The 144,179-nt window shown below is 32.2% G+C and overlaps 3 protein-coding genes and 3 long non-coding RNA genes across 12 annotated transcripts; 4 read left to right on the forward strand and 2 right to left on the reverse strand.

Annotated features, from left to right (window-relative positions):
• Positions 1-19,647: 19,647 nt before the first annotated feature.
• On the forward strand, positions 19,648-22,464 carry LOC127715319 (perlucin-like protein). The gene is made up of 6 exons (XM_052221360.1): positions 19,648-19,660; positions 19,850-20,070; positions 20,293-20,366; positions 20,598-20,691; positions 21,361-21,585; positions 22,387-22,464. The coding sequence occupies exons 2-6, from the start codon at positions 19,851-19,853 to the stop codon at positions 22,395-22,397; spliced, it is 624 nt and encodes a 207-aa protein (XP_052077320.1). The 5' UTR covers positions 19,648-19,660; position 19,850; the 3' UTR covers positions 22,398-22,464.
• Positions 22,465-23,537: 1,073 nt separating this feature from the next.
• Positions 23,538-68,652, reverse strand: LOC127715311 (uncharacterized). Of its 6 annotated transcripts, none has more exons than XM_052221351.1 (19): positions 68,164-68,652; positions 49,560-49,691; positions 46,008-46,166; positions 44,347-44,922; positions 43,414-44,289; positions 42,069-42,235; positions 41,031-41,113; positions 40,605-40,705; positions 35,968-36,147; positions 34,921-35,076; positions 34,335-34,457; positions 33,575-33,637; positions 32,438-32,547; positions 31,592-31,649; positions 30,823-31,206; positions 29,335-29,738; positions 28,284-28,429; positions 24,374-24,438; positions 23,538-24,049 (listed from the first exon to the last, which is right to left on the reverse strand). In XM_052221351.1, the coding sequence occupies exons 1-19, from the start codon at positions 68,518-68,520 to the stop codon at positions 23,612-23,614; spliced, it is 4,578 nt and encodes a 1,525-aa protein (XP_052077311.1). In that variant the 5' UTR covers positions 68,521-68,652; the 3' UTR covers positions 23,538-23,611. The 6 variants fall into 6 exon arrangements, with proteins under 6 accessions (XP_052077311.1, XP_052077310.1, XP_052077308.1 ...); XM_052221350.1 differs by having other exon boundaries at positions 43,414-44,238; positions 44,290-44,922; XM_052221348.1 differs by having other exon boundaries at positions 43,414-44,922.
• Positions 68,653-75,583: 6,931 nt separating this feature from the next.
• On the forward strand, positions 75,584-77,864 carry LOC127715328 (uncharacterized). 2 transcript variants are annotated; one of them, XR_007988300.1, is made up of 4 exons: positions 75,584-75,725; positions 76,195-76,291; positions 77,159-77,299; positions 77,622-77,864. It is a non-coding gene; the product is annotated as an uncharacterized LOC127715328 (long non-coding RNA). The 2 variants fall into 2 exon arrangements; XR_007988299.1 differs by lacking the exon at positions 77,159-77,299.
• Positions 77,865-82,535: 4,671 nt separating this feature from the next.
• Positions 82,536-90,584, forward strand: LOC127714047 (E3 ubiquitin-protein ligase TRIM9-like). The gene is made up of 6 exons (XM_052219995.1): positions 82,536-83,337; positions 85,590-85,637; positions 86,477-86,524; positions 87,741-87,758; positions 89,813-89,824; positions 90,575-90,584. The coding sequence occupies exons 1-6, from the start codon at positions 82,571-82,573 to the stop codon at positions 90,582-90,584; spliced, it is 903 nt and encodes a 300-aa protein (XP_052075955.1). The 5' UTR covers positions 82,536-82,570.
• Positions 90,585-97,294: 6,710 nt separating this feature from the next.
• Positions 97,295-103,160, forward strand: LOC127715324 (uncharacterized). Its single transcript, XR_007988295.1, has 3 exons — positions 97,295-97,454; positions 100,190-100,207; positions 100,651-103,160. It is a non-coding gene; the product is annotated as an uncharacterized LOC127715324 (long non-coding RNA).
• A 31,125-nt stretch (positions 103,161-134,285) lies between these two features.
• Positions 134,286-138,878, reverse strand: LOC127715321 (uncharacterized). The gene is made up of 2 exons (XR_007988289.1): positions 138,475-138,878; positions 134,286-134,751 (listed from the first exon to the last, which is right to left on the reverse strand). It is a non-coding gene; the product is annotated as an uncharacterized LOC127715321 (long non-coding RNA).
• Between the last annotated feature and the right edge of the window lie 5,301 nt (positions 138,879-144,179).

Genomic DNA, 144,179 nt, shown 5'->3' on the forward strand with positions numbered 1-144,179 from the left:
CTTTGTCCGTGTTTGTAGTGATTAGATATCAGTGAATGTATTCTATGAATAACTGATTAATTAATCAAGTCAAGAATTTCGAATTCAAAATTACCTTAGAACAGTTTCACGAAATTTTGTATATATCTTATAACAAATAAAATATCACATCCTCCGTTTTTTTTTTAGTGTTGTTCTTATTTTCCTCAACCATTTTTTTAAATTAAAAAGATCAAAGAAGCTATATCATTCACATACAGGTATTTTAATGATGTTATTCCCATTAACAGTTCCATTTCTTTTTATTGGATTCCATTAGTATATCCTCCTGAACTATAGATTAAAGAACAATACAGCTAAGGCTTCCTTCGCTTCTCATGTCTAGACATATGTCTCGAATTTTAATACAGCAGTCAGCGCAGTACGAGAATCTATGACAAACCTAATGATTTCAATTTCGAAATTTTAATTTTTTCCGCACCAACTTTATCTGCGTATGGAGTATTGCTAATTGTTGACGACGACTTGTGAGTAAAAGAGGGGCGAAAGATACCAGAGGGACATTCAAACTCATAAATCGAAAATAAACTGGCAACACCGTGGCTAAAAAAGAAAAAGACAAACACACAAACAATAGTACACAAAGCACTACATAGGCTTTTAAAAAATAAGCAACAAGAACCCCATCAAAAACTGGGGGTGATCTCAGGTGCTCCGGAAGGGTTAGCAGATCCTGCTCCACATGTGGTACCTGGCGTGTTGCTCATGTTAAAACAAACCCGGTAACAAGTCTAATTCGGTAGGTCACATTCGTAAAAAGGGGACGGGATTGTAGTTACGACATTAGGAACATATCCGCTTATAGTGATTAAATTTCACAGATTCTATCATAAAAATGAAATAAACAATAAATGAAAGTAATTTATGGTAACGAAATCCCTGACTTAAAGATTAATCAGTGGTACATGTATACATTCATTGACGTCTATGACCTCACAATAGACCCAGGCATAGCGAACAACCTATGTATTGATTATTAATTCAAAAGTAAATTTCCAAAACAAAACAAATTGTGTACAGAGCATCATGTTTTTTTCTTTCAGAAACAAGCTGAAGAAATAATATAAAACCAAAGGTATAACATTGGGAATGAATATAATACAGACTGAAGCTAACAGATTTGGAATACATCAATTTGAGAAAAAAATATCACTGCAATGTTCAATTTTAAGTAAAGATTCCTTTTTTATTTGTGTTCTCTTTGACTGTTGCACTGGAGACTATTGTAGAATTTTTCCATGATATAGTCAAATACTCAAATGCTATCAAACAATTAGATAATAATATTTTTCGTATTCAAAAGCTTTAAAAACAATTAAGTGATGAATACATTTTTAACTGGGTTTTCCGAAAGAAAAACCAGTTATTAGTTGAGTGAAGTATGGGCGAGTTATTGCGGCCAAGGGCGGACAGGCGGGCTGTTGGTAACAGTTTCCGTCCGTGCAATAATGTATGAAACGTTTCCAAATTTTAATATTTTCTTAATCAAAATGGAGGTCAAGTTTGATATTGACGATTTTCGCTTTCAAAGTTCAAGAGTTATCGTTCTTGATATATTATGAACAGCCCTTTATGTCATTTCCTTGGAACAACATGTGAACCGTTCCACCAAATCTTTTCAAATTTTAATATGTTGGTAATGATATAATAAACAGCTGCGCCATGAGCGCATGATACGCCCGTCGCATTTTTTACGAATTAAGTTCAATAACTTCTCAATGTCATAACAGAAATTTGTGAAAAACTAAATGGAGGTTATCAAAGTTTACTAAAATCTGCTCGAAGCACTTTGAAGGTATTGTCCGAAAACTAGAAAATCACCCCTTTTTTATGAATAAAATCCCATAACTCGGAAGTGTAAAATCTAAAATTTATAAAAATTGAAAGGGAGCTTACATAAATAGATATAAACAATTCTCCAAAGTTTCATGAGAACTGCTGAAAGCATTTTTGAGTTATTGTCCGAAAACTGGAAACTCTCCCCTTTTTTAATGAATAAAACTCCATAACTCGGAAACATAAAATCTAAAATTTATAAAAATCAAAAGGGAGCTCATGTCAATAGATATAAACAATTGACCAAAGTTTCTTGCAAATTGGTGAAAGCATTTTTGAGTAATTGTCCGAAAACTGGAAAATCCCCCCTTTTTTAATGAATGAAACCCCATAACTCAGAAACGTAAAATCTAAATTTTATAAAAAATAAAAGGGAGCTCACATCAATAGATATGAACAATTCACCAAAGTTTTATGCAAATTGGTTGAAGCGTTTTTGAGTTATTGTCCGACATGTTGACGACGGACGGACGGACGAACAGACGGACAACGGTATACCATAATACGTCCCGTAAACATGGTAAACGGGCGTATAAAAATGGTTGCCAAGTTCAATATTGACGATATTCACTTTTGCCGTTCAGGAGTAATGGTTATTGATAAATTTGTAAAATGCACTCTTTGTCATTTCCGTGTAGTAATCTATGAACCTTTTCTCGTGTAATGATCTAATAACCTTTAAGAAATGATTTTAAAATTTAAGTATATTGTTACTGAAGACAAAAAGGAGGTCAATTTCAAATTGATGATCTTCTCTTTACCGTTCCGAAATTATGGTCCTTTATATGTTTGAAATTAGGAACAAAACGTTGCAGGTCAAACAAGCATGAAAGTGCCTTCAAAATACAGAAAACCTAGATTGCTGTCAATTTGAGTGCTCATTTTTTGTTATGAGTGCTATTCCGTTTTTTTGTTGATTTTGTTTGTACAAGTAAATCATATACTACGGAATCAGAAATGTTTATCAACTGAAAATCATCAAAATGAAACTGAAAACACTTAAATCTAAACACAAATAATCCCACTAAATTAAAACCGAAAGATATTCCAAGTGTTTCAAATTGGTAAGCATGTCATTGTCCACACGTAGCAACCGTTGAGTTCAATGGACAGGTGTTGATATTGGTAAATTCATCTTATTGAACAAGTGTCACAATTAAGGAAAAGAGGACATAATGTTAGCTATGACAATTGGGACATATCCATGGTCATTTCATGATTGTGTTATTAAATGTTTTGAAGAGATGGTCTCAACTTCACTACTTTAAACGTTTTGTTCTATAAAATTGAGAATGGAAATGAGGAATATGTCAAAGAGACAACAACCCGACCAAAGAGCAGACAACAGCCGAAGGCCACCAATGGGTCTTCAACGCAGCGAGAAAATCCCGCACCCGGAGGTGGTCCTCAGCTGGCCCCTAAATAAAATTGTGTACTAGTTCAGTGAAAATGGACGTCACACTAAACTCCAAAACATATAAATGAACTAAAATTAAATAAATTGCTTCGCTGAGCGCAGCTGGATACGACCGCAGATGTCCAACCCTGAAAAGTTGGGACCAAAATGGACACAATATTCACGCTTGATACAGGTCTGAGTTTCGATTGTAACTAAATTTTTGACACATAATAGGTTTCTGACACAGAATAACTGTAGTCAAAGAACTTCAAATTGGTTATATAATTTGAATTTATATTCAATTTTTTGCTTTTGTGCAATACACTATGCTGTTGAATATTAACCCCCCCAAAAAAAATATTTGAAGAAATTTTCTTTTAATTTCTGAAATCTTAAATGAGAAAAATTGTCCCCCCCTCCAATTTTTTTCACCTCCCCCCTTTCCCTTATTCCCCCCAAAAAAACCTTTCCCTCAAGATATGGTCAGTATCTCAATTCAAATTTCTAATGGAGTTTGCAACCATAATTACCCATTTAAATACATCATAAAAGTTTTAAAATATAAAATGACATACATAGTCATGGCTAAAATTATTATTAATTAATAGTAACTGCTAAAAATAAATTGACAGCTAATCACCTCATGACAATCATCATTTCTTAATACATAATTTACAAGCAGTGTAAGGGAGGTAATCAAACAGTGTTCTTTTAATTGATTTGGATTACCTCCCTTACACTGCTTTTAAATTGTCTCAATTGTCCTTTAACCAGAAAAACCCTTGTTTTTCCCCTTTTGTTGCCTCTAATTACTAATTGGTTTGAGCCATAACCCCCCAAAGTCAATCCTAACCATCCCTTTGTAGTATGGAAACTTAATATAATTTCAGAGAGATTCATACACTTAAACACAAGTTATTGTCTGGAAACTACAAAAATGCTTATTTGGGCCCCTTTTTGACCCCTAATTCCTAAACTGTTAGGACCATAACCCCCAAAATCAATCCCAATCTTCCTTTAGTGGTTATAAACCTTGTGTTTAAATTTTATTGATTTCTATTTACTTATACTAAAGTTATTATCCGGAAACCATCTGTCTTCGGACGACGCTGACGACGACGACGCCGACGCCGGACGACGACGACGACGACGACGACAACGTGATACCAATATACGACCAAAACTTTTTTTAATTTTTGCAGTTGTATAAAAACATACAAGACTAACAAAGGCCAGAGGCTCCTGACTTGGGACAGGCGCAAAAATGCGGCGGGGTTAAACATGTTTTGTGAGATCTCAACCCTCCCGCTATACCTCTAGTCAATGTAGAATAAAGAAACACATAGCAATACGCACAGTAAAACTCAGTTTTAAAGAAGTCCGAGTCCGATGTCAGAATAGGTAACAAAAGAAACTAAGCAAAAGGACAATGATACATAAATTAACAAAGGACTACTAGCAGTTACTGACATGCCAGCTCCAGATCAATTAAACTGATTGAAAGATTATGTCTTCATCATATGAAAATCAAGTACAATCCCTCCCGTTAGGGGTTTAGTATCATACAATCATAAAATATATGAGAAGAACATAACCCCTATCATGCCAACAACTGGTTTTATTAGAATAATAGTGTTTATTTCCGATGCAAAGACCCTATAAGTGAATCAATATTAATACCAAAATATGCAATCCTTTAAGTTAATGACCTGACAACAGTATCGTAACTATATCCTTTCCGAATAAGTCTGTTTAAAGGTTTGGTTAGCTTTTGAGGTGAAGGCCGACACTTTTGTGCTTTGTAAAGAATATCCCCATAAAATATTGGATGTGAAATACCTGAACGTATAAGATGTCTACATGTTGATTTATATTTACGAATGATGTCCCTGTACCGATGATAAAATTTAGTAAATGTTTTGACTAGTTTGTGATATCGAAAACCCTGGTGTAATAATTTTTCAGAAATACAGAGATTTCTTTCGTTGAAATTAAATACGTTGTTACAAACACGAGCGAATCGAACAAGTTGAGATATATAAACACCATAAGATGGTGACAAGGGAACGTCACCATCTAAAAATGGGTAATTAACAATAGGAAAGCTATAAAATCTCCTACACACCATACGTGAGACAGCAAAAAACCTAGAATAAGTCGGTAACATTTAATAAAAAAATAACATATAAAGGAAATTATTAGATTAAAGACCTATGTTCTCCATGAAATTCAACTGAATAGTTTAAGTGAGTAACATCTTACCGGAAAAAAATTTGTTTACCCCTCCCCTATCTTCACCAACCCAACATCCATAATATCAAGCTGGCTTAACTGAATGAAATCTGCAGAAATAATTACTTAAATAGACTATATTAGTTTTAAATTTTATGAGACCATTGTAGTGGTCAATACACACCATAGGTTGAATACACTGCCTTTGAATTGAAACTTGCCTTTGAAAGAAGCCCTCCATCTAATCTAGCCTTAATCTCAGACTTGACAAATAACTTGACTAAAGTCATACATACCAGAGTAGTATCTGATCTATCATGTTTGTGCAAGATCCAATTAAATGACGAAATACAACTACTTTATGTCTGATGGTTTTTTTTCATTGCAATAATTCCCAAAACCCTTCGTGTTTTACAAAAAAGAAATACCGTTTACAGTGAAGATAAATCTACAAATATATCATTTGCTTTTTGTATGTTTTTTGTTGTGCATTTACTGATTTTGTGTCATGGATGGATACCCCATATCCTTTGTTTTTTCGAATATATCATGCAAATGAAAAAATAATATGAAATCCAACTATTTATTTACATATATTTCTATCGTCATTGTTCTAAATCCAATACAGATTATCTATTATAAATGTCAAAGTAGTACTAGGTTCAAGTTATCCTAATTTTTGGCACTTCTTTGTATTTAAGTGCAGATCGTTAGATATTTCTGATTGATTGATTGGTGGTTGGTTAACATCCAGTGGAAAATATTTCATGCATGTTCAGGACGAGATATTTGTGAAAAATTTGAAGTTTTATTATTGTATACTCAGAAGGATTCAAGCATTTTGAAGAAAAGTAAGCATGGTAAGTGTTTTCTAATTCTTTCTGGAAATTATTGTCATTTACCTCTAAAATATCTAACAATTTTCTGGAGTTCGCCGTATTCAAGTAACTGAAAGTCTTTGAACAATAATTCTTGTTTTGCTATTTTTTGTGATTGCAACGTTTCATTTTGTTATTATGCTTCTGGTTTTAAAAAGTGTCTTTACGTTGTTATGTTTCTAGTATTTTACAACATTTTGGCATTACCGGTTTGTCTCAAAATTATATGCAAATTATGACTTTAGTCTTCTCTATTATGTTAGTTCCTATCGAATATATACCCTCCTCTTTCAGAGGCATTCTAAATTACCTGCCAATCACCCCGCTCGAACTCTTATTGCAGGACTTACCTATTATATTTTCTAATGTCAGGTCTATTCATTCATTTCGCCTAGTCCAAAGAGTCAGTGCGAAATATTGCCATCTCTTGGCGCACGTCCGCCCGTCCGTCTTATTCGTTCGTAGAAACTTGATAATTATTCTTACCAGAACTTGCATAGATGGAACCATTTAATATTTTAAAGATACACATTCATCAACTGGCACACTTGGAAAGAAAATGGGAGTAGAACAGAAATATTGGTCATTCATTGCTGTCTCTGTATTATTTGTGTGAATAAATAGTTATCACAGATCCTATACATGTTTCAAAATTTTCTAAACCCAAGGGTTGACTGGGGTATAGAAATAGAGCCATTCTTTGATCTTTTTCCGATCGTCAGTAAAACTCTAGACAAAGTGAGGCCTCCGTTTGGCTATGTGGGATGTTTATATTTGCAGCCACGTCCAGTAAGAATGTGGAGGTTGAATCCGATGCATCGTGTAGAAAGTGTGTTGCGCTCTCTGTATGTTAAATTCCTTGCAGCAACTCTTTGAGGGGTCCGTAGATGACCTTTCTTAAGGCTTACTTTCTGTCCCTATCGAACATATCCTTCTTTTTCAGTGGCGTTCTAGATTTCTCGCCAATCATCCCGATTTACCCCTTATTGAACGACTTACCTATTGTATTGATTGTTAATTTGTTCTGTCACCTGTATATAAAAAAAGCTTATTAAAGACACGAGGCCTAAAATTTTGTACGCCAGGCGCGCGTTTCGTCTACAAAAGACTCATCAGTGACGCTCGAATCAAAAGAGTTAAAAGGCTAATTAAGTAAAAGTTATAGAGCATTGAGGACAAGAAATTCCGAAAGGTTTTGCCAAATACAGCTAATATATTCCTAGATAGAAATGTAACGTACAGAGAAACGGTAGTTCGATTGGCTTCCCCTGTCCGGAAATCTTTGAAGCAGAATTTTTTGGGTTTTATTTTATTTAGTAGGGTTTTAATATTTTTTTGTTGTTGTTTTGTTTTTTGTTTTTGTTTTTGTTTGTTTTTGTTTTTTTGTTTGTTTTTTTGTTGCTTTTGTTTGTTTGTTTGTTTGTTATTTGTTTGGTTTATTTGTTTTATTTTGTTGCTGTTTTGGGGTGTTACTAGCTCTATATATTTGCTATTTTTACTGTTTATTATTGTACTTTATCTAATTTACGAAATCTATATCATATTAGAATGTAGTAATTTAATTTGATAACTACTACAATCAGCGTCGTCATGAAAGATAGAAGATAAACCATTGAAATAACTCTAAAATATTTGTGATTATACATAGCAATCCTCAGTAGTTCCAGTTACCGATATATAAAATAAAATAATGTTTCTTTGTGTGTATGACTCTTTTTTTGTTATACTGAAGACTAAATAAAGTGTCATTTTTTGGTGTTTTGTTAATCATTTTTGTGTTTTATCATTGACAAATGTCATTTTGTGTTTTTATCAATCAGAGTTCAAACTTTTCTAGAAGGTTCTTATTGTATGTTTTCAGTTAAATGTCCGAGATCGTCTAGCTGTTTGTATTTACATGGTTCTTTTGTTTTACAGTTGTTGCTAATTAACAACACTGTCACAATTCATTCCAATATTAGTATAATCAAGTAACAAAATCTTTTGAACTTGGTTGGCCCTACTGATACCATTATGTGTCTCATGAACTCCGTCTGAAAATGATCATTCAGTAACAGTGCAACCATATAGAAGTCTATGTGAGAAATTGATAACCTCGTCATTTATTTCTGAAACTCGTGTACTAGTGTGTTTAGTCTTGTACTTTGAAAAACATTTGAAAGTCAAGTCTCAAATCCAATAATATAGGGTAATTATCCTTTTATTGTAACGCAAACCTTTAAAAACTGTTTAAAACATATTTTTGTCATTAATGATGTCGATAATTTGAAGATATATTTGTACTAAGGCACTATGATAGAATAATGCACTCGAACTTTTCGTTACGTTAGGTTAAATATCATGTTGCTTTACAATAATCTAGTTTATTTTACAAACTAATCTAATTATAGTACAACCGAGTTATTGAACTGTCAAATAAATTTCTCTAGTCCTAAATCATTATTGCACATGCAACAGATGCCCCTCCCCCAAACACCCACTTCCCAAAAAAATCCAAGAACAACAAAAGATTTTAACAGTTTGAAGCATTTAGATAATGCACTGCATGTCTTACAACACATGCGTTAGGTAAAACCCTCAAATAATATGCCATTTAAACAGTAGAACACGTTTGTTTTATATATCAGTGAGATACCAGTACAACATATTAGCTTTATGACTGACGTCTTTCGATTTCGATCTTACAACATCTGTATTGGATAAATTCCTCAAACATCAATTCTACCAAATACTGGTAATAAAAAGTCATAAGAGATCCCGGGCTTATAATAAATACACCAGGCGCGTATTTCGTCTATACAAAATTCATCAGTGCATGGTGCTCGAATCAAAACAATAGGGAGCCAAATCAGTTACGAAGTTAAAATATTCAAAACCAAAAATTTCAAAAAATGTACCGAATCTGGCTATGGCAATACATTTCATAGGCTTAATATGTTATTAAAAACTTTAAAATGGCTTTAACATTTTGCTGGTGAAGAGTAAACTTATAGAAAATGTCCACGTCAACGATAATTCATGTCAGAACAGGAGTGCTGACTACAGAGTTGGTTATAACCTCTATGGCAAACGTCCATTTACAGTGGTTTTGACCCAGTAGTTCTAAAAAGACATCATCTATAGCAGTCGTTTGATCAAGTTTACAAATTTTGTGACGTTGATCCATTCATGTGACGCGCAGTTTATAATTTCGTTTTTGGTGTCCTGGTGTGCTGTCGTAAATACATGGGAGGTGTCTGTTGTTATTCTGCGGTTTACATGTTGTAATGTACTATTATATTATTTATTTATGTATTTCTCTGTTCTGAGTGTTCTTGTGTTTGTTTTTACTGTATTCCTGTCACGTAGTGTTTTCATTTTAGCGGTATTTTTTACACTGCCTATAAGCGGGAGGTTTGGCTAGCCATAAAACCAGGTTCAACCCACCATTTTGTCTTAAAATGTCCTGTACCAAGTCAGGAATATGGCAGTTGTTATCTGCAGTCCGTTTCTATGTATGCTGGCGTTTGCTTTTGTTTTAGTTCAGTGTTTCTGTTGTTCCGTTGTTTTCCTCTTATAGTTGATGTGTTTCCCTCGGTTTAGTTTGTTACCCGGATGTGTTTTTGCTTTATCAAAATATGACTATTGAACAGCGGTATACTACTGTTGCTTTTATTTACAAGGCGTGTGTTTCGTTTTACTTGTAATGTAGGATTAAATTTTGTCCGCCATGAAATTATGTCCACCGGACACTTTTTCACAGTTAATTGTGTCCAAGGACATAATGTTATTATGAAATATCGTCCGGACGATATTTACCTATGAAATCGTGTCCACAGATGTGAAAAAGTGTTCTTTAAAGAAAGGACAATATTGCATATGAAAAAGTGTCCTTCTTAGAAAGGACAGTATTTCACGTGAAAAAGTGTCCAGTCTCAATACCTACAAAATGTATACATAGCTTCAGTTCTTTATCTAAATTAAAGTTTTGAAATTAGCATGGGGAGTTTTGTTTCTATTAAAACATTGCATGTTAACTGGATTGAATTCATACAAAATGTGATCATCACCATGTGTTATTAACCATAAATTATACAATAAAACATGTACTAATACACACACCAGCAGTAGAACATAACTCTTTCTAGCTTATCAATGCGAACTATGAGTCGTTCTACTCTCTCTTTTTTTTTTTTTTTTTTTATCAATAGTTGTAAAGTACAGTTCATCATATTTAATTTTATAGTTGGATGCTTTTCTCCTAATAGTTCTTTTCTCATTGTCAGTTGAGGCTGGTGGATACTTTTTTACGACATCTTTATCGCTAAGATAATTGAAAATGCTTTGGAATTCAACACCTTCAATTTTTGTTTATATCATATTATAACTGGTTTTTAATTGGTTTGTTTTCGTAATAGAAAATTAAATATAGCTAAAACATTTCAGTGACTTTTTTTATTATCTCCCTTTCAGTAAAGGACACTTTTAATTGTGAAAATGTGTCCTCTTATTGAAAATCAACCTTTACAGGACAGAATTTATAAGTATTTTATCATGAAATTATGCCCGATTGAATGGACACTTTTGCACAGCATCGGACACATTTAAATATACCTTTCTGTGAAAAAGTGTCCGGGTGGACACTTTTTGACAAAACACTTTTATGGCTCACAGTAAGACACATCTGCGACTCACGAGTTCAAAACAGATGATATGCCAGTCAATTACAAAATACTCGAAGTAAAAGTTTTTTAAAGATTAATGTTTGTTATAATATATCAACAAAACGTCATATAACAAACTTCTCAACTGCCTTACCGTTACGAAATAAAAACAGTTCATATGTCTTTCAGCTTCAGGTAACTTTAGTTTATAATTGTTTAATTTCAATACGGAAATAACTCGAACACTCGTATCTTACAATAATCTTCTTTTTTCTTTTTTGCTTTTCTTCTAGAATTATTCGCAATTAAATTTTCAAGACATAATTTTAGTGCACGGTAAACGGGTTACCTACTCAACTACGTTATATAGATACAATGGATAAGCGTGGATTCTTGAAAAAGAAACCATGAGTCCGGAGGGCGAATGGTTTGTTTTTCACGAATCTACGCTTATCCATTGTATCTATAACTTAAACTATTGTGTTAATTTCTTTTCAAAATTAAAGCCTTTTCTTAATTATAAGGCATTGTAAGTGAGTTTAATTAACCATGTTATCGTGTCCAACGATACATTGATAAATCTCAGATCACAATTAATTGGTTAACAAAATACAAATATATCACCTCTACCTTTAAAGATCTTTATATTACCAGGCATATGCATATTTATTTATCTGTTTATACAAACTAAGACATATTCGAAATTATTTCTAATAGAATTGAAAATGGAAATGGGGAACGTGTGACTGTCAAAGAGACAACAACCCGACCAAAAAGCATATATAAAGTATATATAATAAGTATGTTATCGAAATTTTTCTAGCACTCTAGGCACATCACGATTTTCTCGCATAGGAATTTGAAAACAAACCTTTGGAAAATTATGTAGTAAAACATATGAAATCATACTATATTTATAAAACAAAAATTGACAAATAGAATGTAATCATTTTTGTTTCAAACATGTGAAATAGCCAATAATAATATCAAAAACCGGTAAAACTCGCTATTATTACAAAAATATCCACTATGACATGCAAAATTAGAAAAAAAAACAGGATAACTTAAGAATTGGATTACCAGAGAGAATACAGGGATTCGAACCTAAACCGACAAATCCCGATCTTTAACTCATTGATCATGTTGATTTTAACCATGCTAACCTCGCGGCTACTAACTCATACTATACGAATGCCTATTGTGTCTATATAAAGGTACAAGCTTTGTGTGTCCGATGAACCGATGTATATCAGATGTTCATTTAAATATATAAAATAGACATCTAGATTGTAATCCATTGGTAGCCGAGAGGTTTCGTCGTAGTGTTGATGTCAGCCACACATAACAGATTTCAAGGAAGAGTTCGATTCCCAGTGAAGGCATATAAAAATTAAAAAAAAAATTAAGGTAAGTTTTTAAATTAATTTCATTAGTGAACAGAAATCAGTAAATTAGCCAATTCAAAAGGCACACAAAGGAAACAATTGAATATAATTTGGTGAGTCAATTTCAGCGGCAGATTTAGGAAGCGTTGATTCTAGAAAAAAAATCCACGGTTAATGAATAGGCTGACGTCACCACAATGGTTTAAATTGTAAGATTGAATGGTCATCAGTTATAAAAGGACATGTTATATTACAACAAATGACCATATTTAAGTAGAAACACTAAAATGATAATTATTAGACTATATATATGTTGTCGACGATGAAGTGGGCCCCTTGCAAAAATGGTTTAATTTGTTCTGTTTCATGTCTCGAATAAGATGATAGACCCTGTATTATGTTGCAGTTGTTCCATAAAGGCAGATACTTGTTGAAAACATGTCTATTCACTGTGACCTAACACATGTTACATGCCGTGTGATTTGAGTTTTTGTATCTTATATAAAAGTATCAAGTAACATTTTTACATCAATAGTTTTGCATTTAAAAATTAAAAAAAAAAACACAACAAAAACACATGTTTTAAGTATTGTATATCTTGTAATAAATTTATAACAAATTTTAAAAATAGCTTATACTTGTCCCAAACGTTTCGATGCATTCGAAAAATCAATATAAGACACAAACATTATGCGACCGTTAGAAACACGACTTTATGGCCCTTTCCAATATAAATGCTGTAAGTTTTGATTCAGCCATGCTGGATCTATGCGATCACTCTGTTTTTGGAGATGGTGCAGAATACTAAGTTGAAGACATGTCATGAAACTAATTATGTGTTTTTATGACTTGCAGAAACTTTCTATACCATTTTAATCATCAACTGTCAACTTTTGACATGTTATTTGCCCTTAAATTAAGAAAAGATTTTCGAACCCTTTTATTTTAGATATACACTTGCATATAGTTCCTTTGTAAATCAAAATTTATAATGATTTACTATTTATGAAATAAATTGAAAAAGTATTTTTACATCAATTGAATCAGTTGATAACAATTTTGAAAGTATTATATTATTATCTTATGCTTGTGTAAGTTTTTGTTCTATGCAATTTAGGTCAACATTTGTGTTAATATAACGGTTAATTCCCACACTTTTTTGAAATGGTATTACTCCAATTCTTTCCATAGGCAAGTAAGAGTCAGTATGGTTATAAACTGTCATGATTTTCAAATAATTACACTCAAAGGTGTAACTAAAGTATTAATTGGAAACAACCCCAGTCTTAATTCACCACATTTAATATCTCATTTCCTGTTACATAATTAAATAGGCACAATTTATTACAAACCTAACTGAATACACACATTCTTGACCTCAATAGTAAACCTACATATGTATTAATTATTTTGATCTACACTACATTAAAATATTCTGTTAATTTTTGCTAGCTATCCAAATGATTAATCATGCAGACATGGTTTTTTTTCAAAGAAAAGACAAAAAATGTAAAACTATGTTTTAAAAATGCAAGCAAATTTTATTTCACTTATAAAATCAGTGTCATTATCATCTGACATAAGACAATAATCAAGATCTAATTAATTAGTTGACAATTATCAGAAATTTGGTTGAAACAATAAACAAAATTGCTTAACTCTTACCTGAGTATTTTCTGCAATAAAATTTATTTGTTTGTTCTACAGTTATATCCCATTATATTGCTATTTAACAGTAATTGGAATCTAAGCATTAGGTATTTGTACATTTAAATTTGAATACAGGAAATGTATTTTTTCTTTAATGAAAAATGAACACCAATTTAGATAAAAAATAGTTAATATTTTTTTTCATTTTTGTTGTTGAGAAAGTGCATTTCCAATGCCTCTTTCTGGAAATTATTAAGCCAGTTATTATTAATGGCATATAAAAAAATATATTACTTTTTGACGTTTTCCCTTGACATTTTTTTATAAGGAGGTGATACAATAGAAAGTGTCCGATATCAAAATTGAGTAAATACTGTAAACTCGCCTTAAAACTTTATCAATCTTATATTACTTGATCCTCCTAAATTCAAAAAATAAGACAAGCAGACCTGAAACCTGAAAATTGGTTTAACCGGTGTTTCATTATTTCTTATTGGAAATATTATTTATTTTTTGCCTCACAAGCTAACAAGAAGAAGAAAAAGGTCATCAAAGATACCAGGAATACAATATATTTTTTAGACGCACGTTTCGGCTACCAAAGACTCACCAGTACCGCTCAGGAAAAATACCAGATAATAAGTAGAAGGTTAAATTTTATTAAAAATAAGAAAATTCCAAACATAGTAGTTTCAAATCTGTCTAATGCCATATATGCTTGCGGGTAGAAAAAGTATATAGATATAAACGTTTTGAGCAACTTGCTAATTCTTAAAGACATTGACTTCCACGTTGGTATTCGGTTATGTTTAAAGCTTCGATCATTTACTGTTGTTTATCTTTTGGTCGTTTTTCGTTTTTTGCCATTGTGTTATCAGTTTGTCATAGATTTATGAGTTTGAATATTCCTTTTGTATCTTCAACCTCTCTTAAACATGGGCCTGCGGTTTATGAATTTGATTATCGTTTGGGGTTAGACATAAGACATTTATCAATCTACTATAATATGACACAAAAACTGCTCCAACAGATATATGAGGAAGAACAACTGAAATCGACACCAAATAAGTTGTTGGTTTCACCGATACGATTTGTCGGTGTCAACTCACTAGCGATATGTTTTAGCGGTTTTCGATATGTAAATATCATAATAATCGTCTGATCTGTATATTTAGCGATTGTATTCTACTCCGGATTGTGGCATTTTGACTGAATGTGGATTTGCATGACAGGTGATGCATACATAGCAACATATATTTACCCTGCCGACTACCCGGTCTTGCTACAGTTGGAGTTCATGAAAGGATTTATTAAATTTGAACATGGGTGACTTATGTTCTAATCAATCTCACAGAAGTGTTCAACAGTGTTTAATTGGTGGCGTTTAAAATAGAGCCAATATCTTATTGGAGTCATATCAATAGAGTGCTATTAAGGTTACCTGGTTATCATCCTAGCTTTAGATGCTGCGTAGTTTAACATAAAATTGTAAAAATTAACAATACTGTTTCAAGATCGACTTCAACAGCAATTTATAGAGCTGGATATTTTTTTTCTCGATATTTTGGATGTATATAAGAATTGTTGAAAAATATTTTAGCTATTTGAGAATTTTTAACATTAATATTCCGCTACATTTCAGCAGCTTTCCGGACAAGGTTTCACTATTGGCCAAATATGGCCTTGAATTGCAACTTTATCATAACATATAAAAAAGGCCAAAACATGATATTATTCATGGTAAAATTGGACCAAAACTGACGTTACAACACAAATAATTCATAAGTAAGGGATCTCTACTTCGTAACTTATGATTTGATGTGCCAAAAAGAAGTTATATTGTTTTAATAGTAATTTCACAACTATTTCTTGTGAAATTTGTAACGTCATGTAGTACCCAAATTGCACCGGGTACCAAGTTTGTGTAGGATTTAATAATGTCCCCCATGAAATAATGTCCACCGGACATTATGTCATAGTAAATACTGACCATGGGCAATATTTACTTATTTAAATGTGTCCCGGACACAATTTCCTATGAAAATATGCCCTCAGGTATGAAAAAGTGTCCATGAACATGGACATTATTTAATACTATATTTCTGTCCAGGTGGACATTTTTTCACAGGACAATATGTCCGCCAGGACATTTTTTGATATGATTAAAAGTATTAAATGATATTCATTGCCTTGTTATTACTGGACGTATTTTGAGGTATATAATTGCTAACTTTAAATACATTGTTACTTTGACAAAGAGTTTTCTCATTGGCACTCATACCATCCTTATCTTCTTGTTTATATTTTTTAAATATGTATATACATGTATAATGATTTAAATTCCAACAAGTAACAGATGCTGTTCAGTATTATTTTCCTTGGCGATTTAATAACAATTACTACGAAAAATTGTTCTGTAGATGGATCATATTTCATAACTTTTGCTGTAAAATTCTGTCCACTTAGGGGACAATATTTCATGGCAATGGACATTATTTAATACCAAAATTCTATGAAAAACTGTCCAGGTGGACACATTTTCACAGGACACTATTATGGCTTACATTTGCAACCATTTTGCCCCAAAAAGAAGTGGAAATCTTACATGTTTTCTAATGTTTTCTAAGAGACTAAACGATTCATATTTTTACAATTTGCCATTTTGCACGTTTTTCAACATGGTTAAATATATTGAAATACGCACAAGATGCTCACATCATATACATCAACAAATGAAGTATTCAGTGAAGAAAAATCTACGGAAACGTCGCCTTTTAAAAGTTTACAATATGATGTCACAGGCATTCATTTTACAACATGCATAGTAGGCATTGGCGTTTGACAATTTGTAAAGATATAAAACAAAACATCAGTTATTCGATTTTTACAGAAGTGGGGTTAAGCATGTATGCAATTTATGTACTCCTCATTACAGAATCTTTGGTCGTTTGAAGGTTGGTTCTTACCCATTTGTCTACGATTCAATGTGGATTCAAAATTAAATTGATGGAACTATATAGTAAATAAGTATACATCTACAGAATAAACACAGAATGGAAACTTGTGTCTGTTTCTCTAATAAACGTAGGTGAAAAAAAACAGTAAAAATAGGTGCAATTTGTGTACCTTCACGTTAGCATTTTGGGCTGATTAAAAAACATTAAAATCTTAGAGCCAATTTAAACGCTTCGTGATATTACCCTTTTGCCCTGTGAGTGACTCAAATGCAGGGGAAATTGACCTGATACAGGGTGCATTGTTGGTATAACCTTACACAATTCAGTTACTGCTGTGATATTTATTTTAACCAATGAGTAAATAAGTTATCAACGTTTTTAATATAGCACTAGTAGTATTGTATGTCAACCTGCATATTGATTTTTGGGATGCAAATTGTATTAGTGATAGTGATAATGTATAATAATTGATGGTGGTAAGTTGAAAACGTTAAAATGATAAAATTATATTATTCCTTTAAAATAAAAACAACTGTGTGCAACTGAATTGAAACAATTAATGTTTTTGATTTTCTTCAGAAGTTGTCTTTGCGAATTTCTGATGGCTTTGTTGAAGTATGCCATGTAACAGTCATTCCTTACTTGTTACAACTGTGGCGATATAGACATTAACTACTCATTTTGTTTGAATAAATTTGATGCGTTATAGATTTCTAATATTTGCTTCTGACGAAAAACAAATTTCCTAAATTAGTTTCTGTATATATCTTATAAGTTTGTGTTTCGGCAATAAAGGATGGTTTGCAATTTCCGAGGGCAGGTCAGGTAGCAAGTGCTTTTGTACTGTGTGATGCTACTTTTATATTATTATTTGAGAAAGGTTTTTGATTTTTAATTAATAAAGTATAAAGAATTGTTCAATTCCTGTCAGTGTTAAATTTCCTACGCACATATGATTACTAGCTAGTGTTGACTTATGTTTAGATGTTATTTAGGGTTAATTGGAGTTAATTGTACTTTTTTTCCGTTCGATACTATTTTAGATTTCTAGTTTTTTGTTTTGACATCAGAAACCACCAGTCTATAATATGGATATTCCAAATCCAGACATAAACCAATAATGAACGAAGTCGGGGAGTTTTTAAATCTTGGGGGTTTTATTTTGTCACTAGTATCTGTCCATATGTCTTTGTTTAAGAAATTATGAAATACAAAACTTGAGTGCACACGACAAACAGCCAACATCAGTATTCAAGAATGCCTGTTGTTCTTTCTTAATTTGTTCGTTGATTAATAGTGTTATCTAGGCTGTGTTCCCATCACTCGTTTTGGTTTTATTGTCCACAACACGTAAACTTAACTCTACTACGTTCAAATCTATGTATGATTTAGAATCTACAACACTTGAACCAGCATTTTATATTTTCTTTATTAGGTAGATAGATACATTTAACAAATTCATCAGACAAGTTGATACCAGTTTGTTAAAATATATCTAACTTATTTGATTTTTTCCCTTTGCAATGATTTTTTTCACCTTTAGACAAAGATTTTTTTTAAAGAGTATGGCCAGTTTTACCTGTATCTGTTTCACTTAAATCGCAAATGTCAGATGTTGACACCTTTGTGCAATAGGAAAATCAAAAAGTCTAAATAATAGTATGGATTTTTACAATATTGAAGGTCGTACGGTTGCTTATAATTGCTTACATCCACTTCTTTTGAACTGGATAGTTGTCTTATTGGCAATCATACCACGTCTCTTTATTTTTGTAAGAAGCTATTCAAAATACAAATACATATCATATTATATTAATTTTTTCATGATTTCTTTTAATATGAATGACACTTCAAGTTGGGAAAAGGGGTAATGCCTTTGTCTTTTGAATTTTGATTCATAAAATATGTTTATGAGTTTAGTGTGGCGTTCATTTCGCTGAACAAGTATATATTATTGTTTAGGTTCCAGCTGAACCCCGCATCCGTGTGCAGGATTTTCTCGCTGCGTTGAAGGCCCATTGGTGGCCTTGGGCTGTTTTCTGCTCTTTGGTCGGGTTGTTGTCTCTTTGACACATTCCCCGTTTCCATTTTCAATTCTACATCGTATTTTTTTTAATTTTGTATAGACGCCAGTATAATGTTGTTATTTTACCACTTGGTTTTTGATAATTGGGTGGTTAGGTTGCTGTCTTATTAACTTACTATCCACATCTCCTTTTATATATATGCAAATAAAATCCAAGCCAAAATCAGGTTCATTATACCAAATTCATCACATTGTTACATATATTGTCCAGTCTTCCTTTTTATAGGTCAAATTGTTATGTAAGCATCGTTCATTATTTTTTTAATGAATTCACTCAATCATGAAGAAATTTATTTTAAATTAACTTGTCAATAAACGATTTTTGCATAAGAAGATTTAAAGAAAAGTTACCCTCTTTGAAAATAAACAGTCGACCGACTATATTTTGTTGGTGATATCGAATGCTGACACAGCATAAAAGGCCGGCCAGGAATATCATTACATTATAATAAAAATTGATTTTCATCCTAATGTTATCTTAATGCTCCGTGTTGGTATAAAAGTGGTTTAAATTGTTTTACCTTTTGTTTTTGTTGCATGGACTGATTGTAGCAAGTAAGTACACATATAGCAGAATATTTTTTTTTTTAAATGTGCGAAAAAAAGCATTTTTTATCTTTTATGGGGTGTTGTTGCTGTTTGTTCTCTTTTTTTGCTGTTTTTTTTTGTGTGTTTTTTTTTTAATAAAAAGAATATTTTGTTTTTTTTCCTCGTACAAAATGCACCATTATTTCCTTTTTACAGAATGACATCTGTCTTACTGATTACCTTCTTTGTGGTTTGTGTGGTGTACGGGACTGTATTTTCGTTACCATGTTTAACTAACAAATCCAAGCAAGATTTTAACAAAGCCAGAAATGCATTAAAAAGCCTTGAAAACTACCTGAAAAGCCAAGCCAATTCTATCAAGTACAAGGTGCAGGCTTTAGACAAGGACATGACATTGATGGAAGAGGATTTCAAACGTGAGATTTTTAATATTTTTTAATCAGATAATTCCCCAAAAGAAAAATTGATAACAAATATTTAGTTAACTAACACCAATCTCTATGTTTACACACTAAATGCATTAAAAACATTTATTATATTTCACCAGAAACTCATCCGAGTACTTGTACATTATCTTCTGACATTGCAGTTATTGTCAGTTTTCTTTACTGCTTTATGCAAATTTCATTCTCATTCAGGGAGACAATGGATAAAGTACAACACACACTGTTATTATATTGGAGATGACAGTGTTAAATGGACTGATGCAGAGGTGAGCTTAGATTTATTATGTTTTCATATCTTGCAGAAAAACAGTCTGTTTCGCTATGGCATATGATCATCACTGAAAGTATATTTCATCCAAACTATTTTATCATTGTGTTACTTATTAAGGATTAACATTGTGCTTTTATTTATTCACGTGTAAATGATGTGTGAAAAATATTTCACAAAAATGCGAAAACTAAAAATTCACATTGGTCAAAGTATATTATATTTGTAGAGAAAATGCAGAGAGATTGGTGGATATCTAGTGAAGATTGATGATTCCTCAGAAAATAGTTGGATAAAACAGCAAATAAGTAAAAGTAGCAAAAGTAAGTTGAACATTTCTAGTGTATATATTTTGTGTAAAAAGTGTACAAACAAATATCAATCAATACATTATGTATATCATGCACCAATAGAGAAATAAATAAATTCCATAAAACGGACAACATTTTACCTGTATTTTGTTAAAGACCATACGTTTATCTCTGGATGTCTTTTGTTGTTTTGTGTTGTTTGATTGCTGTCTCGTTCACATATACACCTTACCTCTTTAACTTGTCATACTTTCTTTACACCAAAGTCCGTCTGGATAGTTCAAAAGTTTTGGAATTTGATCGCAATGATCTATTAACAGATTTAATAACTAACTGCATATCTAAAAATCGTAACTTGTCTAGTTCGAATAAATAAACTTTGGATTGGTGCAATGGTTGTAGTATTTACCGCCATCAGTTTATGAATCTTCTTATATGAGAACTGTAATTCTTAGTTTTTCTGATTAGTGTATAGTTGATATATAAGTCAGAGTTTTAGACTCTATGATACCTGTACAGGAACGAATGTTCCAGTCTTTTTAAGAAGCATGTAATACTGTTTACATTTGAAATAACTTAGTCAGGTACGCTCGATACCAAAAACTTGGGTAACCAAAATACATTAAAGTTTAATAAATATTGCGGGTAAGGATAGTTTTGTATCCTTTTATTTCCGTTTAGAAACATATTTCTGGCTGGGGTCTACAGATGTTGTCAATGGTGACTGGAGATGGATATATGATCAAACTCAGTTAAGCTACAAGCACTTTAATTCAGGAAGACCTTTTCCAACCAGTAATTCATACTCCTACACATATAACTGTGTTATGATGCACTACAGCAATGGTATATGGTACGACTACCCATGTAACTACGTCATTCCCTATGTCTGTGAAAGTAATTTCTGTAAGTTCTATACAACCGGTTATAGCTAACAGATCATAGTATTTGTAATTTTTTCAAGACACATATTCAGTTTTCTTTCTGTTCACATATAATTCCACTGGTAAATATATTTATAACAGAGCTAAAAAATGATAATGTTAATCTTGAATGCATATTGATAACAGAGTTTGAAAAAATATATACCGGCCAGAGAATCTTTTGTACATTTTCCTCTCAATCTTCACAAATCTCGGATTAACTGTTGTTTTGAAAAACTCCAAATAAACTGTTGTTTTCAACTTTATGATAATTAGAGGAAAAAGGGAAAGACTCTCTAATAGGTTTGTATATACATTGAAATTGTGCACATCACTTCGTGTATAGATTTAGAGAACTTTTGGAGATTACAGTTTTCGGAACAGCTTTGGTGGATAGTATATGTAGGAAGCCATTTGGTGACTCCTACAGTTTCAATTTGGAATATGTAATTTGTTTTCTTTAAATTTCCTTAATTTCTGCCATCATAAGATATGTCATTCCATTTGATGTGGTCACTAGAATATATGACAAGAAGTACATGTATTTCAAAATTTATATCTTTAGTTCAATTTTCTGGAGCTTGCGACGGAAACCGAGGAGGCGAGACATACAGACATATGCTATTCTACATTCCGTCGTCGTCGGAGAGATACCAACCATAAAATGAAAAGTTAAATTCTTAGGGACAATTATTAATACATATTATCATAATTATTATTATTTGACACCAGAATTTCCAATGTTGTCAAGTATTTTACCTTTATTTTTCAACTTCTATTTCAGGCTTCCAATAGTACAGCAGATGTTTCCTCTAACAGCAGCTGTCAGAGTCAATATAATTCAATAAAGTATCACTACTGTGCATAATCATGTTGTTGTGTTTATGAAGTTATAATAAGTTCCCTAGTATGACTAGTATATAACAATAAGGAGATGTGGTTTATATATTTTAGATGAAGTTGCAGCTCCAAGTTTCCAGGTTCACAAGGTGCTTTGCGCCTAACTTTTAAAGATTTCTTTCGTCTGAAGGTTCACATTCCTTCTGTAACAAGTTTGTGTTCATGAAATTTAGAATGGAACAAATTATTTTAAAAAAAAACATGCCCTCAACGAATGATGAAAAATACAACCACTCAATTTAAAACCGGCTCCTGACTTGGGACAGGCACATCTAAAATGTGGCGGGACTAAGTTTGAAAGCACCAACCTTTCCCCTTACCAACTAAATAGGGTTAGCAATGAGCTAAGGTTAATTTTACTTTCACTGATAATTCAAGACTAACCCATCTAAATTAGGTTAGTTTTCATCATACATTTCTTATCAATTTTCCAGAATTCAAAATTATTCCAGATTCAAATAATTCATTGTGTTTAGAAGTATTTAGTATAGAGCTTCCTTCTTGTCACCCTATATATATTATTCTGACTTAAAACCAACCAACAAGTCTTCCTTGTTTACATTTAAAATAAATGTTTTGAATGGAAAAATAGACGATAAAGAGCTTGAAATATTGTAAAGATGCTGTATATTGGTATAAACTGATTGAAACCCTCTTCAATTATGTTTTCCTTGGGTTGCTGTCTCATTGGCACATACCACATATCTAATTGAAAGTATTATTTATCTCTAATAGAGACTAATTGGGTGACAAATAAGACTAGAAATATGACAAAAAAACAAAAAAGACAAGGGTCCTATGCACAATTTTGTTACCACACAGCCATCTTGCATAATCAAGAAATATAGGATTGTATCTGAATAGTTGCCATGGTCAATTGGAGATTTGACAGACCCAATTACAGTTATACTGGCGACATTAAGTCAATCTAGTTAAACAGATTTTTGCAACCATCAAATCAAATCAATTGATGGTTGCAATTCAGAGTAATCCCATCAAAAGTGTAATTATATGCTTTATTGCATTAGAATGGAAATGAAAAAATTGATTTGATATTGAATTAATTATTCATAAGGACTTTTCTTTGTTTTGTAACTATAAAAGTTTTGTTAATTCTTCAATTTTTGAAATTGTTCCTGAACACTTTTATGCAGCCTTTGCCAATCCGTCAAAATATCACTTGTGCTTATTGGTCCGGGATTTTGTTTAAAGTAGTGAAAATTTTCTTCCATATTATTATTTTCTGACAATGGTTTGAGCGGTATTTCAGTACTACTTGTCTCCTTAATACCAGAACACAAGGTCACTTTTGAACTTTCACTTTTGATACGAGAATCAGAAATTGTAGTTAGTTTTTCAGATCTTCTGTGATTTTTCTGTCCTCCTGACGATTTGATTGGATAAGAATTGTCAACAAGTTTATCACAGTCATCTTTGTTATCACAGTCTGTATCACTGGTTAAATACATCGTTGGAGCAGGTTTGGTGGCAGTGGCTGGTTTTATACAAGTTTTCATTTTAATACGTTCTGAATTCCTCTTGGGTTGCTTAAAATATAAAAAGAATCTCCAGATCTAATAAATTAAGTAGAGTAAAAAAAGGAATAAAATTGATTGCATAAAAATGTTGAGAAAATATTGAAGATATGAAATGATTTGAGTTGGAACTAATTTGTAGTCTAAACAAAGCATATTCAAACAACTGTAGGCCACCATACAGGGTTAGGTTTATTCTCACACTTCTGTGAAATTGTTTTGTCTAATTTGAACAATATGAAAATTGATATTTTCTTAAAACTGCATTTCAAATTTGTTTCACTCGCTTCTCATCATTTTGCTCTTATACATTAGATAAATATTTCATAAACATACCTTTTTCCTTTTAACTGTGAGAGATTGTTTAAACTGTCTCAGTTTTTGTAGTCTAAGTGGAACCTCTGAAAAGTATAAGAATTGTCAAGCCATCATAGAGAAATTATGAGCTATCTTTTTGTACAAAATGGTAAAGCAATATTTCCACACCCCAAGGGTAACTGGGGAATGGAAATATGGGCACTGTTGGTCTTCTTTCAAGCAGCAGCAGCGCTCGACAATAATGCTTGTCCAATTGTCCGGTACCAGAGGAAAAAAAGGTCGAACAAGTAAGAGCCATATCAAGCTTGTCCGACGGAACAAGTAAAATCATTCTGTAGAAAATAAATTAAATCCAATTTTGATGATCAAACTAATAAACAAAAAACAAGAAAAGAAGATAAAAACAAATATTAATTTGACATGTTTACTTGCAACTTCCAAGCAAGGACCAAAGCTCATAAACTCGGCAACCAATGTTAAACGCAGGACTTCGGGAAAGTCTGGGGAGCAGACAACCTTGCTTCGGAAGTTGGTTTACTTGCGATCGATCATTACTGGTTCTTTGTCAGATACTTTATAACAGATTAAACACATACTATTCTTGGAAACCAGTCTTACTGATCAGAATCAGCGATGCGCTTTGTAGATAAGGTAACAAGGCAAATCAGCACCGGATGGGCTCCATGTTTAATAGACAGTTTGGCACCATAGGAGAAATTTAGGGACCAGCACAAACCAGTACCTCGTTTCTCTACCTTATTCTGTTGCTTTATAATGAATATTATGAATTTTATTTAACAAAAATATTTTTAAAAATAAAGATCAAAAAATTGTTGACCATAAAATTCATAAAATCATATTTGATCATATGTAGACAATACAATACTTGATTGCATTTGAATAAACATTTTAATATATTAAAAACAAAGCTGACTGTAGTAAGGCATTAATCATAATAATCAATATTTTATCAACATAAAAGACCAGGATACATACCAAATGAGTGTAGACTGACAGGCCTACCAGACTGTGCCTCATGTGCAGAGTCTGATGAGCCTTTGGCATTGATGAAAACTAGAAATGAAGTCCTGTGTGATGACTAGATTTAGTTGTTCTCGACTCATATTTTTGAAAAGGATATCAAGAGTTATAAATTAAATCCTGTTCTATTGTTTTAATTCATTTTGTTCATTGAATTAACTTAAAATGCAAAAAAGGTTAATATAAAGATTTTTTTTTTGGACAAGTTACAATTCCATTCGGACAAGTAAGTTTTGGTATGCACTTGTCCTATTGGACAAGTTGAAAAAAAAGTTATTGTAGAGGCCTGAGCAGTAAAACCCTTGCCAAAAGTGGGGAATCGTTTAGCTGTGTAGGATTTACATGTCCAGTCAGAATGGGGACATTAAATCCAACACTATCTGCACATTAAGACCACATACCAAGGTGGAGGCGTGCCTTTGAATATGCTGGGTGTACAAGATCTCAGCCATGTCAGTCATGTCTGGTCAGAATGGGGATGTAAATCTGACACTTTCTGCACATTAAAAACCCATACATTAACTCTTTAAGGGGTTTCGTAGGTGGCCTGCTGCAAGTTAGAATTTCTGTCCCTATCCAATATATCCTCATTAACCAGAGGGAGCCCAAATTTCCTCAACCTTCATCCCTGACGACCTCCTTTTCAGGACCTACATATTGAATTTAAAGTTAATTTGTTTTCGTCCTGAACATGTATGAAATATTTGCCACTGGATGTTAAGCAATCAATCAATCAATCATATTTCCAATAAAACTTGATGCTTTTTTCTACTTATTTTTGTTTTAGGAAGGAAAATGGAAAATCAATCAATCACTCAATCATATTTACAATAAAACTTGATGCTTTTTTCTACTTATTTTTGTTTTAGGAAGGAAAATGGAAAATCAATCAATCAATCAATCATATTTACAATAAAACTTGATGCTTTTTTCTACTTATTTTTGTTATAGGAAGGAAAATGGAAAATCAATCAATCAATCAATCATATTTACAATAAAACTTGATGCTTTTTTCTACTTATTTTTGTTTTAGGAAGGAAAATGGAAAATCAATCAATCAATCAATCATATTTACAATAAAACTTGATGCTTTTTTCTACTTATTTTTGTTTTAGGAAGGAAAAGGAAAATCAATCAATCAATCAATCATATTTACAATAAAACTTGATGCTTTTTTCTACTTATTTTTGTTTTTGGAAGGAAAATGGAAAATCAATCAATCAATCAATCATATTTACAATAAAACTTGATGCTTTTTTCTACTTATTTTTGTTTTTGGAAAATAGTCAAATGCAAACTTTACCCTCACTTATCAAAAGACGCTGACGAAAATTCTATGGGTATAAGATTGGTTAATTGATTGATTTATTGGTGTTTAACCCCCAAGTCATGGCAGTCAGTTTTTATTGGAAGAGGAAACTGGAGAGAACTACTGAATTTTGGTCGGAAACTGACATTCCTAGAGAAGTCGGGATAAGATAAGGTTTTCACAATAAAATGATAACACTTTGCAATTACTGGACATGTAATACTGAAGAAATAATTCTATACACTTTGGTGGATTAAGAGCTTGATTCATTGCATAAACACCTGTGTATTGTTGAAGACAGGCCATGAAGACATGATGCTAAACTGTATGTAAATTTCATTTTGTGTTGATAGAATGTATTCTTGCCATATAAATCAAAAAACATTTTATTCATATTAACTTTTCATGACTTTTGCAGATTAATCCATCAAATTCAACTTTTCAAGTTTTTGAGACCTACATTTCTAATGAATTCCTTTTTTCTTGCATCAATCTAGTCTTCATGCAGTCTGATTAAAATCAAATTCTAACTAGCTATCATTTATTTATATGTCACATGTGGGAGCTCCCACAGGACATATCCAAAATCTGGAGCACTGAGATGTTTGATTTTAATCAGACTGGTCTTCATGATAAACTTTACAGCCACAAGCCCAACAAGCATTTAAAACTAGAGGCTCTAAAGAGCCTGTGTCGCTCACCTTGGTCTATGTGCATATTGAACAAGGGACACAGATATCGATGGATTCATGACAAAATTGTGTTTTGGTGATGGTGATGTGTTTGTAGATCTTACTTTACTGAACATTCTTGCTGCTTACAATTATCTCTATCTATAATGAACTTGGCCCAGTAGTTACAGTGGAAAATATTTTGTAAAAATTTACAAAATTTATAAAAATTGTTAAAAATTGACTATAAAGGGCAATAACTCCTTAAGGGGTCAATTGACCATTTTGGTCATGTTGACTTATTTTTAGGTCTTACTTTGCTGTACATTATTGCTGTTTACAGTTTATCTCTATCTTTAATAATATTCAAGATAATAACCAAAAACTGCAAAATTTTCTTAAAATTACTAATTCAGGGGCTGAAAATTTCAGGGCTGATAGATCTTGACCTAATGAACAATTTTAACCTTGTCAGATTTGCTCTAAATGCTTTGGTTTCAGAGATATAAGCCAAAATCTACATTTTACCCTTATGTTCTATTTTTAGCCATGGTGGCCATCTTGGTTGGTTGGCCAGGTCGGACACATTTTTTAAACTAGATACCCCAATGATGATTGTGGCCAAGTTTGGTTAAATTTGGCCCAGTAGTTTCAGAGGAGAAGATTTTTGTAAAAGTTAACGACGACGGGCGACGGACAACGACGATCAACGAATGCCAAGTGATGAGAAAGGGCCAGGTGAGCTAAAAAAATATAAGGTGGAAATTCTTAGTCCTGATAGAAATTCAACATAGTTGGGCTGTTTGACAAGTGTGGTCTAGTGTGAAAACTATCATTCAATGCATGAATTCCACAGTCAACCTAGGAATGTAAATCACCCCATCAAACTGGCTGGTTAAGAACTTACCTGCAACAACAGCTCCAGCCCAAAGGCACTTTTTAAATCGACAATGTGGACATATCTCCTTACGGAAATAAATGGTACAGTTAGACTGTGCATCACACTTGAGGATTGATCTGTACTGTACAGTAGCAACTATGAAAGTACGACAACTACAAAAGAAAATTAGAAAAATATCTTAACCTTAAAAAAAATGAAATAAAAAATGACTGTTTAGGGACAAAAAAGTATTTATATATTTTTTCTCTCTTGCAATTGATGTACTACTTATTCTTTTTTGTTTAGAGACATTTAATTTAAACAACTTCCACAGTTCAATTTGTGTATGGAAATTCTCTTTACTAAATTTGAAATAAAAAAACAAATTAAAGGAAGCAAAGCATCAATAAATGAATAAAAAAATCAAAATCCTAAACATTTGTCAAGTATTGTCATTATAAACAAGACCAATACTGTGTATGGAACGGCATCACCACATGTCATGGATTGAGGTTTGTATACTGGAGTATAACTGATCATTTTTTTTCAATAAAGGCAATCAAACTTCCACTAAAATTTTCCTAATGTTAAATAAGTGCTGTATATCAAACTATGAGCAAACAGGAAGTAGCAGCACAGTAGATGTTAAAATAGCTTACAACCTACATCTGATCATTCATTTTTTTGTCATTACCAATCTACAGACCAATATAAAATCATTCCCTTCAATAGAAGGCAAGAAAACTTTGACTCAATTTTTCTTCATTTAATCAACTATGAAAGAGTTTGGCAAATATACCAAAGGGACAATCAAAGCCACAAGTCAAAAATACACTGACAATGCCATGGCAAAAATAGAAAAAGACTTAAAAGAAACATGCATATGAGTGTTGTCAAATTTCAAGCTATCAGCAAACAGGAAGTGGTAGCACGTCAGATTATATAAAAATTGCCTTCACCAAACAACTCATCATTACCAAGCTGCAGAACAACATGTAAATCATGCTTTCAAAGGAAGCCAAGAAAACTTTGATGACAGTTTTCTACCCAAGGTCCTTCAAAGATAATAAAAACATACCTATAGCACACCATAATACCAAAGTACATGCCAACAGCCTGGTCTCCACACACAATACAAGGACAAACTGACTGATGGTCGCTTACAGCAGGTATACAGTTCAATTTTCTAGTACCTTTGTATTCAAACTCTCCATTAATGTAATGTTTCACAAAAGACAGATATTTTTCATGAATTTCATTTCCGCTTAATTTATCTTTTAAAAATATTTCATCGTCACTGGATTTGTCCTTTTTTCCATCTTCACTTTCATTTGATTCCTCTTCATTTGAATAATTGTCTTTTCCTTCAATTTTTGCATTTAATTCACTTATAGGTTTTTTATGTCTTCGTAACTTATGTCTGATACAATTTTCATCTGGACGTGATTGCAAATCAAAGTTGACCTTATTTTCTCCTAATTTCTGTAAAATATAGAGTACATGAAATTATCAGTGACATATATATAATATATTCAGTAATATTATTAACTGAAAGGGAGCTTCTTCTATATTGTGGTTAAATAATTTTCAATACTGAAGAACACATGGAGTTGTGTATGAGAAATTGAACTATGAAATTTATACAAATAAGAATTTTATTAATATCAAATAAAGTGTTTATATTTTTTATTAATAATTTTGATCTACATGTTTTTGTTTAATCATGAATAACTGGAAACTAGAGAGAATATGATCATGAAGGATGTAATTATGCCTGCAAGTTTGTTTATTTTATGTGAGATTGTAAGATTGGAACATTTATTTTGGTGAATTACCATCCTTGTCATAAGTCAATCTGACTCCAATCTGGTATCAGAATCTACATCAAGTTGTAATATAATACAGTTTTTTCTGTTTTTTTTTTATTTCTCTTTAAACAATGCTGTCATCAGCAAGGAGTCTAAACTTCTTATATTGTTGATATTCAGGTAAGCTAACTGTCTTCATTTAATGAACTAAGAGAATTAAAAAATGAAGGAACATATGAATAAAATGTAAGTACCGGTACCTGTTGTAATAATATTTTTCAAAGCGGTTACAGAACCACCCATGAACTCAAGACACCTATATATCATAAATGCCTAAAATCATGTACCTGTGACCAACATGTATATGTATTTCACCACCCATGAAAAAATATAATATGCTGTTCCATGGGAACATAGTGTTTTCTGGAATAGCCCCATTATATTTGAAGTAAAAAAAAATCTACAATTTCATCAAGTAATATATGTATCTCTTAATTTTTAGATATTTTTCTGTAGATAAACATGCTATTTCCACTTAAAAAATTATATCAATATTGATAAAATAATTATTTCTTCAAAAATGAATTAGCAAAAGAGAAGATGCTGTCTGCTAGAAAGTTTTAGTCTGAGTTTACAAGATGCTTAGATTTCACAATGCTGTTAAAACATTTTACTGACTAATAAAGAGTTATCTCTCTTCAGTGTTATCCACTGCCTTAAAATCCTTATTATTTTTTCAATGTATATACCAGACTTACCTCTTCAACCCCTGATTGGATAATTTGAATATTTGGACTGCCTTTTGAACTTTCAACACATACAGAAAAAATTCCTCCTTGAATGTTTCTGCTTTCGAAGGGAATCTGAACACTCTGAGAAGACCCCTCTTCAGATCTTTTCTTCTGTAAACCATTCAGGGGATAAGTCTTTTTAGAATTATTTTGAGAAGATCCCTGTGTAGATTTGTTGGCTGGTAAAATACTTAGTAAAGTTTTCCTGCTCTGTGTCCTGTTTCCAATACTAGTATTGTCTTTTAATAAACTTTTTAGTTCAACACTGGTATTCATTACTTTACATGGTTTAATGATTTCCAATTTTGACTGATATGGTGAGGAGACATGTTTAAGGATTTCTAATTTTTTCTGTAAAAAAAGAATCATTACAATGGACATCTTTTTTCATGGCACTGTTAAAAGTGGTTTAACACTGATCAATTCAAATTAAGCAGTTTACCCTTGAATATTTTTGATTTATTTTATCTTCAAAGACAAGAGGACTTCCGGTATTCCTTTATTGAAATTATTCTTTTTATTGATTTTGAATTCAACAAAGTACATCGTCAAAGTTTCCAGCAAATACACAACAACTTCACAATTCCACAATGTTGAATACCTTTTTTTTCTTTTTGGGATTTTCCAAATAGACCTAAAGGCTTAGACGACCATATTTCTTAGGCCATTCCCCAAATTTCCAAGTAAGCGCAAGATCAAAGTTATTTCGTAGTGCATTTCTTTTAGACACACTTACCTCACTATTTATGTTATCATCAAGTTTTTCCTTTGGTTCTTCTGCTTGTCTTGTTTGCCTACATTCATAAAATACATATAATGTAGATTTGTTTATTTTCCTGGATTGTATTTTTATATGGATATTTGATTTCATGGTTTAGACATACAAGCCTAGGCTATAGAAAAATTATAAATCATTGAACATATAAATTTGTGGTTCACCTAGGCCTATACCCATGAAATCCTTGAAAATTGGTATCCCATGAATAATAAAATATTCAACAGTACAAAACTTAATTAAGAACCCTTTATGAAATAAAAAAGGTTTATCTATGTTATGACACATAATGATTTAAAATAGAGTATTTAAAGTAGTTAGTTCTTCAATAATTTTAAGTGTTCAAGAGAACATCAGTGCTATTAAGAAGCTTAGAATACATTTATAAAAATGGCTTATTCAAAAGGATTCTTAAAGAGTTATGTCCCTTATCTTTATAACTCTAAATACAAGGCAGTACATGTAATAATCATGATAATAGAGTTCAGCAGTTCATACCTAGTTTTTATGGTGTTCATTTTTCAATCTATTTTCAGTGCAACTTTTTTTATAAAAAGTGTGTTATTTGTCCTTCACTTATATTCATATAGCACTGCTAGCCTTTTCTTACTTTTTTTGCAACTGTTATGAATAATTATTACATTGATTGCTATGAATTATTTCACAGTGAAATGAAAACTGATGATGATTTCACATGTGACATAAACTCAGTTATTTCACTCATCTGATGTCATACAACAATAGAAATCACTAATACAATAAAAAAGAAACTTGAATTGAATTCTTTAAGGGAATGTTAATATTTACCAATCTCTTTGTAAGGTATAAAGTCCAACATATATGTAGATTTCTTTGGTTGGTAATAATCCCTTTTCTAAGTCTGTTTTAATTCTTTTCAGCAGGAATGGTTGTAGAATCTAGATATTCAAATAAAAGACAAAATATTTAATTTTTAAAGATGATTGATCGATTGATGTTTAATGCCACTTTCAGCACTATTGTGCTGTTTCTCGGCGGTCAGTTTTTATTAGAGGAGGAAGCTGGAGTGCCTGGTGTAAACCACCAACCTACAGTAAGAAAACTGACAATCCTAATCAAATAAACTTCATTGGAGTCAAGTGCACCTACCACATGCCTATTTGAACTCTCAACCTCAGTATTGATAGGCTAGTGATACTACTTAGACCACTCTGCTACCAAGACCTTTTTTTTTTAAATAAATAAGATTGTTGAGATATTTTTCATTGAAATTTATTTTAGGCTCTGTTGACAGTTCACAAAGATATTTATCCTTTAAGTATGAGGTACAGGAAATAAACTCAACTTTTTACACTTTATCATAAATGTACACCAAGTAATTATAATCCTTTAATAATTGCAGTTGAACTCTGTTATTTTGTGGTTGAAAAAGACATGTGAAACAAACTATAACAAGTGAAACTGCGAGCTACTGCTCACTGATGATACCCCCGCCCAAATATTTCGGTAAACAGGAAGTTGTTGAGTGATGAATCTGAAAACGCATCACATGGTATAGATGACTTATACAAACCCTGAAACCAAATTTCAGAAATTCTTGTATTGTAATTCCTGAGAAAAATGTGACGAAAATTTTCAACTTGGCTATCATATGTAAATAATACAAGTGTTCGGTAAACAGGAAGTTGTTTAGTGGTGAATCTGAAAACGCATCACACAGTATAGCTGACTTATATCAACCCTGAAACCAAATTTCAGAAATCTTTGGAATGTAGTTCCTGAGAAAGATGCGACGAAAATATTCATGGGATGGACGGACTGACGATGGATGGATGGACTGACGGATGGACAGACAGAGGTAAAACAGTATACCCCCACTTTTTTAAAGTGGGGGTATAATAAGAAATTCTTTTAATTTTTTTTTTGCAATATCATTAATGACAAAAAATAATTAAAAATACATACGTTATGTAAACAATTCACAAGTTCTTTGTCACATAATTGATTAGCTGATCTGAAGATGGTATTCTGTAAAATAAAAAAAATCCAACTGTATAATTTGCATGATACTGTATGGTACTGTGAATTCAGAATTTGGAGAAAAACATGCAAATTGACAAAAATAAAAAACTCACGTTTACAATTTCATTTAAGTAATAGCATTATTTGTATTTGGCATTTCCTGAAATCACATTAAATAATCTCGCAATTGTGTCTCATGCAAAAATTTCTTAAAAGATAGATGAAAGATACCAAAGGAACATTCAAACTCATAAGTCGAAAATAAATTGACGACGCCATGGCTAAATTAAAAAAGAAAAAGACCAAGACGAACAACAGTTCACAAAACACAACAAAGAAAACTAAAGACTGAGCAATACAAGATTAATTTACACAGCCTCAAAAAGTGTTTTTTCATTAAAAGTATAACAAACAAAAAGTCATTCAGTAAAATTAAATTTGGCTAAATTCAAACGTTAATAATGAATACTTTTTAGCTCCCATAGAAATAACACAATTAATGCACTTGCCAAGAAAGAAAAGTGGTGTTTGAAAATTAATTTCTGTAAACAGTTTATTTATTTTTCAAATTAAAGAAGAAAAATATAGGTGTTTATAAAACTTTTAGTTATTATTAATTCAATCACCATTTATAAAAATTAATCTTGTATGGCAATACAGAGTAATGTGATAAAATAATTAAGAATAAATACAAAAATATTACATTTGTGGAATCAGGCAACAGGAAGTTCTGCAGGGCCAATAACTCCTGTAAGTCATTCTGTGGCTGGATTCCAGTCAGTAACAGTTTATTTGATGTCTTCATACTCTGGATAATCTCTGAAATCTGAAATAGAAAAATTTAATAGTCATTCTCTTATCTGTTATTAATACCAACATTTACTGTAAATTCAGAAATTTGTGTATGCATTTATACATTGATATTGCAATGTTTTAATAATGAACAAAAATGTAAGATTTTACATTGCCATTTAAAGAAATGTTGCATACCATTAATGCATTTAAATCTAATCATGCTAATATGAGAGGATTTCTTTGAAAAAATAATTTCTGTCTCAATTTTTTCGATGCTAAAAAATTTGCTTTTTTTTTCTAAAGGAATATGATTTAATTAAACACAATGAAAAATTGTGAATAATAACTTTAATTCACACACAATTTTGTGTGGTGTTCAAGCTGCTTAATACAATTTTGTGTCTTCAAATTGTGAATTTAAAATTTATACAGCATCAATTTGATTGTGAGAAGCAAAATAAATCTAAAAAAGCCCTACTGTGAAAAGCCCTTACTTGTGTCTTTTCTTTAATGATGGTCTGGACTTCATCTACAACTAAATATCTCCAATTAATTTCTTTGAAGGCGTTAGGTTTTTGAAAACAGGTTTCATAACTAGTAATGCAAACATCCCAGCCATCGTCCTTCAATATGTCTTTGATTTCTGGTCTCTGTTAATAACAACAACAAAAATAAACATATCATAACACTAAAAACACAACAAATCTTAAATGGACATTCATACTTCATATCCTTATTTGTATACATGTGTTGTCTGCTGTTTATTTTTGTTTTCCTGTTTTTTAGTTTATTTTTGGTTTGTGTGTTTATTTCTGTTTTTGAGTGAAATTTTGGTTTATTTGTTTATTTCTCTTTTTGTGTTTTTATTTTTTATTTGTATGTTTATTTTTGTTTGTGTGGTTTTTTCTGTCTGTGTTTTTTACTTTTGGTTTTATGACTATTTTTGTTTGTGAAATTTTTTGGTTTGTGTATTTCATTTTTGTTTGTGTGGTTATTTTGTGTTTGTGTATTTATATTTTTGTTTGTGTGTTTATTTTTTTTATTGTGTTTATTCTTTTGTTTGTGTATTTACATTTGATTTGTGTTTATTAATGGTTGTATTAATTTTGGGTTTGAGTGCTTTTGGTTTGTGTGTTTCTTTCTATGTGTTTTATTTTTATGTGTTTATTTTGTGTATGTGTTTTCATTTCTGTTTGTGTGTTAATTTTTTTGTTTGTGGGTTTATTTTTGTTAATGTTTTTGTTAGTGTTTATTTTCTTGATTTTTAAACATGATACAAACTCTAATACATAGATTGTTTTCAGTCACTTTTGTGTTCAAGTCAGGAATATGGTTGAAAACTTGATGTTCAAAGTTAAACAAAAACTAATCAATCTTTTAAAATATGACTTTGGTCAATTTATCAACTTTATTAATTTCTCAAAAACAGGAAAAATCATCTTAAATTGGCTAGATAAATCTTTAATTTTCCACTTGAAAATTTTACTTACTGTTCAATTGAAGTACATATTTGAAATTATTTAAGACATTATAATACATACTCTTTGTTCAACAGTGCCTTTTATCACAACAAGTCTGGATTCTGGACTCCAGCGTTTGAATTCTGCCAGCCAGTGGTCTATATGAGACAGAGGTACAATAAACAGATGAGGTCCAGATATCTGTTGATAGTCCTTCATATATCCTAACAAAGCTATAGCTTGTACTGTTTTACTTAGACCCTGAAATATACAAAACAGTGTCTGTTTTAGCTGACTACGGAATATGGGCTTTGTTCCTTGTTGGAAGGCCGTACTGTGACCTATACTGTAAACCAACTAATTTTCTAGAGCGATTTATTTTCGTGACTTTCGTGAAAAGAAAAATAACGCAAATGTAAATCTTCACGAAATTTAAAACTTGGTATATTTCCTTGTCTAATTACATGAAGTACATGTGAAAATCGTAAAATTAAATCACCGATAATTGGGACTAGAAAGGGCTAAACCCTAAATACAGTATTCGTGAAAATAAGTTGGTTTACAGTAGTTGTTAATTTCTGTGTCATTTGGTCTCTTGTGGCGAGTTGTCTCAGTGACTACCATATCACATCTTCTTTTTGAAATATATATATTATATGTTAAGGATGTTTGATGGTAATATCAGCCATCTTTGATTTAGTTTTTATCATCTTCTGGTCTTTTTCAATTTAATAGACATTTTTCATATTACCTATTTTTAGTGAATTTAGACAGGTTACCTACTCTGTGATGGGACATTCTGGTACTGTCAAGTAAGAGCAACTATAAGAAGTAAAATCAAGATTACAATGTGTAATTTGGTAAAAAAAAAATATGTGATTTCCTATGGTTTTGTTTGTTTAGAAAACATTAAAACAGTTAATGTTTTCAAAGTAATGCAAGGACATCATCTTTTCATCTTTTAAAACTAGGGCCTAATCTAGGATTTTGAAGAGGGAGAAGTGACTTCTCCTTCCAAGAGAGAGAAGGGAGAAGTGGTCAATTTCTTGGAGAAGTGAGATTCCATTACCGTTTCGGTTGCATCGTGTTTTCATGCTTATCACTAAGGAAATTGTTTTATATTCAATAAAAGATATACTTGCAGTTTTTTCATATGTTATTGTACACAATGTATATATAGAAAGTTCTTAATAAAAAGGTTTAGACAATATATAGTTGTTATTTATTTATTGAAACCATTGTGTTCTAATTTATGCTCTTATAATATACTAGATTATGGAGTGTGTGTCCGAGCGAGAACTTCTCTAGTTCATTACTTTAGGAATATTTATCAAAAAGTAGTATTTCAATATCTGTTCTATGGTCGGGTTGTTGTCTCTTTGACACATTCCCCATTTCCATTCTCAATTTTATTTTTTACAGAGTTTGTCTTTAGTGCCGTGTGGAGACAGTAGAGTGCCTCCCCGTGCTTCAGGTTTATGCTCTTATTATATACTAGATTATGGAGTGTGTGTCCGAGCGAGAACTTCTCTAGTTCATTACTTTAGGAATATTTATCAAAAAGTAGTATTTCAATATCTGTCCTATGGTCGGGTTGTTGTCTCTTTGACACATTCCCCATTTCCATTCTCAATTTTAAATAAAATTTGTTGATTTATATCACCACTTGTCATTACTTTGTAAAACATTATTGAATGTCCAGGACATTATGTTAGTTGTAAATTGAGATTATCGTTTAAAATTTTAAGTCTATAAATGAAAATATTTTTCAATCGCATATTAATTATCCGACAAAGAGCTAATTTCTATCATTTTTTAAAAATATCATCCCTATCAACTGGGACTATTATGCTGTAGTCCCGTTAGTATAATAGTCCCAGATATCAACGAAATGGTCGTGAGAAACAATCCACTGCTGATCACAACCTGGTCGAGTGTCGTTCGTTTGCAATCACATTATCCATCAGCAGTCTTTCTACCTTTTATATTTCAATTTTTATTCAATCAATATAATAAATCTACCGCTAATTCCCACCTTTCACCTACCGAATAGTAAAATTGATCGACTCGTGTAAGTTGTAAAAATAAAACAAATCAGCTGAGTGATTACGCAATATCCTCAGATTAAAATCATAGTAAAATGATAACTTAAACAGACGGTCAGTTTTCCGTTTGAACAGTTTTGAAAGTTATATCCGAGGATGTTCAAAGTCGCCGTTGTATTTATTTAATTTGATCGTTGACAGTTTTAGTCCTGGGTCGTTTTGAAAATCTCAATTTTCCTTGTCAGCCGCCATTTTTTTTTACCTGTGAGACTTGTCAATCACAAGTTGTCTCCCTTTTACCGATTTTGATAGCAATTTGACTTCGCTATGAAGTCAGTCGGCCGGCGAGATTTAGCGATTTTCAAAATTCTTTGGCGACTTAAATCGTCATTTTGTCGGCAAGATTATGGCCTGTAAAACAAGAATGTGTCCATAGTACAAGGATGCCCCATCTGCACTATCATTTTCTATGTTCAGTGGACCATGAAAATGGGGTAAAAACTTTAATTTGGCATTAAAATAAGAAAGATCATATCATAGGGCACATGTGTACTAAGTTTCAAGTTGATTGGACTTCAACATCATCAAAAACTACCTCGACCAAAAACTTTAACCTGAAGCGGGAGACAGACGGACGGACGAACGAACAGATGGACGAAAGAACGAACAAACAGACGCACAGACCAGAAAACATAATGCCTATAAATGGGGCATAAAAACATATTCCAAGGAAAATCTGGAATTTCAATTTTTATTTCTAAAACAATTTTGGCAGCATGTGAATAAATTATCACAGTTAACTCCACTTAGGAATCAAAATCATTAAAATAATTCCTGTTTTTCTGAATAAAATATTTTCAGAAGCCCCTTAAAATTAAATGAAGGTATGTAATTTTTTATAAATTCAAGAACAGAAATATTTATTTATTTTGGAATTATAAAATTTTTAGTAAAATCTATACACACTCTTTCATTTTTTCTGGATTGTAGGCATAATTTGTTCATCAGGCCAAAATAAATAAATAGTGTGTTTCCTATTTCACCCCGAAAAAAAATTAGGTAGGGTAGGTAGGTAAAACATTTCATTTTATGAAAACTTTTTATTTTTCTCTATTGATGACATCAGAAAAAGGTACCAAATGAAATCGTTTGATGTGTCTGCTTCTTCGATATTTAGAATAGTACTTAAAACTACAGCTTTTTAATTTTCTGTTTTAGTTCTGTGTAAGAAATATGAAAATAAACTTTAATGCAAATTTTATGCATTTCATGGGTTGTAATAGGAATAAGTTCTTGCAGATTAATTATCTTAAAGCAAAAATGGCAGTGAAAAATTCATCATGGTATTGTTATGTTTGGCCTCTTTGAACCTAACAATGTAAATGACACACAGGGTATACATGTTGGAACAGATTACTACTCCCTTTCTTTTAGTAGTAAAAACACTGCAAATCGATGCTAATTAAGTAGCGGCTTATTATGATTTTTCGAGGGGTAATACTCTTGCACCCTCTTCATTTAATATATAGATGTGTTTTGATGTTTGACAGAATGTAATCTTGAAGAGTGGGCGGTTCTGACAATATTAAAATTCTAGGCTTTGAGAAGAGCGAGATTGCGAAATCTTTGTCTTATTAAATCTATGGCAAAAACAATTGTAGATATGACATGAATTTTTTTCCTTCTCTAGTATAAACTGTTGTGGGACCAGCCAGAGAAAATATAAAAGAATAAAAGTAGACATGGTACCGGGGCAGATTCATTTATAAATGAACATGAATCATACCCCATGTCTGCCTACTGGGAAAAGCTTTCTATTTCTCGGTACACATTGTCTGCCCCCTTGCCGTCATTCTTTAACTCAAACTGTCAAAAGCTCAAAAGAATTAACAGCCGTTTATGTTGCATCCTGAGAACACTTTTTTACAACATTCGTAAGAGCATTTTTTACAACAAAAGCTGGATTGATTTTAGCAGTAAATTAAACTCATTTTACTCTAAAATTATTAGTAATATTTGTTGATTAACCGACAGAATGAGATACAGTCTGTCAAACCTGAAACGATTCTGACGTTTGGTCCAAAGAAGCACAGGTACAAAATGAGGTTTTGTTAATATATGCATGATATGTGTATATATATACTGAATACATATTCACTATATATACAAATATTTAAAAAATCTCGTCTTGTACCTGTGCAAAGAAGTTGAGCAATATGCGTCAACTTCGTATTTTTTTTTGTCTATAGGTCCATCATCGTGTTCTTCAAAAAGATTCATCATATTGTAATTATCCGGAAACGATGTCATTATATTTTGCGTCCATGTGATCACATTTCGCATATTTGACAGCTAATACGCTGCACGGTTGTCGAAATGCCATGCTTGTTTATTTAAAATCTTGGTCCTTGAAACGCTTTACTTATCCATATTGGTCATTGCTATCAAACGTTTTGAAGATCTGTTGTTTTCTATACCAATAATTGGATCCGGACAGATCGAAAAATCCGGATTTTTAGCATTTTTAAAAAATTTTTGTCAATAAAATGTTTAGGGTTGGCATCAGAAACGGAGGTAGGGGCGGGAAACCGGAAACACACTATTTATTTATTTTGGCCTCACAGAACTGCTATAATAAAGAAGAAGATAAATAATAGTAAAACATATAATTACCATTTCTTCATTCAAAATACCATTAATCCCATGTGTAAATAGTGATAGCAACCAGCTTAGATCTTGTACCTGGTAGTCCGTGATCTCTCTTGACCTGAACACTGAAAAATATCAAATCAAATAATATCTTTCTAACAATTTGTTAATAAAACTCTACTGTTTAGCAACACTTCGAATTCACAAAATAGTGTTAGACAGCACAAATTTATATTCATTTATTTTTTTAACTAGACCTTTTTTTCACGATTTTGGAGGGATGAATAGGGGTGCATAATACATAAAACTGCATACTATACACAGCAAAATATAGTATTCTCATCACAGAGAAAATCTCTTAAATTTTTCAATTATCAAAACTAAAATGCTGACCTTCTCCCAAAAGGTCAAATTGTAAAGAACCTATAAGAACCGTTACATTTAACTTACAAGATGCTGGTTTATCAAGTCCAGTCTCTGTTTCACTTTCTCCTAAAATGCTTTTATCTTTATCTTTTTCTCTCAATCTACATCTGTTAATAGAAGCAAAGCAAAGTATCAAAGTAAGTGTATGACTACTATTTGCATTTTATATAAAACTAATGAGACATGGTATGATTGCCACTGAGACCCCAGTCTACCAGGACTAAGAGGAAAAAAGGGGGGGTGTCCAAAATATTATATAATAGATCACCCAACACCCTTGAACAATGTTATTCAGAGTAATACCCATTTGATATACTGTGGATTCATAATCATTCAAGGGTACAAATGTTCATGGATTTTGTTGGTATATATGAACCACAGATTAACTTGTTCAACAAAGTACAAATTCTCTATAGTGTGATATGCAGACATTGTTAAAACTATGACATCAAAGACATTGTTAAAACTATGACATCAAAGACATTGTTAAATCTATGACATCAAAGACATTGTTAAAACTATGACATCAAAGACATTGTTAAAACTATGACATCAAAGACATTGTTAAAACTATGCTATGACATTAAAGACATTGTTAAAACTATGACATCAAACATCCAAAAAACGAACATTATGCCTCGATCCACAAAGTTTGGTACCTACGAAAATAAATGAATCCACAGTTGTAAGTTGGAATGGAATATTTTAAGAGAGATATGTAAAAGTCAATTTACCCACATGCTACCAAAAAATGAATTTCACGACATAAAGTGACTTTGAAAAAATCACCTTGCATGTTTAACATGTTTAAAGACCATATGTTCTCATCTGGATGTCTTTTTGTTATTTTTTTGCACACTAAGTATTTTTTCAGTGACACATAGCCTATATATATCTCACATAAAACACACATAATACCCTTCAGCATACATTACGGTATGGGCTTTGCTCATATTTGTAGGCCGTACCGCGACCTATAGTTGTTAATTTTCTGTGTCATTTGGTCACTTGTAAAGAGGGTTCTCATTGGCAATCATACCACATCTTCTTTACTATAATTACCCTCTTCTATGATAACCCATTGACTTTCTCTCCTTGAAAGGTTTTGTAACAGATCTCTTCTGTGTAGTAGACTGTAGATTTTCCTTCTTCGCTTGAGTCTGGAGACGATGTGTACACAGCTTTCCCTGTTTCAGTAGGTTTTCAAGTCTATTCTTTTTATTCACCTCCTTCAAGGATTAAGTTATTGTTAATACAGAAATTATTGCAAGCATTTATTATTGCGATTTTAGACGACCAATCAAAATTTTAGATTAACAAGCATTCTGTGAGTATTGCATGGCAATACATAGTCCCCTACCGGTTAAAAATTAATTGTAATGGAACGAAATTCTAACTTGATCTATAACTTGTCATGGTGTAAACTACATAAAATAACAAACAAACCTACCACTAAATTCTTCAAACAATTTACAAAGAAAAAAAAATCCAAAATGTTATTTATCTTAATCATGTTAATACAATGTCTTTTACAAATCTTTTAAAAAAATAGTTATTTCCCTTTGAACAGAAATCTAGTAAATAATAAGTATTTCATCAAAAATCAAATTCTAGGGAAAGTTAAAAAATGAGTTATTTCCCTTTGAACAGAAATCTAGTAATTAATAAGTAGTTCATCAAAAATTTAATTCTAGGGAAAGGGCTTTAACTGAACAAGAAAAGCTAAAATCGTGAAAATCAAACTTGACCTGTAACTTGTCATGATAAAACAATACACCAAATATCAAATCAATATCTTCAAGCATGAAGAAAAATAGTCTGGAAAACTGATTTGCCAGACTGACGGATGGACAGACGGACAGACAGACGGACAGAGTACAAACCTTAAGTCCCCTTCGACTTCGTAGGTAGAGGACTAATTATTGTGATTTCAAGATTATAATAAAATGTCTCCTAAATACTTAAATTTAGCTAGAAAAAAAGTTTGTACGCGTTATGACCTGAATTTTCATTTTCATAGGTTGACAGGTATGTACAAGTGATGTCCTGAAACACCTTTTTGTTTATTTGCTCTCCGTTATTAAATGTCGTTAATGTAAGATGTGTTTTAATTCATGTGCTAGTTCCCAAACCAAAAACTTAAGTTTAAAGACAAGGCCCATATTGTCACAATATCACGCTTATGCATTTATTTACAAACTGGGAAAAATTCTTTCATGAGTGATTTATTCTTTTTCAACTTTAGGCTGGTTCACATTTGAGCTCAACAGACAGCGTATTCTCCATATTTTATAATCCCTTAATGAATGAATACCAGTGCTTTTCAGTATTATATGAAAGTATTTATGGTAGTCTTTTAAAGTATGAAAGTATCTTTCATACCTCAGATTATTTTTTGCTTTCTTACCTTTCCAATCTCTGGCTGTATGATTTTAACATTTGGACTTCCTTTTGTCCTGTTAATGCAGACAGAAAAAATGTTCTCTTGGACATTCCCTGTATCCAAAACATTCTGAACAGTCTGAGAAGGCCCCTCTGTAGAACCTTTCTTTTGACAATCCTTGATAGAACTTATACTATTCTGAGAGTGCCCCTTTTGTGTGTTTTTTTCTAATAAACTACTCTGGAATATTTTCTGATTCTGCGTCTTGATAACAATACCAGCATTCAAAGGTAATTGTACATTATGTAGTAAGCTTCTAGCATTCTTTGTATCACAAGCAGTTCTAATATTCAGAAGTAATAAACTTCTAGCATTTTGATTCTTGGTAACCGGACTGGTATCCAAAGATAATAAACTTTTAGCACTTTGACTCTCTGTAACAGGACCAGCATTCAACGATAATAAACTTCTAGTATTTTGATTCTTGTTAACAGGACCAGCATTCAAAGATAATAAACTTCTAGCACTTTGACTCTCGTTAACAGGACCAGCATTCAACGATAATAAACTTCTAGCATTTTGATTTTCGTTAACAGGACCAGCATTCAAAGATAATAAACTTCTAGCACTTTGACTCTCGTTAACAGGACCAGCATTCAACGATAATAAACTTCTAGCATTTTGATTCTCGTTAACAGGACCAGCATTCAACGATAATAAACTTCTAGCACTTTGACTCTCGTTAACAGGACCAGCATTCAACGATAATAAACTTCTAGCACTTTGACTCTCGTTAACAGGACCAGCATTCAACGGTAATAAACATTTAGAACTTTGACTCTCTGTGACCTGGCCAGCTTTCAACGATAATAAACTTCTAGAATTTTGACTCTTGGTAACCTGGCCAGCATTCAACGATAATAAACTTTTTGAACTTTGACTCTCGGTAAGTATAACCTGGCCAACATTCAACGATAATAAACTTCTAGCACTTTGACTCTCGGTAACCGGACCAGCTTTAAATGATGATAAAGATTTAGAATGATCTGCATTCAAAGGTGATAAACAGTTCACATTCTCTGTCTTATTACCAGTACTTGTATTAGGGGGTAATAAACTTCTCGCATTTTGTGTGTTTTTATCCTTGATATTAAAAGGTAATAAACTTCTAGCATTCTGGGTCTTTTTATCTGTACTGATTTGAAAGGTTAGCAAACTTCTAAGATTATGAGTCTTTTTATTCGTGGTGATATTCAAAGGTAATAAACTTCTTGCATTCTGTGTCTTTTTATCCGTGATATTAAAAGGTAATAAACTTCTAGCATTCTGGGTCTTTTTATCTGTACTTATATTCTTGGGCAATAAACTTCTCATATTCTTGGTCTTGTCAGTAAGTTTGGTGCTGGTGGATAATAAACTGTTACCCTTTTCCATACTGACATCAGTACCAATATCAGAATGTAACATACTTCTAGTAACAGTTATGTTGACAGCAGACAGTGTTGAGATTTCATCAGCACTTTCCGTATTTTTCTGTTGCACAAAAAATGAAAAAGGATTAATTGATAATTTGATTGCTGTTTGCTTTATGTCCAGTGGCAAATATTTCAATGGTTTTATATTCAGAATGAAAACATTTGCCAATAAATCTAATATCTTGGTTGTGCATAATGAGTTGATGGGGATGAACATGGTGAAGGGCAGAAAATTGGGATCTCCAAAGGCCTTATATATATATAACTTTCTTAACAGTATGGATTGTGCTCATTGTTAAAGGCTATATTGGTAAATACCGTCTTTCATCCCTGACATTTGGTCCCTGGTTGATACGAAATGAAGAGATGAAAACCCTACACATTATTGTATGGTATTTATTTGAAGGCAAATATCTAAAATTTAAAAGACAAATGTATTTCTCATAAATATATAAAAGCCTGATGATTTAAAAAAAGATAAACACTTGCTTGGTTTTCTAATTAGAGATGTGTTTCTTGCAAAAAATGTAAAATTAATTTAAGGCAAAAAGATTAAAATACTGTGGATTTATTAATAATCTTTGGATATCAATTTTTGTGGAAGTCGTGGACCAGTAAAGGTAAACCAAGAATTCAAATGTTCAATAAAATAATAATATTCTATATGCTTGTATAGTCACACTTTGGCAAAACCAAAAATCAGTATCTAAGAAAATACAATTGTTCTTCAATCCACAAAAATTGGCATCCATGAAAATTAATGATTTCACAGTATAAACTGCATGGAAATCAAGTGGTTGGAGTGTGACTAGAACAACCAGTTCTGAAAAAGCTTTGCTCTTTTATAAAAAAATATAAATACTTGTGTTTGTACTCCTGGCTTGTAACCTCTCTCACTTGATTTGTACATATTGTAAATATTTATTGTTTGTTTTTGTTATCTCTGTATCAATATAATGCATTGGCTTAACTTTATGGGAATAAAGATATATAGAGTGCAGGAGTTTCTTGCTGCATTGAAGACCCATTTGTGGCCTTCGGCTGTTGTCTGCTCTTTGGTAGGGTTGTTGTCTCATGGACACATTCCCCATTTCCATTCTCAATTTTATTTGCAAAGTTCATGTTAAGTTAACAAACAATTACATTTACAACTTTATCCTGCTTGTTTCCACATTTTAATGTTTGTTCCAATTTCATCTTCTTTTCAGGAGGTACTGTTGAAGTGGCCATATTATATTTCTCTGTTCCTTTTCTCCTTTTCATTGGAGCACCACTCTCTGGTCCAGTGGAGGAGTTTGTAATCTGCAACAAATAGTAAAATGCATGACATATATAAACCCAGTGGCAATCCAGAGGGGGGCTCTGGGTGTTGTAACACCCCCTTTTTTCTTGACGATCAATGCATTTGAATGGGGACATATAGTTTGAATCCCCCCTTTATCCTGGGTTGGGAACCCCCTTTTAAAAATGGCTGGATCCTCTTCATTTTTTAACTGTAATATATGTACTCTTCATTCAAGTGTACTGTAAATTCAGAAATTCATTTATCATTGTGGTTTTTGAAAAGTGGACAAAAATGCGAGATTAATTATTGGGATTCCAGGAAAATTTACATACTGATATATGCGTCAGATATCAAAGTGTAGATTCTTATTATTACGATACTCACTCATTCACAATATTCACATTAATAAAATAGTTTCTGAATTTACAGCGTTTTTTTTTTTATTTTTTGGTTTATATGTTGCCATGGGTCACACAAAATGATTTGCCATATTTTTTCATGTGTACAGGAATCATATATTATGGAAGTTCACTACTCTGTTTCAAATTAACAAGCTTTTTTTTATGATCCTGGTAAACTTATAGATCCTTTAAATAAACTTATTCTAAAAGGTTACCAATTCAACACTGTAATTAAATCTTATTGGTATTAATATTGATTTTGTTATCAGTAAATTAAAAGCAAACTAAATATTATTGTTATATACATATACACATTCATGGATCTACAATCTGTCGATACCTGTATCTTGGCATTGCATAAGGTCATGTTTTTCTCTGACTGTTAATGACGTCTTTACACTAAATCCATTGGATGTTGGATGTATACCGATTGATAATTTAGTCTAAGATGCATGATTTTTTTATTAGTTGTTAGTGGCTTTGAACTAGCTGTCAGTAACTGTGAGCCGTTTTAGCGCTGCAGTATTCAGCACTATCACAATTTTCCGCTGTTCTATTGAACTGAGCGCAGTGCTATCTAAATCAATCGCGTCACTATATTTTTTTTGATTTTTTTTTTTTCAAATTTCCCACTCATCTTTTACTTCGATCACGTGATCGTCTGGTTTACTATTTCTGAATGTGTTATTTGCGTTGTATAAAGTAACTTCGCGGGACCAGTTTAATAAATTTTACAAAATGGCGTCTTTGAAAATCAAAATAAACGAAGAAATCAACAGTATCATCCATTTTTTGAATAAAAAAGAATATAAAGAAGCAAATATGAATGGAATAAGATGAAGTAAAGTGACCGTATTAACCGACAACACTCACAAACTTGTTTTACGAACTCTGTTTAAATTTTAAACAACGATATTCAATGTGCAAGTCTTTGAAGTATTAATTATCACCTAATCGAACTAAGAATTGTTTAATCAGCAATACTACAGTAATGGATTTTACCATTTGAAAACAATTAGGAGACTATGATTAGAAAAACAAACCCCAAGCCAATACTAGTCGAGAAATTCACTTTTCTCGATGTCCAGCATGGGTGAAGCCATAAGAATGTAAATAGTGATCAGAAAAATGAGAAATCATAAGTTTAGTAGAAGAGAAATCATAATGTTCACAAATGTCAACTCCTGTCAAACATTGTAAGGTTAATAGTACACTGCTCCAGTGGATTACAAAACACAACACAGAAACTGACAATGACGTGATAGTGGGTCCTACAGGCACTTGTTTTCTATCCATGGCAAGATCTACTGTATAGGGATAGTAGATCTTGTCATGGATAGAAAACAAGTGCCTGCGGTCCTACATATTCTACAGCATCACCTGTTAAGAAATCTTCAAATCACCAGTCTAGTGTTGACCCTTCATGGAAAAAGACTTTTCCTTGGGTTTTTGTACACAGATAAAAATGATTCTTCATCTATTTTAAAACAATAACATTTAAAAACAACTGGGTAACTTCCATCAGGACATCATTACAAGTGCAAACATCAGCAGCATATTGTATAAAAACATCATAACAAACCCATTACAAACGAACCGCGAGCTGTGACAAAGTTACTGAGAATTGTCGAAAATCATGCGCTTACCACAGCGCTATCAAAAAATCCTGGGTACAACACTGGTGTCTTTCAGTCTCTTGTGGAGAGTTGTCTCATTTGGCAATCATACCACATCTTCTTTTTTATATTTTAAAATAAATGGGGAATGTGTCCATAGGGACACAGATGATGCCCCCGCTAGCATATATAACACTATCAAAGTACATAACTCAAGAACTGTTACAGTGACGCTTCCATAAATTGAACTTAAACTGAGTTTTGTGGTAAAAAGCATTATATATATATACATTTCATTACATTTAGTTGAGACAAACTCAAGTTAGAGAACGGATTTTCATTTTTAAAGGGCAGAACCCTAGAACAGTAATCAAAGTGCTTGTAAGCACTGAATGGTAAAGATTGCTTTAATTTATCAGTAGGAAGTAAAATTGAATATTGCATTGTATAAAGCATTGGTTGTAGTTGATTCAACTACCATTCTGGACAAAGAAAGATAACTCCAATTTTCTAAGCAGACTTTAAGATATCTTTATAAATGAAAGTTAAAAATAGCTTTAATTTATCAGTGGAAGGCAAAATTAAACATTGCATTGTATGAAGCATTGATTGTAGTTGATTCAACTATAATCATGGACAAAGGATGATAACTCCAATTTTAAAAATATCTTGATAAATATTTCAAGAAAAAAAATTAAAAATTTAGGAATTTTTCCATTTGTAAAGGGCATAACTCTAGAACAGTAAAAGTGACGCCACCAAAATTCAAACTTGTTGTGTATATTGTGGTAATAAGCATTGTGTATAGTTTTATAACATTTGGTTGAGGCAAACTTAAGTTAGAGAACGGAAACGAAAAATTTTGCATTTTTTCCATTTGTATAGGGCATAACTCTAGAACGGTAAAAGTGACGCCACCAAAATTCAAAATCTGTATTTAGTGGTAATAAGCATTGTGTATAAGTTTCATAACATTGGTTGAGGCAAACTAAAGTTAGAGAACGGAAACCAACTTTGGGACGTATGTACGTACAGACGGACAAGGGTAAAACTTTATGCCCCCTCCGCTACGGAAGGGGCATAAAAAATGTTATAAATTGTTAGTATATAATTAACGGAAACTAAAAATTTTGGAAAAGAACAAGGGTCAGCGTCCTTGTTTTCAAGATACAATGTATCGACCATTCAAATTTACAGAGAAATAAATCTCTCTAGATTTTTCATACATTTAACATCTGCAATCATACATGTACCACATCTTCTTATTTTTATAAACAATAAACATGGCATAATATATAGCAATGTAAAAGACACCATCCATGTCCTTTAGTGTCTGTTTGATAGTTGTCTCATCAACATATTACATCCCCTCATTTTTGTAAACAAAACAAACCTTACTGTCTACACTAACTTTCAATGTTTCCTGTTCTTCATTCTCTCGTCTTTTTAGTCTCATTTTTCTCATCCTTTCTTTATTTTCCTTAATAATTGTGCTATGGGCTTTCATCCTTTTTTTAGGCATCACCTAAAATAAAACAAAACATAAATTTTAAAAGCATGTTTAGCGGTAAAATTAAGGTTTTCTTTTTTTAAGATAAAATAGTTTACCAGAAAAATTACTGATTTCGGCCAACTTATACGAGGTTCAAGACTAAATTCTCAGATTTTAAAGACTTTTAGTCGAGTATCAACGGTACATCAGATCATCAAGTCAGGCCATTGGTTTATCTGTCTGCAGTTCTATCATAATTTGTCATGCCTGTTATAGCTTATAAGGTTTTTATCGGTTAAAGGTTGCACTTTGTAAATACATCTGTTTCTCAAACCATGCCTCTTTTGGGGAGATATATAATATTCATAGATAATTTGATTTGTTGACATACTGGTTCCGTGATATGATATCTATGTTTCATCTCAGAGAGACATAACTTGGGACAGTTACCAGTATAAAAACATACTATTGCGGTGAAAAATGAATTCTGAAGTAAACAAAAAGTAAAGGTAAGGGTAGTACAGAATTCTAGTATAAGTTTAAACTCTAACAAGTTCTGGGCATATAAATGTTGAAAATATGCCGCACAGCCCTATGTTTTGACTTTTGAATAAAAAAGTAGTCAATATCAACTTTCCATTCTAGGATATTATTTTTCACGAACCTTCATAGTAAAAAGTGTCACAGTTTTAGCTGCAACAGGAGTTCCTATGGAATATTGCATTGTCTATATTAACAGAAATGCAACCTAAGGGCTGTGAGTGATCTTTCATTGATAAGATCGTAGTACTTTTTGTCTCTAACTGATAATTGTCTTGATTGCATTTATCATGTTTATAGCACATTTCCTTTTTTTTTTCATAAGGTAATTCTTGTTAAATTTGCATGCTCTTTTATAAATTGTTTGATTGGTGTGTAACTTTCAGCACTTTTGGCTTAACTTTGTGGCTCTCCCCCGTCAGCTTTTTTGACGTAGGAAGCTAGAGTGCAAGGAGAGAATGACAAACCTTTTATAGAATAAAATGCTTCGCTGGGGCGCAGCTTAATACGACCGCAGAGGTCGAACCCTGAACAGTTGGGGCAAGTATGGACACAACATTCAAGCTTGATACAGCTCTGAATTTGGATTGTTATTAAATATTTGACACAGCATAGGTTTCTGACACAGAAAGAATGTTGTCTAAGAACTTGAAATTTTTTAATTTACCTATTATGGTCCAATGTCCAAAATCAAAATACATGGTTAGATTCAGCATATCAAAGAACCCCATATTTTCAATTTTTGTTGAAATCAAACAAAGTTTAATTTTGGACCCCAACTTGGACAAACTTGAAAACTGGGCCCATAATCAAAAATCTAAACACATGTTTAGATTCAGCATATCAAAGAACCCCAATAATTCAATTTTTGCTAAAATCAAACTAAGTTTAATTTTGGACCCTTTGGACCTTAATGTAGACCAATTTAAAAAACGGGACTTAAAATTAAAAATCTAAATACACGGTTAGATTTGGAATATCAAAGAACCCCAATAATTCAATTTTTGATGAAATCAAACAAAGTTTAATTTTGGACCCTTTTGACCTCAATATGAACCAATTTGATAGCAGGGCCCACAAATAAAAAATCTAAATTCATAGTTAGATTCAGCATATCAAAGAACCCCATATATTCAATTTTTGTTGAAATCAAAAAAAGTTTAATTTTGGACCCCAACTTGGACCAACTTGAAAACTGGGCCCATAATCAAAAATCTAAACACATGTTTAGATTTAGCATATCAAAGAACCCTAAGGATTCAATTTTTGTTAAAATCAAACTAAGTTTAATTTAGGACCCTTTGGACCTCAATGAAGACCAATTTTTAAAAATGGGACCCAAATTAAAAATCTAAAAACACGGTTAGATTTGGCATATCAAAGATCCCCAATAATTCAATTTTTGATGAAATCATACAAAGTTTAATTTTAGACTCTTTTGACCTCAATATGAACCAATTTGATAGCGGGGCCCACAAATAAAAAATCTAAATACATGGTTAGATTCAGCATATCAAAGAACCTCATATATTCAATTTTTGTTGAAATCAAACAAAGTTTAATTTTGGACCCCAATTTGGACCAAATTGAAAACTGGGCCCATAATCAAAAATCTAAATACATGTTTAGATTCAGCATATCAAAGAACCCCATATATTCAATTTTTGTTGAAATCAAACAAAGTTTAAATACTGGACCCTATCTTGGACCAACTTGAAAACTGGGCCCATAATCAAAAATCTAAACACATGTTTAGATTCAGCATATCAAAGAACCCCACATATTCAATTTTTGTTGAAATCAAACAAAGTTTAATTTTGGACCCCAATTTGGACCAACTTGAAAACTGGGCCAAAAATCAAAAATCTAAATACCTGTTTAGATTCAGCATATCAAAGAACCTCATATATTCAATTTTTGCTAAAATCAAACAAAGTTTAATTTTGGACCCTTTGGACCTTAATGTAGACCAATTTGAAAACTGGACCCAAAATTAAAAATCTAAATACACTGTTAGATTCGGCATAACAAATAAATAAATGTGATCAAAGATTTTACAAATCTAATGCGCCATACTGTGCAATTAAAGATTACTTCTTGAAATTTTTCAATATTTGAAATTTGAAAAAAAAATAATATTTGAAGAATAATTCTTTTTAATTTCTGAAATCTGAAATGAGAAAAAATTGACCCCCCACAATTGCTTTTTATCCCCCCCCCCCTTTTTTCCCCAAAAAAATTCTTTCCCTCAAGATATGGTCATAATCTCAATTCAAATTTCCAATGGAGTTGGCAACCATAATTACCCATTTAAATTTACCATAGTGCTAACTTAATCTATTTTATAATAGAATTAAAAATATAGTGTCAAATCTTTCATATGGATTTTTTTGTAAAAAAAAAAGATGCAACATTTGCAGATATTTTTACTGGTCTTCCTTTATAAATATGTATTTCTTTAAACATAATTTAAAAGCAGTGTAAGGGAAGTAACCAAAACGTTGTATTTGGATTACCTCCCTTACACTGTTTTAAATTATCTTTATTGTTCATTAACCATTACTTTATACATAATTTAAAAGCAGTGTAAGGGAGATAATTTCAATGATGTATTTGATTTATCTCCCTTACACTGCTTTAAATTATGTTTTGTACTAGAGTATTTGTCCATTAACCAGGACAACCTTGTTTTTCCCCCTTTTTTGCCCCTAATTCCTAAACGGTTTGAGCCATAACCCCCCAAAGCAAATCCTAACCATCCCTTTGTGGTATGGAAACTTGTAGTATAATTTCAGAGAGATCCATACACCGTTCCACAGTTATTGTCTGGAAACTAGAAAATGCTTATTTTTGGCCCCTAATTCCTTAACTGTTGGTACCATAACCCCCAAAATCAATCCCAACCTTCCTTTTGTGGTATTTAACCTTATGGTAAAATTTCAAAAAGATCCATTCACTTAAACTAAAGTTAGAGTGTGAAAACCAATGTGTCTTCGGACGACGACGACGACGACGCCAACGTCATACCAATATACGACCACAAAATTTTTTTGCGGTCGTATGAAAACTAACAATCCTATAAAAAAAGAAGATGTGGTATGATTGCCAATGAGACAACTCTCCACAAGGGACCAAATGACACAGAAATTAACAACTATAGGTCACTGTACGGTCTTCAACAATGAGCAAAGCCCATACCGCTAGTCAATTAAGATTAGAGTCAAATGCACAACCTTAGTGTTGACAGGCTAGTGATACAGTACTACTTAGAACACACAACCACTGATGCCCCTACATGCTAAGAGAATAATTAGCATGTATATATACATGTACATAAACAGCTTCTACAAACAACACAAAGCCAACCAAGAGACAGTATGAGGTGTGTGCATCAAGTTTTCAGTACAATGTATATATTGTATATTGCATATTGTACACATGCAAAAAAGAGGTGAAAATTTGATTGGTTAACTTTCAGTTTACAGGATGTAATGAAGTTACGAGTGGTGGATACAGAAATTCTCCTAAAGGGGGACCCACTCCATTCATGGTGTTATTTTTGAGTTTTATAAAAATGGACAATTACCACGTGAATCACTGTTTACATTTACTCTGAAAAAATTGTTCCGAGTATTCTTTATTTTGATTGGTTAATTTGTTACCTGGATACAGGACGCTCTTATATATTTCTTTGTTTCGGGATTCGCGGTACATTTGAAAATTATCGTTGAAATGATGTCTAAGAGTATTTCCTTGTTAGGTTACTAATTTAAATTGTTTCTTTGCAGAACCAGGAACTTTTCTGATAGTGTCAGACTCTATTGCTAAATATGTGAAACTTGAAAATGCTGATGTTTTTGCTTTCTGGGGGCTTCCATAGGAGAGATTACTTATCAACTTAACAAGAACAAGGGGAGTATTTATCAAGGTTATAATTGTTTAATTATTCATTGTGGTACTAATGACATTCATGTTTTATCTATTGATCAGTTTAAGTCTGCCTACTGTAATTTGATTTCTACTGCTAAATTGATATTTCCTTCTATGGTTATTGCTTTGTCTGGTATTCTTCCTCGACCTGTAAATTTTGAGGAAACGGGTCAGAAGATTAAGGAAGTTAATATGGCTTTGTTGAATTTATGGTTGAGTTATAAAGTAGAATTCATTCATTCGTATCGATTTTTTTTGAAATGTGGAAAGCCAAAGGTGGAATTATTTTCTTATAAAGATGGTGGTTTACATCTTAATTGTGAAGGTACAAGGCAGTTAGGTTTATATTTTAAAAGAAGGGTTGCTCATTTAATTTAGATATGTTAACTTGTCATTTGAGATGATTTTCTCAAGTGGAGTTAAAGGATTAGAAACGGTTGAATTTCATGTTTCTGCCATTCTTCCTTTAATTTTTTAGTTTATGGTTGATATTATTTCTTCCATACTAAAATTGGTATTATTTGTATTTTCTTTTGTTTATATTGTCCTTAATATGTAGTGGTATTACTTTTATTTTTTTTTGTATTATGTTGTGATGTTTATTTATATTATGTACTAATATTTTTAATTTTATATTGCTGGTAAGGGACTCTTTTCAGTGAGTATTGTTCACACTGTTGGGTGCTGTTTCTTTTCATATGAGATATTGTTTCTTGTATGGAGAAAAGTTTATGTTCAGGGTTGATATTGTTTCTTCCTTGCTTGCTTTAATTATTTAGTTTTTGCTTGATATTATTTCTTGCATGCTAGATTTACAAGCTTATATTGTGTATTGTTTAGATGTTATTTTAAACTAATTTTTTTTTGAATCTTTGTTCAACACAGTTGTTTGTTTTTGGCGGCCTTTGACTTGGCGGCTAGCTCACATGTTTATACGATCTGTTCGGCTTATTATATTTCATTATTTCTAATGGCTTAATTGGCGCTATATAATTTGCTCATTAACATTAACTATATTTGTGACAGTCAGTGGTATAGTCGAGTGTTTATCCTGTGCTGTGAAATATATTTGTTTGTCTTGTTTGTATATTGTGCCGTAATAAAATTGAGTAACTTTCATTTCTTTTGTGAGAAGCCTGGTAGTTCTTCGGTATTCCCTAAAAAATCAAACAATTTTTTTCCAATGAAATCAGCTGAATTTAAGTATTTAGGTGACATTTTTTATATTTATATTCAAACAGATTCAAAACCACATTTTCACATGGTTATAAGTAAACCTGCAAAAATCCAAAATTTTTAAATTGTTACTTTAATGCACTTGATGGAACTATTTTCTTTTATATAGCCTTGCATGTGTCATAATTTTTTCTTCAAACATTCCTATATGGCTTACAATGAGAATTCTATATATAAGTTTATAACGATCATGATTGGTCAGTAAAATGAGAATTACAACAAATGGAAGTTTTTAACATCCTTGACTGGCTGTTCAGCCCGGACACAGTCGTTTAGTGGGGAATTCAACAACAAATGGAAGTTTTTAACGACCTTGACTGGCTATACAGCCCTTGCACGGTCAGCTATTTTTTGAGGAATTCTTTGGTTCAGCTTAGATTATAATAAAAAAGTTAAAAACAATTAATGGAAGTAAAGATGAAAAAAATAATTTTCAAAATATTTATTTTTAAATATTGTAAGGTGAAAAAATAATTAAGTCCTATTCTGATATGCATTTGCATTCAATTTGTTTTAAAGTTAATCTTTTTACCAAAAAAAACATAAATTTAAGGAGTATATTGTGAAAGGTGATAAAAAAAAAAGGGGAAGTAACTCATTTTTTTGTCAAATATTTTTAATATAAATTGAGGAAATACACAAATTATTTATGACCTAAAGCTAAGGTAATTGGTGTTAATTAACAGTGTGTTTGACTACAAAGCTGTCAAGTGAAGCCATGCACTTAATTTGACAGTTTACACAGATAGTTTAACTTCCTTTTCAGGGAAGAATTACGAATAATTTTGCCGGCATTTCAAAAGAAGAAAAATGCCGAGAAAAATCAAATTTGGCGATAAAAACGGCAGAAAAAAGGCACAAGCGTCACAAAAAGGACACCGGCACTGAGCCCTTTTCAATATTTGTAGCTAGAAAACTGTCATCCATTAAAGAAAAGCAAAGATTCTGAGAAACGGAGAACAAGACATGTCATGTCACATGTGCTCTGATGTAATGAACGCGTGAAACAATTTTTTCATAGATTAACAACTGTAGAAAACTCCTTACTGATAATTTCCCGTGGCAATTTTACAGATTTAATACTAAAATTGCACACATAAAGCTACACAGTTTCATATATTTCTTTTCTCTTGTTTCGGTTTGGAACAACCGGAAGTTTTAATATGTTAATTTTCGCGCCTTATTTTAATAGAGTTATGTCCCTTTTAAGATATTAAGTCCAATATTATAGTGAATATATTTCGAAATATAAATATTATACACTTACAGTTTTTATGTCCTCTTTATAAAGATGTATACAATCTGTGCAGTTATCAAAAATTAATCTAGTACGTATCAATTCCCTTAAATAATTAAGGTTCGATCACCTTTTCGCAAATATGAGGGGGGATATAGGACCTTTATCGGGACTCCGGGATCGGGTGTTTTTTAAGCTCGGGATTTCGGGATTGATACTTTCAGGATCCGGGAATTCTTTTTTTCGAATTTCGGAATTTAAATTTATTTAAATTCGGCACCTCGGGATTTCGTGTTTTGAGGCCCGGGATTTAGGGATTAGGACCCCTCCTACCCCCTCTAAATATTGCCGTATTTAGGGATAGTAAAAAAAAGCAGGATGAGCCACGAGGCAGGGTGACAATTTTTATGTAAAAATAAATTGCTTGCAGAGCGCAGAGGTCCAACCCTGAACAGTTGGGGCAAATTTTGCCCAAAAAATGCAGAGAAGGATTTAGGGGGGGGGGGGGGGGGGGGGGGGGACGCCTCCTTTTCTGGGAAAAATTTGGTTGATTATATAGGGAATTACTGAAGCGTGACCGGAGCGGGCCCCCTCTAAGGCATTCAGTTGGGCCTCACTTATGAAAATTTCTAAATCCCCCACCGAAATGGACACACTATTGCACTTGATACAGGTCTGAATTTGGATTGTAATTATATACTTTACACATTATAGGTTTCTGATACAGAATAACTGTAGTCAAAGACCTTGAATTGGTAATGTGATTTGAAATTATATTAATTTTTTTTGCTTTTGTGCAACACACTAAGCTGTTGTGAATTGACACCCCCCCCCCCCCAAAAAAAAAAAAAATTACCTCCCTTACACTGTTATGTTAAAGTCATATGAAACCTCAAATTAAAAAAAAATGATGCATATGTTTTTATAACAAAATGGATAGTTTTCATTATTAAACTTATGTACATATACTTTTTTCTGAAGAAAATTCTTTAATTTGTCCACATTTAGAAGAAGTTTACTTTTTTTTAATTGCTTGCTTCCAGGAAGCAATTCACTGACATATTTTCCCTATGCAAAGTGACCTTAGCGTGAACCTTCTCATAAAAATCCGGTGATCGCAATACGCATGGGTCTTTCACTGAAATAAACTATCATCTGATTGTACATGTTAAACACATGCTCAATATCCATGCTTTTTTGTTGATTGTTTACTATAAGGTGACAATTGGTAAACTTCGGAGTCAAAAGACAGCATTTAATGAGCTGCCATATTTGTTAAATCATAACAGACAGAGAGAAAAAAAATTGACGATTATTCTATATATTTGCGTCAAAAATGATAAAATCGTGCACAGAAGACTAAGTTTATGATATATGTACACATGCATTGGTTCAAGAATTGGATAAACATTATTTTTCACCAGTCACTCGTTTCATATGACTTTAATTGTTTTGTACTTAAGTAATTGTCCATTAACCAGGACACCTTTGTTTTCCCCTTTTTTTGCCCCTAATTCCTAAATGGTTTGAGCCATTCCCCCACCCCCCCTGCCCAAGGTAATCTGTACCATCCTTTTGTGGTATGGAAACTTGTGGTATAATTTCAGACAGATCCATACACTATTCCACAAGTTTGAAAACTAGAAAACTGATTATTCCCGCCCCTTTTTGGCCGCCAATTCCTAAACTGTTGGGACCATTACCCCCAAAATCAATCCCAACCTTCCTTTTGTGGTTATAAACCTTGTGTGTAAATTTATAGATTTCTATTTACTTATACTAAAGTAAGTGTCAGGAAACCAAATGTCTTCAGACGACGCTGACAACGACAATGACAATATACCAATATACTCAAAGAAAATTTGCAGTCGTCTGGGACTATTATACTATATATAATAGTCCCAGCAGTCGTATAAAATTACTGAATGTCTTAGATCTTCTACAGTAGCCATTATTTTTTCTCTATTTTGTTAATTGTTTGCCCTTTGAAAAAAACTTTTTGCCCAGATCATTCTCTATACTGTACATTCTTATAAACCCATCCAGATCCTCATCCAATGACAAAATGGAGAAAAAATTTACAAAATTTATAACAAACAAAAGTGTAAATCTTATCATTCTTATACTGGGATTATCATGGGGGGGGGGGGGGGGGGGGAGGGGTGTGGTCTGATCCCAGAACACGCTTATTGTTTAGTGAGAATCCAGTTTCCCGCTCATTGTTGCCATAATAGCGCATGTAATTTCCTGTGTCCTGCCAGATTTCGTTTTCACACGTAATTATTCGACTTTCAAACAAATTGGCCAATCACGCTTCACGCATAGACCACAATGAGATCCACTATACTTTCATGCAGTCTGACAACTTCAATTAATACAATTAAACCACATACAGCATAGTTATAATAGTAAATAATCTATAATATATATTCTAGTTAAGCCAGATCACAAAATAAATTTGTAAGTGCATTTCTAACAAGAAATGATTGTAACAGGATGCTGTTACGAAGTCTCCCAAACGAAGCTCCCATAATTCGTAATTCCCAGGGTCGCCTGACATTGGGCAAAGTCCAGTGAAAATTGGTTTGGTCCAGTAAAGTTATATGCATTAGTGATGCCTGGGGACTAGCCCTGTATATCATTCAAATCATCTTGGCATGACAAACCAGAATATATATGGTTTAGGGGTGGGGATCTCGACCATTTACAAGATATTAGAACTTTCTCAAATGGCAGGGGGGCGGGATGACCCCTGGGGACTAACCCTGTATATCATTCAAACCATCTTAGCATAACAAACCAGAATATATATGGTTTAGGGGTGGGGATCTTGACCACTTACAAGATATTAGAACTTTCTTAAATGTCATGGGGTGGGGGTGACCCCTGGGGACTAACCCTGTATTTCATTTCATGTGCTTTGTCATGACAAACCAGAATATATATGGTTTAGGGGTGGGGATCTCTACCATTTACAAGATATTAGAACTTTCTCAAATGGCAGGGGGTCGGGATGACCCCTGGGGACTAACCCTGTATATCATTAAAACCATATTAGCATGACAAACCAGAATATATATGGTTTAGGGGTGGGGATCTTGACCACTTACAAGATATTAGAACTTTCTTAAATGGCATAGGGTGGGGATGACCCCTGGGGACTAACCCTGTATTACATTTGATTTGCTTTATCATGACAAACCAGAATATATATGATTTAGGGGTGGGGATCTCGACCATTTACAAGATATTAGAACTTTCTCAAATGGCAGGGGGTTGGGATGACCCCTGGGGACTAACCCTGTATATCATTCAAACCATCTTAGCATGACAAACCAGAATATATATGGTTTAGGGGTGGGGATCTTTACCACTTACAAGATATTAGAACTTTCTTAAATGGCATAGGGTGGGGGTGACCCCTGGGGACTAACCCTGTATTTCATTTGATTTGCTTTACCATGACAAACCAGAATATATATGGTTTAGGGGTGGGGATCTCGACCATTTACAAGATATTAGAACTTTCTCAAATGACAGGGGGTTGGGATGACCCCTGGGGACTAACCCTGTATATCATTCAAACCATCTTAGCATGACAAACCAGAATATATATGGTTTAGGGGTGGGGATCTTGACCACTTACAAGATATTAGAACTTTCTTAAATGGCATGGGGTGGGGGTGACCCCTGGGGACTTACCCTGTATTTCATTTCATGTGCTTTATCATGACAAACCAGAATATATATGGTTTAGGGGTGGGGATCTTGTCCATTTACAAGATATTCGAACTTTCTCAAATGGCAGGGGGTCGGGATGACCTCTGGGGACTAACCCTGTATATCATTCAAACCATCTTAGCATGACAAACCAGAATATATATGGTTTAGGGGTGGGGATCTTGACCACTTACAAGGTATTAGAACTTTCTTAAATGGCAGGGGGTGGGGGTGACCCCTGGGGACTAACACTGTATTTCATTTAATGGATTTTATCATTTAGAACATTTTCAATTAAAAAGATTGTGTCTATCACAAACGGTTTTCAATTTATAATCATTTGAAAATTTTAAAAAATAAAATCCCATAGGGTTCTATAGTAAAACCCTCTTTTCTTTTTGCCCCTCAAAGTACCCCTTTGTAAACCCCATTGCACAAACAAAACCCTGATTGCACCACTAGACATGTTAGTCTAACATATTGTGAAACCCTAAGTTAATCTGACAAGAGGTTTTGGAGAACGGGTGCGGACAAGTTCAAATTTAAAAGCGGCGGAAGAGGAAGAGGAAGAGGAAGAAGAATAATAATAATAATAAGAACTGAGCAAAAACAATAAGTCTTCCCAAACTTCGTTTGGGAGACTTAATTATAAATGCAAATAAAGAAAATTAACCTTCACATCCTGAATGAAATTTTTAGAGTGCTGTACTGCGTTTGGGACAAATCATATCTATAAACAATATAAGTGAAATGTACATGTACATGTATAATGAGAGAAACAATTATAATGTCAATATATGAACTGTGTGTGATTGGTGGATCAACTTATAATGTTATATATAATCATAATATTTGAATTGATAATTTTATAGAGGAGGCATGCTGTCAAAAATAGTATTATAATTAATATTAATAATCTTTATTATTTTTTTTTCAATGCTACATAGATATAAGAAGATGTGGTATGAGTGCCAATGAGACAACTCTCCATCCAAGTCAAAATTTATAAAAGTAAACCATTATAGGTCACAGTACGGTCTTCAACACGGATCCTTGGCTCACACCGAACAGTAAGCTATAAAGGGCCCCCAAAATTACTAGTGTAAAACCATTCAAACAGGAAAACCAACAGTCTAATCTACATAAAAAACGAGAAATGAGAAACACTTATGAACCACATACATGTTTGTATTGTTTAATGTCTATCGTTTTGTCATCAATATGCCTGTCTGTCTGTTTGTTTTGTTTTGTTTTGGTTTTGTATTGGTTTGTTTATTTAGTAACAATCCTATTGTTTGGATTTTAAACTAATAAAGTTCTTATTCTTATATATTCTTATCTAAATTATAGAATATTTCATCAGTTCTAACTCAAAATAAAGACAATTTTATGCTGAGGGGATTAAAATCAGTATAACCGTTTCAGATTTACATGTACAAATGTATACCATGTATACGACATTGTAATTTTGTAACATTTTCAACTGTTAAAAGTGTTATTTCATCTCACATCATGCAAATATTACTTGCTTGATATTTACCATAATGAAATAAATTGGTTTATGAAAAATATTGGCATGTAATCTGGAATTATTAGTATAATAGTCAGAGATGTAATATATACACTGTCAACTGGGTACTTTATTATTAGTAAACAGTAAATTTTGCATATATTATAATGTTAAGGCAAGCCAAAGTGGACAAAAAGAGCTATTTTTTTTAATATTAAAAAATCATTTTCTTATAATAGAAAATCATTTTTAATATTGTTTTATTAAAAAATCATTTTCTAAAAAAAGAAAAACACTATTTCTTAGTATTAAAAAATGAATTGCTTATATTAAATAAATTGCTTCGCTGAGTGCAGCTGACTCCAACTCTGAACTGTTGGGGAAAAAATGAACACAATACTAGCGCTTGATACAGGTCTGAATTTGGATTGTAATTAAATATTTGACACATTATAGGATTCTGACACAGAACAACTGTAGTCAAAGAACTTAGAATTGGTTATATATGATTTTAATTTATATTCAATTTTTTGCTTTTGTGCAATACACTGCAGTATGCTGTTGTGAATTAAAAATTCCTTTTTCTAATATTAATAAAAAAAAAATTAATATTAGAAATTTATTTTTGAATATTAAAGGGAAACTTCGCAAAAAAATGAAAAATTGATAATATGTTGATTATGTATAAAAAACCACAAATTCGTAAATATTAAAGTTTAATTCTGCTAGATAAGGGATCACCATCGATTTTAAATTTAGAGTATCACTTCTCCGCGTGCGGCCATTTTGACATCATCCCTGAATAGAAACCCCGGTATATCTATAAACCACAAAGGACCAAAACAAGCAGTAACCTAACGTAGCCGTAATTGAGTGTCGATATCTTGTCAAGCGTACGGTTGTTTTACCCGACAAGGAAAGCCTAAACAGTTTCCCGGGTCACAAAAAAAGATTATAATAGACATGGTTGTGCATGCAACCTTTCCTAATTAACTTGATAGGCGGAAAATGTAATTATATATAATTTTTTTTGAAATAACTAGTACTATGGTCTGTCGTTTTAAAACTCTTTTTTTTACTAAGTTTTTGAAACAAGAAATTTTAATGGAAATTAGTTAAAAAGTTCAAAGTGATAAATTAAGTGTTACGTGTAAAAATGTTTTCGAAAATCTAGTGTGTTCATAATTCATTAATGTAATAATCTTATTTAAATAAATTCGGACCTTCCCTTATCTGATCACCAGTATGTCTAAAGGAATTGTTCCCAGAGGTATTGTGAGTTGACACGTCCAGGTATTCAAGCGATTTCCTGTCGGGCTTTAAAACTCTTATTACACAATTACATAAAGCAAGTTCGTGCATCACTTCACTTCTGAGGGTATTGAGAAGTGTACACGGCCGATAACTTGTAACCTTCCATTTTGAAACTATCAGGTGAATATACATCTTTGTCTTGCGTGTCCGATAGTGATATGATAGTCTTTACTAAACCATAGATATAATAGCCATTATATATATATGACTAAACTCATACGCTTGTTTATAAATAACATTTATGGTGTAAAGAATATTTATGAAAATCTAAATAATTCCAAAAAAAGATTTGATAAAATAAAAATATATTTACATATTTCCAAACGTAAATTGGGGAAAATGTAAGTAATTACTCGTTGTCAATAATTATGGACATTTTGAAACGTACAAATATTGATTTAACAAAATGTTCGCACTTGTCGATCATTGGATTATACGCCTAGATAGAAGGTTATGGAACTATAGATAGTCGCAATTTAGAATATATACATGTATATTGAATATACGAGAGAAACATCCAAAACCAATCTGATTTAAATACAGGTCGATATCTAACTTGCTTTAGTTCATCGAAGTTATGCACATAGTAAAATCACAGATTTTTATTTCAATTAGATTATTTTGAACAGTTTAAGAAAGTCGTCATCATCACAATGGTTGTGTATTATGTATAATAATGTAATAATGTGAACATGGTTCTATTATATTATACCGGTAGTACCTCATGTCAATTTTCCTGTTCCGACTTGCATGTAATATACCCCGGTATATGCCACTGGACGTACACTAATGATCCCCAAAAAGCTTATTTGAAGAAATAAAGAAACTTCACTCCGAATAGACTGATAGTAGATGTATTAACGTCTGGTCAGCTAGAGGGTTGATTAATTTATTTAGTTAGATTAAAAGGGAGGGGGATAAACCATTCTTATATTGCACTTATGCATAAAATATTAAATGAGAGTAATATAAGAGAAAATATAAATACGAAAAGTCGCATATCTGGCAACTATAGAATTTCACGTACAATTGTCATTCTTAATCGAAATAACGGACAGTCATTAAAATACATGCATGTACACTTTGATAAAAAGGGGTGCTGCAGTTGCATATTATTCATTATAAATCTATTTCAAGTATATACTTTCCTGTCATTCTTATAAGTTAACGCAGAGACATGTAACTATACATCTCTAGTTAACGACAATCAACCATATGAATATTTGAATCTGATGTGAATTACCGTTCATCTCTTTCTTTTTTCTTCTTTTTTTTTTTATTTGGGCAGTTACACCAACATTGTAATGTTAGATATACTGTTCCCAGGTTGGGAGGGGGCGGTGGTTGGAGGTAAGTATATCGAAAGTTACAAAATAAGAACGTTGTATTTATGAATTTACATGAAGAACTCTAATCTTGGGCGTAGGTTTCTTTTTTTTTTAAGTTCAGTGATTTAAATTGAGAGAAAAAAATCTGTCAGAATTTAAATCGTACCGGCAATTTCCACCTAAGACTCCTCTAAAATCATGAATGGTCATGCTTCACAATCATCAGAATTTTCTTTGCATTGGTACATTCTGTATCGGTAGTGATTTACCTTGACACTTCCGGGTATAACAGAGCTACTTGTATATTACATGTATGTGGTTAGGTGACGTCCCATGAGGTCTTACGTATACAGGTTCACATTTATAATGGTTTCTGATAAAACAAGGTTTTATGACATTCACACTCCTGCATGTTCTTTATACCAAATTCTTATCTTATTTTCAGACCAAACGAGGATGTGAATATTTTCCAGGAAAAATATTGAGTATCAAAGTATCAAATTAATTTCGGGATTTTTTTCTTTCTTGGTATTAAATCACAGAAACTTAAAGAATATACTGCTTGTCCGCTTTAGGTGTATTCTTGTCGGTAAACGGACAGAAAGTCACAGGATATAAAGTCACAAATTTTATAGGACAAAAAGTCACAAATAATTTGTTGACAATTGTTTGAATATATAAGAGAAAGATCTTGAAATATTTTCTTTTTATTACATATATCCATTTTTAGGTTTAGGAAATTGTTCATAAGCCTTGATAAATGAAAATTTATTAAATTTTAATCATGCAAAGTATAATTCCTTGGCACCATGAAGCCATTTAAGTACTAATCCACTTTGACATTTTGTTTCCATAACAATTATTTGATCATTATTGATATTTATTGAATAAATGTTAATAACAAAGTTGCTTTATATATAATAGTTCAAGAAAAAAACAACAAAAAATATTTTCAAAATTAGTGTTTTCTTGTTCAAAGAAAAATAAATTTAAAACTGAATTGTGACTTTTTGTCCTGTGACTTTCTGTCCTACATTCTTCTTGTCAGTTAAGACTGACATATATGTCTCTGGTATATAATGGGTTTATGAATGAATGATAAGTCTTGCAAAGGTACAAGATATAAAGCACATTGAAAATTGATTCCGCCGATCTGTCTCCATTCAAAAAAAGAAAGTTGACGTTAGATTGATTCTGTTATTTTTTTAAACATCGTTGGTCAAATAGCTAAAGTATGTATACGTTGTGAGATTTTAAATATTTTAATAAGGGTATTCCCGATTAGGTAAATGTAGATCGCTGTGGACGGACCAAGCTATATTAATCATGTAACCGCGATAATTTTCTCTAAACATTGAAATATTCAAGGTGAATACCCATGATAATTTGAAAAAGCAAGTACAGTGTATGGTTTATACGCTCATTTTCGTGGGCCATTTTTATTTATAAAATTATTTAATTGAAAGTAATTCAGAATTTCGATGTTACAACAAATACTCACCTTTCTATTTTAAAATTAAGCTTACGCAAAATATAAAAGATATACATGTATATAACGGCGATTCAGGTATTTTGCCACCATATTCCTCCCCAAATAATTAATGTTTTATCATTCATACGAAATGTTGTTCACACCTGTAACGGTGAACCGTGTTGGCTAAAATTCACTGAGTGAAGATCAAAAGAATAGAATTACAGAATGATAATCTTTTAATTACCTTGAATTTAACCACGCATTCAACAGGTAGTCACTAAGTGTCACAGTACAATACACATTGTATTTTCACAGTACTTGTGGGAAATGTTTGCTAGACTGAAGTAAAAGCCTTCAGGTGAGAATACAAACATGCATTTGTAAAACAAAATCAGTTATATATGTTTGTTCAAAATATCCGTCGGAAAAAAAATTCATAAAAATATATTCTATTGTATGATTTACTTTTATTACTATAATCATATCAGAAATCCTTTAAATATAAATCGTACATTTTAATTTTGAAAGTTGCACGGCTGATCACTTTACTTTCTTAATTATTAGTTGGTTAATAGCTACGCCAAAAGTCGTCGATGCGCTTTAAATCGCGTTATTAGATGATTAACGCACAAGACTTATAATGAGATTTATTCACTCCCGGCATGCAAAAAGACTTAAACTACGTCACATAAGTCAGGAAGTTGGAATAAATTAAATTATTAATTCCCAATTTTCTTCTTTATTAGTGTTCATATCCAGATAAAACTTGGTAAATATGTTTTTTATGGTATTATGAACATAATAAGATGAAAAGTAAAAAATCACGAATTTTCCCTTTAAGAAATCAACTTTTAGTTTCAAATTAAAATCTTTACCACTCAACATTGCTTAAGAGTTTTGACTAAGCACTTGTTTATTATCTTTTCAATGACTAAATCATCTCTTAATATTCAATTTTTATTATTAAGAAATCAATTTTTAATATTAAGAAATCAATTTTTAATATTAAGAAATGATTTTCTTATACATTGTATATATTTAGGATTCATTTTCTGATATTAAAAAGTCATTTTCTAATATTATACAGTATTTTTTTAATATAAGAAAGGAATTTTTAATATCTGAAAATGATTCTTTAATATCAGAAAAGGAATTTTTAATATTAGAAAATAATTTTTAATATTAGAAAATAATTTTTTAATATAGGAAAATGATTTGTTACTATTAAAAAATAGCTCTTTTTGTCCACTTTGGCTTGCCATCTAACAATGTCTAAAATGTTATAAATCTAAATATAAAAACTAGAAAATAATTTGAAAGATACATGTATCTCATTATTATAAATAATATTATACATGTGAATGTACATGTACATGTGCATGTACAATGTATAAGGTTTCTTCATAGAAGTGGGACTTGTAAAAAGTCTATGCATTAACTTTATACAAATTTACATGTTTGGTATATATATATGAGGGTGGTAAAGGGTTATTTTCGTGCAACGTTTTCTGCCTTTTTATTTCATTTATTTTCGTGTTTTGACGTTTTATTCCTCGTTTTCTCGTGTTTGGTTTGACGTGCGTGCTTCGTGTTTCCCCTTATTTATTTTCCGTGTTTCGTGTTGGTACTCTTTAATTTTTCTTGCTTGTCCGACATTTTATTAAAAAATAAACCCGGTTCTAATTTCAAAGTCAGTCCGCAGATTGTTTTAAATCATGTGTTCCCTGGATATTATATAATTAATTGTTATCAAATTAAGACTTCCTATGAATTATTCTTTTTTCAAATCAGATGCAACTAGTGGACGCTTAAAGTTGATCGCAGGGTATATCTGTCCATTTATAATGACTGCATGATCTCCAAGAACGGCTGAGTAATAACTTTTAGTACTTCGTTCCTTAATATTTACGATTTTATTCCTTGTGCTTCGTTTTTCCAGATTTTTATTTCCAGTGCAACGTTTAAGTGATTTTTATTTCACGTGTTTCCGTGTTCAGAGCCCTCCTTTACCACCATCATACATAGCTCCATTAGGGGAACATAGATCCATATATAGAGCCTATGAAGAAACTTAGTGACTTAAAAGGTGCATAAAAAAAATTGACAAGGGTAAAATGGGAATTGAAACCATGCATATCATACATTTTTGCCATGGCTATAAACCAAAGCAATTTTTAAGACTTTTTGCCAAAAAAATATTCAAGCTCTCATTATACCTTGACCCTTTCTCTTTTCTGAAGAGCTACAGATGTTCTTAGTTTCTTCTTAGGTTCATTGAGCACGTCTGCAGGTCTTTTTGGGTAAATACTTGGCACTGAATTTGGTAAAAGTCTCTTGTTGGTGGACATCCCAAATAACTCCTTAAATTTGATTCTGTCCACTTCGTAGCAGTCGTCTGAGAAGTGAGCACTACATATAGCAGAGTTTTGAGTTGGCTCCGAAAAATCAACACGGGTCAGTTTTACAAAACGTATCCACAAGACACGTTGTTGTTCATCTTTAGGAAACAGGTGTACAGAATGTCCAGTTTTGATGGAATTACTGCACCCTGCAACTGCACAGCCCTTTCCCATTGTTTACTATGAGAACATAACAAACCAGCAAACGTCAATGAATAATCTAAAATACAATGTCAGTTGATAGTTGTCACCTTTAGGATACTAGAAGTTTTTTTGTTTACATATCCGCATATGGTCCACTGTGCGTCACTTCCGTTTGAAATAAGTAGTGAGTTGTAGTGGCGGGTATTCTAAATCGTTCGGTTTCATGTCGATCCGGCCCAACGTCGATCCGGCCCATATTTAAAGTCGATCCGGCCCCAATAAAAAAATATACTTATAAGGAATAAAAATAAAGATATATATTAATTGTAATTCATAAATGTTTATGAATTTTATTATAATGTAAAAGGTGTACGGTAAAAAAAATGGCCTTTGACAAATATTTTCTTTAGATGAGTATAAAACAAGTAGGTTGATTATGTTTTCATTACAAGTTTTCAAGATTATTGGGTATAATTATATTAAAAACGTATATAACAGAATTTAGTACAATCAACAGACATCAACATTAATCAGCAGTAATTAGCATTTTCTTTCAATTGACTGTGATCTTAACAAGTCTTTCATCCTGTGTAATAACAAATAGTTACATACACAACGGTACAAGCCGATCCCCAAGCTGATACATACCAACTTTGTTTTTGTTTTAAGTTCTTAAAACTTCTCAAATCGAGAAATGTTGTTTGATTTGCCGAATCCTTTCTATAAAAGAGGAGACAGAATGCGTTTGCAAACAATGTCTACTATACATCCCTAAGCATTTGAAGAAAAGAAATAAAGAAATAGAATTTACAAATATTTGGACAAAAGTAGCTGACATTAAAAATGATATTCACAGAGAATTTCTTTAAAAAATAATACACAGAGCTGTATTAACGGGAGAAAAACAAATAGAGGAATAAGAGGCATAGATCCACAATGCAAATACTGTAATAGACAGCTTGAAACGTTTGAACATCTATTTATAGATTGTAAAGAATTAAAAATGTTTAGAACTTATGTGATACAAAACGCTTAGAGAGTGAAAATGTGCATTCAGTGTAATTATTTTGTCATTATCTTGCAATAAAGAATAATGGATACTCATATAACTTGTTTTTTTTTTATCTACACAGAACTATTCAAAATATTGTCAACTTTAAAAAAATATATTAACTATATTCGATATTACAAAAAAACAACATGTGTTATAGAAGCCTCTGATGTTACCTGAAAAAAAAATACAATTAATTATTATAACACATAACACAAAAAAAAAAAGATCAAACTATAAAGACCTTGCTGATTACGTAACTTTAATCAACCAGGATTTGATTGAATTAAGTGATTACGAGTGGCATTACCTTAGTTCACAATCATCAGACAATTGTTGAATAAACAAACCAATTATAGATTAATGATTTGATTAAACAAGTCATTATATGATGAGTTAAATTTTATAGGTTCCATTAGACTGTAAATATTTATTTAGCTATTCTGTGTGTGAATTAAATAAAATAAAAATCGCCATGACATTCAAAGTTATCATGGAAAATAACTTCATATTAATATGTTGAAGCTGCTCTACAAACAGACACAATCACACTCAGTTTCGCATCGATTTAAAATAATTCTTTGACTGGTACACCAATACTTCACTTACCTGTTGTCATCCATCATCGATACTTTTTGCAAAATCAATTTATACTGTTAAAAATCCTCCAAAGTCAATATAGTTTATTCATATTTTATTATGGGGCCGGATCGACTTTGGGCCGGATCGACGTGGGCCGGATCGACTTTGGGCCGGATCGACTTGGGGCCGGATCGGTTTGGGGACGGAACGACCGGATACCAATCGTTCATGTGTTCAAACTTGACAAACTGACAGTAATTTGCAAATATCTCGATAATTACCAAACGAAATTTTATCGGTTGTTTTTTTAATTTTATTACGTTAAATACGAACTTTAGAATACGACAAACATGATTTAAACGTTCCAGTACTTCTTTAAATAAACTTGGACGTCTTAGAAGCGGCGATTTCATTTTTTGTCTGTGACGTTACTAAATTGTTATAACTACTGTCTATATTCAATCACACACCCCTGATGGAATCTTCAGAAATAGAAGTTTTTAAGTAATAACTGCTTATTAAAAATATAATATAAATAACTGTTAGATTAGAGTGAATCCCTTCAGTGGCGGATCCTGAACTTTTCATAAGGGGGGGGGGGGGGGATGCTGACTGACCTAAGGGGGGGGGGGGGGGGCGCTTCAGTCATGCTTCAGTGATTCCCTATATAATCAACCAAATTTTTCCCACGAAAAGGGGGGGGGGGGCGGCCCCCCAGGCCCCCCCTGGATCCGCCTATGCCCTTTCCTGACTGACAATGAGTAAGACGAAATGATTTATGAATTATTGTTGTATGTCTTATATCTTAAAATCAATTATTCTACCCATCTCTATTGGAAAGGATATATATTAATGTATTATAGGATGAACTTTGAAAAAAAAAACACTTTTGTTTATATATATATATAACTTTATTGCAAAACATGAAACCATGACAGGTTAAATTGCAAACATAGTACATTGTATACACAAGTGACAAGAAATATAATACATGATAAATGTTTTAAACAAGTCAAGTTGATATTAATAATATATATATTATATCAGTATATAATTGACCAATGTGGACCTTATTTTCGCAATTCCATAGATTGCTTCATATAGTCTACAACACTAGACAAAATATCTTTATTGGGACCTAGAATAGTTTTAAGTTTAGAGTTTGAGTCAAGCTGGTTAAAATTATGATAATGGGTTTTAATTGCAATTATAAGGGGATTTCTAACATTACTGTTAATTTGGCAATGAAGGAAAAAATTGTTCCTCATCATCTAAAATTTTACAAACTTTGCACAGTCTGTGTTCTCTTTGAATTTTTTTATAACGTCCTAATTCAATTTCCAAATTATGGTCACTTACACGTAATTTTGTTAAAAATTGACGACTATTAAAATTGTTTAGATTGTGCAAGTAGTCTTCCAATTTAATTTCATTTTTAAGTTTACTATAAAGATAAAGTTTTGAACTGTTATCGATATTTGAAAGTTTTTTTCAAGAGTGATGTTATTATACTTTTCCTTCACAATATATTTAAAAGTTTTTTTCAGTGAATTTTTTATAAGTTTAAAAGGTTTATCAAAATCAACATATTCTTCTTCATCAATATTAAATTCTTTAAAAATATGCTTGGCAAAGTATACCAAGTTAGTATATATTCCATCTTCAGATATAGACTTATTTACTGCAAAGGCTTCTTTAACTAGAGGGTTTATTTCATGGCTATTAATTCTACAAAAATATAATAAAACTTGAGTTTTTATAAAGGAGTCAAGTGGAAATCGTCCTAACTCAGACTTTGCAGCTATATTACATGAGATTTTTTTAATTCCAAGAACAGTTTTACATTTATGATGCACTTTCTCAAAGCTGAATCTATCTGTCAATGATAAAGTATCACAGTTAGTTCCATGCAAAGTGGCTCTATTTATGGCTCTAAAAATTGAGTGATAATCTTCCATAAACTAGATCTCGCTATTATATAAAATTATGGGTTTAATTAGTGAATCAAATAATTTACATGATAAATCAACAGGGACATGATGAAAGTTAGACATATATTTTTTTAGTGAAAATAACGCTTTAAGCGCTTTCTTGGATAGTTCATGTGTAGATCTCTTAAATTTTCCTTTATTATCAATAATGTTCCCAAGAAAATTATACTCTTAAACTTCAGTTAACTGATTTTGTTTATAAAAAAAATTTGACTCAAAAGAATTTCTAGAATGAAAAATCATAAATTTTGTTTTACTTGTATTTACAGTCAGTTGCCATTTGTAGCAATATTTTTCCAGTTTATTCAAAGCAGATTGTAAACCGTTTTGTGATTCTGATAATATTAATTTATAATATATAACCAGTATTAACAATTAATAAAATCTTTAATTTGAGTTTTACCAGAATCATATACATGTCTTAGATTGTATCAAGAATTATATGAAGTAGATATGCATCATTTTTTAATACCTCATCCATATGTTATGATACCCTTAAGAATCAGTTAGTACTAGACATTTACGGTTCTTTTAATCCTTATTACGTGTTAAATGCAGATATCAACAATTTAACTGTCACGCCAAAAGAAAATTAATTGATATGATATTTCATACCTGCAATTACATGAATTATGTCAATGTATGTAGCAGAAGGTTTTTAATTAAGATGAGGATATCATTTTGGTTATATACGGTATCAATTGAGAAAGCAATTAAACTTTATTGTTTACACTACAGTCAATTATGACTAGATATACAATCACAGTGATGATTCTGGTTATTGGAGCCTCTATGGCTAATACAGATCATTAGTCTGATAGGTTAATTTTTAATTATGTAATTTCTAATATTATCTAATCTAATATAATTTTGGGTTAATGACGACTGCCATGTAGGGTATTGCGCCAGATTATCATTTGCAAACAAACTCATCATAGACACCAAGATTGAAATTTTATGTTACGCCAGAGGCGCGTTTCGTCTACAAAAAACTCATCAGTGAAGCTCGAATAAAAAAATGTTAAAAAGGCCAAATAATGTACGAGGTTGAAGAGCATTGGTGACCAAAATTTCCTAAAAGTTTTGTAAACAGTTAATTTATAAATATGACCGTATCAATGATAATTCATGTCAGCACAGAAGTGCTGACTACTGGGCTGGTGATACTCTCGGGGAATTAAAACTCCACCAGCAGTGGCATCGACCCAGTGGTTGTAAATAAACTCATTATAGATACCAGGATTGAAATTTTATATTTACGCCAGACGCGCGTTTCGTCTACAAAAGACTCATCAGTGACGCTCGAATAAAAAAATGTTAAAAGGCCAAATAATGTACGAGGTTGATGAGCATTGAGGACCTGCATAAACTTTGACAAACTATACACTCGCTGCAAATGCGTCTACGGTTTGCCGTTCGTCGTTTGTTAGTGAAATAAAATAAAATTAGATATGCATAGAAGAGCGATGTTCCCTGTGTCGTCTATAACATTTTCTACTGCGGCTGTGTTCCCCGCGTAATAAGTTCAAATGTGCATGCATTTTTGACAGTTCAAACAGGGTCAGTAAACTCTGATTAAACGATGCATTTGTTTCTACTTTTGTAACGTTTAACAAACTACATCAAACGGCACACAACGTTTACCAAACTTTGGTTAGAAAGATATGCACTCATAGTGTATAGAAAACAAATTGCCTGTAGTTGTTTGTGAGTTGTTTCTTAATCCATTTTAAATCGTACCATTTCAATTAATTGATTCATAAAAATATCGGAGTATTAATTTTAGTATATCTAATGATTATTTAAAGTTCATTATCGAAGTTAAATGTAGAGGTAAAACGTAAATATGTTTTTATAAGCTTCAAATTTTATGTCGGTGGAAAATTAATTGCTTTATAAAATGTATAATGCAAAAGATAAAGACTAATATGTTTATATTATTTTTTTATACCAATATTACATAATTCAGTATTAATTATGAAAAGAGGTAGATTAAGGAGGGGGGCTAGTGTGCTCACTCCGATTTTGTGGGAAAAATCAATGACTATACATAGAGAAACACTGAAGCATGACTGGCGCGGACCCTCTAAGGCAGTCCATGCCCCCTCTCATTATGAACATTTATAGATCTACCACTGATAAAGAGGGGACAGGGGTCAAGGGACAGCTACATTTGTAGGGAATGATAGCTGGTGGGAAGCCGGTGAGTCTAGGTGGTGAAAACCAGGATCAGTGGGCGATACAACATAAGGATATGTTAGAAAAATTTGTTTGCCAATTGTCGTCATAGGGTTAATGGGAAGGAAGTGGAAGTATTTAGGATTAGGGGGGTGGTATTAGTCTTTTCACATGATTTAAACAACAATAAAAAACAGTGAAAATGTTTAGTCTCAATCCGGAAACCGATAGACAAATTTTTTTTCTTCAAAAGTCGTAGAGAAAACTTAGCTAATGCCAGTCATTATACATGTATATTAATAGGAATTATAGCCCAGGCAAAGTAATGATACTTTAATTTCCAGGTGTTACATTTTTGGGAAAACGGCAGACAAGATTGTTGAACTACTGTCCGACAGCTGTGCCTGCAAAAAGAAGACAACTAAAGAAAAACCAACAGAGGAGACAAAGACCGCGAAAACTGCAGAAACCTCAACAGAGAAACCAAAGACCTTTACAACTGAAGAAACTACAACGGAGAAACCAAAGACCTTTACAACTGAAGAAACTACAACAGAGAAAACAAAGACCTTTACAACTGAAGAAACAACAACTTGCTCTGGAATTCAGAATTATCAGTATTATACACTCTCCGCTTTCCAGCTCCAAACATTTGAAATTCTTTTGTATGTCTGTTTATCTCTCCTGAAGTATCCGTTACTATACTTGAACAGTCATGATATCATTTATCTGCGGAATATTAGTTCTTCGGTCCTTTTTACATTTTTTGACAATTTACAGACCATGCATAGCTACATGTGTTCCGCAAAAATTAAAAAAAATATAATAAGGACAAAAAGAGTTATGGTTCCGCAGCTAGATTTCAATTAAAACCTCATATAAAGTAGCTTGATACATTTTTATATATTAATTATTTGCAAAAGAATGAATTATTCGAAATACTAAGGATTTTCTTACCCCAGTCATAGATTATCTTAGCCGTATTTGGCAAAACTTTTTGGAAGTTTTAGTCCTCAATGCTCTATAGCCGAAGGAGTATTAAATCGGTTAAAAATAAATTTACCATGTTCCGAGGGATCCTACAATATTGACGTTATATATATATATATATATATATATAGTCGCAAGAGCTATAGGACAATCTTTTCTAAAAAAAATAAAGGCCGGACTTATTCTGAAATAATAAATCGGAAATCAATTTTGACAGTCATTAAATTGAAGCAAATCAAAAACCACACTGGTCTAAAACCTGGATAATTTTGAATGCTTCATTCATATAAACACTAACTTTTGTTGTTTCAGTGAAAAGACCAAATGACTGTAGTGACTTGGACAAGTCGACTTGTAAAAGTGGAATCTACAAGATATACCACAATAAAACGCCTGGATTTAACGTTTTCTGTGAAATGGAAAAACATGGCGGAGGATGGACTGTTAGTTGTTATCAATTATGTTTAGTTTATTCGGTTGATTTTATTTTAAATTTAAGAATTCACCCTCCATTGATCATGTTGATGGCTATGAAATGACATTAATTTTTCTAAAAACCTGAATCTTATACTCTCCAACCCTCCCCCCCCCCCTCAAAAAAAAATAAAACCAACCAACAACAACACAAAAAAAATAAAATAATCAAATAAAGAAACACATTTCTTTTTTTTCAGTTAAGCTCACTATCAACGATCTGTAAATGTGCAAAATTAAAAAAAAAATACACAAATATATTGATATGTTAAACTTAATCGCTTAAAATGAAACACACACAAACACTCTGTCTAAGTAAGGATCGTGAGACTTTTAACCATAATGTGTCAATTGTAAAGCGACTGCTTGGGGGAAATGACATTATCTCTAAAAATTCGTTTTCTTTGCATCAAACTAATTGTACATATTGATTTATAGGTTTTTCAACATCGTTAGGATGGGAAGTTGAATTTTTACCTAGACTGGGAGTCGTACAAGAATGGTTTTGGAAAAGTAGATGGAGAATGTTGGTTAGGTACTGTATACTGATTATTCGATATATATATTGCACTATATTGATATTCTATGAAAACGCAGGCTTTAAACATTTTCGGAGCATAATTATTTGTAGAAAAGGTACCCATCTTTTTTTGTGTCGAGCATATACACCATATGGATGAAATAAAGTAAAGGTGTAATAACAACATTGATTTTCCCCTACTAGTCTTTTGTTATATTTGCACTTTTCAAAAAAATTGTGCAGAATTTATCTTTGTTTCAAATAAAGAAATTCTTGGCATGAGTAAAGTTTTATCCTGTCCAGTACTATAGAACAAATATTCACATAACATTTCATCGCATAAAGATGAATAACCGTCACTGATGTTAAACAATCAAATTTTCACATCTTTTGTACCTGTGTGCAAGCTTTTGTTACCATTTAACCTCTAGTTTCCACAATATTCTATAGAAACGCCAAATAAGAAAATAATGGTGCCTAGGAACACCTGAGATATAATTTTATGACCCAGAGTTTTTTTTACTGCAATGAAATGTAGGATTAATTTCCTACAACTTTCAAATTCACGGGAATATTTTTTTCGACCATTTATCGTATGCAACCGGATGTGAATATGATTTGGTGGTATTACACCTCATGGCGTTTTATCAGCTAGCAAACTCCGGCATAAAGATGTGGTTCATTAGATGTTGACCAATGCCGTAATTCTCTTAATTTCCCTTTCATTTTGAGAAGCTTCTTCTGAAGATTTAAATCCTTTGATACTCAAATCAATTTAATTGTACATAAAAAACATGTTACTTTTTCAAAAAGTTAGCTCTAGATCTGTCCGTTGTATATTTATATATTTTATTTGATATCAAATAATTACTCATTATACAGGTAATGACCACCTGCATCAGATCACATCTCAGGGAAAGTACAAACTGTGTGTAGATATGCAAGATTTTGAGAATAATTCAAGATATGCAAATTATAATCAATTCGAAAAGCTAACGGTGGCAGGTCATTTTGGCACTGCAGGTGAGTGTCATTTTACATTTCTTGCTTACTGTATCTATTATCATAATCCGTTTATTGATTGATTGATTTGTTACTAAATTACCCTTTCATAATTTTTGTTGTTTGGTTTGGGAGTTTTCTGTTATACTACCAATTATGATATGGTGTTCTTCTTTCGCTTTGGAAACAGAGCCATGTTCTAATTGATCAATTGAAATTGCAACGTCGGTTGTATTTTTGAAATTATGCGGGTTGAGATGCCCAATGAATTTTAATGTTCGTTATCATAAGGAGTAGTTGTTAGTCTGCTACTTGAATGGTCAATAATTTTATAATTGAACAGGAGATTCATTCACCTTCCACAATGGGGATAAGTTCACAACAAAAGACAAAGATAACAGAAGTGGATGCGCAAATGCATACAAGGGAGGATGGTGGTACGGACATTGTCATCTTAGCAATCTAAACGGTCTATATTTGAAAAGAAACCACAATTCGTTTGCAAATGGTATTGAGTGGCACAGTTGGAAAGGATACTACTACTCTCTGAAGACAACAACAATGATAATCCGAAAAGCATAGACAGAATAAGATATGGATCAATAAAACAGATATATTATTTTACAGTATTGTTATTTTGTTTTCTGTTTCCTGAAGATGTTATGCATTTTGTAAGATATGTCAGTTAATGCAATGATATATTTCATTCTGGGATTAAAAAAAAATGTATAATTTCTGAAATCTGTACTTTTTTTATCATTAATGAACATTTGCATTGCATGTTTAAGGGATCATTTAAATGATAAATTTCCATTGTCAATAAAGGAAACCGGTAAATTCTATGGATAACAGAACATACAAAAAATTGGAAAATAGCACAATCATTTAAACATGCAAAAAAGAAATTATTTCTGAAGAAACAGAGAACCGTTATACACTGTTTCAAAGAAACTCGGATTACCAGAATGACGTTATTAAATGTTATGAAAAGTACAAAATAGTATAAATCAGGGGGTTTCCTATTTAACTCATTTTTCTCACGTCAGTCTATTAGATAATTTTTCCAAGAATCCATTGCCAATTGAAATTAATTTAAACTTTATTCCAACTTTTCACTTATAAACTGTTTACCTCCCAAAAAATGTTGAACACATCCGAACTTGTGGGCGTTTGTTTTGGCATTTGACCAGTCAACAAAAGTTAGCTTAAAATTTGTACATCTTTTACTGAAAAATTATATTGCATGTATGTTTCATGTGAATCCGATAGTTTAATTTGCTAACAATAATCGCGTGTGATTCTAAAATTAACCTTCATATTGAAATGAATATCACATTCGTAATGATACGTGCTTCCACAAAAAAGAGCACGGGTACAAAACAAAAGCTTATTATTTTTTTTTCATGGTCTAAGCATAAATATTTTATTTTAGGAAGTCGAATCCGTTTCTTGATGTTCTCTAAAGTTCTGATGATATATGTATGATTACCAATTGCAAGCTTATCATCGAAAATCAACTGCTGCAAATTTTCATTATTCATGATTGCAAAAAGGATATTCTTACGTCGATGATAAGCTACAAGACAACACCATGACAAATCAGATAAACAACTTGAAGACAACATAGAAAACTAGGAACAGATAAATCAAGGAATCAAACATAAACCGAAAGAATCGCATGAATTAATGATAAAAAGGGAAAACTTTTAAGGCGCATCGTTAATGTAAACGTCTACCTACCTACCTGCAGTACCCGCTATAAATATTAAAGAAATAACGAAAAACTAAATGTGAAACTAATCGCCTTCATAAGATGTTGTAGTGCTTCCAAGACAAAACCATTAAACCAGGTTCAACCCATAATTTTTCTTAAAATATCCTGTACTATCTCAGGAGTATTGCAGTTGTTATCAAATAGTTATTTTCTATGTATGTTTGTGTTCGTTTTGTTGCTCTTCAGTATTCCTATTGTTCCTTTATTTTCCTCTGATACTGTGGATTCATTATTATTCGTTGGATACCAATTTTTGTGGATTTCGTGATAACCAGGGAACCACGAATTCCAATGTACAACGAATTACAAATTTACTATAAAAACGTTTGCAGACTTTGGCAAAACCACGAAATCAAATATCTACGAAAATGCAGGAATTCCTCAATCCACGAAAATTGGTACCCACGAAAATAAATGAATCCACAGTAGTTGATGTGTTTCCCTCGGTTTTAATTTGTAACTCGGATTTGTTTTCTCTCAATCTATTTATGACCTTTGATCACAGGTATACTACTGTTGCTTTTATTTACCGTTGCCAATTATACATCCTCTGAAAATATGTCATGATCTGCTCACTCATTACTCAAATTCTTACCATAAGCAGGAAGAAGAAAATAGTTCGCCCCAACTACCATGACTACGACCAGGGTACCATGTTAAGAAAAAAAAAAGAAACGTACGTGGAATAACGATATATCATCCGAACTCCATTTAGGATATCATAATAATAATAACAAAAAAAAAAAGAGACGTATATAAAAACAATGCCCCAAACTCCGTTCAGTGACATGATAATATGGAAAAAAAATCAGAGGAAAAGAAAAAAGTCACTGGATATTCGTTTGTATTGACTTATATAAAAGAAAACAGAGCTAAGAAAACAAATTGTGGTGCGATTTTGTTTTCTATGGCGCTTTTTTTATTTTATTGTATAGATACAGATATCGTCATAACTTATTACTTTAGATATTATATTCAGTTTCAAGTTACTGATCTTATTGTCGTCGTGAATCAATATATTATACTTTTAACTCATAACATTAACAAATTCATACATAAAAGATGTCTAGGTTAGTCTATAAAAAGGTATATACTATGAAATTTAGAGCGAGGGGCTTGCCCCGAGCTCTTAATTTCATAGTATATACCTTTTCATAGACTATCCAATTTAGCACATATTTACAACTCGAGTAATCTTTTAATTGGTCTATTGATAGTTTATTTTGGCTGACTACTTGTATCACAGGTGTTTGTAAAACGGAGCTCATTAACGAAGTTTTGTAAATCTACTCACTAGTATCATTGTAAAATATGTGATTTCAAAAGGCCCTTGACTCCAGAATGAAAAGATGGCAGCTGCTGGTGTAAGTATGTATATTGATATAAAGTGGTGTTTCACTATACATGTTCTTCTTACATGGTAAGATGACCAAATAAATTGACCAAAAGCAGGCAATAATTAAATTGCAGTGGAAGCTTTACATGTTTTGAAAACATTTTTTAATTTCACTAAAAACTAAAGCTATAATAAATTTGAAACATATAGATAGTTTGTCCCCATAGATATAGTCTAGCAGATAGGCATTAAAAAGCAACTATCAATAGATCAGAGATTATAGGTTTTGTGTGTTTTTTTTTTTTTTTTATTATTTCAAAGTAAAAACTAAAAGATTTATCAGAATATGTTTATATATATAATTGGCACATTATCTTCAGACATAATCACAATTTTTCAATTCATGACATCGTCCTGAACATGCATGAAATATTTGCCACTGGAAATTAAGCAACCGATAATCAATAAATCAATCAATTCATGACGAAATAGATCACCTTCCTTAAGAAAGTTTAAAAAATTATCACCAAGTTGCTTTAATTTCCCTTCAGAAGGTTTCATAGTACACACTTTTTTGTGTACAAAGTAATTGCATGGATGATACATTATTACATTATCATAATTTTAAGATATCGTTGTACTCTAATCAAGGTATAAAGAACCATATGTATTACCCTTTATTTAAATGAAAGAAATAGCAATTATCAAAAACATTTTTTAGATCCAAAGATTTTAATAGCAGGATATTTAAAAATCAACGTGAAAACTAATTACAAACTATTTAATTTAATTTGGAACACAGCATTTTATTTCAAAACAGCCAGCGGCAATTTTTGATTTAAATATCTTCATTATGATACAATGAAATCTTACCCTTGTGGTCATTCGTGTGTTTACTTAGTACACGGGAAAAGTATGTACTATGAAAATTAGAAGGCAAATATAAGCAATTTGATTGGACGAGAAGTTGTAAGTATGTGCTAACAAACATAAAAAACACTGAAGTATTTAAATAGATCGATATGTGTGTGTTGTTGACACCTGTCATATTATCATTTATAAACAGTTACCTGTTACATTATCCCTTAAACAGGTAAACATATGGTAAACAACTGTATTACCTGTTACATACACATTCAATTGTTCGGATTCATGTATCGCAATTCAATTCAATTCAATGTTTGATTAAAGTCTCATCTCTAAACAAGTACAATCGATATTTATAAATTGTAAAATAATACTGCATCAAATGAGAGCTATTCTATACAGAATAATGAGAGACTTCTAAATTGCATCAACTAACAGAAGTTCCATTTGAATCTCTGTTATTAAAAGTGTCGTAATATCTTTTCCTGTTGGAACAAATATTCTTTACCCTTTATTCGTTAGGAATATGTACTGTTATATTTATTCCAGTGGATAATATTCCAGAATATTTTTTCCATTTGGAACTTATATTAGCAAGGAACTTCTATTTCGAGATAATACTACATTAAAAAATGTGCAATGAAGTACTTTTGAAAATATATAAGATTTCCAAGCCTTAATTTAATGGAGCGAAAATATGGATAACCAAATATATATACATATGTAAATTATAGCAAGACAAGTTTACAACCCAGGCAATAACAACAACTCTACTTTGCATACCTTCAATGTATAATTTTTATTTGAAACGATATCCCAAAGTTATTCAGAATTGAATTAAATGCGAAATGAAATGATAAGTAAATCGATAGCAATCAATTGAACAAATAAAGTCCTATAAATAGTAACGGCTTATTTCTATTGTAGGAAGTATATACAAGTATCACTTTTTAAATCTTCTTATTGTTGTATTAACGTATTCACCATAATTCATTTCATTTGAAAAGTTACCAATTGAATCATATATAAACATAAAAAAGTGAACAAAACAATATTGATTGTAAATCATACCTATTTCATTTTGAAATATAAAATTATATGTAATATATATATAGATAAAAAAAAAAAACAATAGTAGCAGAAAATATATTTATCAATCCAATAAAAGGTAGAACTTGTTAAAGCTCTATTTTTACCTTAAACCAACCAATTATAAAGGTATGTTCCGGAAATTTGTATCCATATCCGTATAATAATACAGGGATTTAAATTTACAGTGTCATACATAACTACAGGTAAACAAAATAGACAAAAAATGGCGCAGGTAGCTTTTAAAACTTGTGAAATTTGTGTTTCAAGTCCTGGACATAACTACTGTCAAGAATGTGACCAGTTGTTTTGTGATGGATGTAAAATATCTCATTTACGGACAAAGATGACAAAAAATCACACATTTCAAAGTGGTTCTAACATTAACCCGGAAGTTAAACAATACTGTAATGAACATGATGAAAACTTTATATACTACTGCAAGGAATGTGATGCACCAATATGTAAAATATGTGTTATTGAAAATCATAAAAAGCATGATTTATGTGAAATTAATACATCAACTGAAATAAACAAAGCTGAGATCGAGAGCGATATTAACATAAAGCTGAACAAACTTAAAACAAATATAATGGGTATCGAGCAAGGAACACATGCATATCACAGTGATGTCGATGGAGTCATGCATGCCATAAGAAAAGAAGGCGTACGATTGAAAGAGCTTATTGATACACAAGTTGAAGATCTGATCAGATCAGTGAAAGAGCAACACGCAACACAGCTCCAAAACTTACAGTCTATTGGTAATGCATTTAAAACTGATTTGAATAAAGTAGAGGAACAGAACACGATCTATCAAGACGCACAACAGATAACAGAGACGTCAGCATTGCTTCTAAAACTGAAGGAAATAAAGTCACAACTAGCTGCAGTAGAAGTAAAACAGCTTACTGTCATGCCATCGGTAAAATATGTAAAAAGCAGAGCACCAAGAAGTGAAATAAAGAAACTGATTGGAGACTTAACATTTGGGTGAGTTTTTTGTTAGTTATTGGGTCACAAAGTTCAAAGGGCATCACTTTTGGGATGCCACGGAACATTATTGATATTTCATTGCATATTGCAAAATCCTAGGTAATTTATACATATGATTTGCACAATGTGACAGTGGCGCTTTAAATTATATTGACTCCTTTAGTTGCAGTTTAAAAGGAAAATTATTCAACATTTGCAGATAATCCAACCTATTATGTCTTGGATCTTAAACTAACGTGTCTTTAAAAACTCATTTGGCGGTTATTTACAAATATGATGTGAAATTCTAAGGAAAATTATTTAAATTTGACTATTTACGTGATGGGAAGGATAAAATCATCATGTTTTTGATAGAATTTAAGAAAGCAGATGAGGTAAAAGTTATTTAACCTAGAAATTCAACATGTGTTACCCTATATGCGAAAACATTATGAAAAATGTCTTCTTGATTTATATTATGAATTTTTCGTTATTTAAATAGCAAGTATACCACAGTTTCGCTTCCATTTTTTTAATGTAAACAAATTGCTGGTGTGACTTAGGTATTGGCATATTTGCATTTTTAATATAATCCTATTGTAATAGATATTCTCGTGTTAAAACAATATGGCCGCTATGAAAATTAGCAAAGTACCCCAATTTTTGCTATATATGGTTAATATAGAGTATAAGGTTCACTTTCAGCCCAGTAGTCAGCACTTCGGTGTTGACATGAATATCAATTACATGGTCATTTTTATAAATTTCCTGTTTACAAAACTTTGAATTTTTCGAAAAACTAAGGATTTTCTTATCCAAGGAATAGATAACCTTAGCCGTATTTGGCACAACGTTTTTGAATTTTGGGTCCTCAATGCTCTTCAACTTTGTACTTGTTTGGTTTATAACTATTTTGATCTGAGCGTCACTGATAAGTCTTATGTAGACAAATTGCGTGTCTGGCATCCAATTATGAGATGGTAATTTAATGCATAATAATCAACACTTTTAAGGCACCTGTATTCTCAGAAAGTGTTAGCTCTGACTAACTTTTGGCATTCACTACTACATAAAATGTATCAAGTGAAAATGCTTTGATTAAACTAAGGACATCCCCGACAAGGTATTGCTACCTTAAATTACTTTGTTTATTTCAAATATAAAAAAAGAAAGATGTAGTATGATTTCCAAAGAGAGAACTATTCACAAGAGACCAAATGACACAGAAATCAACAAATATAGGTTACCGTACGGCATTCAACAATAAGCAAAGCCAACACCGCATATTCAGCAATAAAAAGGTCCCAAAATGTAAAACAATTCAAACTAGAAAATTAACGGCCTTATTTATATACAAACAATTGAACGAAAAACAAATATGTAAATAAAGACATCAGTAGTATACCACTGTACGAAAGTCATCAATCGATTGAGAGAAAACATATCCGGGTTTCAATCTAAAACTGAGGGAAACACATCAACAATAAGAGAAAAACATCGAAACAAAAGAAAAATACTGAAGTGCAACAAAAAAACAAACGACTATGCAACACACACACAGTAACGAACTGTAAGATAACAACTGACATTTGCCTGACTTGGTACAGGACATTTAAAGAAAAATGGTGGATTGAACCTAGTTTTGTGGCTAGCCAACCCTCGTGCTTTCATGGCAATGTTAAATATAACACTAAATTGACAACAGTACATGACAGGACTACAGTGCAAATAAATGGAAGATCATTCTGGACAGAGAAATACACAAATAAACAATACAAAAGAACATTTCGACATGCTAATAGTTAACAAAGGTACCAGGCTTATAATTTTATACGCCAGACGCGTGTATCGTCTACATAAGTCATATCAGTGACGCTCAAGTCAAAATAGTAAAGAAAGCCAAACATAGATGAAGAGCATTGATGACCCAAAATTCCAAAAAGTTGTGCCAAATATTGCTACGGTTATCTGCCTGAGATAAGAAAATCCTTTATTCAGCATAATTTATACTTTTGCAAATTGTTAATTTATAAAAATGACCATATAATTGACACAACAACAAACGACAATCACTGAATAACAGGCTCCCGACAGGCAAATACATACAGAATGTGGCAGGGTTAACGGGATCCCAAATGAATTTTGGAAAATATCTTGCTTTTATATTTCATTGAACGCCGCTAATAAGGTATGATTCATAAATATTTGAATATTGATGCAAACATTATATTAGCGAACGCACATCGTTAAGAGATCATTTCTATTTTTAGAGAAACGGGAAAAAGAGAAGTAAACCCTAAACAACGTGAAAATGATAGGTATGCATTCGTATTAACCAGTGAGAGATTAAATCGTCGACATATTTGAATTCCGGCATCAAACATTTCTGTGAATCTATTGTATTTAAAATGAGACTTCAAGAAAGAAATAGCATTTTCCTCACAAATATGGTCATTACGGGACATTTCCTTGGTACTGTACTATTCGGGGAATATGAAAGCAAACCAAGACTTTTTTAATTCACTTATGTATCTGCGAAGACATATCAATATAAATATGAGTAGAATGTGTTACGAAGAATGAATTAATGTTGTTGACATGAAATATCTATGATATACTTTATTATTTCATGTTGAGTAACGTTTAGTAATTCGAAACACTAAGGGTTTCCTTACCATACATGAATAAACAAATCCGGTTGAATTTGTTGTGACCACATGCGCTGCCTTTGGATTGTCGTCGAAAAAAACCCATTTACAATACAAAAACAATCATTTGGTTTTACCATGTATTTCTGTTATTTTTTTTTCATAAATTTGAGACGACCCTTTGTTTTTCGCCAACTGTAATCGTAAGTCTAAGTGTAATCCTAGGTATAGACTTTCTTTCCGCAAATGTCTAATGAGACTGCAACCCAAAAAACATATAATACGCAAAAAAACATCGACATCTTAAAACCTTAGACCTTATCGCTATTTAAGAATTTGCGACACTTGACCTGAGAATTTGCAACACTTGACCTATTGACGTCATAAAACAATTACTTTTCCTTTGTGGCGTACATTTTACGGAAACCTTGTGATGTTCAGGTATGTCCGAGAAATAGCAAAAAGTGGTATTGGAATCTTTCTAATCGTTTGATATGCTATCTTTATAGAGACACTTCACCAAGTAGACAATTCAGCTACAGATGCTACAATTGCAAGTACGTGGGATGTTTTTTGTTTTTATTTTCATTTGATTAATACAGCATAAGCTTTGGATACAGTAAGACAGTAAAGGGGGAGCGAAAGATACCAGAGGGACGATCAAGCTTATAAATTGAAAATAAACTGACAACGCCATGGCTGAAAAAGGAAAAGACAACAGACAAACAATAGTACACAAAACACATCATAGAAAACTTAAGACTAAGTAACACGAACCCCACCAAAAACTGGGGGTGATCTCAGGTGCTCCGGAAAGGTAACCAGACCCTGCTCCACATGTGGAACCCGTCGTTTTACTCATGTTACAACCCCGTAACAAGTCTAATTTGGTAGGTACCAAAGATATGACTTAATGACCAAATCAAACATGGAATTTTTATACTTTTTCAATAAAAGCAACTCAACTATTGATCACAATGCCTTTTTTATTCATTCCTGAAATATTTTGGTTGCCATCAAATTTTTAATTTTTTGTTTATATAAGTCCAATTCTTATTTTTCTCGTTTAAATTATTTCGTCATGTCGGGGCCTTTTATAGCTTGCTATACGATTTTCTTGTTTTACTATTGTTGAAGGCTGTATTGTGATATATAGTTGCTGATGTTTTCGTCTTTTGGTTTCTGGTGTACAGTCTTTTTTTTAAAATATGTTTTGATTGTTGAATGCAGAAATCAAATGTTGAATGTTGAAATCGAATGTTGAATGTTGAAAACGAATGTTGAATGTTGAATGTTGAAAACGAATGTTGAACGTTGAAATCGAATGTTGAATGTTGAATGTTGAAAACGAATGTTGAATGTTGAATATTGAAAAAGGAATGTTGAATGTTAAAAACGAATGTTGAATGTTAAAAACGAATATTGAATGTTAAATTTTTTTTTACATGTTGAATATTGAAAACAAACGTTGAATGTTGAAAACGAATTTTGAATGTTGAAATCCAATGTTGACAAACGATTGTTGAATGTCGAAAATGAATTTTGAATGTTGAAAACGATGATAAAAAAAAAAAGATAAAAAAAATCTGAAGAAAAAAAAATTTTGAAAAAAAAAAATTTTGAAAAGAAAAAGTTTAACAAAAAAAATTGAATATTGAATATTGAACCAACTTGACAGAAAGGTGTATGTTTTTTATTTTGCCTATTCCTCCTTTTTACACAATGTTTGGGAATAGTAAAATAACTATTAACTTTAACTGGTTTGAATTTCAGGACAGAAATTGTTTCTGAGTGAGTATTCCTGTTTGTATGAATTAACGAAAAATTCAGTGAATGAGATTGCCTTATGGCAGAAAATACTTATATATGATATATTCAAATGGAAATGAAAGAAATCATTTTATCATTGGCATCGTGGTTTAGCTATTTCATAGTAAATATTAAATTGATCCGAGTACTTGTCAAAAATATGTCTAAAGAATAACTTTTATAAAAACGGACATTATTTATTTATCTTCATCAGATATGTTAGCTTACTAAATACAACCAGCTTGTTTTAAATGAATACTGCAACGTAAACGGGTTTTCGTGTGAAAACGGATTTTCCTTTCATAATTTGTCTCATGACGTTATACCCCGCTAGCTCAGCCGTTTACGTTACTGGTAGAGAGGGTTCGGCCTGTGCTTTCGCTCCAGGACTTCTGACAGCATACTGACAATAAAAGGAAAAAATAAATCCAATAAATGACAGGTATAAGAAACCAAGAAAAAACCCAGAGATGACGATTTTGCCAAGCAACGTATTTGCTCATGTAACAAATAACCAAGACTCATAAAAAAGTTTCATATTTAATAGACTAGACAATAAATACATAAATATCGCGGTATCTCCATGTGAAAGTTTAAATTCTTTAGAATTTCAATACATTTTCGAACTTCCCCTTTTAGGATAAAACGATGCGGTGAAAAATACCCATAAAAAGTTAACCAATTCAAGGAAGAGTTTGGCCTTAATGCTATCAAATTGAATAAAATGATAGATACTAGAATTTTAGAGGTGTCCGTTTAATTAAAATATTAAGAGTTGTACACCGACTTTGTTAGACTAGAACATGAACCTCGTAATTCCATAACTAGGGAACAAAGTCAGTCCAGTAAAAAAAAAACACATCGCATTAATTCTATTCCCGTTTAATTTTCGGTCTAACCAGAGCAATGTCTGAAACACATTTTTCAATATCATTGACCAGTTCAAGACCTTAAATAAAACATGCGATAATACAAAAATTCTATTTCAGAGTAAGGCACGAACAATTCCGAAGATTGACGACCGTTACTCTAAAATATCCCTCGGATTAACCATTCTTCTAAATATCGCTATCAAAATGAACCCTTTTTCTTAATAAACCCGAAATTATAAAATACCTAGCTAGTGTACAATTCCCTTTATTCATTTTGGAACGGAAACGTAAATTTATAAATTTAGAAATGTTTGACTCTAAGACCGAAAAGAAATATATCAAATGTAAAGAAATAAATATTTAAGTCAAACATTGTAATACAAAATAAAATTAAATTTTAAGTACAACTTACAGGTACGAAAGTTTTCCCCAATCTAAAGAAATGTTGTCCAAACGAGGTTTAAATATCCAAGTCTGGACATTGAGTTTCAAGCACGAGAAAAACGATCCCCGCGAAAAAGTGACCGGACAACTATAGTTATATATAATATCTTAAAATAGAAAAAGGGGAATTTACGATGACCCATAAACGTTACAATACCAATATTGAATTACTTAAAGTAATGAAAAATATGATTCACATATGGCCGTTGTTGATTAAAGCAAACAAAGCGTTTTGTCATGCAAGTTATTTCGATATTACAAGAAAACTGCCTTGGAAACTGGTTCTGCACTTTAAACAAAAAACACCCAAAGTGTTTGCAATCCTAATAAATGCCGACACTACAATGCGTTAACAACGTTATAACTATTTAGTTTATACAGTCTGAGTTATCAAAACGATGTAAGAAATAAAATGAATGCGTTATTCCATACATTGATATTGACATTTTTTTACACAAATATGTTTATCTTATCTAAATTTGAAAAAAAGTGTGCATTCCATAAAACAAATGTGAAAGAATCATAGAGAAATGTATAGATATGACCGAGTAATTTTCTAAGAGAAGTTAAATGCATGCACTTTTTTTAAGAGCAGTCTCTTTAATTCATGATGACGCGTACGGAAATAAATACAAGTTCAAAATTCTTTGTTCTTCTTTTGAAACATATTTCATAGTTATGGCATCTTATTTGATTGTTTTGTTGTTTTTTTTTCTTCAGTAAACCACCTATGTAAGTATTTGTGTCATATTATTATCATATTTTTAGAAATATAAGGTATGCATAAGTGTCAGTAAAAATCAAACTACATTCTTTTTTATATTAGTAAAACATTTTGGAATTTTCAATGCTCTGCAAATTTTCGTACCGTCTCTGTCATCTGGTAGTAATTTCCTCGCCTCGATTGTTATTAAACGTTTGTTTAATCTACGGCAGGTCAAGCCAAAACTTAAAAATAAGTGTTTGCTGCTTCTCATCTGAGCACTCGGCTTTAAGGAGTAAGATCAAAGACTGAATGTGTCGGAGTCGAAAAAATGTGTCCGGGAATAGTGACGTGTCTTTCTGCGGAATGTTATCTTGTGGGCTAAAACGTTCAAAATCTGGCTCAGCATGGCGGTCTCTTAGGATTCATATTCACATTCATATCGTCCTTGTCTAGAATAATAAAACATAATGTGAATAGGGAATATGTCAAAGAGACAACAACTCTGCCAAACTGATATATAATAAGAATTTTAATTAGATTTACCATTAATCGTTAAACAATCATTCATCATCATAATCATTAAACTGTTTCTTGTGTCATTAATGGTTTTACTGTAGACGAGATGTGCGTTGAAGAAGCGAAGTATAATTTGTGTGTATGCTATTATTTTTCAAGGTATTATCCTGTTTAAACACGATTTTTTTTCATTAAATCCACATTAAATGTGATCAGATATTTTTTGTGTACTAATATAAATCTCTTTCTATATTTTACAGGAAGATGTAAGTACAATTTAATATCGTTTTCATAACAGTGTTGACGTGGCGCGCTCGGGTTAACAATTGAATAGGTCAGATTAGGTGAACGTTCGTCTGTAACGCCCACTTATCAAATCGTACTTGTTAATTTAACAAAGACTAAAAGGCGGAAATCAATGGTGGTATTACACTTATAATTGATCAAGTTGATATGTCTCGGGTTTAGTTTGTAATCCGACTTTGTTTTGCCTATTCGAAGAATTACTTCTGAACTGCGGTATACTACTGTTGCCTTTATTCATTCAACTAAGAAGAAAAAAAATAACCTCAGCGGATCACAAGTACATGTACTACTTAGGATGGTTTTATGATCATCCAGGTTATGCTTTCTATGGAAAGTTTTGTTAAGACATACATATATTTTGGCAATTTTACATATAATGTCTGTTTTGTTTAAGCATCGTTGTAAATATAACTGAATTTGATGCGACTGTCATAGTGAGAGGTTTAGCGCTATAAAACCAGGTTCAATCCACCATTTTCTACATTTGAAAATGCCTGTACCAAGTCAGGAATACGACAGTTGTTTTCCATTCATTTGATGAGTTTTATCATTTGATTTTGCCATTTGACTAGGGAGTTTCAGTTTTGAAGTTTCCTCGGAGTTCAGTATTTTTGTGATTTTACTTTTTATACACGAACGCCGATAGCTCATGTTTTGAATCAACATAACTTTAAACAGCCACCACTTCAAAGGAGCCTGTCTTGGCAGCCTTGTATTTTCAAATTCAATTATCAAATTCACTTAAATCCACATGTAGAGCAGGATCTGCTTACCCTTCCGGAACTCCTGAGATCACCCCTAGTTTTTGGTGGGGTTCGTTTTGCTTCGTTTTTAGTTTTCTATGTTGTGTCTTGTGTACTATTATTTGTCTGTTTGACTTTTTCCTTTTTTAGCCATGACGTTGTAAGTTTATTTTCGATCTATGAGTTTGAATCTGAGTCTCTCCGATATCTTTTGCCCCTCTTTTACCATTTTACCGTTTGCTATATTCTGTTGATCATCCATATGTATAACTTTGAATTAATGGAAACATATATTTTGTGCATTCCAAACGTCGTTACCACAATCATTTCATATTTTTCTTGAACTTGAAATAAACGAATGCGACTTATTATCAATTCGTAAACACATACTTATGCAAACAATTGACCAGAATTAACAATTTCAATCATACAGATGCATTGTGGGATGTAGTTTACATGAGTTACATCTTCTCTAAAGTCACTAAATCAAAGAAACAAAACTATTCAACATTGATTATCTCTTTTTCAATAACAACGATTTCTAACCAATCAACTCAAACTGTTGAACAAATTCCTAATCAACCAATCATATATGCAAGTCTTGCTTACATATGCGCTCTGACTATTCGGTTAAACAAAGCGTCACCTATTTCATTCTTTTTTTCTTCTTTTTTTTTTAAAACTTTGATAATTGCTTTATTGGTCTAAAGCTGTTACAATTATCTTATTGTTATAGCTTTCACAAATAAGGTACCTTGGTATATTTATATCTTTAAGAACAGGGTGTCTCAAAGATAAGTTTGTACTTTATAATTGTTAGTTAATTACAAATATAAATATAATACAATATAAACATATATAATTGCAAATCATATAAATTTATAATTACGTATGTTTTGTTCCGTATTTGACCTTTACCTATTTCATTCTTTACAACTGCATGTATTTGGCTATTTATATGTGCTTTTTTGGTAATGTGGCTCCACCATTGTTTGGGTTCTTATACATCCTTGGCTTTATAATATTCGGCTTTGAACGTTCTTTATGAAGTTAAATCCAGAACTGCCTTTCGAATGCATGGAAATAGAGGGTTCACAAAGGGTTAGAATTGTCCCTAAATTTTTGATGTTTTTTTAATTGGGCCAAAAAATTAGAAATTTCACACGGAAATACTTGTGATAATACTTTTAGGACACCTTCCTTTAAAATTTATAAAGCTATGACATTTAAAAAACAATTTGTATTTTCATGTCAATTTTGATAAGTTTTTTCATAATTTAAAATAGTTTTGGTAAAGTTAACATTGGCCGCCATAAACGATCCAAAAGAGTTTTTATATTGATGAATTCTATATGAAAGTTGGAGTTTTTTTGTTACAAAACATTTTGGATCGTAGATGGCGGCCACGGTTTTCCTAGAGCAAGGTCTGAAAATTGCACAAAATTATTATTTTGACAAATTGTCCTAAATGGGCTTACTTTGGAGAATATTATGTACTTTAATGAAAAGAACTGATTCATTTAGCGTTAATTATGAAAACGAAGATGTGGTATGATTGCCAATGAGAAGAGACCAAAATGACACAGAAATTAACAACTATAGGTCACCGTACGGCCTTTAACAATGAGCAAAACCCATACCGCATGTGCAGCTATAACAGGCCCCTAAATGACAATGTAAAACAATTCAAACGAGAAAACTAACGGCCTTATTTATGTACAATAAATGAACGAAAAACAAATATGTAATACATAAACAAACGACAACCACTGAATTACAGGCTCCTGACTTGGGACAAGCACATGCCTACATAATGTGGCGGGGTTAAACATGTCAACGGGATCCCAACCCTCCCCCTAACCTGGGACAGTGGTATAACAGTACAACATAAGAACGAACTATAAAAATCAGTTGAAAAAGGCTTAACTCATCAGATGGACAAAAATACGAGTGGACGTGGCCGGGTACATGTACATCCCAACACCAATAAGACACTAGGTACAGATCTGAGAGTAGTCGCAGTTATCTGAAAGCTAGTTCAAAGCCATTAACAACTAATAAAAAAATCATGCATCTAAGACTAAATTATCAGGATTTTGAAATAAACCCATTTACGAACCAAATTGTGACCTTTTTTAGTGTTTTATGACGAAGTTGATAATTTAGGCCATTTTGTGCCACAAATGAACGTGTTGTTATCATTTTTTGTACTTAACCATGTTAACCTAAGTAACACACTCGATTCATTTAGAAGACCAGCTTCTGCTTACCGTTCTGCATTGTTTGGAGCATATAAGATCAACTTCGGTTTTTAATTTGGTTTGCGTTTATCTGTATACATTTTTTTGTGAAGTGTTTTTTTTTGGTTTTTTTTTGTAATTTGTTTGTTTGTCTTTTCGTTGTCTATTGATTTGTTTTGTCATTAGATTATCGTCTCGAGTCAAATGAGTTTTAAATATCACCTTGGTATTTTACGTCTAACTTTTTATATCCAATTGTTTTAATAATTTGTTCTGAAATATCTATCAATTTTGTTATTATGTTTTTTACCATGTACATCTTATTTTACACTAGTCATCCATATTTAGCATGTTTATATTTTAAAGAAATTTCGTGTTTACTTAATATGTGAATTTCATTATATTTGTAGTAAGTCTGCTGGCTTTTTTTTGTAAGTACAATTCAATATATCCTTATGATTATTAAAACTTCGACCCCAAATTAATTCAGTGTGTTACACAAAACTGATTTTAACAAAAAAAAAAATGAGATGATTGTTTATTTTGTAACTTGGCAACCGAGATGTATGTTTCAAGTTGAGGAATTGAGTGTTTATATATTCAAATAAGGATGTAAAACATGATCTGAATCAAACATGTAAATCCACATAACTTTCGTGTTAGGCTGTAAATGTTTGGTGTTATAGATATGTTGTGTAGTAACATTCTAAAAGAGGGGCGAAAGATACCATAGGGACAGTCAAACTCATAGAACGAAAATAAACTGACAACGCTATGACAAAAAAATAAAAAAGACAAACAGACAAATAATATTACACATGACACAACATAGAAAACTAAAGACTAAGCAACACGAAACCTACCAAAAACTGGGGGTGATCTCAGGTGCTCCGGAAGGGTGAGCAAATCCTGCTCCACATGTGGCACCCGTCGTGTTGTAAATGTTTGGTGTAATAGATATGTTGTGTAGTAACATTCTACATGTTATAAGAACTCATTCACACGAATGGACTGTAGACTTATTTTCGCGGATACTTTATTTAGCGTTTTACTCTATCTAATCTCCTTCGCGACTTCTTGATCTCGCAATTTTCTAATTTACTAGATGTATTTTAATTAGGAAAGATACCATCTCTAAGTATTTGCGACGACTTATATTCGCGTTATTTTTCTACTTGTAAATATAAATTGCTCGCGAAAATAAGTTGGTTTACCTTGTATACCCCTTAAACACGTAAAGAGTTATATGACCTAATTGGCAAAAAAGAACAATTAAATCCATTCAAAATCAATTTGATCTGAAGGAGTTATAAGAGAGGGACGAAAGATACCAGAGGGAGAGTCAAACTCATAAATCGAAAATAAACTGACAACGTCATGGCTTAAAATAAAAAGACAAACAGACAAACAATAGTACACATGACACAACATATAAAACTAAAGAATAAGCAACATGAACCCCACCAAAAACTGGGGGTGATCTCAGGTGCTCCGGGAGGGTAAGCAGATCCTGCTCCACATGTGTCACCCGTCGTGTTGCTCATGTTATAACAAATCAACTTCAAATTCAACTTATATGAATCCCTTTCCACTTTGCTGGTGCGATTGCTGCCTTGTAGCTAGCGGCATTATCCAGCACATTTTCGAAATCTACAGCTTTGAGTTATTGATTGAATAATTTAACTCATGCTTCAATTTAAAGAACATATAAGGCCCTTCTTTTATTCCATCTATCAACACACAGATGAATGGATCATCCCGATTATTCTGCTAAATACCTGAATTCTAAATCCTGCATTCCCTTTGTCTATGCGGAAACCGTACCGTATAGTAAAAAGTCAAATCACAAAAATAATGAACATTGGGGAAAATGTAAAAAACGGAAAGTACTTAATAATCAAACGGCAAAATGAAAAGTCCAAACACATCACACGAATGAATAACAACTGTCATATTCATGACTTGGTACAGGCATTTTTTTATGATGAAAATGATGGATTAAACCTTGTAATATAGCTAGCTAAACCTCTCATTTGTATGACAGTTGCATTAAATTCCATAATATCGACAATGATTTTTGAACACAAAAAAAAAACATACATAATAAGTAAAAACGTAAAAATAGGGGTACAACAGTCAAGATCAGTCCATATTGTGTTTAAATCTTAATCACTATAAAAACAAACAAATATACTAGAAAATTAGACTACAGTAGTTTACTTTCGAATGACTCTAAATTATTTTATAACTCCCTGTATACTTTTATTTGTTTATTTGATATTTTACAGCGGGAAACGTCCGTAAGTACTGTTTATTTATTAGTAAATACTAACATTGTTTGGTGTTACACGTGATGTTTTAGGAAATTTCCTTCAACGCCACGCTTATTGAATTTAACCATGTCTTTAATAAAGACAATTCTAGCAACTAAAGGATATCAAGCAACCGATGATTTAAATTTTTTAAAATTTAAGTGATTTAGGAACGACCATGTAACTACTAGGGAGGGTGGTTTGGTTTTGTTCCTAAAAAAATACTCTGATCCCCAATTTGATGAAAAAAAGATATTCTGAATCCAAATTTTCCCCATACCGTATAGGGGTTAAACTTTTTAAAAAATAATTTGATTGATAGCGTCGAAAAACTTAATAAGAATGTTAGGACTCGAATAAAAAAAACCAATAGTTTTCCCTTTTGAAGTTATATGGTTGCAACCTTATTATTCTAGCAATGATAAAATAAACATTTACTATCGGTTGTCTTATTTGGTAGTTATATAAAAATATCGACGAACATCTCACATATTTTGTACTGGATACCTGACTTCACAAACATCATAATGAAGGACAGATATAGTTGTCCACGAGCGTCACAAAAGGGAACCATAATGATTAAAAATGTGTGCATTCAAATTTGGACTTTCAAATATTTTTGTCACCAGCATAAATGAAAAGACACCAATAATGGAAATGCGCATCTGTGTAGTGTTAATGTTTATGGATAACTTAAGGTCTGTCCAATGATTCATTAAACAGTCTATATCAAATTTTGTAGAATCTTTGATCTTCATAGCTGCACTTTTAAAACTGGTATCATGCCCTCTTCTTACATACAACCATTTTGATTATTATCTCCGAACAAAAGTAAATATAATCAATCTAGAAATCCCTTTCCTTTTTCACGAATGTGGCGGTCCTAATTATACTATTTACCTGGTTTGTAACAACATGAGCAACACAACGGGTGGCACATGTGGAGTAGGATCTGTTTACCCTTCCGGAGCACCTGAGGGGTTTGTGTTGTTTAGTCTTCAGTTTTCTATGTTTTGTTTTGTGTACTATTATTTGTCTGTTTGTCTTTTTCTTTTTTAGCAATGGCGTTGTCAGTTTATTTTCGATCTATACGTTTATAGATATAAGAAGATGTGGTATGAGTGCCAATGAGACAACTCTCCATCCAAGTCAAAATTTATAAAAGTAAACCATTATAGGTCACAGTACGGTCTTCAACACGGAGCCTTGGCTCACACCGAACAGTAAGCTATAAAGGGCCCCAAAAATGACTAGTGTAAAACCATTCAAACGGGAAAACCAACGGTCTAATCTATATAAAAAACGAGAAACGAGAAACACTTATGAACCACATCAACAAACGACAACTACTGAACATCAGATTCCTTTGGTATCAATGGCCCTTCTTTGATTGAAGTCTTAAAAAAATTACTGAAAGTGATCCTTCCCTTTTTAAGAACTAGAAAAACAAATTTTGAGTCACTTACCTATGAACGACTTTTAATAAATTAAAACTCATTTTATACTAAACTTTATTGTCTTTTACAGCAGACAAATTCAGTAAGTATTGTTTATCTAATGCAAAAACGTTCTGAGATACAGGAAAACCCTGTTATAGGATAAAATAGAGAATGGAAATGGGGAATATGTCAAATAAATAACAACCGGACAAAAAAGCATATAACAACCAAAGACCACCAGTTGGTCTTCAACGCTGCGAGAAAATCTCGCACCCGAAGATGGGCCCTAGCTGGCCCCAAAATAAAAATGTGTATTAGTTCAGTGAAAATGGACGTAGCATTGGATATCTTGAAACGCCATTAAAGGTGTCAGACCACCAATTAAATATCACTATCGGTTCAACTAAATTTTGCAATTTTCACAGCTTTCTTAATATTTTACCTTAAGTTTAACTTCATAGAAACCAGGTATATCCTGAATTGAACATGCATCAGTTTTCTGCATGCCAATTTTTAACATACCTTTAAAGCCATCTAAGAAAAAAAAATGACCTTCAAAAGGAGGTACTCCAAAAATACCCCCTGGTTTTCTGGAAATCTTAAATTAGTATACTATGGTGCGCATTAATCCTCAATTTTTAATGCAAACCCATAAACAAGTAAATTTTGGCTCAAAATGGTCTTAATAAATTTCTCTTTCACCAAAAGTGTCATTTCTGCAAATTTGTTGGTTAGATTAAGTAAACAAGGACACCAAAAACACTTTTTTTTGTGTCAGAGTAGGACTACTTTTACAAACGTTCTAAATTAGAGGGAGTAATTGGTGGTCTGACACCTAAAGTGTTTTGACTCCTATTTAAATCCTAAATATGACTTTTCGTTAAGAACTGCAATCATTAAACGTTTTGAGGGATTTTATGTTTTGATTTAATACTTCATATCCGGACTTGTAGATCAGAACTAAACATAAAAAAAGAGAAACAGATATGCATGAAAAAGCATTGTTGTGAAACCAAAGAGGTTAATACTTGAGTGTAACTTGCTATACATGAAACCTATATCTTGCGTAGCAGTTTAATAATCTCCCCTGTCTGTTGACCCAGAATTGTTTCCTTATTTACAAATGAAAACATGGTAAAACAGGATGGCCAATGATGTAAGAGTAGATCATGTAGATGATATCCAAACTTTACCGTGCAGATATAAGTATGGTATGAAGCATTTACCTGTATGCATGCCTTTTATTAGAGCATTTGCATTATTCAGGTATTTGGATACGTACACGGATCGACGTAAACGTATCGGGCAGATTTGTACAAAATAATGATTTATCCCCGACCTCAATTAAATCTGAATAAAAATTAAATGCATTTTAAAATATCTTCATCTGGACTCACTTGACTTAATTTGACCTTTCCTCATAAATGTGTTATACGATACGTTGATACGACGGATACGCCAGCAAATACGTGAATAATGCAAATGCTTTATTCATAATCAGTATGAAATTGTTGGAGCCGGTCTTGTCAGTTAAAATAGAGGCAGAAGATTCACAAGTCGACCTAACAACGATATGGCAAAATAACAAAAGACGAAGAAACAACAAAACATATATAAAATACTACATAGAAAAACTAAAGACTTTGCATCTAGAACCCCGCGTAGAACGGGAGATGATCTTATAGGCAATACACCTTATTGTTATTTAGTCCAATCAGGATTTTGCCACTTGATTAGGGACTTTCCATTTGAATTTTCCTCGGAGTTCAGTATTTTTTGTGATTTTGATTTTAGACAACATACTGTTTGGGTCAACAGTGAAGCAAAACAAAGGTCACCAGTAACGAGATGAGGAAGGAAAAAAATAAGAAAGCGATCACTAGGAAACTTTGATAGATTATGATCCCTTTTTTCGAAACTCAAATTATAGTCAAAAAGTATTTACGATGGATTAAACAGTTCTCATTAAAAAGTATCATGAATGGTGCATTGTTAAAACAGGGTCCGATATAACTTCAACTGGATGAAAAAGTTGTGTAATTTAGAAAATTACCCGGAATAGAATAAATAGTGATTAGGTGTATTGAATGGTCGAGAAACTGTGCTAAAATATTAAAAAGATGATTGATAATTCCAACATCAAGATGGTTTTCTTTAGATATAACATTTTTGTCGAGTTTAGTGCATTGATATTTCAATAGACAATCTTTATTTCAATTAGAACTAGTTGTGCATTTCTACTGGCCGACTTTTTTTGTACTCATACCAAGTAGAATTCCTAAAATACCCTCTGTCAGTTTATTTCCATATATGAGATTGTCTGTCCCTCTGGTATCTTTCATCCGTCTTTTCTTTCTCAGACCCACAATACAACTAAAATTGCCATTTTATTCTGAAACAGACTGAAGAGAATAAATGTTGAAGTCATGTTAAATGTTTCAGTAAAAGTCGAACTGATCAACTGAGGTTAACTCTGTTACCTTCAGACAATTTCTTAACAATGACCTCAGTCTAAGGTCAAGCTATGCAATACTTCTATGCAATGCAATAATCTGAACAAAATCATAAAAAAACTGAATTGTCTGAAACTATACCGAAGAGCACTCAATTGAATGAAATCGTAATGTCTGAATACTACTAAATGTACAAAAAAAAAAAGAAATATATGCAAAATACATCTTACCAGACTTAACGATTCAGACTGTTTACATTTATGTATAGATTAAAATGGCTTTTCTAGATTAAATCCTAGTGAACTCTTGAGATATAAATGTTGTAATCTTTCATATTTTCACAAACATTCAATTATCAATACATTTCAATTATACATTCTAGGTATTGCGAGAATTGTGGGTAAGTTTTTATGATTTTTTATACAGTTGGTATCTGTCATATAAATCAGCATTCTGAAATACAAACAATTGTCCTTAGGCAAAATACGCGTATGGCAATTTTTATTACAAAAATATTACATTTATCGACTAATAAAAATCACAAATGAATTGTTCTGATAAAGACAAATAAGATTGGATTGTAGGTTGAATTCCAAAACCAACAATAATATTTTGCTTTACTTTTATTTGTACAGGTATCATTGCATATGATTAAATTATTAGGTGACGGATTCTCATTTCAATTTCAGCATGTTTTACAATATAATATTCATTATTTATTTCATTGCTACATTAATGTTATCAATGCAAGAGTGTATGTCTGAATTATTTTATTATTTTCGCGAGATAGTTATGGCATGCATATAGCTTAATGTAATTTACGTAGTGTTTTATATGTTTTAGGAAAGAAAATGCATGTAAATATATCGGAATGTGTGAATAGACCGGTAATATAGAACAAGCAAGATGAATATTTCTCCTGTGTTACCTTTGAACTATTAACAAGTAGATTAAAACAAAATGTATATTATTTACTTTCGTTGTACTCCACGAGTAATGGTATAGAAATTTTACATAAATATGAAAATGCATGTACATTTCTATCTTATCAAACTTTTCTCTAAGTTGATATATAGTGTATTCCTCTCATCCAATGAAAACGGTACACTTTTGTACAGATAAAGGCAACAGTAGTATACCGGAGTTCAACTGCCATTAAACGATTGAGACAAAACGAATACGGGTTACAAACTAAAACCGAGGGAAACACATCGACCATAGGAGGACAACAAAGGACTAATAGGAGCACTGAAATGCAAACTCAAACATACATTGAAACGAACAATTTTATACCAACTGCCATATTCCTGACAAAAAAAGGGGGGTGGGGGTGATATCAAATGGAAAACCAAAAGTTCTGAATATGTTGAGTAAAGATTCAAAAACGTTATCAAAATTACTGGAAAAAAACGTTATATTGTTTTTTTATTCCAAAATTCTAATCTGCATTTGCAATAAAAGCTATATTCTTGAGTAGCCAACTGATAAGTAAATAAAAGCAGAATTATTTTACTGCAAGAAATGAAGGATAAGTTTCCTACAACTTTCAAATTCAAGGGCATAATTTATTGCGACCCTTTTTCGTATGCAACCGGATGTGACGTACTATGCTTTGGTGGTATTAAATCTACACAGTTTCGAGATTTTGCATGTTTTACTTAATTATTTTCCTACATTTAATAGCTGTTGTTTTGTTGAAAAATTGGAAATTAGCTGTCAAATTTTACTCTCCTATGTCAAGTTGCAATACATTAGATGATTTCCTCCAAGGAGGTATAGGTAAAAATTTAAAAAAACAAATGTTTATGTAAAAAGAAACAAAATAACGACAAATTCTCAAATACTCCTGTTGTCAAAATAATAAACGTATATTTCTATATACATTGATATAGAACAAATCAGTAAAAATCGTTTTTTATTTAACTTTGGTAAAAATGACAAATAGGTTGATAGTTATTAATTACTAAGAAAATTTACCAATTTAAAAGACATAATGTACAATTTTATTCGTCTTTAAAAAGTTAAATCAAAAATATACCTCATCTTCTTATATCTATAAACACCAAGGAAAATTCAAAATGGAAAGTCCCTCATCAAATTTCAAAATCAAACGCTAAAGTGCAACAAACAAATGGATAACAACTGTCATATTTTTGACTTGGTATAGGCTTTTTCTTATGTAGAGAATGAAGGATCAAACCTGGTTTAATAGCTAGCTGAACATCTCACTTGTTTGACAGTCGCATCAAATTCCGTTAAAATTGACAGCGATATGTGAACAAAACAAACAGACAAAACAGGTAAAAATGTCAAAAATAGGGATACAGCAATCAACATTGTGTGATAATCTTAATCACAATAAAAACAATGAAATATGTAACAAAGAAACACATATATGACAACACATTAAATTCATTTGTCTATGTGTGATTTCCAAATTTTCTGTGTTCTTTATAATTTTTTCTCGTTGTTTTTAGATCTGTCATCCTTTTTTCGTGGAATACAATTTTTATTTAGTGTTAAAGTCATATGAAACTTCAAATTAAAAAAAAAAATATGCATATATTTTTTTTTTAACTAAATGGCTAGTGTTTATTATAAAACTTATGTCCATATGCTATTTCTCAAGAAATTTTTATAATTTGTCCAAATTTAGAAAAAAGTTTACTTTTTTATAATTGGTTGCTTCCAGGAAACAATTCGCCACATGTTTTCCGTATGCAGCGTGACCTTTCTCGTAAAAATCCGGTGATCGCAATACGCAAGTGCGAATGGAAAACCATACGTAAACATCTCTCCGTCATCAAGATAAACTATATCTTATTGTACCTGTTATACACGTGCTTACCTGAATATCCATGCTTCTTTGTTGAATGTTTACAAACGGATGACAATCGTTAAACTTCGGCTTCAAAACACGACCATTAATTAGCTGCCATATTTTCACAACAACACTGACCGATTGAAACATATTTTTACGATTATACGAAATTTATGCAAAATAAAATGAGAAAATCGTGCACAGAAGACTAAGTTTATGATATATGTATGCATTGGTTCTAGAATTGGATTAACATAATTTTTCACCAGTCACTCGTTTCATATGACATTTTAACAACAAAAATTCTTTCAGTAAAAGACAATATAATTATAATTGTAATAGATTTATAAAATGTGTATTTAACATAGATGCTTCACGTTGAATTAAAATAGATTTGATTTAATTATAGTTTTTAAGAATACAAATATAATGGTTATGCATTAAGGGAGCTGTCAGTGTACGAATCAAAACACTTGTTTGAATTAAGGGACACAAATTATCCTTTTTTACAATACAAGATTTGTTTTTTGTACGTTTTCTTTTTTATACATATGTTCGCCTATCGTGTCAAATACTTTATACCAAAAACAGATACATTTGTCAGCGTAACATGAAATAAATCTCAACATATACAATTACATATTATACAATCTAAAGGAACTTTCCGAATTTTGGGTTTCGATGCTTATCAACATTATATTCGATTTGGCTATTACACTGTCTTGAATTTACCGATAAGTTTTGTGTAGAAGAAATTCGCCGTCTTGAAAACAAAACTATATGGCTGGTATTTTTATTGCGTTTTTGTCATGAATTATTTCACTTTGTGAAAATCCACACTAATTCCATGAACAAATACACTGAAGAGGATATCATCACAATGCTGGATTCTTTAATCGATATTTCAGCCAATACTTACATCTCATATATCCCAGTGAACTTGAAATTAAGGATACTACTGATACTAGAAGGACTGCTTCATACCTTGATCTTTTCCTCAATATTGACACAGATGGACGACTTCACACGAAAATCTATGATAAACGGGACAATTTTAACTTCCCAATTATCAATTTCCCATTTCTCAGCAGTAACATACCCTCTGCCCCTTCGTATGGTGTTTACATATCTCAATTGATACGTTATTCTCGTGCTGCTTGTTCACACTATACGGACTTCATATACAGGAGTGTGCTCCTTACGCAGAAACTGCTCCAACAAAGTTATGAGGAGGACAGATTAAAAATGACACTCCGTAAATTTTACGGACACCATCACGAATTGGTTGATCCATACGATGTGTCTTTGTCCAAACTAACAAAGGACATTTTTACCACGTTTTAGATTGTGGTTTGTCATTACGTCGTCTGATCTTTTAATTATCGAACGTGACTTATTCCCGATTGTGACTGTTGTTAAGTGTGAATTCGCATTGCTATAAGACGTGTCACGGTACTTTTCTATCCCAAATTCATGTATTTAGTTTTGATGTTATATTTGTTATTCTCATTGGATTTTGTTAAATGTCTTAACGTCTTTTCTGTTATATTCGTGTGTTTTGGTAAAGATAATTAATTAACCCCTTCATTTATTAGATTTTTGTTTGGTTCAACGAAATTTATACGATATATTTGGTTTACAGTTTGATTCAGAAGAAACACCGACATAGCTAGATAATACAATTAATTATCTAATTACTGCCACAATTTGATATTAATAAGTATTGTAATTTTCATTGTTATTAATAAATGTAATATCAGTATTACAAATCTAATCTTGAATCAATCCTAATTCTATCTTATTTTGGGGAAATATTTTTAGAAATTCAAATGTGACGTCACTTTGTGTGTTTTTTTAGAAATTCAAATGTGACGTCACTTTGTGCGTTGAGGCTTTGGCTAACTCGGCCGTGTATTTTTATGTGCTGGATTAGGTTGTTTTATGTGATGTATCCGTATTTATTCTGTAGTTAGTCACCACTTCGGTTTTATCATGTATATCTATTATACAGTCATTTTATAAAATTTACTGTTTGCAAAAGTATAAATTATTCTAAATAATAAGGATGTTCTTATCCCAGGCAGAAAACCCTAGCCGTATTGGGCACACCTTTTTGGAACTTTTGGTCCTCAGTGCTGTTCAACTTTGTACTTGTTTTGGCTGTCAAACTTTTTTCATCTGAGCGTCGCTGGTTAGTCTTGTGTGGACTAAACGCACGTCTGGCGTGTTGAATTTTAAGCCTGGTACCTTTTGTTAGCTTTTATTCGTATGTTTCTCTGTCCTATATGTTCTCCCATTTATTTGTATTGTAGTCCTGTCATGTAATGTTGTCATTTTAATGTTATATTTAACATTGTCAGAAAAGCGGGTGTTTGGCATGCCACAAAACCAAGTTCAACCCACCATTTTATTCTTAAAATGTCCTGTACCAAGTCAGGAAAATGGCCATTATTATATTGTAGTTCGTTTCTGTGCGTGTTACATTTTAATGTTGTGTTTCTGTTGTGTCATTGTTCTCCTCTTATATTTGATGCGTTTCCCTCAGTTTTAGTTTGTAACCCGGATTTGTGTTTTTCTCAATCGATTTATGAGTTTCGAACAGCGGTATACTACTGTTGGCTTTATTTATAACCACCGGACCGGAATATCTGCTGGTGGACAATCTGTCCCCGAGGATTCTACCAGTCCGGTAGCCTAACAGCATGAAAACTAGTAGAATAGAAAATATTATACTGGATGACACGCCGCCCAGGATAAAAAGGTGATAATCGGATGTTGTCAAGGACACAACCACACCAATTTTATCAGGTGTCCCCAGGATCATCTTAAATGATGTAATGAAAATGACACATGTGCAGTCTTCTGAATCCTCATTGTTCTATAAAAATTCCGACAAGTTTGTTTATATTCGGCCCTGTACTGTTCAACTTTCAGATATTTTAGATATCAATGACAACCACCAATATTGCTCTATTTCCAAATGTAACCGTAAAAGTTGTAAAACCTGTGATATACTAATATCTGATACCCACTTTCAAAGTAATTTAACCACCAAAAGTTACAATACAAACAGTCATGAGGATTTGAATTGCACTGCTTCCAATATTTTGTACGGTATTGAATGTACTCTTTGTGGATTGATCTACGTCGGGGAAACTCGACAAAGACTCAATTTTAGAATGAATGATCATCGGTCTAATGTAAATGATCCTAATAACAACAAATTTCTCTATAAACATTTCAATCAGCCTGACCATTCTATTGTTTTAATGAAAGTCCGGATTATAGAGAAAATATATCATTCAACAAATGACTCCATATTGAGTACACCATATCGTTTACAAAGAGAAGACTTTTGGATAAGAGAGTTGGAAACAGCCATTCCCTATGGATGCAATGACAAAATTGATGGTGTAGGTATTTTGTTTAGTCCCAGGTGTAGTACTATCAATACATTACAATTATTTAATACTTCTGCTCGACGAAATAGAAGTCATGGTCACAGAAAATATATACCACCTGCTGTGCACACCGTGACAATTGATAGTCTGTTAACGTCTGTTCAAAAACCTTTAGGAATTCATCATATCAGAACTGAATTATACTCCATTCCATTGTCAAAACTTTTTTTACTATTTCAAGAGGCCCAAAATACTTCCGTTACAGATTCTCGTTCCGTTTTGTATAGATTAGTTGCAATAATCATGGAAATTGCTAACCATAGACTATTCAAACCCGTATCGAGTACATCCAAAAATGAGGAAAAATGTAATTTTTTTAAGGTAGAATTCGCCAATAAAGGTTTAGATGCTGTAAATATTAGCAATATTTTCCATCAGAAATCTGTACAAAAAACTTTACCTGATTACTTCAAAAATAAAGTTACACCTGTTATTTCTTATACTTACATCAAGTCTATTGCATCCAAGATTTTCAACCACAAGAGAGTTTTAGAGGCCTTTAACCTCAAAGATGTGAAATCCAAGCCTCCGGATTGCTCATGTGCATCGTCACAATACAATTATAGTCCAGCTGGTCATGTTATTACTGGTGACCTTGGCATCGTTACCAATGAACAACTAAGAGAGTTGTTAGCCAAGGGACCAAACTATAGAATTCCTCAGCCCATCAACTGGAAAAAGAACTTCAAGTTACTGATGGATGCAGTTGAGGACTATGCAAGAAAATGGATAAAGCGCGAACCAGACGAACCAGAACTGGACACTTTGTCTGAATGGATCAAAGCTATTCGATCATGCATTCAGAAGCGCATTCAAAAACTACGATGCAGTATGAGTACAAGAGTTACTAATCCTTTCAAAAATCCGGATGTTGTGGATGCTCTATCCTCTTGCATGACAAATATGTCGTTGTTCCAGCAGATAAAGCCTCCAATAATATTGTCTTCATATGTAAAAACCATTATTTGCAATGTCTCACAACAGAGCTTGGAATAAATAGAAATACAAGTAACCCTACATATTCTTTAACATCATTTACCAAGGACGAAATTTTACAAAATCACAAATCTGTCCTTCTTTCTTTTGGTATTAACATCAAAGAAAACGAAGAAAATTTACCATCATTATACTGGATACCAAAACTACACAAAACTCCATATAAAGAACGATACATAGCTGGGTCATCAAAATGTTCGACTAAACATCTTTCTAAAGTACTGACTACTATTCTTTCTACAGTTAAAGATGGGCTTCAAAAATATTGTGATGAGATGTATTCTACCAGTTGTGTTAACCAGATGTGGATTCTCAAAAATTCGAAAGATCTACTGCTTAATCTTCGATCACAATCTTTGCAATTTTGCAGCAACATAAAGACTTTTGATTTTTCTACGCTTTACACTACTATTCCCCATGCTCAGTTGAAAGATCGACTTCACCATCTCATTAAACAGAGCTTTTTCTAAAAAAATGGGAATCGTAGATACAAATTTCTTGTTTTGGGTTACAATAATTCATATTTTGTGAAGAACCACACTGAATCTACCAGAAAATATACTGAAGATGATATTATCAAAATGCTGGACTTTTTGATCGATAATATATTTGTTGAGTTTGGAGGATTTATATTTCAACAGACAGTCGGTTTTCCAATGGATACTAATTGTGCACCCCTACTGGCCGATTTGTTTTTGTACTCGTATGAAGCAGAATTCATTCAGAACCTTCTAAAAGACATAAAGAAAAAGCACCTTGCAAAATTCTTTAATTTTACTTTCTGATATATTGATGATGTTCTATCATTGAATAACCCATATTTCAGCCAAAACTTATATCTCATATATCCCAGTGAACTTGAAATTAAGGATACTACTGATACTAGAAGGACTGCTTCATACCTTGATATTTTCCTCAATATTGACACAAAGGACGACTTCACACGAAAATCTATGATAAACGGGACGGTTTCAACTTCCCAATTATCAATTTCTCAGCAGTAACATACCCTCTGCTCCTTCGTATGGTGTTTACATATCTCAATTGATACGTTATTCTCGTGCTTGTTCACACTATACGGACTTCATATACAGGAGAGTGCTCCTTACGCAGAAACTGCTCCAACAAAGTTATGAGGAGGACAGATTAAAAATGACACTCCGTAAATTTTACAAACACCATCACGAATTGGTTGATCCATACGATGTGTCTTTGTCCAAACTAACTAAAGACATTTTTACCACGTGTTAGATTGTGGTTTGTCATTACGTCGTTTGATCTTTTAATTACCAAACGTGACTTATTCCCGATTGTGACTGTTTTGCTGAGTGTGAATTCGCATTGCTATAAGACGTGTCACGGTACTTTTCTATCCCAAATTCATGTATTTAGTTTTGATGTTATATTCGTTATTCTCATCGGATTTTGTAAAAATGTCTTAACGTCTTTTCTGTTATATTCGTGTGTTATGGTAACGATAATTAATCACCCCCTTCATTTATTTGATTTTACTTTGGTTCAACGAAATTTATACGATATATTTGGTTTACAGTTTGATTCAGAAGAAACACCGTCATAGCAAGATAATACAATTAATTATCTAATAACTACCACAATTTGATATTAATAAGTATTGTAATTTTCATTGTTATTAATAAATGTAATATCAGTATTACAAATCTAATCTTGAAACAATCCTAATTCTATCTTATTTTTGGGAAATATTTTTAGAAATTCAAATGTGACGTCACTTTGTGTGTTTTTTTTAGAATTTCAAATGTGACGTCACTTTGTGCGTTGAGGCTTTGGCTAACTCGGCTGTGTATTTTTATGTGCTGGATTAGGTTGTTTTATGTAATGTATCCGTTTTTATTCTGTAGTTAGTCACCACTTCGGTTTTATCATGTATATCTATTATACAGTCATTTTATAAAATTAACTGTTTGCAAAAGTATAAATTATTCTAAATAATAAGGATGTTCTTATCCCAGGCACAAACCCTAGTCGTATTGGGCACAGCTTTTTTGGAACTTTTGGTCCTCAGTGCTCTTCAACTTTGTACTTGTTTTGCCTTTCAAACGCTTTTCATCTGAGCGTCGCTGGTTAGTCTTGTGTGGACTAAACGCACGTCTGGCGTGTTGAATTTTAAGCCTGGTACCTTTTGTTAGCTATTATTCGTATGTTTCTCTGTCCTATATGTTCTCCCATCTATTTGTATTGTAGTCCTGTCATGTAATGTTGTCATTTAAATGTTATATTTAACATTGCCATAAAAGCGGGTGTTTGGCATGCCACAAAACCAGGTTCAACCCACCATTTTTTTTCTTAAAATGTCCTGTACCAAGTCAGAAAAATGGCCATTGTTATATTATAGTTCGTTTCTGTGTGTGTTACATTTCAATGTTGTGTTTCTGTTCTGTCGTTGTTCTCCTCTTATATTTGATGCTTTTCCCTCAGTTTTAGTTTGTAACCCGGATTTGTTTTTTTCTCAATCGATTTATGAGTTTCGAACAGCGGTATTAGGTCCGAATACACAGTTATCGTCCTTTGATTTTCGTTGTCCACGAATAAAGTCCCTAGTGTGGACAGTGTGTTGCTTGCCAATTTATTAAGTACCCCTTCCAAATGTATTTCTTCATGTTTTATGCCTCAAATACCAAGTAGGGGGATGAAATTACACTGTTAAAAAATTTGGGTCATGAATTGTAAAGTAAAGTAGTGATTTGGTCCAGCTGAAAAAGGTTAAAAATTAGCACTTCGGAAGCTGTCAAAAGATTTCAAGACCCCCTTAACATAGAATTGTCCATATTTTGAGTTAGAGCCGATGAAGTTTTCTATAATTTTGATATAATTTGTACAACACACTGTAAAAATATTATTGAGAAAGCGCAGGTGGTATTTTTTTTATTTTCATTTATTGTCTAAAAGAAATGCACTACGAAATAACTGTGTACTCGGACCAAAGAGGCGAAATCAGTAAATATAGAATCTGTACTTTGGCAACTTCCCTGAATGATTTAATGGTTTCAATTTGTCAAATAGCATGAAACTAAAGGATTTAAACTTTTATTTGATAGAAATTCTGCAAAAAATACCCATTTTGGCATTATATGGTCAAAATAAGCATTTCAAAGCTTTTTCAATTTTGATGCATAAGTGGCATTCAGACTTTCTATGTGACAGGTTTTTCTGTGTCAATATTTGTGTTTCTATGCTTTAACCCAGTTGTATTACTCATTTGTGAACTCTGAATCTACAGAAAATAAGATTATCTCAGACAATATGTGCAAAATGTGTTGTATAAATGACCCTCGTCTAACGGCCTGTTTGGATCATGTTAAATGTGAGGACCATGGTACATAAAAGTTGAAGTCCATAATAAAGATTTCACTAAATTTGTATTAAAAGCACTTCACAATGTCTTTTGTACCTGTTTCATTTCACATAGTATCTTTCTTTTCCTATGTTAAATAGCAAGTGGTTCAAATATAAGCCTGTTGAGGCTAAAATTGCATGCAAGTTTTTCACTAAAAAGTGAAAAATCTTTGTATCAGACTATACTGTCTGCAAAAAAAGTTGAATGCAAGAGTCCTTTTATGCTCAGATTGATTGTATCATGTAACCTGAGTATAGAAATTATAAAAAAGACACAAATTTTTATTTCCTATAGCTTCAGTATGCATTTTTAAATGTAAATATGTGCTACGGCCTAAATTGACCCTAAATTATTTTCAGTCTTACTTGGCTTAAGACCCTTTTATACTAATACGGTATGCTATTTGTAATTTTTCTTTCCATTTAAAGTACATTTAATACATATGCAAGGATTATTTATAACCAAAAAACTCCACAAATTTAAAATTGCTGGAAAATAATACATCTTCATGTAAGGCCCCCCTTCATTGGAAAACCTCCATTTTTTGGCACAGGCTCATATAAATTTGACTTTTAAATAATTGTGATAAGTCTGATAAATCAAATGAGTATTCTATTGCTTTAAATACATAAAATGTCATATATTAAGGCATTTAAAATGTAATTTTTTGCAATATTTTAATTTTTAAAGCCCCAAATGTTGATAGTTGAAATTTTTCAATTTTAACGTCAAAATTTAACACGCAAAGTTGAATATAGAATTTATCATATTGTATATAATATATATCCTATTGCCATGACACTTTGTCAGCAGTCTCATAATTTATCAAGCTTTGGTCATACCAAGTTTTATTAAGATTGGTCAGATTTTTCTATCCTATTAGGTCCGAGTACACAGTTATCGTCCTTTGATTTTCGTTGTCCACGAATAAAGTCCCTAGTGTGGACAGTGTGTTGCTTGCCAATTTTTTTAGTACCTCTTCCAAATGTATTTCTTCATGTTTTATGCCTCAAATAGCAAGTAGGGGGATGAAATTACACTGTAAAAAAAATTGGGTCATGAATTGTAAAGTAAAGTAGTGATTTGGTCCAGCTGAAAAAGGTTAAAAATTAGCACTTCGGAAGCTGTCAAAAGATTTCAAGACCCCCTTAACATAGAATTGTCCATATTTTGAGTTAGAGCCGATGAAGTTTTCTATAATTTTGATATAATTTGTCCCAAAAGTAGTACAACACACTGTAAAAATATTATTGAGAAAGTGCAGGTGGGATTTTTTTTATTTTCATGTATTGTCTAAAAGAAATGCACTACGAAATAACTGTGTACTCGGACCTAAGAGGCGAAATCAGTAAATATAGAATCTGTACTTTGGCAACTTCCCTGAATGATTTAATGGTTTCAATTTGTCAAATAGCATGAAACTAAAGGATTTAAACTTTTATTTGATAGAAATTCTGCAAAAAATACCCATTTTGGCATTATATGGTCAAAATAAGCATTTCAAAGCTTTTTCAATTTTGATGCATAAGTGGCATTCAGACTTTCTATGTGACAGGTTTTTCTGTGTCAATATTTGTGTTTCTATGCTTTAACCCAGTTGTATTACTCATTTGTTAACTCTGAATCTACAGAAAATAAGATTATCTCAGACAATATGTGCAAAATGTGTTGTATAAATGACCCTCGTCTAACGGCCTGTTTGGATCATGTTAAATGTGAGGACCTTGGTACATAAAAGTTGAAGTCCATAATAAAGATTTCACTAAATTTGTATTAAAAGCACTTCACAATGTCTTTTGTACCTGTTTCATTTCACATAGTATCTTTCTTTTCCTATGTTAAATAGCAAGTGGTTCAAATATAAGCCTGTTGAGGCTAAAATTGCATGCAAGTTTTTCACTAAAAAGTGAAAAATCTTTGTATCAGACTATACTGTCTGCAAAAAAAGTTGAATGCAAGAGTCCTTTTATGCTCAGATTGATTGTATCATGTAACCTGAGTATAGAAATTATAAAAAAGACACAAATTTTTATTTCCTATAGCTTCAGTATGCATTTTTAAATGTAAATATGTGCTACGGCCTAAATTGACCCTAAATTATTTTCAGTCTTACTTGGCTTAAGACCCTTTTATACTAATACGGTATGCTATTTGTAATTTTTCTTTCCATTTAAAGTACATTTAATACATATGCAAGGATGATTTATAACCAAAAAACTCCACAAATTTAAAATTGCTGGAAAATAATACATCTTCATGTAAGGCCCCCCTTCATTGGAAAACCTCCATTTTTTGGCACAGGCTCATTTAAATTTGACTTTTAAATAATTGTGATACCGTATACTGCTGTTGCCTTCATTTATATAATGAGATTTGTAAAGTTTGATGGCATGACATTTAAAAGAAAGTCGGTATTCATTTGGGTATTTATCGAATACTTTTCTTTGCTAGTTATTTTTGCCCATAATCTTATTAAAATGAATTTACAGAGAACTTTCGAAAAGACAAAAAAAAAATTATCCTGCTACGTTCTTTAATTTCATTTCAGGTTTATCGATGATATCTTTTCAATTATTTATCAAAATGTATTTGAGTTCTTGTTTCGCGCATACACCAGTGACCTGCTGATCAAGGATACTACAGAAACTATATGATGTACTACATATTTTCACACATATGGACGACTTCAAACTAGGGTCAATAAAATGTATCTAACTTTCAATTGTCAACTTCTTATTCGTCAGCAGTAACTTACATTCTTGTTATTCACATGGCGTTTACAATTAATAAATTATGCTCGTTCATATTTATACTATACAGTGCTTCAACCTAAAATCTGATACATCTGTCACCATAACGACGTGTATGAGTCTCCCCTTATTTCCGACATGTTTTCGCGGTTCTAGATTTTTAGATACAATAATAGTCCACTGATTTGTAAATATACCGATGGTGTCCTATTCCGGATGTGACATTTTAATAGAGATAACTTCGCATGCAGAATATATGTGCATAACAACAGCAAAAACATCAAAATAACAAAAATACCAAACTCCGAGGAAAATTGAAAACGGAAAGTTCATAATCAAATTACATAATCAAGCGAATAACACATCAACTGTCAAATTTTTCACTCGGTACAGGCATTTTCTTATATAGAAAATGGTGGATTAATATAAGAAAGAAGATGTGGTATGATTGCCCATGAAACAACTTTCCACAAGAGATTAAATGACACAAAAATAACAACTATATGTCACTGTACAGCCTTCAACAATAATCAAAAATCTTACCGCATAGTTAGCTATAAAAGGCCCCGAAATGACAAATGTAAAACAATTCAAACGAGAAATCTAACGACATAATTCATGTACAAAGAAAGGAACGAAAAACAAATATTTAACACATCAACAAACGACAACCACTGAATTACAGGCTCCTGACTTGGGACCGGCGCATACATTTGTGAGGTTGACAATGCGAGAAGAGATTATGTTGACCTTCATTTCAACGATTCTACAGCAAATGTGTTCAAGTTATAATGATTACGATTATAATTATAGAATTAGATTTCGAAAATCAAGCATCTAAGACAAAAATATCAAACAGTACACAGCCAAATTACAATGGATTAGGCATACAGACGTCATTATCATTACCTGTTTCCATACAATTAATGAAAGTCAATACACTATCCAAAGAGACCAAAAACACTCTCCTTATTAATGGAATTCAGTGAATATAAAAAATGAAGATGTGGTATGATTGCCAATGAGACAACTCTCCACAATAGGTCAAAAGTAACATCGAAATAAACAACTATAGGTCACCGTACGGCCTTCAACAATGAGCAAAGCTCATACCGCATAGTTAGATATAAAAGGCCCCGAAATGACAATGTAAAACAATTCAAACAAGAAAACTAACAGCCTAATCTATTCACAAAAAAAAAACGAAAAACAAATATGTAACACATAAACAAACGACAACCACTGAATTACAGGCTCCTGACTTAGGACAGGCACATACATACAGAATGTGGCGGGGTTAAACATGTTAGCGAGATCCCAACCTTCCCCTAACCTGGGACAGTGGTATAACAGTACAACAAAAGAACGAACTATAAAAATCAGTTAAAAAAGGTTTACTCATCAGATGGACAAAAATACAAGTGGCCAGGGACGGGTACTTGTACATCCCAACAACAAAAAGAAACTAGGTACAGATTTGACAGTACTCGCAGTTGACTGACAGCTAGTTCAAAGCCTCTAACAACTAATAAAAAAAACATGCATCTAAGACTAAATTATCAATCCAAACACATCCAATATCAAATGGATTTCGTGTAAAGACGTCATAAACAGTCAGAGAAAAACATGACCTTGTGCAATGCCAAAATACAGGTATCGACAGATTGTAGATCCATGAATGTGTATATGTATATAACATACAGGTAATATTTAGTTTGCCTTTAGTTAACTGATAACAAAATCAATATTTATACCAATAAAAACAATATTCAATGATCTAATTACAGTGTTGAATTGGTAACCTTTTAGAATAAGTTCATTTAAAGGATCGACAAGTTTACCAGGATCGTTTCGAAATCTTCGGGCACGGTTAACAACATTTCCGTAAACATGAGGATGTGCTATCCCGTTAGAAATAAGTTTTCTACAGGTACAATTAAACTTCAAAACCAAATGGAAAAATTTAGTAAAGGTTTTAAGTAATTTGTGGTAACGAAATCCGTGGCTTAATAATTTACCAGTAATACATAGATTACGTTCGCTAAAATCAAAAACGTCACAACAGACACGGGCATAGCGAACGAGCTGTGAAATATATACACCGTAAGATGGTGCCAAAGGAACATCACCATCTAAAAATGGAAAACTAACAATAGGGAACGAAAAATCGTCCCTTTTGTCGTAAATTTTAGTGTGGGGTTTCCCGTTTAAGACCGAAATATCTAAATCCAGGAAAGGACAGTTATTACCATTTAAATTTGATTTATTTAAAGTAAGTTCCCTATGGTAAATTTCAGCAATATCTTGCGAAAATTCTTGATTATCTAACGAAAATATATCATCAAGATAACGGTAAGTGTTGTTGAATTTATCAATTAAATGCAATTGCGACGGGTCTTTACTGAGTTTGGTCATAAACTGTGATTCATAACAGTACAAAAACAAGTCTGCTATTAAAGGGGCGCAATTAGTGCCCATAGGGATACCTACAACCTGTCGATAAACTTTGTTGCCGAAACACACATAAATATTATCAAGGAAAAAATTAACAGCTTCAATCATCTCATCACACCTCCAGTAAGTATATCTAGCATATTTACCTTTCTCATTAGAGAAGAAGGCTTTAAATGAGTTGCAGCAAATATATTTGCATTCAGATTTACCAAACGACCATTTAATTAAATAGGAAAACTTTTGTTTGATAAGATAGTGTGGAAGTGTAGTGTAAAGAGTAGAAAAATCAAAACTGTCAACAGAATCAAAAGGATCATCAAAAGCACATAATTTATCTAAAACATCCAAAGATTTTTTTACACTCCAAAAATAGTTAATTCCAATATGTTCATATATTTTATTACAATAGTTTATGATAAGCTCTTTGATAGTAGTTAAGGAACTTGTTGAAAGCACTGAAATTAAAGATTAGTTGTAGAACACTTACTAGAGGCCGAGATGAAACGATATTTGAATGGTTTTTTTGTGTAGTTTGGGTAACCAATACATAGTAGGGACCTTCAAATGTTCAGAAGAAGAGCTTTGATGTGGTTATGATATGTTTGTTTACTATATGACTCTCTGTGGAGCGAATGGACTTGAATGTAGATGAATTTAAAATTTCATTCTTAAAAACGTCCGTGTAGTATTTACGGCATACCACACTCCTGTGTTAGCTGCTTTGTCGGCCGGGACAAACACAAACCGCTTTGAAAGTTCATGAAGTATATTTCTTATTCTGGAAATAGGCGTATTATGTACTCTCTTATTTACTTCTAAATTATTTTCAAAATGTGATATTCTATTATCTACAGCATTCATACATTCATTTAAATAAGAATTAAGAGATTTTATATCAGATTTTTCCCGTTTACACCAATTTTTACAAAACGACGAAAGAGGATCTTTGATGACTTGGCGACACTCTTTCCAATCTATTTTAGATGGAGGACGATATTTTGGTCCTTTTTTCAAAAAGTTTTTAACCTCTCTGTCCTGGACGATATTGAGGTCCCCTGTAATAACATGGCCATAGGAAACATATCTAAACTTCGTTGATTCACAGTTTCAAGTTAAGGAAGTATTATTTTCTACATTGACGTCTGATGTTTCCGACGTATAATTAAAAAATTAAACTTCTGCTGGGTTTTTGTAAGTGTATTAAATAATAGGTGGTTCTATGTTATCAAAATAGGGAAGTATAAAGTTTTGAACGGTAGAGTCATTAAACATACTAAGTTGATTAAATCAATACCTCTGCTAATTTAATTTAATTTTCAGAAAATGACGTTTATGATCTTCAGGTTTGTCGATACGCGGAAACAGCCTATGGTGGCAAAAAGCTGTAATTATATGCGATTATTCATACAGTGAGCTGACGAAAAAGATGGTATTACACTCCTTGAAAATAACGTGTAATTTACTAATGGGTATTTGACACCGTTTACATAATAATTGATGCTTACCATTGTTTTTAATTATAGATAGGAGATTACCAAGTGTATAATTTTTACGATGTTTAATTCGTTGATTTCGGTTGATACGTTTGCCATGAGACCTATTATTTCGTTGTCTTTTATCTATAATATTCATGATATCAATAGAAGAAGTTGTAGATATGTTCCCTTGTCCAAGTATATTGTCATTTAGACCAAGGGGATAAGCTGTTTGAAGTTGTTTAATCCAAGACAGTTCGATAATTTTACGGGAATCTTCAAATTGTTTATGCGATTGTCCTTGTTGTTTCTGGATCGTTTCGGGCGGTTGAAATCTAATACATTTAATATTGTGGTTGTGTTTACCTAAATGTTTATAAATTGTACTTTTGAATTTCTTAGGTTTTCGGAAGCGGTAAAGATGTTCCTGTGTTCGTTTAAAAAACTCCCGTCCTGTTTGTCCTACATATTGTATACCACACTTTGGCTTTGTTCATGTAACCAGGTAAATGAGGCTTTGGGTTTTTCATGTAATGTCACAAGAAAAGGAAAGCGAAAAAGCCCTCCCGTTCATTGTTGACCTTACAGTATTATTAGAAGATAATCTAGAACAGGTTTGTCATTTTCTGGCATTGCACGGAAATATGTGTGGATACCCACGTGCATTTTTATTGAATAATCTGGCTGCAGAAGCATTGCCACGTTTGACACAATTATAAAAAGTGCTAAATTTTGATGGAGAATTTCGATTGACGGCGGTTGAATTGATATTTGAAATGAGGTTTTATAGAGCACGTAATTGTCCTTGAGGGGTCGGTGTTTAATGTTTTCTTTCCATTTCGTAAAATCATGATTAATTAAAGGGTAATGAGGAGGCCGAAAGTCATAACATTGAATTAAGAGTTACAATAACGGAATATATAAACCATTTATAAAACAGTCGAAGAATTCTTATAAAAACTATATTGAACAGCCCGACAAAATGACGTCAGTAAAACAAGACAGACATATAACTAATATTAGTCCGAGAAAACAGTTATGACTTTGTGAATTTATCTATAACAGAAAGCAACAAAAATATTTTAACAAAAATTAGCACCTGATATATCCAAAAAATAATTTTAAAGTGTAGTGTATTAATTTTGGGACACATCATATCAAAATTATAGAAAAGTAAAACAAAATCACTCAAATTAAGGACAATTTTAGTCTGACAGATTTAGATCTATACATACTAATTTTGACCTTTTCAAACTGGACCAGATCACTCATTTACCTTCACGTAAAAATTACAATAAACTGTTTATACATGTTATTTCCACTCCATTTTACTATATTATACATAAAATATAAGGAAATAAAATTGAAAGGTGTATGGACAAAATGTAAAACACTATCCGCATTAGGGACTATATTCGAAAGAAGGACGATAACTGTGTCCAGGACCTATTAAACAATAGAAGGGGGCAGGATAAAAATTATAGTATAAGAAATAGAACACTAATCATGAAAATGGAATAAGTAGACAGCTCTCTCACAAGCAAAAAAACCCTAACTGTAAAAATATAAGGGCATACAAGTATAGATTGGTTGCAGTGGGCACCAATATTGCCAACAAACAGACTATACAAATGGGGAAAAACGTAATTTTTTTATGTAGAATTCTTTAAATAGGGGTTAGATGATATCAATACTACAATGTAGCAATATATTCCAACAAAAATCTGCACAGAAAACAATACCATATTTCTTCATTGACTAAACTACACCTATCATCCCATGAACCTACATCAAACATATTGCATCCAAGATTTTCAACCACTCAAAATTATTGCAGATATTAATCTCCAGGACCAAGAGACCTATTGTTCATCGTTCCCATACAAATATAGACCCGCTGTTTATGTTATTACTGGTGACCTGGATATGAAAATAACGTGTTTGTGATTGAATCTATATACAATATTAAATACTTTTTCTATTGCCGGAACAACTAATGCAGGAAACTGATTCCACGATGTTTTTTTCTATGCAATTTATACTTGTTCGTATTATTCTTATAATATAAATAAACTCATCATAGATACCAGGATTGAAATTTTGTATTTGCGCCATATATATTTCCCTGTATGTGATACATTTGTTTCCCTTGTTCAGGAGTCTCGTAGAAAACAGGTATGAGATTGAAAACCACATGATAGTATTTTATCTTGTTGATCATTTTAGATCTTAACAGTAGCCTGTGCTCTGCAAGTAATGGTAGTTCAGTTTTTGTAAGCATAATGGTTACACTACGGAATTGAGGTATGATGTGATTTGCAGATTAACCGTGCAGCTCGTCGTTGAACCATCACAATTTGGAATACGATTCGTTTGCATGAGAGATATTTTTAGTGTGAATTCGTGTTGCTATACGACATGTCTCCGTAAATATACATCAAACATTGATGTATACAGTAATGATATTTCGTTTGTATATACGGTTGGACATTGTGTTTTCTCCTATCGTATGTTGTTTGAATTCTGTATTTTCGGTACATTTCATACATGTCAGTATAGTCGAGTTACTCGCGGTTTGTCTAATTTGTTTTTATTGTGTCATGTTGTTTATTTTCAAGTGTGTTTAATGTTTGGTCTTATATGATCTTGCCTTAAATTTGCTCTTACGAAGTAAATAAACGCAGATATATAAACCATGAGACGACTGGATGCAAAGCAATACTAATTAAATGCTAAGAAATGATTAAAGCGAATTAAAATAAAACATTTAATTTTGGCAAAATTATTACAATTTCATATGAAAAAACAATAATAGACGTTAAAGTTAATTCAATCAATGTTCAGCACCAAAAAACCAAACAGTAAACAAAGCACATTGATTGATAATAAACAAAATTTAAAAACAATTTAAGTTATAGGGCTCATTTAAAGCCATGTTTCACCTTATACAAAGATCAGAATGAAAACAAAAATAATAATAATACTGACATGAATGGTCAGAAATCAGAAAATATCACTGACACGAATGGTCAGATATTTCTAACAAAAATATGATAATACCGACATGAATGGTCAGATATAAAAAAAAATTCTACTGACATGAATGGTCAGATCTTTCTGACAAGAATGGTCAGAAAACAAAATAACCCAAAAAGGATATATACAAATCACCCACTACTGTAAGCACAATTAAACAAAATTGGTACAGAATAAGATTGCTCCTTCTGTTTAAAAGTAACAAGATGAGACTAAACATCCTCTTGTTTAACAATGTGCCAATACTTGAACAAAAAAAATTTGTCAACTTTAAATTACCAAAATAATTCAAATGTAACCTACAGATGGGTGAATAAAGTTCACAAACTGGCATCCCAAACTTCAAAAAAGGTTTATAAGTAGCTACAAACTGAACACCACGTTTAAAGCATAAACTTCTTAATCTAGAATTAATAGTGGTGACAAAATAACATGTATTCTGAAAATCAAGTAAACGTGGAATGATTGCTGACATAACTATTACAGTATGTGGCTTAACTAATTTCTCAATTGTATAGATAAGCACATTATAGGCTATATCAAAATCAGCAACCTCATAGGTACCAACCTCATAGGTACCAACATTATTGGTTCCTACATGCACCAGAATTATATCATAATTTACCTGAATTGTTCCACAATTAAGCAAATTTATTATGTCCCAAATATTTGCTCCAGGAAAGGCTTGCAAGTGACACCTTCTAATAGTTTTAACATGCTTGGCTATGGAATCGAACACCAGAGTAGACCTAGAATCTATAAAGAGCAAATTTATTTCAAAACAAAGTTTTTAATTTGTTCCGCTACATTGATTTTATCAGACAAAGAACTAACAATATATTTAGTATAGCAATTGCTCTTCCAATCACCCATCAATTAGATAGAACTAGGAGAAACCCCTGCTTTCGAAGCCAACGTTGCTCCACCTCTTCGGAAACTATGTGAAGAAAATAATTTTGGATGTAACCCAATTTTACAAAGTAATTCTCTCAATTTATTCTGAAACTGGTTATAAGTAATTGGCATGCATTTCCCCTTTTTTGTACAAGAAAAAGCGGCACCATCCGAAGTGCAAGGATTTAAAGAACACATCCTTTTATATGCATTTACAGGGCAAAATTTAGATAAAAGATATGCAAGCAAAGGTATCCTTAAAATACGATTACCCAACTGAATTGTTTTTGTCCATTTGAATGCAACTATTATAAGAGATGGAAAGACCGTAACATCACCTCTGCATAGCTGTTTGTTTTTGTCAAATTTCTTGGTTGATACTGGAACTAAATTAGACTTCCTGCTTAAAAGTAATAAAGCAAAAAGAAATAAACACCAATATGTCGCATCAAGAGGAGTATTCAAATTCAAATGTTCACGAAATTTTCCTAGAATTTCTAAAGTAATAGTAAATGCCTGTTTAGGTAAATGTTTTAATTTCCTATCTAACCCTTTCATCGTCAATTTCAATTCGTAGGACGAAAACACATCCACGTGTAATCCTAACAACAGGAAAAGAACTTTAATTCCATTTAAATAATTGCGAATAGATTGAGCTGATTTGAAACTTCTACTGAGAAACTCCGAATAAGTACATAATAACTCCGCATTAATATCAAACGGTTCTAAATGAAAGTAATTACAAAACAACAAATAGGCTCTCCACTGCGTTTTAAAATTAACCAAAGTACCTTTCGCGAAAGCCGAAATCCTAGTCAAAAACATATCTCGTCTTAGCACTTGCAAATCTACAAATACATGAATAAGCAATTACCAAATATGTTCAAACTGAAACAATTCTTTAGGAATAAAAATCTCTAGATAGAGACATGCCTTTTGTCCTCTCGTAAAATTCTAACTGAAATTTATAACCTAAATCCCATCTAGACAAAAGATCCGGTAAACGGTTATCGCAACCTGAAATATGTATAGCTTTTAACTCAAAATTATTTAAAGCTGCAATCCAACAAACTTCCCGCAAACACGCCTGCAGGAACACATTTCTGGTAGCGCCTGTATTCAAAACACGAACTGATACCAAATTATCGCAATAAATAACCACCTTTAAATTTGTAAAATGTTTACCCCATAATTTTAAGGCTACTACAATCGTCAACATCTCGAATAAATTTATATGCAAATTTTGATCTAAAATGAACTCCGCCACATCCTGTCAAACATGCATCAACAGAAAACAATTGATCAGGATTTGAGAATTCATCAGACAAAATCATAGAAACCCCATTGTAACCAGGCAAAAATTCCTGCCACCACAATAAGTCAAGTTTAAAATCAGCTTGAATGACTAATTTCCCTTTATCAGGAAAATCTCTTAACCAATTCAAAAGTCTTGAGACAAAAATTCGGCCAGAACGCACACATTGAGATACAAAATTTAATTTTCCCAGCAATGATTGTAATTCTCTCTTTGTACAATCTGTGCTACAGAGCCAATTCGAAACTAACTGCAGAATCTCTGACTATCTTTGAGTATCAATAGAAATTGTCATATTCTCAGAATCAAATAAAATGCCAATAAATATCATTTTTGTACTAGACGGACAGGCTTTCTCAATTGATTCTTCAATGCCACACTTCTGTAAAATAAGACCCAATTTAGCATAAGCATCATCATTGCTGGAAGGAATATGACATCCAGCCAAATCATCTAAATAGTTCAAAATATCTACACCCATGTTTTGACATATAAATGCAATAGCATTTGTTGTTCGCATACATATATATGCAGCCGATCTCAAACCCATTATTAATACACGATCGTAATACAAGTGTCCTCTCCATTTGTAACCTAAGAGATGGATGTCACCAGGGTCAACGACTAATTGTCTATAAGCCCGTTTCAGGTCCCTTTTAAACATTTTACAATCTTGACCTTTACTCTTAATTAACATAATAAAATCATCAACCGTAGGATACGAAACTGAAATTTCATCGCCTAAATATCGATCTTTGAAAATACCAGAATTAACCGCCTCGCCCTCTGGAAAGCTCAAATCAACAATTACCCTGCGTTCTATCGAATCCTTTTTTGGAACAGAATTTAAGGGAGATAAAGCTGAAGGACAGCTGAACGGATTTGCCTTAAATGGTCCAACAATTGCTTTATAAGAACTTTCTTTTTTCAAATAATTGGCAATATCATCTTCAAAATTTTGCATATCATTTATACCCAAATAACTAATACAACAAAGAGTACATTTAAGTGAATGTCTAGAACCCCATAATGCTTTATGAAAATCAGGTAATTGAACATGTTGATTTAGTCATTCATTATGATGAGGACATGTAGAAGAACATTCAGGATGATGACTTTTAAGTTTGTCTAATCTATAACAAGTGGCACAAAAATGATTAACCTCACGTTCAACACCTCTAATCATAATTTTATGCGGTGATGTTTTTGAACATTTATTCTTCTGAAATAAAGAACAATACCATAACGTAGGTGTCTTAGACTCTTTTTTACCACCAAAAGAAGGCTTCTTATCGAACTCCTGTTTAACATATTTAGACAGAAGAGGAACTTCCAAATTATCAGGAGTATCTTTCCAGGTTTTAACCCCCGTTTCAATTTGTCTCAAAAATGCAGCGTAGAAGTCAATTCTATATAGGAACCAATCAAAATTCATTGTTATGTTATAAAAATCATAACAAGTTGTATCATTAGCTAAATGTAAAGAACCGAAATAATTCGAACAGTATAAAGTCTATTTCTTTAATCTTCGGTCGCCAATTATATATTTTTAATTAATTAAAAATAGCACCATTACAGTTATTTCTATTTTTAATTTCTATATGTATGTAATAGTAAAGGTAAAACATCAGCTATTTCATTTTTAACATTTTAAGTTTAAAGCAACTATCAATACAGTATTATTTTAGGTTTATACACAGTTTTGATTTAGAAGAAAAAGCGACATTGTTAGAAAATATTAATAATAACACCTTAACAAACACATTTCCATTTTGATTTCTGTCAAGGTTGAAAAATACATAAAATAACACAATTTCAAACGCAATCCAATGTATTATTCTTGTACGTTGTCAGTTAAACAAATCTATTTTATACTTAGACATTTACCTGCGACGTCACAAAAATACGTCACATTTTGTGGCGTTGATTCATTCATGTGACGCGCAGTTTATACTTCGTTTCTTGTGACCTGGTGTGTTGTCGTCAATTCATGGGAGGTGTATACATTTTTGTGAATGTTTGTACTATATACTTGTCACGCAGTGTTGTCATTTTAGGAGTATTTCTAACATAGCCATATAAGCAGGAGGTTTGACTAGCCATTAAAACAGGTTCAGCCCACAATTATGTTCTTAAAATGTCATGTACCAAGTCATGAAAATGGCTGTAATGGCCTGACCATTAAGTTTAACCGACGATTGGGCTCAAGCAATAAGGCTATCAGGTGCTGATAATTTATTCTCAAACCAATCTAACAAATGGTAAAAAGCTGAAAAAACAAAATAAATACAATTTTACAATGTGTTGAATTAATGTTATTATGTATGAATGTCACATATAGACAATGGCACTGTCCATAGAACGCGAAATACGTCTGCTGTAATAAAGGTGAAGTTTCCAGTATATCACGGATAAAGAGTTCAAATATGTGAAAAACGATTTGAAGGCATCGAATACAAAGTTATAAATGTAACTCACTCTGTGGTTAGCCACGAATTGTGTCCTAGATGACGTTTGTACTCCTCCAGTTCTGGAATGACCTTGCAATGTTCAATTCGAGATACGTGTAAGAAAGGGAAAGGTTGCGATGATACGATGTTATGACGTTCTTACAAGTTCTTATAAGGTTTAAAGATGAATAATCCTCCTAGACTGGAGCACATAAACAGATTAAGAATATAATCAAACGAATTATATACTTGAGGAACGGCGTAACAGAATACTCCCCGTCTGATATCACTATTCCATAAATTAATCGCATATGAATATAAGATCTAGATAAATGAATAAATCCCAATATAAATTGAATATATACAGGTAAAATGTCCACTATTGGTGGTGTGAGAAATATCAGGTCTCAATTTACGACTTTTCACTATAAAGGTTCCTGATTAAATTCATTCCACGGGAAACTGGGTTGGCACAGTTTCTTGTCCTTTAGAAGAAGGGTGTCTCGGAAGAGATCGTTGGGTTCTGTAGAATGTTCCATTACTGCTGTATCGATAATAGGAACTGTTTTCTCCAACGTTGTTAAACTGCGATGACGATCGAAGATGATCCTCCGGTAAGTATGGCGAGAGTTAGTAGTTGGTCCTCGTCCGATTTGGCGAAATGTCACATCTTTGTGAGTATCAGACGAAATTAGTCGTTTCGTCCTAACGTTCAATCCTGCGGATCTAGTCGCTCTATCTGTAATGTGGCGTCCTCGATGTTTGATTTTGTCGTAGTAATGTTCAAGAAAAGGTGTTACTTTGTGATGATGTCCAGATAAGACTACTGGTTCCTTTTCACTAATATTCAAGTCAGATTTGGCGATACTGCTTCCTCCTCGGAGTAGACGTTGCTTGTTTAAAGGCAGAATGAAATTGACAATCTGTCCTTCTTTCGGAATAGGTTTGTGAATGCTACTGATTTCCTCTCAATGAACTTCAGGTCTTGTTGATTTCGGAATGAAATTTTCTTTATCTATAGAATTTTCTATAGAAGTCACAGATTTTGCTTTTAGTGACACGAGTGCTGTCCCTTTAGAGGAATTCGTGAGTTTACCAGGCTTGGTACTAGGTCCTGTACATTCAAGGAATTGTATGGAATGCGACTTCGCAACCTTGGCATTCGAATTAAAGTATTGGTCGTTAGCCTGAACAACAATTGAATTCTTGTCTTTGAAGGCTATTTCTGGTCTTGAGGCAAGATTTTGTTCTGGTTCCGTGATTGAAACGTTAGTTATCTTCGTGTTGACTTCAAGCGGAACAGTTTGCTTTTCAATGTATGTATTTCCAATTATGACCCAACCAAGTTTCAACTTTTGGGCAAATGGAGTTCGGGATGGTCCTAGGCGTTGTTCAAGGACGTGGTGTGCCTCTATAAGGTCTCTTCCAATTAAGAGTAGAATTTGACAATGTTCCTCTATTGGTGGAATGCTTCCTCTGAGTTCTTTGAGATGAGAATGATGCATTGCAACTTCAGGAGTAGGAATTTCGTCTCGATTATTAGGAATATTATTACATTCAATTAATGTAGGCAGATCAAATTGTACTTCACTATGTACAGATTTTAAGACAAAATCTTTTCCTCTTTTCCCGAAAGTAGCTACTCTGCCGGAGCATGTTGTAAGAGAGTAGTTTTCAGGTTTTTCCCGAACGTTGAATAGACTGAAGAATTCAGGCGAGGCAAGAGACCGGTTGCTTTGGTTTTCAATAATGGCGTATATCCTGATAATTTTGTCTGTCCTGTCCTTGTGGTACACATCCACAGGTAATATTTTGGCATAAGGTTTCTCGCTCTTATGATCTTTGTAGATCTTTGTGCAGGTCGAACTCACAGAGGTTAACTTTGTTTCAGCTGACTCTGTCTGCTCCCGCCGTAGACTTGTGTTGGCTCCCCGCCGTAGGCTTGTCTGGGTGAGCTAAACTGAGAACTTGCAGATTGCTGTGGTCTAGTGATGTGAAGTGCGGTGGTATGTCGTTCACTTCCACACTCATTACAACTGATACTTGCATTGCAGTCCCGACTTCTGTGTGTGGTTGATTCACAACACTTGTAGCACACATTATTCTGTCTTAACAGTTCTTTTCGTTCCTCGATTGATTTGGCTCTGAACGCTCGGCATTCGTTCAAGGTATGCTTTGTCTTGTGTAGGATACACATATCTTGTTGTTGACTGCTGTCTTCAGGTTGCTGTTCAACAGCCGTCTTATGGACGTTGACTTTAGAATACGTTTGAGGTGTGAACCTTGGCGTAGCGGCTTTTGTATTTGGTGTGACTTTTGACCCAAAGATAAACCCAGGATCGTTCTTTATTTTGCTAATTTCCCTGATGAAGGCAGAGAATTCTGTGAAGGGTGGAAATGCAACTTCATATTTAGACTTGTATCTTAAAGCCCTTGTTATCCACTTTTCTTGAAGTCCGTATGGCAATTTCTCCACAATAGGATTCATCCCAGATGAAGAGTCAAAATATGCTAGCAAACATCCCAGCTTGGGATTTTCTATGTGATACTCTATTTCTGAGATAATATCAGACAAATCGTAAAGGAGTGAGGTGTCCTTATTCGTCAGTGTTGGAAAGTTGGCAAGTTTGTTGACGAGAGACGCCTCCAACATTTCTGGAGCACCATATTGGTCGTCCAGTCTCTCCCATAGTCTGTGTAGGCCTCTTGTTGGGTTGTTGGCATTTGATGCCCTTATACTTATGGCATGTTTGGCAGACTCTGGTCCAAGCCATTTAATAAGTAGGTCTATCTGTTCTGAGTTGAAACTTGTAATTCGTCTATGACGTTTTTAAAGCTGGCTTTCCATGTAAGAAAGGATTCTGCCCGGTCGTTAAAGCTTTTTAGCCGGGAGAACAGAAGGTCCTTGCGTAGGAGAAATCTGGTGATCTCCGACGTAGGATTGATTTGTTGCAGGTGTGCAGAAGGGGTCTCTTCTTTAACGCCTTGTTTGCGGGGTGAGACGAGTATCTCTTCTATAACGCCTTGTTTTTTGTGTGAGACAAGGATCTCTTCTATAACGTCTTGTTTTTGGTGTGAGACAGGGATCTTTGCTGAAACACCCTGTTTTTCTATGCCAGTTACTGTTCCCAGAACTGGGAATACATTAAATTCTGGTGACTTAGCATGTGTAGGTAAGACAGCAGGTGTCTGTGACAGTAAGTTCAATGCCACGGATGGTACGAACTCAGGTGCTTCATGACGTAGCTCAATCTTAACAGGAATTTGTTTTATCTTTTGAGGTCCTGTTACTTCCTGTATAGCAATTGGTACAGGATGCTTATTGACGAAATCTTGCACACGCTGGATCAGGTCTTCCGTTTCGTCAGGGAGATCGCTAAACGCTTGGCTGCCGTCGTATTCCAGGATACGAGCTGCAGCTTCTTTCTGCTTCGAGAAGGTTCAAATTGGCCTTAAGTTCAGCCTTTTCCCGGTTTACACGTGCAGCCTCTTGTTCTAGTTGAGCTTTTCTGCGTATGGCCTCTTGTTCTAGTTGAGCTTTCCTTTGTGCTGCCTCCTGTTCCATTTGCGTTTTCAGGTACGCGGCCTCTTGTTCTATTTGAACCTTTCATTGTGCAGCCTCTTGTTCCATTTCAACTTTTCTTTGTTCAGCCTCTTGTTCCATTTGAACTTTTTTACGTAAGGCTTCCTGTGTTGCTTGAATGGCTTGTTGCTCCATTTCGGCTTTGATTTCAGTTTGTCTGAACAGAGCCTGTTCCTCTAATACGGCCTCCTGTTTAATGATCAAGGCAAGTTTTTCGGCAAAGGCTATTTTTGACTTTGCAGCCTCTGCTTTGGCACGCTTCCTCCGTGCTAGGCTTGACATGTCTGAGACGTTGCAGCTTCCACTATGCGAGGTTTTCTTACTCTAAGATGTTTTCGTTTTCATGGATTTAGCCTTCGTGAGGGAAAGGCGATGCTCGTGTAGTGATTCAATGACCAGTTCCACTCTGGAAAGACGAATATCGGTTGAAAGGTTACATGTATCAATGTCCTTGCGACTGTCCAACGTTCTGGTATTTTTCAGAAATCTCAGGTACTCGTCTATGAGTCTGCTAAAGTTGGTACAGGCTTGTACGATTTTGTCTTGTATTGTTAGCAATTGCTGCAGCTCGCTAGGAGGCGTGGCCACTTCCAATAACTGAACTTCAATACTTGACCAGATGGCCTCTATTTCTTGATAGAATTTATCACGTTTTTCTGTGTATGCTCCTTTACCTTTATCCGTGAGTTCACGTACTCGCCTCGTCTCGGGATTTTCATCTAAATGTATCACTACTGGACAAAAAAACAACTGTCCATACCAGTAACAGTCGTTCTAAGACTGATAATGTTTGTTAAAGTTGTAACAGTTGTTAAATTTCACTGCTGCAGTTATTTTGTAACTGTCCCAACTTTAAAAGTGTTTGTCTAAAACATAAATCGACTGCAACAACGCTAGAAATAACTGTCACAGTCATTAAAGGACTGATACAACTATTTCAAAGTTGTAACAGTTGATTTACATCTGTCCCAACTCGAAAAACTATGCAACAGTCATAAATAAACTGATTAAACGCCTAAAAGGTTGTCACAGTCATAATAAGACTGCTGCAACCATTTGAAAGTTGTAACAGTTATTTAATAACTGTCCCAATACGGAAAACGTTGAAACAGTCATAAATAAACTGGTTAAACGCTGAAAAGGTTGTAACAGTAAAAATATGATTGCTACAACCATTACATAGTCATAGCTAATTTATAAGTGTAGCAGCTTCCAAACATTGATCGTCATTAAGACTTAAAAGTCACGGATACAAAATTTCTGACAGTCAGGGATAGGTTAAATTATTTGTAAAACAATTTTACCGTGTGCAATATAAGGTTGTGACAAAGAGACACAACTATCAAACCCATTTAATACATTAATTTTAGATAGAAATTGATTTGAAAAAAAAATATTTTGAAATATTTGCCACTGAACATTTTGGTATTCCCCGCTTATTTAGTGAATGAGTTAAATTTATATAATAATTAACACTCCCTCGCCTCTCATCTCATCGAACAAAATCGGAACCAGCACTAAATACCTGCAATTTCACACAGAACGGTTTTATTCGCATTTAAAACTAAGCAAATGTATCTTTAACTGTATTAACAGTTGAAAATTTTCATTTCAATATTATCTAAATAAAAACTTTTTAATTTTTTTAAATTAGTTAGGTGTGAAATCATTCATGCATACAAGGTTGTCTTCAATACCCGTAGTTTTACGAATCACATTACTTCATAATAACGGTCAATATACACGATATACTGTAAACACAGCGGGGAACTCCGAATATACACCCTTGTCAAACTTATCCCCATATTAAACTGCTTAATTTTTTCCCCGAGGGTTTATTTCACACACTTATTTTGAGCTTTTATTTCTGGCTACATTTTTTTTCTTGCAAAATTATAAATATTGCCGCATTAACCATTTTGATTTCTATACATATAAAAAAAAATCAAAGCTATGATGAACATTTAACGCATCTTTTGCAGCTATGGAAAAACAAAAATAATCTTAAATCTATCTAAATTTAATTTATTTTACTGTATTTTATTTTTGAATAGTTCAATATTGACTCGACTTTGTACTGTATATTGTAAGGAGTGGTCTATTTGAAGTTCAAATGTCCTTGATAAATAGCACTTCGGCATTCATTCATGATTGATTGAGGTAAAAATATTATCACTCGAGATCATTCATAATTTCACCGGATTTTTCTCAACCAATTTATCGAAAGTATTTATAAACAGATGGGCGTACTGTACAAGACCGACAAAATAACTAGCGCCAGTGAAAGTTGAAATGTTCAAAACAAGAAAACTCGCATTGTTTCAGACAAGGAAATCAAATCTTCTTTTATTTATTCACATAACGGTTTAGAACTTGTTGTATTCTTTAGACTCCGGTCTTGTTAAATTCTACAGACTGACATCGGATTCTCCTTTGTGGTTTCAGTTGATCAGATGTCGTACTAACCATGCTAACATTTATCTAAAATATTTTCCAATTTCCATTTTTTAAATTCAATTTATTTAATCATATAAATGCTTGTCCAATATTGATATATAATTCAAATAGTAAAGAAACCAAATGGGTCCATTATTCTAATTATATTCATCTTCAATCAGTGATGAAAACAGTACATATGTATTACCAGCAGAACTTATTTGGGCACCCCTTAGAAAAAAAAATCATTGATTAATTAAATCACACAAATTGTTTTGACTCATTTTAATAGAAGGATGGACTGAAAATAAGTATTCTGGCCCTGGTCTGAGTGAAAATATATAATCTGGCTGCCTATATGTTGGAAATTAATATTCTGACCATATCAAATTTGCCAATTCAGTTGCTAACTTCTATGTCATTGGATTTTAGGTGAAAAATTGTCTAATTTGTAAACAAGTACCACATCATTTTATTAATCAAATAATGATCTTATTAAAAAAAATGCAGTTCTATTTAACATTGTTGTGTCGATATTTTGAGCAATTATGATTTCAGCCGTGAATCACCATCAATGATCACTTGTTCTCCAATGGATGAATCTGTCGTAAAGTTTTCACGTGTTTAGACGTATAGATATATGTTGACCTCTAGATTGTTATTTAGTTGTTGTTGGGTTGATGTCATATAGTAGCAGTTTACTCAATTTCACCAATTTATTATCATATGTTTTAGTCTATTTGTCATGTTTGTATTGCATAGGCTTTTCACACCATGCTATATATATATGTCAATGTATGCATAATGTATATGTAAATTATAACAAACAGCTCACCAATAGTGCATAATACATGTATGCCTTTGTAATGCTTATTGTGTATATTGAAAATGTTGCTAAACATCTTGGGATATATATTTAGAAGGCATTTATTCAAAAGCAGATATAATGGATTTGTAGAAAAATATGAATAAGGGCAGAAGCCAGTTAATATTGGATCACCTATAAGCATGATAAGCCTTTGGTAAACCATGATACATTTGTCATCACTCATGTTTCAATGGGTCTGTAAACATGATAAAAATGGGAGACATCAGAAATGATCATCCAGGAACTATTTTTTCAAATTCTAAACATGCTTAACTGTAATTTTGAGGCCCTATATAACTTGCTGTTCGGTGTGAGCCAAGGCTCTGTGTTGAACTGTACTTTGACCTATAATGGTTTACTTTTTCAAAATTTTTGACTTGGATGCAAAGTTGTCTCATTGGCAATCATACCACATCTTCTTATATCTATTAACTGACCCAATTTTATCGCCAACAGATTGTTTGTTGCTTTTGTATATAAATCAAACTTGGGTTTCTCATCTCAACTTGTTTACATTGTGTAACATCATTCAATATGGCTAGGCCTGTTATAGGTTTTTCATTATCATGATTATGTGGTACTGATTCTGCTCATTGTTGAAGGATGTGCAGTTACTAACAATTACATCACTTGGTCTACGGTTGATGGTTGTCTCATTGAAAATCATACCACATCTCCTTAAATATTTTGTTATTGTACATTCATGACATTGTACATGTTATACAAGACTACAATATTATCAAATGAATTATAACAATTGTTAATACTTGTCCAACTTTTGTTAACAAAAAGCAGCTATTATCAACATGGTAGACATGATCAATGGTGATGTAACAAGAGTGACTGTGCACACGCTGAAATGTCAAGTCTGCTTTGCCTACATGTAAAATTGAATTTATGTTGAATGTAAAAAATGTAATACATGTATATATGAAGGTTTTACTACATGTACAAGTCTCACATAAACTTTCCATTATCAATTACCTTTGAAAATGAAGTCATGGTCAAATTAACCATGCCAAACAGATGATGTACACCCTACAAACTGACATTCCATACCCAAAATTTAGTGGTTTATAGTATCTGTGAAATAGACTTAACATCCAAACCATGAAAACTAAACATTGCCCAATGAAACATGAAAATGAGGAGGTCATGGTCAGATTTAAAACCTCCCAATCAAACTTGTACAACTTACGAAGATATCCAATACGCCAAAAATAGTGATCCTATACATGTCATGCATGTACATGTACATGTAGTTTATAGCATCTGAGAAACATTGGGAAATAGACCAAACCACAAAAACTAAATTGTTCAATGAACCATGACATTTTCATTGAGGTCAAAGTCTGATGCAGGTCTTGCAGTCAGATATATTCACCTTACAATCATTTCATACACCAAATATAGTTGACCTATTATTCCTCTGAGAAACAAACTTGACAAAGTAACTGAAATAACCTTAATCACTGATCCATGAAATGAAGTCAAGGTCAGGTTAACCCTGCCTGACAGACAATGAGACATGTAGACCTTTCAAGATACCTATATATATATACCATATTTTATCCAATTACTCATTATACATGTACATGTTATACATGTAAGAGAGTATTTCACTGTATGACTGTTCAAACAGTAATATTTTTTTTCAAACAGTCAGTGAACCATGAAAACAAGGTAAAGTGCAATGAACAAGTTACTAACAGAAACTTCATAACATAAAGAAGTATCCAGGTCTTTAAGCTTCAAAAATGTACCTAGTGAAGCTTTATACAAATAGGTTACACTGTCAGTCAGGGATACTACTTGTACAAGTAATCTTTATTTACTTGAAGAGGTAAAAAAAATATACTTCTATACATGATATAAGTTAACTATAATGTTTGAATAATCTCCCCTTAATTTTCTCAAAAATTCACTTGTATAAGTAATTTTTTTTTACAACCCCACAAAAATTCTCAAGTTTGAGATGTAAAAACATGCCTTTAATGATTTTTCCCAGGATAGCTCATAATTTTTGATTAGAGCTCAATGTTTCATCTCATTAATTCAACAAAGAAACTGATTGCACAAAGATCTTAAGTATTTGCTCAAGTCCTTCAAAAATTGCTCCTTGGGGGCTTGTAAATGAGCAGTGTTCTGAAGATAACAGACAAATGAGATTTTCATTGTTCATGAAATTACACTTAAATGATTAGTTAAGACATCTGCAAAAGACAGACAATTTAAAATTCTATTAGAGCAAAGAAGTCCTAAGAATTCAAGAAAAGAAGATAGGATGACTTTTTCACTTATATAAGTAAAAAAACTGAATGTCTAAGGGACATAACTAAGGCAATTTTTTTTTACCTATACAAGTAAATAAAATACACTTGTATAAGTATCCTACAAATTTACTTATATAAGTATATTAATATTACTTCTTCAAGTAAATAAAAATAAAAAAAAAAAAATGGTAGTACCCCTGACTGGCTGTAGCCGCTGCCAGATTGTAATACCTATTTCTTGCATACATCAACTTTTGTTGTAGGCGGGACTATAAAATTATACTTTGAAGTACATGGTTTATTTGTTTAATATGCTTGGGCACTAATTTAGATTTTTATTTAATTCTAATTCAGACTTTAAGTACAGCAAGCAGTCATTTGACACTTAACAACTGTGACCGACTACGATATACCAAATGAATAATTATCATGATTATCCAAGTTATTTAGTCATCCAGTACTGTGGTCCTCCTTTAATACAATTTGTAAGTTCCTATTTGTACAATGCACAATTTTTTTTCTTGTCCAATTTAATCCTAACATCACAAGTCATCATCATCATGGAATAATGCTGCAAGTGCTATTCATTATTTCCAAAAACAATAAATAACTAGCACAAAATAATGAATTAATCCACTGTTTCACAATTTGAAGCTATAAGATTGACTCAGTGACATCTATATTTCCTATGCATCAAAGTGCACATGTAGCAGGCTTCATATTCTAAGTGGGAATCATGCTCAAGCCAATATGAATCTACAAAAAAAAATATACATTGAGACTAAAGTACAGTAAAATTTTAGCTAACATAATACTATATACATTGTACGGTACTTAGAAGAAAGTCAATTACAATAACTGTATCTACCTAGATGAAAACTAGCAATCCTCATTTGATTGACGAAAAAATTTCTAGGACTTTAATATACAATTATATTTTTAAGTCCCAATTTTAAACAAGAAGAATAAATCTTTTTAGTGGGTCTAAATTCTATGTATGGTCTTTTTTTTCTACATTAATGATTTTTTATGTGTGACTGTGTACTTTCATTGAAGGGTTACTGTCTTATTGAGGCTCACACCATACTTTATTTCATCAATTCTTTAAAGTCAGACATCATGGACATAGTTATTCCTCTCTAAAACACAACAGGTTATTGCTTTTGTTCATGTTAATATGAAATAAATTGATACTACAGAGAAAAGTTTAAAGAATGAAAAAAATAATTAAATAAATAAATGCACTGTTACTATATAGATGCTATTGACTTTCCCTTTGTCAAGTGCATATAATGAATAAATCTTTGTGATGTAAATGTAGAACCTTTGTCCTAAGGTTAATCAGGATGATATATATACTGTTCCAAGGCTGTTAACAGTCAGGGGACTTACTTAAATGAGCGCTTTTCTAAATCACTGATTCAAGTAACATAATGACCATAAAGGTTGGAAGTAAGAGTTGTTTTTCTTTAATAATCACCTATTTAAGTACATGTAGTACAAATTAATCACTAGCCTAAGTGATTTAATTTTATTGTAGCTTTAAATATAGAATACTATTGATCCAGGGGCTAATTATGTTGCTAAATTTATCAAAACCAACATCTGTGTTGATAGGATGACCCGGTCATGTCAGGTGATGACCTTGTACTAAATCTAGGATAATGACATAAAAATCACTTGTTTAAGTATCATACCTCAATTTCCTTCCAAAAAATCATTTCTTTTAATAAGTATCATTATTTTAATAACCCCCACTAATTTCAACACCCCGAACAGTGAAATTTTTATCGTGAACAGTAGAATTTTTTTACATAATCTATAAGATGAAACCTTGAATTTTACAGGGCAAATACTCCCACAGTGGCACTGCTGAGAAAAATCTGTTAAGAAAGTATCAGTTCATTATGTAAAGCCATTTTTATAGCATTTTTTCAACTAAAATAGAATTTGCAGCTAAATGATTGCATCAAAGGCATAAACCTTGCTGCTTAAAAGAAGCAAAAAGTTCATTTGTTTTCAATTTTACTAATGAAAAGATATTATGTGAACCTACGTGTTTAAAATTTTGGTAAAACTACAAAATCACAATTTGTGACAAAACTTCCAATTTGCTACTTAAATAAGTGACTTAAAAATCACTTATTTCAAAAAGTCCCCTGACTGGTTAATGTTTTAAATCCTTGAGTTTAATAATACATCTTTTGTGTTACCCTGTATACTTTTTCCTTATTACAGCTTGTATTAAATAATGCTTTGCAGCTCAGACAACACTTTCTTTATTTTATTTTAGTTATTTATCCAATTTTATTTTGATAAATCAATACTCAGATAACTTTTAAAATATGCATTTTTTGTATCCAAAATAATATTATATCCTGCTGATTCATATTTTTCTTAAATTACAATTTATTTTGAAATATTTATCAAAATTTTGAAGAGGACAATTATAATTTGTGAACATCATTATAAAATCATCTTCAATATATACCCATGACAGTTTAAAATTCCTCCCCAAGGCAATAAACTATTGTGTGTCTTAATCTGTATATTAGCTATAACATGTATATTAGAATTCCTGATTATTACCTATCCAGTGTTAACATCCTGATTATTACCTATTTTAATGTCACATTTGCATGGTCATGAATTCATGTTCAGTAAATACATAAATTTTAATTATTTATTTTGAATTTGAATAAAAGGTATTTTTAAACTAAATTATTGGACATACAATGCTGTTAACACAGTAAATTTTATGACAACTTACTTGATACTACAATATCTATAAAAATATTTTGAGCTTCATAAAATACTTTAAAAAAGTTTATACCATGTTTAGATAAAAAAAAAATATGCTTACAGATAGATATTTTTGCTATGTTTTCCCCACATATTGAATGTTAAACATAAAATAATTATGTAGAAAAGGCAAAAAATCTGCAGTCAGATGTGAATGCACATGATGAAAGGAGATGTGGGATATAAATATATATCAATGATGCATCAACCCAACAGTCATGACAGTAAGGCAACAATAAAGTAACCAAAACACAATTTAACACACAAATTTGACTCATGAATAGAAAGTCCTTTAATCATTTTAATGGTGGAATAAATAAAAAGACCCTTGAATGTTACTACTAGATAACATTTATGGCATAAATGAATTTTGACTAACCAGAGGGCACAATTTATATAAAAATTTCACATGAAAATATATAGTTTAGGTTCAAAGTATTTACAAATTTATAGTGATTTAATATTCTATGTTAAATCTAAAAAGAATATAATTATGATGCTCACTTTGCTCTTTTAATATGTTTTTTATTTCTTTTTAACTTAAAATCATGTACATGTAGCAATTAACATGATGACATATTTATAGATATTTTATTCATTGTAATTATTCATTTTGAGAAAAGATGCAACAACCTCCACAACCCTTGTTCAATATGAATCTTTAAGTACATGATGAAAGAATTACTAATTGAATTAGCACATTTTGTTTAATCAACTGTGTTTAAATGGCAACTGTTTTGAATCTGTGCATGGTTTCAGGAACATTAATTTAATAATATTGTTTTATTTTGATGATTAATGTTATTTTGAACCATCTAATCAATGCTAATACATATTCACTTTCAATGCCTTATATTATCAAATATATTCATGTTTTGTTGTCCATGATTTGGGAATTATTTAAAAATTGAATGAAAATGCATACTTGCTAAATAAGTCACTAAAATTAATACTTTTCATAAAATTTTATGGTCAGATCATATGTTTTCATACACCGTCATATTAATTTGTACTATGCATGTTTTTTCAATGGAAATTGTGACGTCACAATGCATTCTTAATAGAACGAAAACTATCAGGTGATAAAGCAAAACCAGGGAAATCATGGAAATACTTGTAATCCAGCATTAGTAACACAATTATATGGATATGTACATGTAAAGATTGGTTGGTTGTTGGTTATAAGAAGTCCAGTGACAAGTATTTCATGCAAATTTAAGACCAGAGTTAACAATACATTAACATACAATATGTACATGATGTATAGGTCCTGTAAAAGGTCATCCCGCACAACAAAAATTAACCAATGCCCCACATGTTAGAGTTTAACAGTAAGACGATGAAGATCAAGAGTAACCTTTTTTTATTCCCTTGACCTTGTCACCCTTGGGGTGATGTATGCAAAGTAAATAAGGGATTAAATGACATACACATGATAAAAGGGGGAGGGGGAATGGTGTCAAACATGAATTTCAATGATGCACAACTTTTCCAAGCCCAAATCCTAACTTTGCCTTGGAACATGCAACTATGCACGAGTGTGGTGATATAGATCGTCGATTCATAGCCTGTCTGCATGGTCTGTAGGAAGAACAAATGTGCACATTTTCCCTTCAAAATCTTGGATCCATGATTATTCGATAGACATGCTTTAAAATATTATTCATTTCTACTCACCGATTGTAATTTCCAGCTCCGCTTATATTGTACATGTGGTCTAACATCTGTAGTTTCCTGTGTAAAATATAGTTTGCCGACCTCCAGGTCCAGTTTGCCGACAAGAAAATAAAGAGGGTAAATCGTCCACGGTGAAGAATTGTTTTCCGTTTTTAAAGAAACTTGACAGATTTAATTAATTATTTTTTTTATCATCGGAAAATATTCCTCATGGAGAGTAATTCAAATTAAAAATGTTTTATTATGCTGTACAATATTGATAACTTAGTCATATTCTTTAAATTTACTTCAGGTACACCGACGGTACATTTTCTTTTCCTCAGAATTTATCAAAACTTTTTCAGATATAAATTTGAATGAATTCATTAGCATCTTCTGCAATAATATTAAAACTCCATTTTTAAACGAAGACTTCTGGTGTGTAAAACCAGTTATGAACGAATCTGAATAGATAAAATAAAAAGTAAAGATACCTAAAGAAAGTAAAACGCACATGTCAAACTTGAATGAACGGACAATGCTATGGCAATAAACGGAAAACGACAAAAGACAAACAACGATCGCAAAATAAATAAATAAAAAACAAAACAAGTCAACAACCGCACAATAGATGATAATAGTATAAATTATGGGCTATTTCACAACTATATCAAATCTTGAGAGCCGGGTGAAACGTAAATTTTTTTTATACCATATGACTGAGTTGCTACAGTGACGCTAAAATATTTGTCGACTGCAACAACCTATGAAATGTTTGTTTTAAACATTTAACGACTGTAGCAACCTTTTAAAATTTGTAATAAACATTTTATGACTGTAACAACCTTTAAAAAGTTTTAACAAACATTTTACAACTGTCCCAACTCTAAAAACGTTGTAACAAACATTTTTTGACTGCATCAACGTCTAAAAAGTTGACACAAACAAATTTCAACTGTCCCAACTATTAAAAGGTTGGGACAAACATTATACAACTGCCACAACTTTTGGAAAGACTGTAATAAATAGTATTTGACTGTGACAACCCCGTAGACCACTGCAACAGTCCTTAAATGACTGTTGATAACATATTTTGATTTTCACAACCCATAAAAGTGTTGGGACAGACATTAATCAACTGTATCAGTTTCTTTGACAGTCATCTTCAGTCTTCCACAGACTAAGACAGTCGTAGAACGACTGTTACTGGTATGGACAGTTGTTTTTTCGTCCAGTAGTGTATGGTATAAGACGGAATCTCTATAACATGTATAAGTTCTTCAGGGACTTCTCCCTCTGGGGCTGAACCTCTTCTTGCTGTTCCGCGTGACTGGGATCCATGATGGCTCAACGTTGTTGTCTTGCTGCCTAGTACACACAAGTTATGTAGTCCACTGTCCTTGTAAAGGTATGTACGTTGCTACGTTGTCGTTCCTTGTCTGGATATGTAAAGACAGGTTGTCGTCAATTTACTGTACGTCAAGGGATGACGCGTTCTTGTAGGGCTAAACAAGCAGGTTGTAGCTGTAGAACTGACGTGGAGTGGCGTTATCTGTGAGACACAACAGGCAAGTTGTAGACTTTTTACTGTAATGGCCTGACCATTAAGTTTAACCGACGATTGGGCTCAAGCAATAAGGCTATCAGGTGCTGATAATTTATTCTCAAACCAATCTAACAAATGGTTAAAAGCTGAAAATACAAAATAAATACAATTTTACAATGTGTTGAATTAATGTTATTATGTATGAATGTCACATGTAGACAATGGCACAGTCCATAGAACGCGAAATACGTCTGCTGTTATAAAGGTGAAGTTTCCAGTATATCACGGATAAAGAGTTCAAATATGTGAAAAACGATTTGAAGGCATCGAATACAAAGTTATAAATGTAACTCACTCTGTGGTTAGCCACGAATTGTGTCCTAGATGACGTTTGTACGTCTCCAGTTCTGGAATGACCTTGCAATGTTCAATTTGAGATACGTGTAAGAAAGGGAAAGGTAGCGATGATACGATGTTTTAACGTTCTTACAAGTTCTTATAAGGTTTAAAGATGAATAATCCTCCTAGACTGGAGCACATAAACAGATTAAGAATGTAATCAAACGAACTATATAATTGAGGAACGGCGTAACAGAATAATGGCAGCTGTAATCAAATAGTAAGTTTCTATGTATGTTATGGTTTAATGTTATCGATGTTCGTTGTTTCTGTTGTTCTGTTATTTTCATTTTTATAGTTGATGTGTTTCCCACAGTTTTATTTTGTAACCCGGATTTGTTTTCGCTTAATTGATTTATGACTATTGAACTGCGGTATACTTTTAATCTAACCAGAACAGGTTTTAAAATAAATGTGTTTATTTCCGATTCAAAAACCTTCTAATTGAATCATTGCATATTTTATATTGGCTTCTGGCATTAACACCTTTGCTTATCTGCACACTGGCTTATCAAATTTAAATAGGACTTATAAAGAACAACAATTATCTACATGATGAAATTAATATTCGAAACGAGTTTTGAAAATATGAACAACATGTTTAATAAGAACCCAATTTCGTTGAAATATTTTTTGTAACCAAAAAGATGGGAAGTAACCTTAAAATCTGGATTTAAACATTATCTCAAAAGGAAAAAGATAGGTGTATTTAAACACGATAAAAACATGAACACAGACGGAAAAAAAGCTTGGAATGAATCGAAACAATTTGATATCTCGCAATATCTGTCATATCTTTAACACTGCTTTATCTGAAGATATACAGGTGAACTTTACGACGTATGCTCCAGGTTTGCCTAACCTTTTAAGGAATACGCGTACATGTTGTGTCCTGGTGTGGAAAACTGTGAGAAATTTAAGGGGGTACACAACACCTAAGAAAGATAACTCTAACTCTTTGGTCTGTTTCATTGCAGCGTTTTAAAATTACATGCAATATGCAAGACTTTTAAAGATCCAGATCAGAATGTTTACTTGTTGCTAAGAGCAGACGATCAGGCTATCGTAATTCGTTAATCTTGTTAAAAATCCACCTTAATCTATAAATAGTTACAAATTTTTCCATAAATGAATCAGCAAAGAGACAAAACAGGCAAATTTCAAGGCAAAGTTAATGTAAACAAGAAAAACAAGAGATCCGATTTTTTCAAGTGGTCAAATGAAGGGAAGAAGAAGGACCGCGAAATAGTTGGCTTATTTAATGACCACTTAAACTATATTCATGACCACACAGATATAGCAGCAGAGGCTGCGATCACTGATCCACTTTATGGGAAACAACAGTCCTGGGTTGTGGGGAGGAGGATTGTTGAATTAGACCTTCTTGCAGTGGGAATGTACTGCTGTATTTGTAAGTCCCCTCTACACCTGTTTATTTGGTCTAAGTGGCATTATTATGATCCGTTGTGAACTTTGTGACACAGTGACAGATGTCCAGACAGGGAAAAGAGGACCAACTGGAAGTTATGATATCAACACAAAAGCAGCCATAGGTAGGTTTACATTTAGTTATTGCGAACCCAATGATACTTTTCCACAGATTCACCTGCAAGTTACCTGTCGATTTAAACGTTTGTAAGTTCTTTTGTCCCATCTAATAAATACAATAGCTATTGTTCTCTGTGTAGTTTATTTGATGGGACCTTTAAATTTCTTCCAAGAGAAATCTATCACTCACTGATTAATTTACCTGAACAAAAAATTGAACTGTCAAAAATGAAAATACATGTACAAATACTAAGTAAGGACTCAAAAAAACTGCATTTGGTGTTGTTTGTTTATTTGTTTTTTGTTTTGTATTTATTCAATATCAATAATTCATTTTTAATTGTTTCAATATAAACACTGATTCAAAAATTAAAAGTTGATTTCTGAACAATTTTTTTATATTTTCCCTATTAAAATTTGCTTTTTTTTGTGTGTTTGACAAATAAAAACTTGAAACTTATTGTGTTTAAATTAAGGTCTTGAAAAAAGTAATCTATAACTGAACAACAACAAAAACATGCAAATTCATTGGAACAATACTTAAAATTTTGTCAGAAATAAACTTTTTATAATTAAATCAGTGTTTACAGTACGGATAGAGAATTATTACTATAAATAACGGACTGGGACATGTCGGAAATGAATAATCGGACATTTTTATGGTAGGTAGTTTGGTCAATAATCAACAGATCCAGGTGTGAATGGTAATATATTTGTCCTTTCTTCTTATTCCGTGCTACCAGACAATTACGCTTCACTGATTTCAGAATCATGTAACATGTAATTTTAACCTCTCAGTCACTTAATTGATTATATTAGTTCTACATCGTATTTGACATAAAATATTTTTACAGGTAAAATACTGGAAAAAACTTTGTTTTAAGAAAAATAGCCTAATTTTTTAATTATGGCTTTTTATATTTCAACTGCTATTTATATTCTTTGTTCCTTAAAATAATTTTTATTTTAAGTTCCTTTTTTTTTGTATCTTTTTCTTATTTGTTTGCATAAAGTTTTTTTTACATATTTTCATTTTATTTCTGGGAGGTTATTTTTGTTTTACTGATTTATTTTCCACGTAAATTCATTGATTAGCAGAATGTTGTGCAAAGTGCTGCTGCATACGTTTTAGTTTGATGCGGTCACATGCAAAATATTGCTATATTTAACCACACTACATTTGTATTTAATATTCAGTCTGTGTTGGGTCAGTTCCGAGATAAAAATAATTACAGTGAGCAATACTTGTATACTAGTAGTTTGATGATTCTTTATTGTGTGAATTTACTTTTTACTGTAAACAAATATTGTCCGAAAGTTGGAGATATGTAACTAAAATAGAACGCAAATAATAACAATTCTCCTCGGGCATAAGGTTTATTTTAATTTTTCTGTGTTTGTTAAATATGCATGAAATTATTGCCACTGACATGACTGGACATTAAAACTAGAAGCATTAAATTGTTTGATGACCAGTTAATTAAATATTTACTTTGTTTTTGTAGTCTGAAGAAATGAACATTTTATGACTGTAACAACCTTTAAAAAGTTTTAACAAACATTTTACAACTGTCCCAACTCTAAAAACGTTGTAACAAACATTTTTTGACTGCATCAACGTCTAAAAAGTTGACACAAACAAATTTCAACTGTCCCAACTATTAAAAGGTTGGGACAAACATTATACAACTGCCACAACTTTTGGAAAGACTGTAATAAATAGTATTTGACTGTGACAACCCCGTAGACCACTGCAACAGTCCTTAAATGACTGTTGATAACATATTTTGATTTTCACAACCCATAAAAGTGTTGGGACAGACATTAATCAACTGTATCAGTTTCTTTGACAGTCATCTTCAGTCTTCCACAGACTAAGACAGTCGTAGAACGACTGTTACTGGTATGGACAGTTGTTTTTTCGTCCAGTAGTGTATGGTATAAGACGGAATCTCTATAACATGTATAAGTTCTTCAGGGACTTCTCCCTCTGGGGCTGAACCTCTTCTTGCTGTTCCGCGTGACTGGGATCCATGATGGCTCAACGTTGTTGTCTTGCTGCCTAGTACACACAAGTTATGTAGTCCACTGTCCTTGTAAAGGTATGTACGTTGCTACGTTGTCGTTCCTTGTCTGGATATGTAAAGACAGGTTGTCGTCAATTTACTGTACGTCAAGGGATGACGCGTTCTTGTAGGGCTAAACAAGCAGGTTGTAGCTGTAGAACTGACGT

The sequence above is a fragment of the Mytilus californianus genome, unplaced genomic scaffold, assembly GCF_021869535.1.
Source record: "Mytilus californianus isolate M0D057914Y unplaced genomic scaffold, xbMytCali1.0.p SCAF_9, whole genome shotgun sequence".
Classification (NCBI taxonomy): domain Eukaryota; kingdom Metazoa; phylum Mollusca; class Bivalvia; order Mytilida; family Mytilidae; genus Mytilus; species Mytilus californianus.

Bases quoted from the DNA above. Each gene is read 5' to 3' on its own strand.
- LOC127715319 (XM_052221360.1), top strand. From the start codon at position 19,851: ATGACATCTGTCTTACTGATTACCTTCTTTGTGGTTTGTGTGGTGTAC. The intron at 20,071-20,292 runs GTGAGATTTTTA...ATTCTCATTCAG, and splicing joins GATGGAAGAGGATTTCAAAC to GGAGACAATGGATAAAGTAC. The intron at 20,692-21,360 runs GTAAGTTGAACA...ATTTCCGTTTAG, and splicing joins AATAAGTAAAAGTAGCAAAA to AAACATATTTCTGGCTGGGG.
- LOC127715311 (XM_052221348.1), bottom strand. From the start codon at position 68,520: ATGGGAAAGGGCTGTGCAGTTGCAGGGTGCAGTAATTCCATCAAAACT. The intron at 29,739-30,822 runs GTAAGTCTGGTA...TATATTTTACAG, and splicing joins TCCAATCAGGGGTTGAAGAG to AAATTAGGAGAAAATAAGGT. The intron at 24,050-24,373 runs GTATGTTTATGA...TTATATTTTAAG, and splicing joins TCACAGTTAAAAGGAAAAAG to CAACCCAAGAGGAATTCAGA.
- LOC127714047 (XM_052219995.1), top strand. From the start codon at position 82,571: ATGGCGCAGGTAGCTTTTAAAACTTGTGAAATTTGTGTTTCAAGTCCT. The intron at 83,338-85,589 runs GTGAGTTTTTTG...TTCTATTTTTAG, and splicing joins ATTGGAGACTTAACATTTGG to AGAAACGGGAAAAAGAGAAG. The intron at 85,638-86,476 runs GTATGCATTCGT...CTATCTTTATAG, and splicing joins AAACAACGTGAAAATGATAG to AGACACTTCACCAAGTAGAC.